This window comes from Lineus longissimus, chromosome 17, assembly GCF_910592395.1.
Source record: "Lineus longissimus chromosome 17, tnLinLong1.2, whole genome shotgun sequence".
NCBI classification, from domain to species: domain Eukaryota; kingdom Metazoa; phylum Nemertea; class Pilidiophora; order Heteronemertea; family Lineidae; genus Lineus; species Lineus longissimus.
In genome coordinates this window covers 3,170,790-3,314,968 of record NC_088324.1, presented here as the reverse complement: position 1 = coordinate 3,314,968, position 144,179 = coordinate 3,170,790, and the positions used below count along the sequence as shown (strand labels likewise).

General features: G+C 41.2%; 2 protein-coding genes across 3 annotated transcripts; both read left to right on the top strand.

Moving 5' to 3' along the window:
- Window positions 1-5,860: 5,860 nt before the first annotated feature.
- Window positions 5,861-13,677, top strand: LOC135501811 (ADP-ribosyl cyclase/cyclic ADP-ribose hydrolase-like). The gene is made up of 7 exons (XM_064794139.1): window positions 5,861-6,050; window positions 7,864-8,002; window positions 8,824-8,920; window positions 9,530-9,666; window positions 10,437-10,615; window positions 12,678-12,764; window positions 13,365-13,677. Exons 1-7 carry the CDS (start codon window positions 5,893-5,895, stop codon window positions 13,513-13,515), a joined length of 948 nt encoding a protein of 315 aa, XP_064650209.1. The 5' UTR covers window positions 5,861-5,892; the 3' UTR covers window positions 13,516-13,677.
- A 35,115-nt stretch (window positions 13,678-48,792) lies between these two features.
- Window positions 48,793-113,887, top strand: LOC135501255 (nucleoporin NUP188-like). 2 transcript variants are annotated; one of them, XM_064793276.1, is made up of 42 exons: window positions 48,793-48,832; window positions 52,644-52,698; window positions 53,359-53,432; window positions 57,018-57,102; window positions 59,246-59,326; window positions 62,960-63,097; window positions 64,614-64,670; window positions 66,415-66,483; window positions 66,855-66,989; window positions 69,533-69,609; window positions 71,248-71,359; window positions 71,860-72,060; window positions 73,738-73,827; window positions 74,148-74,213; window positions 74,614-74,736; window positions 75,110-75,290; window positions 78,770-79,001; window positions 79,995-80,274; window positions 82,112-82,229; window positions 84,577-84,649; window positions 85,349-85,471; window positions 86,068-86,311; window positions 86,865-86,954; window positions 87,999-88,148; window positions 89,918-90,087; window positions 90,660-90,726; window positions 91,366-91,445; window positions 92,436-92,511; window positions 94,707-94,838; window positions 95,431-95,591; window positions 95,716-95,870; window positions 96,277-96,407; window positions 98,117-98,248; window positions 98,877-99,059; window positions 99,711-99,866; window positions 100,709-100,846; window positions 101,765-101,839; window positions 103,341-103,559; window positions 104,853-104,984; window positions 105,757-105,821; window positions 109,415-109,544; window positions 112,190-113,887. In XM_064793276.1, the coding sequence occupies exons 1-42, from the start codon at window positions 48,822-48,824 to the stop codon at window positions 112,367-112,369; spliced, it is 5,247 nt and encodes a 1,748-aa protein (XP_064649346.1). In that variant the 5' UTR covers window positions 48,793-48,821; the 3' UTR covers window positions 112,370-113,887. The 2 variants fall into 2 exon arrangements, with proteins under 2 accessions (XP_064649346.1, XP_064649345.1); XM_064793275.1 differs by having other exon boundaries at window positions 85,346-85,471.
- Window positions 113,888-144,179: the final 30,292 nt, after the last annotated feature.

Here is a 144,179-nt window from a genome sequence, read left to right as displayed (position 1 = left end):
ATTGTGAATGACAGAAAGGGCGTAAAAGAAGCCTAAAAGGTAAAAATAGCTCGTGACGTAAAAAGTGCCGCCAAACTCGAAGTGCGAAGTTCGCGAAATTTAAAATTGGAAAATAGAATAAAAGAAAGTCCAAGATTCGCATTATCAGCGAAACAGTAACTCTGTAAATTGTGTTATGTTCCGTCAAAGACTCACTTGAGCCCGAAGTTATGTTCCGTTCAAGACTCACTTGAACCCGATGTTATGTTCCGTCCAGGACTCACTTGAACCCGATGTTATGTTCCGTCCAGGGCTCACTTGAACCCGATGTTATGTTCCGTCCAGGACTCACTTGTGCCCGATGTTATGTTCCGTCAAAGACTTACTTGAGCCCGATGTTATGGTGTATTAAAAGAACGAACGAGGAAGTGGAAGGATCGATTAAATAAAGACATTTGAATTGAGAAGTATCCTCTTTAGATATGTCAAGCTGAAAGGAAACATCCAATTCGGGACTAGTGAAGACAATAGCACATCCACTAACCTTCTGCACTGTCCTCAACACGGTAGAAACATGAACTAAAACCTTCATATAATGCACAGGGTTGTGCTAATTGCCCCAAAAATAGATGTTTACTACACACAAATATTTAAATGGGAAGAGCTCAAATTACCGAGCTACTTCAGAAAAGACAGTAAGTTGAAAATAACATGAACTTATCAATGCAATACCAGGCATGATCCGAACAAGACTCCCTGGGCAGCCCATCGCGTCATCCTAATTTGATCTCCTTATGACCTGCCACAAATAGCGGGAATTCGTGAGGCTGGACGATTAGCCAATGGGCATTGCTGTAACGAAGCTGTAAGGGCATTTTCTGTCACCGAATCAGGGACCGTATTCATGAAGCCTTCTTAGGGCTTCGTAAGCATTTACGTATTACTAGGTCATTCTAAGCGAGTTGCATCATATTCACGATGCACGCGCAACTTCAATCGATTCCGTAAGTCGCCACTAGCGCTACGCAAGGTGTTTTCGGCTTCGTAGCGTTTTCTTAGATAGTTGGAGACACTTGTATACAGCGGTCATGGCAGTAGCGTTGATGTAGCGTAGATGTAGAAGCCGGACGGGCTTTACGAAGGCAGTGTGTGTTCAGTGACAGATTGCAGCCTCTTAACGTCTTTGACGACATTGATTTATACCAGCGCTACCGGATGACTCGACCAGTCCTTCTTGAAGTCATCGACCTGTTGGAGGACAAGATTGGCCCGGGCACCTTGCGCTCCCATGCCGTACCAGCATCTCTCCGCATCCATACCGGTAGCTATCCTTCGATCATTTCAGTTACCTATACGATGTATAATGTCGGACGTGCCTGAGTGTACATGTCAGCCGCCGGCGTCTATTGCCGATATTGAACAGCTTGTTGTGATGTATCAAATGAAAGTGAATTCAGAAATATACACTGTTAAACATTAAAAACAAAAAAATATTTATTCGATCAAGAAATGAAATCTATGAATACAAAATTGTATCTACTAGTACGTGGACTTCATCTGGTACCAAGAAGAAATTGTCGCCGTGTTTGCGTACAAAGCGCCAATTATCACCCCACAAATTACTGAATTGTGGCAGTCAAATAAAATCAAATTGATTATTCTTTGACTTGTATATATATTTCTTGTTTGACCGCCTGTACCGAGAACGGTAGTCAGTCGAATACAATGATCAGTAATTTCAAGCGTGAAAAATTGTACTTTCGGTGCGTACGTATAATTTAGCTGTGACCCCTCCTACTCCCCCTGTACGCATGCTGTTCGCTTTGGTATCACCCCCCCCCTTCCCCCTCGGTGCGTACGTAATAAATTGATGCCTCCTATGTAAATCATAAGTTTCTATCAGAAAATGAATTCTAAATCAATCTCGTACATTAGAGATCCGATAAAACTGTTGGACAAACCAGAACGAGTTTCGGACCACCGTCTTTTAAATCTTAACTTTAGTACATTCTGTCAAAATGAACTTGATATCTGCTTAATCACAGTGTGACAGTTGACGAGCGATGAGAACGTCCGACTTTAACCTCTGCACCAAAGTGACACAGACGGCCCGGCTGAAACAACAGGTGTTTGCGATGGAGCCAATGACAGCTTGATCTTCAACAAAATGACCTTTTGACATAAAAACAAGCATTTGACTTCCAATAAATACGGACAATTACTCTGTATACCATTCCTGTAGTGTGCTCAGCGATAAAAAAATACTATTTCAATGCAACAGGTGAGGTATCAAATCGTAAAGACCTACCAATACTAAAAATAGAAAATTTACATTGAATTTGAAAATATGAAAAGTTCAGGTGCAAAAGTTACTAAAAGGTCAGTGCAAAAAAGGTGGAGACAATTATGGTTAAAGGAAGCTGACCCTAGCCCGTATCTTAACACCAACTGATTCATTTGAGCGACACAGAATGTATTTTTGTTCTTTCGTGTCAGGTTTTCATGCATACCATGAGACGTGTTCTCAATTTGAAACTTATTTGGTTGGCCTCAAAAATAGATTTGTCATGTAGAAATAGTAGTCAGTGACATAACGGCCAAATACACGGGTCTACCATGCAGCCATTTTAAATTGCTCGTCAAGTACTCTCCTTATAAAGAGGTACCGTCTGCAAATCAGAACTCTGGTATTTATGAATAAAGGACAGCCCCCTGATACATTTTAAAGAAAATTAACATTAAACGAACAGTTTTTTGCAAATGTCGAATAGGTATGATGAAAGTTACAACTTACATTACTTTTCATCGATTGGGGAATATGATCATGGTATCCTTTATCCAAATCGTTTTGAGTACAGCCTGAGAATCTCACCAGCTACCAGAGGAACCTAATTAAAGAGAGGGTCGCTCCGAAACTCTTATAAAATTGGGAGTTTTGATTGGCCCGGTAAAAACCTAAGGCGGGAATAAGCTTTCATTGATAAATTTAAGGAGTTTCGAGGACCCCACATCACTTAATGTAAGATTCAAGGAATACTGGTCTTTCATTGGTTTACGATTTCGCATCATCTTCATACTCTCATCTTGAAAAATAAGACGATATTTTATACGATCAATACGATCAACTTTTACATTCATTTCGCAACATTATCGGTAACGCGCCCCTTGCGGATTCGTAAGGTACTATTAGGATGTTTTGAGAAAGACCTCGTCCAGTTTCTTTGCTTGCCGACAAACGAATAAGGTCCACTGCCGATTTTTTGAACTGTTGGAATCGGAGGAGATTCAGATGTTTCATGAAGATGTTGCTAGGTGACTTCTTCCAAATACAATACGTTATCCCGATGAAAATTGGTGCTCCACTCGGCACCCCCGGAAAGCGTACAGTCTAGCTCATATTAATATAATAACACCAACAACTTTTGATATCTTCTTAACTATTCAATCGTTTTCAATGCGGTTTCCACAGGGCTGTCGCAAATGTTGTTGCCTGTATGATCATGATGATTACAATGAGGTGCATTATTGTCTTCATTATGTAATCGTCGATTTACAAATGGTAAAAAAAACTTGTTTATTTCTTAAAAATACACGGAAAAAGCAATGGTGTTGTAGTACAGCAAAAATAAGACTGCCTGGTGTGTTTTTATGTTGATATTTTTCACTGGTTCTGAAATATCAGACTTTTTCTGGTTGAATATCAACCCTGGATAATTCATATTTGTGGTGACTTCTGACACTGTCCCACTACACTGTAAGCTCAGAACATGGCTACCCTCCTAAGGAACTGGTTACACACAATTATTTCCACAGAATCATACACTACCAGCAAGAAATAATATTCTTTTTGACTCTTGCTTAAACATATTTATTCAACAGCCGTAGGAGTGTAATAAGTGACATGTCCAGTTTACATCACGGTGTCAATAACCAAAATAAAGGTATGCCCATGAATGAGATAATTATGTCCCTCCTTCATTGAATGAGGTTTGAATATTGTTGTGCAATAATTGGAATACTAAAAGGAATCACCTATCATAACGTGTCTTTGCTTGTTAACACAGGACCCTATACATAACGTTGAGGTGGTGGAAGTTTTGGGCAGATTTCACAAGTCAATAAAAATAGTATATATTGCATGTTGACATTTTTGCAGAAAAAGCATTATCTCGAAACCAAGATAAGATATCAACATGAAAACACCCAAGAAAGTCTTAGTTCCTGCTGTGCTACAACGTTAACACTAGTGATTTTTTGGTGGAATTTTTCCTGAAAAAAAGTTATTTTTTGGACCTTTTTTAAATGGTCGATGAAGACAATGACGCATTTCACTATAATTAGAATGTTCATATAGACAACAAGATTTGTAAAAACCCAGTCCAAACCACATTGAAATCGGTCTGGTATGTTAGGAGATATCACAAGTCAGAAGACCAGCTGCGCGTACACCACGAAATATTGGTGGACCAATTGCACGTACACCACCACATTGCCGCGACATATTGGTTCGGCAATCCATTGCCGATACAAATTGCCGGTCCAAATTCGCCCGGCTTGTTAAAAGCCCGGCTTTGTCGTGGTGTACGCGCTACGGCAATTAGCTAGTTAGATGGTTCGACGACAGGCGGCGCTTTCGAAATTGCGCCTTCTACTTATTGTTTGCGCGACATCTGTTGCCGGATTTTATAACTAGCTGCAGCGCTGGTGTACGCGCTTGGTGGATTTTCGATGGTGCGGCATTGGTTCGCGAACCAAGATTGGTGGTCCATTTTCAGGTGGTGTACGTGCGGCTACTGTGGCCTCTTTGTAGCCGATTATGTAACCGGGGAATCCGCCACGTGCTGCTCGCGAATTTTCAACTCATAGTAAACTAAGTTGCTTTTAGAGTGACAGCTGTGAGCGATTAGCCTACGCAATGGTTCAGCATTTGATTTTGTCATTTGGACAAAGGTGACACAGCCGGTCTGGCCAAAAAATTGTTTTCGTGATGGAACGAACGACAGCCTGCAGTTGTAAAAAGTGATGCTTCGACATGAAAAAATGCATGAACAATTATTATGCTTGTTTACCAAACCTTTTCGCGGGGAGAAAAAAAACACTATTTGAATGCAACAGGTGAGGTATGAATTGTTAAAGGCCAACACTGCTCTTAAAAAAGGTGAATTAACCTAAGAATTGAAAATATCCAATTGTGTAGCTACGCATTGAATAGAACATCGGTAATGTCAATGCTAAGCTTGGTGTTCAAGTGATACAAAATTCAGTGCGGGCAAAACAGTGTATGGGTCGAATTCATACTCCGACTTGATGCGGTCGCATTTTGTAATAGGGAATTTTCGCAAAGCCCCCGAAATGCCAACGCGAACGCTTATCTCATTATTTGGCATTGGAAGTTGAACAACGGGATAGGCGTTCACGTTGGTGTTTCGGTGGCTTGCAAAAACTCCCATTGTTCCGCAGTGGCGCGGAAATAAACAACGCAAAACGCTTACACCGAGCCTCTGAGTATAATGATCGAATTCGATTTATCTCGGCTGGATTCCATCCGAAATCTTATGTCCGTGTACTATTAAGGAGGGCCGTGTTGGATATTTATAATTGTCGTGAATATGCACAAAATGATCAATTTCATGCACCATTTATGTTTAGAACATTTTAAGCTTGGCACTTCGTGTTTGATTTCATGTTATATATTGGTCCAATACTCCCTGAATTGATATACAGTATGTCACTCATTAGGCACTGGTCTCACACACATATTTTTTCACGGATTTCAAAAGTCACGCCAAGTGCAGGAGACATTTTTAAAGTGTAACAGCTTGCAAGCTGTTGGCAAGCAATGATATATAAACTCCAGATTTGGTGAAAACGTGCCACTTTTCCTTTGACCTTTGGACGCAGAGAGTAGACAAAATGTTGAAGTTGGGTTTAGTTTTGTTTCTATGCGGCGCCGTGGCTAACGCCGCCTACGAGGGGCCGGGAAGCAAGGAAAATCTCCACCAAACATTGATGGTGCGATGTCAGCAGTTTCGAGCACTCGTTTTTGAAAAAAGACTTATGTCAGAGCACGAGTAAGTACACCTTGCATCTATTGGTTACCGGTGATAATCTCTTAGTAAAAAGTGTGAACCCGCAAAAAATGTTCCGAATTTTTACTTTGTGTTATTTAATCATATTATTTCAGACGATTTGACTGCAAGAAAACCAAACTATCGATCTTATAGTTATAGCTTTGAAAAAGTATTTTTTTCAGGTAGGCTCTGAAGCATTCATTGCCACCGGTGTAAAAAAATGCAAGTCACCCCGGAATCTAAGTCCGGTCCTTTTTTTAAAGTGAATAGATTTGCCAAGTTCCTTTGTTGAAGATTATGTAGCTAACCCTAACCAAACCATTAACCACATTCGTTGACAAAAAACAGCTATTGTATGGGGTCCTGCATTCCTAGGACGTCCATTCCTTTTACACCAGTCTGGATTTCCGTACTCAGCGCAGCGTTTGACAAGAGAAACCATGAATAAAATAATGTTCATGAGTTAATAGGCCCATTTCATTGTATTTACGAGATCCTTATCCAAAGGAATATTGTGCTAAATGTAGGCAGTATTATTATGTGCCCTCCGCCGTGAAAGGATCTTTTAGACTGTACGAAGAGCTTGACATTTACTCAAAAGCCACACCTGCTGCCCTTAATAGTTGGCCATTAAAACTGGCAGCTGAAAATAGATGATTGAAATTCTAACTAATTTTGCTGGCAGCAGATAGCAGACAGGGAGTGCTAATTAGAAGCTGGGAGCATAGTTATTATAACTTGTTCTTAGGCAAAAGCATCTTCAGTCGCAATCGAAATTAGAGCCATTTTCTCAAAGACCACTTCAATCAAGGGGGCAATACCTAATCCACTCAATTTAGGCAATCTCCAATGGCAAGCCGTGTGTCCAATAATTAAGAAAACCTAGTATAGTCTTTCAAAACTTAGTTTCATGGAAGAAAACCACGTTTTATTCAGTGAAACTAGTTTTTTTTTTGAAAAAGCTTAGGTTTATTATAAAAAACACGTTTTCTTGATCAAAAACCAATTTTTTTGCAAAAAAACTATTTTTTAAAAATTAAACCTATGCTTCTTCAATAAAAACCTAGTTTCGTAGAAGAAAACTTGGTTTTGTTGAATAGAACCAGGTTTTATTCTTGTCTTCATCAAAACTTTTATTGAAAAAGACCAGGTTATTTCTTATAAAACCTAGTTTCCAATCCATATGCTAGAAAACCTAGTCTTTTTACCTCGTCTCCACAGCGGGGGGACGAGATAAAAAGACTGGATTATTACAGTAAAACCTGGTTTTCTTCTTTTGAAACTTAGTTTCATGGAAGAAAACCATGTTTTTTTCAATGAAACTAGGTTTTTTATCTTTTTTGAAACTTGGTTTTCCTGAAACTTATACTTTTTCGAAGAAGACTAAGTTGTTTTTAACAACTTAGTTTTCTTGAAAGAAAACCTAGTTTTCTTCCATATAGGCTAACCTTGTTTTATAAAATTAAACCTAGTTTCCATAAAAACCTAGTTTCATTGGAAAAAACATGGTTTTCTTCCATAAAACTAAGTTTTGAAAGAAGAAAACTTCAATAAAACTAGGTTTTCTTAATTATTGGACACACGGCTTGCCATAATCTCCATACCTTTTACCTGGCATGCTTATCGTTGGTCATTTCAAGCTTCTTTCAGAGATGGCCAGTCCTTCTTAAATGGTTCGATGATAGCTGGGTGTATTTCAACCTCTGAACTCTATCACCATATAGCTATTGTCTTTATTTTCGTTGATTGTAAAAAATCTTTCTAAATAGATACAATTCATAAAAAACACACTGTCATTTCTTGTCTCTTTTAGTCGTGATGGTTTGGCACATTGTGAGGCGATCGTGGTGGCCTTCCTCGGTGCATTCAAGGACAAGGGACCATGTGACGTCACACCCAGCAGCTATGATAAAGTCATCAAGATGACCATGAAATCACTTGGGTCGGACAAGGTCAGTTTATATTTCAATCATAATTTTCCTAATGAACAACAAGTTGAATGAATACCAACCCGCTCATGATTAGTCGCTTAAAGAATACATTATTGCATCCAGTAAATTAAGGTTTTGAGTGACGTGCTTGGGGTTGATTTTAACAAAACTCATCAAAATACTAAATAATTTGCCATGATGCTCTCGACATACGCAAAATCTGGGGGGGGGGGGGGTGGGGGGTGGGGGTGGGGGGGGGGGGGGGGTACCGGTAACTATTAATTAAGAGGTCTTGAATCATGCCCGAGTGGGATGCTTTTTTCCGACTTCTTAACGGTTTCGCTAACTTTTCCTGATTAATCCGATAAAAGTCTGATATTGTTCGACCTTTTGCTGAAAAGTTGGATTTCTAGAAAACCTGCGAAAAATACTAGGGCTTCTCAAATAGGGCAATAAAGATCAAAGGCCTATGTTTGGTCTGGTAAATGAGGTGTGAGCCAAACATTCAGTGCGACCTAATTGAGTGAGCTAATTAGTAGTCACATTTGTGTTTGGTTCACACGTCATTAATAACCCCATTCAACATAGGCTTTTGATCTTTATTGCCCTCAGGCTATTTCAGGAAGCCCTTAGTATATTTCACAGGTTTTTTTTAGAAACCCGACCATTCAGGGAAAAGTCGGAAAATGTCGAATAGATCAGAAAAAGTTAGATAAACCGCAAAGAAGTCGGAAAAAGCCTCCTACAGATGAATAGTGTCTACATTTGTATCTGCATCATGATCCCCCAGTGATCATTTTCGATCGTCACAATGTGTCTTAATGGTGTTGTGTCTTTTCTAGGTGACGTTATGGAGCGGTGTGAACTATCCAATCCAATATCTGAAGGAGTTTGCAAAGGCAATTGGCCTGTATGCTCTGGAGACTGGAACATTTTTAGGTAAATATCAAATGTTTACTATCATGTCAAGATTTTATTAAGGCTATTGATTCGTATTCCCGAGAGACTTGAAGATAGGAAAGATTCAAATATCAGGTAACCAACCAAATTTATGCCCTAAAGACAGGAGAATTTCAGGTCATAACCAAAATGTCGAAGCGTGAAGCAAATGAAGTACATGTAGTTTCAAAGCATACGGCATTATCACGAGCAAGCCTCTGTAAAAAGCTTTGATTTAAAGGATTTTTAGCATTGAATAGTATTGCGAAAAGAATGATGAAGGATGTACCCGTTCGAGACGTGAGCCACTGACTGAATGTGCCATCGGAGAGCTAAGACATGGAGAACCCAGGTCGGAAACCCAGATAGGATTCATAAAAGATTCTTGGTTTAGATCTGATTCGGCTTCGTGGTAATTCTTGAAAATAATTAAAATGTTAACAAAGAATTTTACTTCGACCTGGAAAGTCAGAGTAAAGTGTCCAAGCGGTAAGAAGGTTTTAACACGAACATGTTTAGAGAAGAAGAATAAAACTACACTTTATCATTTAAACATTTTATTTTTTCATCAAACTGATTTAATCATTTGGTCATAAATTCTTGTTCCAGGTTACATGGGAGATGGACTTGTCTTCTGTGGTCAGAAAGGAGGCGAAGGAATCAACTACGAGAACTGCCCAAGGTGGGGCGAGTGTGAAAATGGCGGAGACGCCGTGGGAAACTTCTGGAAATCTATCTCAAAAGCGGTAAATAATCTGAACCGATGTACACATCCGTGGATATTAAGTGGATATGAGTTGTTTTCCCAATGGACTTGCTTATGGTTCACATCTACCCTCAAGTGAGTCACTATGCATGCGACATATGTGCGAGGCACTGCGTTATGTTGCACCTAAATTGGCTGTTAAAAGAGTTCAGGCCTTGCCCATTTCATTGTCTATTTTCTTTAAACAAAGCCCGACCGCACTTTAGCTTACATTCCTATTGTTCAACTAACTTACGAAACGATTATCAGGGCAAATCTTGATTACATCGACCCTACGAACAGCTTTCATAGGAGTCAAAAGGTCTAAACTGGGAAGAGCAAATAACGTAATGACAGCAATGTCAAGTTCTTTCATGTAGGGAAAAATTATTAATGTCATGCACTTTTGAAACTGCTGTTTTGTCTTAACCTCTTGAATACCTTTTGTGACCGCAATTGCGGTCATTTATTCTAACATCTCTGTACTTTTAGTGTCCGCAATCGCGGTCATTTTATACTGTTTTATCTTTGATACTCCGGTACTGCCAGCACACTTGTGTGGCTGTATTATGATCACCGAGTAGCGTCTGCTTCCACTAGAGTTCCACTTTTCACCAATAGATGGCTATACCGACCGTTCCGTGAATTTTCTCAAGCATGTTAGGGCCAATTTTCAATAATTGAAAATTTGGCCCGGTACAAGGCGTGCACTTAGTTTCGGTACTCAAGAGCTTTACAAAAACATTGCATATTTTTTGTTCCAAATTTCAGTTTGCCTCTACTGCTGAAGGCAAAGTGAAAATTCTGATGATGGGCTCTGGGAAAGAGGGTTGGCACGCATACAGACCGGGAAGTGTGCTCGGCTCAGTTGAGCTCCCAATGATCTTCACCACCTCCCGGGTCAAGTCCTTGGAACCTCTGCTGGTACACGAACCAGGCAAACCTATCACGTAAGACATCTATTTCTACCCTTTTTGCGATACTGCACATTCATTGATACCAGTGTTAAATGTATCTCTGTCAATAGCTACCGCCATTTTGTGCAAATTCTGAAATCAACTGATGAATGAAATTAATTAGCTGGTAGGTTACGCAAAATGGATAGCACTTATCTAAGCCTCGTATTCTTGCAAAATGATACCAAAGTTAGTAATGCCTATTAGAAATAAAAGAAAAAGACTCAGAACAAACGCATTACTTTATACACGTATGACTTGTGGATATTCTAAATATTTGCTGAATATCCTGTGGTTGTTATCCCTTCGGTCGGCTGATAGATATTTTACCGAGTCGTTATGACACAAATAATGCAGATGCTTTTCCTTAAAATTGATGTGTGGACTTGCACTTGGCTGTACAAAGGTGAAGTAGAAGCATTTACCAATTATTTATTCATGGCCAATTGAATGATAACAACAAAAGGTGTAGACAAATATTTATGTTACAGATACTATATATAAAAATAGCGCCTAAAAAGAAGCATAGTATTATATAGATCCTACAAATATATTGATACAGATTTCTAAAAGAAAGCCGATAGAGACCCATATTCTAAAATACCTTGGTACCGTAAAGTCAACTTTTAAATGGAAAATGCATAAGCCTCGTTCTGAGAGTGGAGTGTTTTGGACACGCAACCAAGATGCTCTACCAAAGTTCCCTCGGGTCGCACTAAAATGTGGAAACCATGCACACGTCACGTCAATGGAATTTCAGCTCACTTCAGAAGTTTGAGGCTCTCAAAACACTGCTTCAAACACAAATCAGCCAAGGAAGCATCAACCACCCTAAGCTTTTTAATGAGCACTACACATATTTGCCGAGAAAAACGCTCCAAATAGCCTATTTGCGCGGATTTTAGCATCACTTGAGCGAGCCGATGCGGACTTCCTATGCGCGCTGTACAAAATGTACATGTCTCATTTTCTGTAACGTTGCCGTAACATAATGTAAACAACGGCGCTACCGGCGCTCCGGGCCGGCGATGGATGGAATTTGCCAAATTCGCACATATTCAAGTTATTTTCGTGGCCTATCTTTTTAAGTTTGAGGTATTTTAGAATAGAAATTGAACCCGAGGCGGAGGACCTTGGTTGAGTTACCAAGACACTCGAGGGTGGAGCTAAAATTTCGTCCAAACCCTCGCCTATCGGCTCGGGTTTGGACTGTATTTTAGCTCCACCCTCGAGTGTCTTGGTATCGGCTCGGGTTTGGACTGTATTTTAGCTCCACCCTCGAGTGTCTTGGTAACTCAACCAAGGTCCTCCGCCTCGGGTTCAATTCCTTAATCAAAAAGTTCGTGTTCGTGTATTACATTCTAAAGAGATACATTTTTCAAATCTCATAAAAAACTAATCATCAAAAACACATAGAACAACTACTGACACTTTCCCTTAATATCTACATGTTGTCTATGGAATTTTTGATGACAATTTTGTCATTTGCATTTTGTTGGTGAATTTCTAGTCCAGCAGAATTAAATGAGCAAGTTAGAAGTAAAGCTATCCTCAAAAAGCTCGACATACCCTAAAAGCGTATTTACTGGGGAACCTTCCTCAGCAGACGCCACTTTAAGTACACTTTTAAGTACACCCTCTCTATTAAAGAGATCCAGTCGTGGCTCAAGTCTTTATTTAGACTAGCTGAACGTGGTAATAATACCTAAATTGGTAATTACTTCGTATGCAGCTCATTGGCTACATAATCAACTACCTGAGGGGAACTCGAAACTGCTAACATTTATCAATGGAAGCCTATTCCAGTCTTTGGTTTTAACCAGGCCGTTCAAAACTCCCCATTTTTATAAGCGTTACACTATAGGTTTCCTTTAAGGACACTGCAATTGGTCCAATATTGGTAAGTTCCATTAAATCTGACCTCTGTAATCAGGACGCCTCTTAATCAGGAACAGCATTTGTCAGTTCCAAGGTTGTTCTTAATCGAGAGGTTCCACTGCATTAGCGAGTTATATTTTCAATCGAAACAAATTACATTGAGTCCTTTCGTTTTTAGGGATAACTGTGGTACAGGAAGTATGGAGGAGATGGAGCATCTAATCAAACAACACGGCATCGGCTACACGTGTACAAATAACCCACCGTAAGTACAATGCAAAGGTGTACGAAACCCAGGCTCAGATCCCCCCCCCCCGCCATGACACTCCCTTCCACAGGGGTGTGCGAATTCACGTCCGAGCTGGAGTAAGTGATATCCAGTGTTCCAACGTCCACTTAATGTATTTCTAAATGAATAGAATGAGGAGAGGACTAGCGGTCATGATTACAGCACAAATCTGGCTGCATACTATATGACCTTCGCATCACAGACTAGTGCTGGAGAGAGAGGTGGGGGGGGGGGGGGGGGGGGGTCTTGTGCCAAGGTCCTTGGCCAATGAAAGTTAAATAAAGCAGTAGAAAGGGCGCCCGGAGAAATATACATGACTGTTGGAAAGACAATCGCGATAGAAATATTCTGTCATGGTATAATTGCCAGCTCTAAATAGTCCATGTGAGAAGGGTAAAAAAAGCTAAATCGTTCAAAATGTTACTGCAGCACCAAATTTTACACACGTATACTTTATTATGTACCAAATAATCTCCACTGGATATACATGTCGAACATTATACTGCACACATGAACATATGAACACAAGGGCATTGCATTGAATGTATATACAGTGAGATGATTCTTTCCTTACAGTGCGCTGCAAGCGGTCATCTGCAAGCACTATCCCGGTGTCCCATCATGCCAAGAGAGTAAGGAGTGGAATAACTCCGTAGAAGAGGAAGGACGCAATGGGTATGCAATTCACGAATCCAACTCGAACGGGGAGGGATTTCGGTATTACTAAAAAATCCCGTAGAGGCTCTTAAAAAACGTAGTCGTTAACGGAAAACGTTAGCTTGCAAAACCTCACTACTGTTATATATTTTTCTCCCGATAACATTATTGACAAAACAAATTCTGATGTACCCGGGAAGGATTACCAGCAATAAATTATAGTCCAACAATATACGTACTTATCGCCTCGTTTCTTAAGTTCGAATTGCAATCTTGACACCAGAGGCGCTGATTTCGTTCCTTACAACGCCTCTGAGACAAGACCACTAATGAATATTCATAGGTTGGAGGGTCGAGGCCTATCAATTAGACGAGTGCATGTTTTTTACTCTCAAGTACATATTTGGAGAGGTATTGAAAAAATATTTGCTGTGGCAAGTCTACAGATATAAAGAAATTATTTGATGAAAAAATTAATTTCGAATTTTGCTAATTGGGTAATAGGGGGCGTGTTTTGAGTTTTTTCTGCCAGTTGGCTGAAAACAGTGGAAATATCAAAGTCTGTCTAATTTGTCGATTATAAAAAAATTTCCGTGGTCAATCACCAATTTCCATCGCACCAGTTACTCGCAAGACTAACCCGTATATCATATCCGAATTTCAGTTTCACTACTTGACGCGTTTGTTGATGCGTCGCGGTCAAACATTGACAATTTAACTGCTAAAAGGCTTAAAAAATCAATTGTGGTCTTGTCTCTATTTACACTACATTTTGGGTCAATATAGTGAAAAATTTGAATGTGCTCAAATCACTCTAATTCATTTAGAATATTGTATTGCTGATGATTTAAGGTCAAAACAAGCTAAAATAATGAGAAAAAAACTTAATTTGACCCAAATAAGAGTCAACCTGACCCCGGTCTAAGTTCGGTTTCATTTTTACAAGTCTTGTTGTGTTGCCATTCATTTTGTAATTTCTTTGAAACTACTTAGGCCTTGATTCTGAAAGTTGTGCCCTGAGCAGCAAATATATTCCTAAATCACATCCTAAATTTTCAGCTCCATAGCTTGCTTATTCTGGCCAGGGCAGGTCTTTGAATTTGGTGCTGTTGGCTGCAAAATCATGACTTTTTGTCGATTTTGTCCTCTTTCGTCGCTTTGGCACAGTTGTACCACTCTTTGAAATGTCTCTCATTTCTCCAAAAATGTCCAGATATGACTTTCCTTTGTTGGAGAGTTGTGGGATGTCATGTACATTAGTTTGAAAAAAATCTCAAAATGTTAACCCCTGAAATGTACCTTCATTGAGACAAGACCACTAATGAATATTCATAGGTTGGAGGGTCGAGGCCTATCAATTAGACGAGTGCATGTTTTTTACTCTCAAGTACATATTTGGAGAGGTATTGAAAAAATATTTGCTGTGGCAAGTCTACAGATATAAAGAAATTATTTGATGAAAAAATTAATTTCGAATTTTGCTAATTGGGTAATAGGGGGCGTGTTTTGAGTTTTTTCTGCCAGTTGGCTGAAAACAGTGGAAATATCAAAGTCTGTCTAATTTGTCGATTATAAAAAAATTTCCGTGGTCAATCACCAATTTCCATCGCACCAGTTACTCGCAAGACTAACCCGTATATCATATCCGAATTTCAGTTTCACTACTTGACGCGTTTGTTGATGCGTCGCGGTCAAACATTGACAATTTAACTGCTAAAAGGCTTAAAAAATCAATTGTGGTCTTGTCTCTATTTACACTACATTTTGGGTCAATATAGTGAAAAATTTGAATGTGCTCAAATCACTCTAATTCATTTAGAATATTGTATTGCTGATGATTTAAGGTCAAAACAAGCTAAAATAATGAGAAAAAAACTTAATTTGACCCAAATAAGAGTCAACCTGACCCCGGTCTAAGTTCGGTTTCATTTTTACAAGTCTTGTTGTGTTGCCATTCATTTTGTAATTTCTTTGAAACTACTTAGGCCTTGATTCTGAAAGTTGTGCCCTAAGCAGCAAATATATTCCTAAATCACATCCTAAATTTTCAGCTCCATAGCTTGCTTATTCTGGCCAGGGCAGGTCTTTGAATTTGGTGCTGTTGGCTGCAAAATCATGACTTTTTGTCGATTTTGTCCTCTTTCGTCGCTTTGGCACAGTTGTACCACTCTTTGAAATGTCTCTCATTTCTCCAAAAATGTCCAGATATGACTTTCCTTTGTTGGAGAGTTGTGGGATGTCATGTACATTAGTTTGAAAAAAATCTCAAAATGTTAACCCCTGAAATGTACCTTCATTGAGACAAGACCACTAATGAATATTCATAGGTTGGAGGGTCGAGGCCTATCAATTAGACGAGTGCATGTTTTTTACTCTCAAGTACATATTTGGAGAGGTATTGAAAAAATATTTGCTGTGGCAAGTCTACAGATATAAAGAAATTATTTGATGAAAAAATTAATTTCGAATTTTGCTAATTGGGTAATAGGGGGCGTGTTTTGAGTTTTTTCTGCCAGTTGGCTGAAAACAGTGGAAATATCAAAGTCTGTCTAATTTGTCGATTATAAAAAAATTTCCGTGGTCAATCACCAATTTCCATCGCACCAGTTACTCGCAAGACTAACCCGTATATCATATCCGAATTTCAGTTTCACTACTTGACGCGTTTGTTGATGCGTCGCGGTCAAACATTGACAATTTAACTGCTAAAAGGCTTAAAAAATCAATTGTGGTCTTGTCTCTATTTACACTACATTTTGGGTCAATATAGTGAAAAATTTGAATGTGCTCAAATCACTCTAATTCATTTAGAATATTGTATTGCTGATGATTTAAGGTCAAAACAAGCTAAAATAATGAGAAAAAAACTTAATTTGACCCAAATAAGAGTCAACCTGACCCCGGTCTAAGTTCGGTTTCATTTTTACAAGTCTTGTTGTGTTGCCATTCATTTTGTAATTTCTTTGAAACTACTTAGGCCTTGATTCTGAAAGTTGTGCCCTAAGCAGCAAATATATTCCTAAATCACATCCTAAATTTTCAGCTCCATAGCTTGCTTATTCTGGCCAGGGCAGGTCTTTGAATTTGGTGCTGTTGGCTGCAAAATCATGACTTTTTGTCGATTTTGTCCTCTTTCGTCGCTTTGGCACAGTTGTACCACTCTTTGAAATGTCTCTCATTTCTCCAAAAATGTCCAGATATGACTTTCCTTTGTTGGAGAGTTGTGGGATGTCATGTACATTAGTTTGAAAAAAATCTCAAAATGTTAACCCCTGAAATGTACCTTCATTGAGACAAGACCACTAATGAATATTCATAGGTTGGAGGGTCGAGGCCTATCAATTAGACGAGTGCATGTTTTTTACTCTCAAGTACATATTTGGAGAGGTATTGAAAAAATATTTGCTGTGGCAAGTCTACAGATATAAAGAAATTATTTGATGAAAAAATTAATTTCGAATTTTGCTAATTGGGTAATAGGGGGCGTGTTTTGAGTTTTTTCTGCCAGTTGGCTGAAAACAGTGGAAATATCAAAGTCTGTCTAATTTGTCGATTATAAAAAAATTTCCGTGGTCAATCACCAATTTCCATCGCACCAGTTACTCGCAAGACTAACCCGTATATCATATCCGAATTTCAGTTTCACTACTTGACGCGTTTGTTGATGCGTCGCGGTCAAACATTGACAATTTAACTGCTAAAAGGCTTAAAAAATCAATTGTGGTCTTGTCTCTATTTACACTACATTTTGGGTCAATATAGTGAAAAATTTGAATGTGCTCAAATCACTCTAATTCATTTAGAATATTGTATTGCTGATGATTTAAGGTCAAAACAAGCTAAAATAATGAGAAAAAAACTTAATTTGACCCAAATAAGAGTCAACCTGACCCCGGTCTAAGTTCGGTTTCATTTTTACAAGTCTTGTTGTGTTGCCATTCATTTTGTAATTTCTTTGAAACTACTTAGGCCTTGATTCTGAAAGTTGTGCCCTAAGCAGCAAATATATTCCTAAATCACATCCTAAATTTTCAGCTCCATAGCTTGCTTATTCTGGCCAGGGCAGGTCTTTGAATTTGGTGCTGTTGGCTGCAAAATCATGACTTTTTGTCGATTTTGTCCTCTTTCGTCGCTTTGGCACAGTTGTACCACTCTTTGAAATGTCTCTCATTTCTCCAAAAATGTCCAGATATGACTTTCCTTTGTTGGAGAGTTGTGGGATGTCATGTACATTAGTTTGAAAAAAATCTCAAAATGTTAACCCCTGAAATGTACCTTCATTGAGACAAGACCACTAATGAATATTCATAGGTTGGAGGGTCGAGGCCTATCAATTAGACGAGTGCATGTTTTTTACTCTCAAGTACATATTTGGAGAGGTATTGAAAAAATATTTGCTGTGGCAAGTCTACAGATATAAAGAAATTATTTGATGAAAAAATTAATTTCGAATTTTGCTAATTGGGTAATAGGGGGCGTGTTTTGAGTTTTTTCTGCCAGTTGGCTGAAAACAGTGGAAATATCAAAGTCTGTCTAATTTGTCGATTATAAAAAAATTTCCGTGGTCAATCACCAATTTCCATCGCACCAGTTACTCGCAAGACTAACCCGTATATCATATCCGAATTTCAGTTTCACTACTTGACGCGTTTGTTGATGCGTCGCGGTCAAACATTGACAATTTAACTGCTAAAAGGCTTAAAAAATCAATTGTGGTCTTGTCTCTATTTACACTACATTTTGGGTCAATATAGTGAAAAATTTGAATGTGCTCAAATCACTCTAATTCATTTAGAATATTGTATTGCTGATGATTTAAGGTCAAAACAAGCTAAAATAATGAGAAAAAAACTTAATTTGACCCAAATAAGAGTCAACCTGACCCCGGTCTAAGTTCGGTTTCATTTTTACAAGTCTTGTTGTGTTGCCATTCATTTTGTAATTTCTTTGAAACTACTTAGGCCTTGATTCTGAAAGTTGTGCCCTAAGCAGCAAATATATTCCTAAATCACATCCTAAATTTTCAGCTCCATAGCTTGCTTATTCTGGCCAGGGCAGGTCTTTGAATTTGGTGCTGTTGGCTGCAAAATCATGACTTTTTGTCGATTTTGTCCTCTTTCGTCGCTTTGGCACAGTTGTACCACTCTTTGAAATGTCTCTCATTTCTCCAAAAATGTCCAGATATGACTTTCCTTTGTTGGAGAGTTGTGGGATGTCATGTACATTAGTTTGAAAAAAATCTCAAAATGTTAACCCCTGAAATGTACCTTCATTGAGACAAGACCACTAATGAATATTCATAGGTTGGAGGGTCGAGGCCTATCAATTAGACGAGTGCATGTTTTTTACTCTCAAGTACATATTTGGAGAGGTATTGAAAAAATATTTGCTGTGGCAAGTCTACAGATATAAAGAAATTATTTGATGAAAAAATTAATTTCGAATTTTGCTAATTGGGTAATAGGGGGCGTGTTTTGAGTTTTTTCTGCCAGTTGGCTGAAAACAGTGGAAATATCAAAGTCTGTCTAATTTGTCGATTATAAAAAAATTTCCGTGGTCAATCACCAATTTCCATCGCACCAGTTACTCGCAAGACTAACCCGTATATCATATCCGAATTTCAGTTTCACTACTTGACGCGTTTGTTGATGCGTCGCGGTCAAACATTGACAATTTAACTGCTAAAAGGCTTAAAAAATCAATTGTGGTCTTGTCTCTATTTACACTACATTTTGGGTCAATATAGTGAAAAATTTGAATGTGCTCAAATCACTCTAATTCATTTAGAATATTGTATTGCTGATGATTTAAGGTCAAAACAAGCTAAAATAATGAGAAAAAAACTTAATTTGACCCAAATAAGAGTCAACCTGACCCCGGTCTAAGTTCGGTTTCATTTTTACAAGTCTTGTTGTGTTGCCATTCATTTTGTAATTTCTTTGAAACTACTTAGGCCTTGATTCTGAAAGTTGTGCCCTAAGCAGCAAATATATTCCTAAATCACATCCTAAATTTTCAGCTCCATAGCTTGCTTATTCTGGCCAGGGCAGGTCTTTGAATTTGGTGCTGTTGGCTGCAAAATCATGACTTTTTGTCGATTTTGTCCTCTTTCGTCGCTTTGGCACAGTTGTACCACTCTTTGAAATGTCTCTCATTTCTCCAAAAATGTCCAGATATGACTTTCCTTTGTTGGAGAGTTGTGGGATGTCATGTACATTAGTTTGAAAAAAATCTCAAAATGTTAACCCCTGAAATGTACCTTCATTGAGACAAGACCACTAATGAATATTCATAGGTTGGAGGGTCGAGGCCTATCAATTAGACGAGTGCATGTTTTTTACTCTCAAGTACATATTTGGAGAGGTATTGAAAAAATATTTGCTGTGGCAAGTCTACAGATATAAAGAAATTATTTGATGAAAAAATTAATTTCGAATTTTGCTAATTGGGTAATAGGGGGCGTGTTTTGAGTTTTTTCTGCCAGTTGGCTGAAAACAGTGGAAATATCAAAGTCTGTCTAATTTGTCGATTATAAAAAAATTTCCGTGGTCAATCACCAATTTCCATCGCACCAGTTACTCGCAAGACTAACCCGTATATCATATCCGAATTTCAGTTTCACTACTTGACGCGTTTGTTGATGCGTCGCGGTCAAACATTGACAATTTAACTGCTAAAAGGCTTAAAAAATCAATTGTGGTCTTGTCTCCTCTAGAAATAGTAAGTGGCCACCATCTTGAAAAGCAGTACCGCGGATGTAGATCAGGAAAGAATCTTTCTTATTGCTGTGAGGCTATCGCATCACCACAAAGCCCGCGAAAATAATTGCTTCCCTACGCCCCGTTTGTAGTTCTCCCTACAATTATCTTGAAACCCACTAGTAAGTGCCAAATTTTATCTCTAAAGATCATATTTTGTTACTTATTAATGAAATGAAATGTTTTATGAGAGAAAATGGCACTAATTCGGCCTATATATGATTTACAGTCTGAACTGGCGACACAGTTTATGACGTAGGATTGTCAAAACCCTGGATCTCAGGATGCTGACATCCAAGACGGCGGCAGTTGATCAATTCCAGTGTCTGAAATTTTTAATTTAGGCACTGGGGCGGTAACAGAATGTTCTAAACTCCATTCAATCCCAGCAAGTCTACACGTCAAGAGGCTGCTTTTGTCCTTATCATATGGACAGTGACACCTCCTAGTGAAGACGGAATGTACCAGAGTCCATTTAATCTCAGCTGGACTCAAAAAGAGGCTGATTTTGGCCTCATCCCATGTACAGTGAACTCTCCAAGTAAAGACACAATGTACTATAGTTCATTTAATCCCAGCTGGACTCAAAAAGAGGCTGATTTTGGTCGCATCCCATGTACAGTGAACCCTTTAAGTGAAGACACAATGCACTATAGTTCATTTAATCCCAGCTGGACTCAAAAAGAGGCTGATTTTGGTCGCATCCCATGTACAGTGAACTCTCCAAGTGAAGACACAATGCACTATAGTTCATTTAATCCCAGCTGGACTCAAAAAGAGGCTGATTTTGGTCGCATCCCATGTACAGTGAACTCTCCAAGTGAAGACACAATGTACTATAGTGTTGTAAAATCGGGCGTATTATGAATACTAGCCACTTGGCGCGGCGTCAGGTGATGATGCCGATGGCGGAAGTTAGTTCGTTTACAGCGATGTAGCTGGTCATTTCAGGCAAATCGGTTGTTCTCTCCACAGGTATTTTGTTGGTCCTTCTCCTTTCGTGTCTCGTGGCATAAGCAACGCTTAGTCTCAGCCCCTCCCCAACCCCTGACACCCTGAACAATAGCTCATGTTCAAGGGTGACTAAACGGCCCCTACTCAAGTCACTCAGACAATACATCCTAAATGCCAGTCAAACTATGTACACTACACCATGTACTACTATTACGTACAAAGTAAATGGCTTATAATCCCCATATAATCCCATAATAGTAGAAATATACGTTCCCTCACCTAACTACATGTACTTAGCTGTGGATCATCCCAGAATGAGTATAATAAAATCAACCCAAGGAAACACTGCATATTGCACGGAATATGCATATATATTTAAGTTAATACTTTTAACCCCTGAAACCCAGATCCACAACAATAGTCCATTTAATCCCAGCAGGACTCAAAAGGAGGCTGATTTTGGCCTCATCACATGTACAGTGAACTCTCCAAGTGAAGATACAATATACTATAGTCCATTTAATCCCAAATGGACTCAAAAGGAGGCCAATTTTTCTTTCATCCCATGTACAGTGAACTCTCCGAATGAAGACACAATGTACTATAGTCCATTTAATCCCAGCAGGACTCAAGAGGGGGCTATTTTTTCTTTCATCCCATGTACAGTGAACTTTCCAAATGAAGATACAATGCATTATAGTCCATTTAATCCCAGCTGGACTAAAAAGGAGGCTGATTTTGGCCTTATCCCATGTACAGTGAACTCTCCAAGTGAAGACACAATGCACTATAGTCCATTTAATCCCAGCTGGACCCAAACAGAGGCTGATTTTGCCCTCATCCCATGTACAGTGAACTCTCCAAGTGAAGACACAATGCACTATAGTCCATTTAATCCCAGCTGGACCCAAACGGAGGCTGATTTTGCCCTCATCCCATGTACAGTGAACTCTCCAAGTGAAGACACAATGCACTATAGTCCATTTAATCCCATCTTTACCCAAAAGGAGGCAGATTTTGCCCTCATCCCATGTACAGTGAACTCTCCAAATGAAGACACAATGTACTATTAACCATTTAATCCCAAATGGACTCAATAGGAGGCTGTTTTTTTTTATCATCTATGGAAAAGGTTGTGATATTTTTTGGGCTGGGAGCGCATAAGAAGTAAAATCAGCAGAAACTTAATCTACATGGTTGTGTCAAGAGCAATGGCATGAATAACTTGTAAATTTAGATATCGAATGACACAGATGATGTCAGCTTGCGCTGTCATTGCAAATTCGATCCCTGGGGCAAACTTACTATCTAAAGGATTATGACTTTTAACTTCCTACATCGATTTCAAAGTTATGCGTGGCATGGAAGGTGGAATTCATTAACAAGTAACCTTTTAAGCCTGTGCATTGGTAGAGTTATCAATATTAAGTGGTTAACTAAAAACCGTCATTACTGATGTTTCCGGAACTGAACTTCAAATCTTTTTGCATGAATGTTTTTCTTTGTTTAGTTTGATGACTTTAAAGTTTGCACCACTGAAACAACTAAATAACTATACATATGTATCATTGCTGTAAGCACAGTTTAAAGTTATTCAATACGGTTTGTTTTGAGATAGCAGGGGTTGCCTTAGTTAGGGTACGATGCCACCCGATATATCTTTGCAATCAAAACATATTTACATCTCACTCCAGCAAGCATTGATTGATTCATTACAAAGGCAGAAAAAGAATAGTATTTCTAATAAAACAAATATGATCAATAGTATTGTTCTTAATCGTATTGGCTTCATATTTTATTATTTCGTATTCGAAGCAGAACTATGAACATCCCAGCCGAGTGAACACCGCTACTTTCCCGTCAGATCAAGGCACGAAGCAGTGTTTTATTTGGCAAATGTATCAGGATTATGACTATCTATCTAAATCCGGCACAGATTTCAAAAGTGTGGTGAGCTGATTTTAACTTCTGTTTGGATTTGATGCATCAGTGATGAAATTTTTGTCATACCTATTACAAATTTGTGGGATGGTGACACATGGAGGTGTGATTGCTGCCTCTCCCCCGAAAGGTAAGACAGAGGCCAAGCAAAGGCTGTGCGTTAAACGAGGTACCCTCACATAATGCTCTCTTGATGATCATGATCAGACACTGAGTTATATAGAGCCATGTAGACCAGTGGTCGTGCTGGTCTATAATAGAGGGCCAGGCGGGAATCCGGAGAGAACCCGAGTTTGAGAGTATGAAGATCTGAGTAGTACGATCTGGACATTGCAACATATGTTCTCGTTTCTTAACTTTCACATCAGCAGTTACAAGTAAGAGAGGATGAGGCTGGGAAGGTATCTCTTGCAGACCATGAGAAGCTCCATTTGATCATATTCACGTAGTCTCCACTGAATGAGACTGGGCCTGTTCTGCATATGATGGGCGCAGTAGCTGACCTTTAGATATAGACTGCAGCACATAATTAACATGCAGACCATCTTGCTGGAAATGCCGTACCACTTCGTGGTTAGGTAGGGGTCATTGTTCAAAACAAGTTTAGTGACTAACGCCAACTCGTTGAAAGACCATTGGCATTATAAAGGGCGATCAATATTAGCCAGCTGTTGCCCAGTCACCTCCTAATCTGCCATGTCGATTTTACGGAATCGACGGAATCAACGGAAACTGGTCTATAACCGATACAATCTGGTTCCCATCATGTATCTGTATCGGTGGGGGGGGGGGGGGGGGGGTAAAACTGCGGGGAATCCGGTTTGGGGAAATACCCGATTGGTTCAAGGTCTTTACACGAGATGGCAGGACGAATTCGCTGGCGTTGATCATATTGATACAACGACCTTTTAAAGGTGGGCGGCCAGGAATTGCTTCAAATTTCTTCTCCCCACGAACTTAGTGTTCTAGGTTTAGTTAATAGATAGGCCTAGGTTAGTATCGCTCAAAACCAGACTCTGTAGACTGTGGTCGCCTCGAAGTGCTCGTTATAGGAGCGTAGGTACATGTATTGCATGAGTGACGTGAGGGGCGTGGTTACAGTCTCGGCTAATATTAGGGCTCAGGCCTAGGGGTTTTTGTCACGTGCAAGGTACCGGTGTAACATCTGTGGTTGTTCCCCATGTTTCAGTGTTTCCAAACAATAGGCAGCTAGAGAGACCATGACTTTTCAATAGGGGGGATACACAGAAAAACTCGTCAATCTATTTTTGAGCGTTCCCAAACAATGAGGGGAAACACTCAAAAACAGAAACACTCAAAAACATTACACCGGTATAGTGACACCCTGAGAAGAAACAGGTCTAGGGAATCCCCCCCCCCCGCGTTCGTTCCCCTGCCCCCTATGACTTTTACCCATGGCCAATTTCCATTTAGGCTATCACCCCTTCATTAACTACTCCCCATAGCCTAAATGTACATTACCTCCCAGATATTTATCCGCCCCTGACTTCTGCCCCATATTTTAGTATCTCTTGATCATACAAAACTTCTCTACTTACATGAAAATCGTGAAAAATCGATTACCAAACACACCAAACACCAAACACACCGAACTGTTCCGACAGGAGAATGGGGATTCCTAGAAACAACCTCGTATGCCGGTAATATAGACTGAGCTCTTGTCCTACCTGTATATCCCACAGTTCAAAAGTATATAGGTAGGACGGGGAACAAGTCCACGAAAACAATATCTCGCAGACCTTTTTACAAGCCTGTCGGTGGGATCAATTTACTTCTCGATAACAAAAGCAATTTATAACATTCTAATAGCATGGGAATGTTGTAGTTATTGTTAGTAATAACATTATTTAATTGTCAAGCGATTTTACGCAGTTTTAGCATTGTTTCCGTAGAGTTTTCGTTGATTCCGTTGATTCCGTCGATTCTGACTGAATTATCGCGCTGTTTCCGATGATTGCGACAGTGCTGGGAGATGAAATGCTCCATTAATGGATGTGAGCATGAAGAGGAAACAGGAAAATTTGTAAGAGTGGTCAGTTTCCCTTAAAAACGCTGCTTCAAAATGAAAGTATGGAGTGACGTAGAGTTTTAGCGTTCACAAAATTAACTATCGCTGATGGTTTGTTCTGCATACTAGTACTAGCCGAATCGCCAGATGTCGTCCTTTATATACCTAAACATTACCCAGGACCAACCTGGGTCCTGGGTAACTTTTAGGACACTAAAGGGCAGAGACCTGTATTCATCCACGACCGGAAGTGTGGCACAGTCACATAGAGCTTATCAAAATGTCAAGTTGTGGTAAATACATGGCTGGGATGGACCAAAGTGGAATTAATTCTCAATCTGTGGTTGATTCTTAATCTACAGAGTCAGGCCATCACAGAAATATGCTTTTTGATAATATATTTAAGAAAATGTGGTCTCACTGGTCAGTTTAGAACTTGTACTTTGACAGGGCCATATCAATGCGCCAGTGACGTTTTGATGGATATTGTGTACGGAAATCTTTTTTTCTCAGGCAATCGGTATTGGAATTTTTTAAAACTTTATTATGCTATTGGCAAAGGGTTCTTCTTGACACATATAAAATTTTGTGCAGATTGATTGGTCCAATGAGTACTTTTTTTACCAAAACCTATGCACAACAATGTACACGTAATGTACACATGTTTTAATAGAGGACTCTGGCCTAAACATTATCCAGTTTTAAATTCGCGTATTTTTTTAACCTGCGGGCGAGGTTTAAATTGGTATGTTTTCAGTGCAGCAAGACACGAAATCATGTGCTCTGGCGACATTCATGACATTGATCTGTTTTGCCCCCTCGCGGAGTTTAAATTCACCATTCACGACTTCAATCAATTTATTTTTAATTTCTCTGCCTTTAGATAAGAAATTAGCCTCTCTAAACGACGGGATTGATGCTAAATACGCTTTTAAACCATCAACAGAAACTTTGACAGCCATTTCGATCAATGTCATAAATTCGTGCACTGCAAAAAGCTAAAGTACCGTTTTCAAGAACCTCGCCCGCAGCATAACTTTTAGGATTACCCAGTTTGGTCCTGGACGCAAGGGCCCAACGCGCCGCGTAGCGGCAAAAAAGCGAAGCTGGCGAAACATTTATAACGGGTCACCGTCACTTATTATTGGACTTATAGCGCATTTACGGGGTTGCAACTATTTTGCTTTATAGTGTCACCAGGAAAGAAAAGCATGCGACCTAACGCCGATCTATTTGTATCAAGTGATAATTGGAAGGTATTTAGTAGGAAATATCAATAAAATAATCATTCCATGTCGTCTTTTGAGGGCATTTTTGATTGTAAAAAATATATGTGTACGTCACCGTAGTCTCTGCAATGATAATTTTATCAGAGCAGTCTCGCGCAAGTAGAAGTTCTTTACCTGCTAGTTCTTCACTTATTAGTCTCAACGTCTGGCGCAAAGCCAGACGTTTTCCATTACGATTTCACTACGATGTTTGACAATAAGGAGCAGTGCGCGAGATATGCTAATGAGCAGACTTCCCTCGCTTGAGTTTCTGAAGAATGTTCCATATCGCGCTAAGCTCATCACTGCTGATTATGACAGGCGTGCAGTGGTAGGTATCTGCTCCCCAACTTCCACCCTAATACGGTACAATAAGTTACCATTTGATGAGAATGGGACAATGCCCTCACTGTGTATGGAGTCATAGGGATAAGAAGACATTATTCATTAGTGTTGGTACAAGTGATTTTGCCCAAAAAGCATGCGCATTCAAAAAACAAAATATGCAAGGTATCACGTACATGACCATGACGACGTGCAGAAAGTGCACTGGCCAGTGCATACCCTATGGCTATGTACTAGTAAACATGGTAAACATGAACAACATCATTATTCATTGGCAGTTCATTTTACTCCGAGCTTTTCCTGAAACATATTGCCATGATGATTAGGCCTACCATGTACCATGACCAATAACGGCACTAGATCATGTAGATGTCAACAAGTTCACATGAACCGTATAATCCCGCATGGCGCATGTGGGGCATGCATCTAAACCAAAGCCCCAAAATCACTTGTTTTGGTCTATTTCACTTGTGTTTCCCCCGTCTCCCAGTCCATAATACATTTACAGTTTACAATCCCCGATCATGGCCCAACAAAAGGTCATCGGTTGACTAAAGCCAAGGAACACAACTGTTCAATGGATTTATAGTTGAATGCGATCAAACTACGTCTTTTCAATCGTGGATTGTAAATTTAACCCCATGGGCCAAGGGAAGGCCCTATAACAATACTTTCGACACAGTTATTATCTCCGCTGCCTCCACCATGTTACACACAGTGCTCACTGCTGATTCTAAAATGCGCCACCTAGTCAAAACAGGACATATGTTCTTCTAGGAATAGATCTCTTTCCAATATTTTGTCATTCCACTATCGTCATCACCTCATCATACTTTCATTGACATTACAGGCACACATCCACAGAGCACTCTTCAAATCATCTACACAGTGGTTATCAAACTAGGATTATAAAGGTAATTTCTTAGCCCCGCACAGTGGGTTTCAGTCTTGATAAAGGGGCACTATTGCTAGCAGCTAGGTAGGCAAGATAAAGTTAGCCGAAGTAGCCGATAGGGGTCTCTCACCCCTCAAAGTCCGTCACAACTATTCAAGCTTGTACAAGGAATACATGCAGCGCTGACTCTAACAAGACCCAATTGGAATGTCGCACAGTCATCTGTCAAAAACAAGACCTATGTTGTAGTATGATCTCTTGCCAATATTTAATAATTGCACTATCGTCATCACCTCATCATACTTCATTGACATTACAGGCACACATTGACATAGACCACTGTTGCAATCAACGACACAGTCGCTATCCAAGTAGCATTTATAGAGGTAATTATCATTATCATACCTCATTAGCATGTGAACCAATCGCGTCGCGTCCTTTGCGATCACGGCAAAGCCTCATGGAATAATGTCTTTCAACGTTGAATAATTTTTCATATTCCATGCCTACAACTTCAATTTCTTCATAATCCATGGCTAGAAGTTCAATACTAATATAATATCCAAGATAAAGTTACAAGAAGTAGTCAATAGGGGTCTCTCACCTCTCACTGTATATCCACACTATTCACGCTTGTACGAGGAATACATTCAATGCTGAATCTAACAACACCCAGTGCCCTTACTCTGTATATTAGTCACTGGAAGATGGCCCATTTCACTCCTTGCTTCTACTTCACCTATAGTCTCATTGCAAACGCCTCAGTTCTATGATATCACATTCACTTTCAGTTGTCATGCAACGCAACAACTGTGCTATCTGCCATCGCACATCAACGAAGAAGTGCAGCCGCCCACATTCCACCTCACGTCTGTCCGACCAGCTGCAATCCTCGAGGACGCCCCACTGTACCACCATTTCACTACGATGTTTGACAAGAAGGAGCAGTGCGCGAGATAGGCTAATGAGCAGACTTCCCTCGCTTGAGTTTCGGAAGAATGTTCCATATCGCGCTAAGCTGACCACTGCTGACCATGACAGGCGTGCATTGGACTGGTACAGGTTGGAACTGAACATTGAATATGCTGGTGGTGACGCTTTCTGATGAGAAGTTGGTCGTGACTGATGCAGTATCCTTGGACTTGTCCACAGCATCGTTCAATCAGTGCTCTCTGAGCTGCCTTGATTCTGCCTTGATTCTGTACCCAAATACTAAGACCAAATGCCTGTTGACTGTGCTTTAAGAGAGACTGGCGCCATGCCTAGAGATATGACTGACCCCTATTGGCAAATTTGTATGACTTTATCTTGCCTACCTAGCTGCTGCCTATAGTCTCCCTTTAACTGCGGAACACTTCAAAGTCGATAAAATGCCATGTTCCACCTTTTAATGTGTTCAGACTGCCATTTTCAAAATAATCAAGTCAGGACACTGCCTTCTACTCTCATAATAAATTTTGCTTTCCTCAGTATATAATAACATTTCTTCTTCTTCAATGCTTTCATCATTCCAAACTTCTCCTCCTCTGACTTTTACAGGGGTACAGTCATGGCAATCAAAACCCAAATACTGAGACCAAATGCCTGTTGACTGTGCTTTAAGAGAGACTGGCGCCATGCCTAGTCTCTCTTAAAGCACAGTCAACAGACACCAACCCCCTCAGACTCAGAAACCACAAACGCCCAACCCTTCCTGCTACCCTAATACTTCTGGGTAATGTTTAGGTATACCCAGGACGACATATACCGATTCGGCAGTACTAGCAAGGGTAGATTAGAGCAGAATGAACAACTAATGAATAATAACTCCATAAATATGTGGATGTTTTAATCGCATGGCGCTCATTTGCAATTGACCCCCAGCCATTCGCAAGGGTTGCTATTAAAGGCAAGACGTCATGCAAAATGATACCTCTCTCATCATCACACTTTACGATAACTGCGAGCTACTTCGATTTTAGTGAAAGGACAAAACCATGAAAATTGTTGTTTCATTTTATATTTTATATTTTCTTAATTGATCGCGTAGATGGGCACTCGACATTTTTTTGATTTTTAAAAAAAACATTATTTTATTAGCCCGATTAACCCATTTTGTTTGAGGGGACTATTAAGTAGGGCTTTGTAATGAAATCTTTCAGGCAGAAGCAGTCCGATAGGTTCAGTGGTTTATGAATTTGAGCTAATTTATTTACAAAAAAAACCTATATTCAAAATCTGAACTCAGTGCTAGTCTTTCTAACCAATTGCTAGTTAAACATTCTTCTTTCATTCATACTTGGTACTAGTTTAAGATCTTATTTGAAATACGAATTTTGTTGTTTTTTTCTAATTGGAAGCCCTTCTTGACTACAAGCTTGATGGATCAGACACTGATATACGGTTTGTATAATACATCTTGTGCAATATACAGTTACTGTGGTCTTTCCCTTAATGTTTCGTTTTAAATCCGCTTTAGTGAACTTTTTCAGATTGTCCCAAAAACCTTTTCAGATAGGGATCAAACCTGTCGTTTACCATAGAAATGACTAACTCAATTTCTATCAAATTTGTTTGTAGCCTACATGGAAATGCGAGATACGTAAAGTCTCCTGTTTTTGGAAAAGTGCTTCATTTTGATGATGGGTACGCATCTGCAGTTCTACCTGATATGGATGTTCTATTTAAATCTAAAGAGATAACAATGACATTTTATATAAGATTCCTTAAGATCCAGCGTCCTGGTCATGGATGGATAGGTTTCTATTGTGGCGCGGGAAAAGTTAGTATAAATGATTTCAACTGCAAAGATTTGATAATAGGTGTTGGGCACATAGTTTCCACTAAATGTTATACAACATATTTTATCTTTCCAACATCTTACCAATCGATTATCAGTCAGATAAGTTGGCAGCATTATACGATAACGATTACCAGATATAAGTCTTCTCGTAAGTCACTTGTCAAGTTTTATAGGAATGGTAATCTCGTAACAATGTCCAAAAATCCCTATGAGAAACGATCAAATACTTGGGGAAGTGTTTCCCTTGTGGGCCATGCCAGTCCGATGAGTCAAGTGTCAAATTTGAGGTTTTACCCAACTATCGTATCAATACATGATATTTTGACTAGCCAAAAAAGAGGTAAGTGTATCCGGTTCAAACCAGCTTGCACGATATGCGTTGAATGGAGCCCTATCACAAGATCCAAGTGACCTGCCAATGATATTCTAGAGGTTGCGCAACCTTTTGTCTCCGACACCGATGTTGAATTACAGTCGTTTAGTGATTGATTCCATATTTTATTTTACGGATATTTTTATAATGATATATTCGACCTATAGTATACCTATATATTCCACCTGGTGCATCAATACAGTAATTTTCCAAACTCAAGAGTGGACATGCATATACAGCAGATAGAATGTTTAAGTTGTTATCAAAGTCTTGTCTCTGGAGTTTAAAATACTATTGCGCAGTTATGCACACGTAGTTTATAAAGGGAGAAATGTTTGTCAGTTCTGCTGTATCGGAGCTGCTATTAGACAGCTGTTATTCACTCTCAAAGTTGAAGTCGGCGTATCATAATGTTATATATAGTTTAGACCCTTCCATGAGGAGCCTCAGCGTTAGGACCCTCCGTCATGTGACCACGTGGAAGGAGGCTGATCTCCAGGTATAAACTGGGTCAAGCGATCAGAAGTGCGCGGACCCCCGTCTCTATAGGTCACGTCTATTGCTAGTCATCCGACTCTTGCCCTGATGTGGCTTCTTGTCTAGGACATTATAGTGAATAAACTTATAACATGATAAGAGGATATTCTTAGTCCATTCGAATTCTGTTGACGATCCCAACATGACAATAAAATGGTGGTATTGACTGAGCGTCAGTAGATAGTGACACATCTGGAATCAACTTGGACGTTTCCAATGCATATAAAGCATCATCAGCGCCAATGGTTGGGATAATTTTTTCTAACTTGGGGAAAAAATCATGAAATTGCAAGCTCATATTTCAGAGAACAAAATATTGTCAAAGATAGTCATGCGTAGTTGCAATATACACTGTTAGAAATATCCTCTGTATTTTTACAGAAATTGCCGGCAGCAGCGGGTGCCAGCATGTGCAGCTGTTGTAAATTTACATGCAACTTCGTATTATTACAGCATGTGCTAACTTAACCAGTAAAATTACAAAACTGCTGTAATAATCGAAATACTGCATCGCTGTAAATGAAAAGTTCTGCTGTGAAATTAGAGCATTGAACTTTCCATCAAAATACAGAGGATCTGTAAATTTACAGCACAGCTGACACCCACTGTTGCCGGCTATTTTGATAAAAATACAGCAAAAACAATAATGGCACAGCACGGCGGCATAATATTACATGCATCATCGTAATAAAACACAAAGAATAATGCAAGTCCATAACTATTTAATCAAAAATAACTTTAATGATAATTCTTTTAAAGAAGCAATTACAAAATTACATGTCACCTCAAATTTAAAAACATCACTATTCAAAACTTGAAATGAAATTGAACTTAAAATAAACTAAGATATGGGCGCCGACCTTTTGTCTTGCCGAATGTCTCTCTTATCTTAAACTCCTATTTGCATGCGTCCCAAAAAAGTAGCTGTGATTCTCTTAACATCTACCTGCAGTACTGCTTGGTATGTCTCAAAATATTTTAGTAAATTACAGTTTTTATAATTTCTAAACATTTTATATAAAACGTAGAGTTTAAGAGTGAACAATGAAACTACATTGCACTCAGGCATTTTTGCTAATGAAATATTTTGAATGATTAGACCCACCTCCACTTCTGTATGATGCAACACAATGTACACTACCGGGTAATAGTCTACCTATAGACAGTGGATGTAGTGTATACGGTATGACATGTACATGACATGCACATGTCCTGATTTCTGGTCAAAATCATCGCTTAATATACCAGCTTCAAATAAAATATGGTTTTACTACGATACGTAAATGCCTCCTTCAGTTTCTGAATAAATTCAAGACATCTAATGCAGATGACACACAAGATATTTACTGATTTCAACTCGATTTAGATTTTAGAAAAATATGATGCAATACAAGTGGCCGACTGAGCATTGTCAGGAGTGTCCGTTAGATGGCGACCTGGACGTGATAGTATTACAGCATCTCGTGTGTAGATATACAGAACCCATCGAAAAACAACAGCAATTTAAGTTAATTTACGGCAAAAAAATCTAATTACCGCAATGCCTTGTAAGAATACTGCGTTATAAGCCAACAATGCAGCAAATATGTAACGTTACTGAAAAAATTGTAAAAATGCTGTGTCTACCTTTAAAATACTGCAGATCTGTAAAAATACAGCTGAAATTGTTTTGAATATTGCTGTAAATTTACCGTTTTTTTAACAGTGTATAGGCCTACATTTTTTGAGTTGCATTTCCCCGAACCTCTTGGGGTGCAGCTTGATTTAATGAAACATATTTCGCCCCAAGGTGTGTATTTGAAGGTATTGTAAAGAAGCAAAATTGGATCCTATTCCATTTCTTGTGTCCGCTAACTTTACAAGCGCAATGCAAAACTCGGGCATGGCTTTTTTTCGAACACAAGAAGACGGTCGCCTAACCATAAGCCCAATTTTGGCGCACTTAGGGGAAAATAAAAAGCCATTCTACATTCTTAATACTGTAATGACTGGTCTCGACTCAAGACAACTAATATTTGATGACAAGTGCCTTTTTCACCACCATGTGGAGCGGTACTAACGGTTTATAACATTTCAAGAGAAAATTCTGCATTTCAATTCCCACCAAACTTAGTTCATCCAATTAATGTTGCATGCCATATCTATTCTTTCCATAGTTTTTGACAGCATTGGTTATGCTTTAGACTCAATAACATTGTTGTAATACTGTGTCAGGCAAGTATTGCTAATGCTTTGGACGCATCTGTAGCATTCTTACTACTCGGCCGGTGTGCAAGGGATAGTAGTCCTAGGGCTGATAGTCCGTGTAACAATAGCCCGCATTGCTAAATGTTTTGGTTAGGGTTAGCGGTACAATAGATCATGCTGCTTAATTGATCAAATACAATGCTACCGGACTATGACTCCAGGGGGACTATATCCGCTGTCACACCGGCATGGTCGGGACAGAATTATTAACACTTAGATCTTACATATAGTATTCTTGTTCACTAAAAAAGCTACGGAACATGGAATTCTATTGGAACAAGACTTTGTTGCATATACTAGATCTAAGCTTGATTGTACCAGAGAATGTTTGAGACAATTCATGGCCAGTAAGGCGGAAAAGTGCATCGGGTTCCTATACGAAGTCAGAAGGAACGGTTGTTCAGTAATTACAAGGTATTTGTGTGCATCTCATTCACAGGGAATTATACAGCAACGACAAGCCGATATCAATTATCCGAGTTTCGAGGTCGAAAGCGCAGATAGTGAAGCAGCAAAAGGATGGTACGCTCCCAGTATTTCTGACGGGAAAACTGATTTCAAAACATAAGGGGAAAATCATAACGCCGAACGCAGAATGGCTCAAGCTTTGTGTTATGTTGAATTTTATGCTAGTGCTGACAGACACATTGATGAAATAACGCGTCAACTCATACATCACATGGAAGAATAAAAATGCATCGAAAAGTTCTAACATCTCAGCATCGATTGTTCGTAATAAAGTATCATTTCAACATTTATATAACGGATGACATGGATATTTATATGTTATTCATTCTAATTGAATTGTCTTAACTGAACAATTTGAACCCAGAGAAGGCATTTGAAGCAAAACTACACGGACATCACATCTGGATTAATGACGCTATCTCCCCCAGCGGACCAAGTCACGAAATAGAATGAATTCGTACATGCGTCGGAGCGATGTTGACTGTCGAACTACATCACAGCATAGATTCAAAAAAAGTGGTGTTTGACACTGGCACCAGTGATGATATCGCTGTTATGCTTTCCGTGCATTTGAGCGATGATAACACTTAGAGAAGGTTCGATTGTAACTCATCACCGAAAGGCAAGACAAGTGACCACGCGAAGGCTATGTGGTTAGAGAGGCCTCCTATTGCTGATCACTATCTCTTGAACGATGATCAGTCACCAATAACTAATGAGCCACGGACCATAGTCCAACACGCAGTATGAGATATGGTGGGCACTGATTTCAAATCTCTGTAGAATTGAATGGTACTGGTGTGGACTTTCAACAAGATAGTCTGACTCAAAAGCTTTGCTGCATTTGACGCTGTGATGACGTCATTTTAGAGATGCCAATGCATTTCACTGGCTTTTTTATCATTCGTGGTAAAGAGATCATTATATTTCCCGAAGAAGCTTATGCTGCGAACATCTTCCCGATAAACTGTTTGGCTATCAACGGCATTTTGATATCCTTTTCAGGGGTAGTTTTTTTTCGAGTAAACTGCATTGGCATTTCTTTGAAGGCAAAACAGAGGCACCAATAGTCGTTGTTAAACTATTACCGACTGAGCCCCCCCCCCCCCCCCCCTCAGCGTAAATGATTTGTAGTATGCACACTATACTAACTTGCAATGATTTCGATCATATTTTTGTATTCAATCTACACAAATACTAGATAATGCTAGCAAAATTCACCTTTTTAGGCAGTGAATTGGCATGATCGGATTTCGGTAAGCGATGTTCCCAATCAATTGTAAAGATCTACTGGAGAAGGACGCTTTTTCCCACGTATTAAAGGTTTCTCAAACCTTTTCCTGATTTATCAGATAAAAATTCGACAAAATCCGTTGGAAAGAGAGGGTTTTTAAGAAAACCTATGAGAAAATTTACGAGGGCTTCTCAGAATGGCGTATTAGAATTAAAGGCCAATGTTTAATTTCTTTTTTGAGGTGTGAACAAATCACTCAGAGTACCCTAATTGGGTGAGCTAATTTCATTCACATTTAGGGTCATCCTGAGTGTTTCCACAGGCAATCATCCAGCTCGGCCAATGTCGATATCAGCTTACTTAACCATGTAAAAAGGTTATTAATTAGAGACCGCCTATACCCTGTGTAATCTACACGTAACATCATTACATCTAGCAAACACAAATTCCACACATCTTCAATGACTTTTGCCTATTTGATAGCTCTTATTAAGCTAATAATGTATCTTAAAGATAACAAATGGCATAGATTCGAATATTGAGTCGAGTTGAGATATTGAGTTGATCCCCAGAGTGCAAAACAAATCCGGATTCTGGATAATCCAAAAATTAGTATTACCTCTGGATTTGAATGATTGTGCTTGTCAATGCATTGTCATTGAAACCATAACAAATTCAAATTTTTGGATCCAGAATATGATTAATCAGCTTGTTTTGCAGTCAAACATGATTCATGATACAAAATTATGGCAAGCATCTGACTGACTTAAAAAAGCTGTTTTGTTGATTTGTAAATTTAAAGGGGCAATGAAATTGTATTTAATTTAAGTGTTAAAGTAGCGCATTTTTGATTACACGCCCGAAAAATCCTTTTAAACTACCTACCTCACAATCACGTACTGATCGATTGATCAATAGACGAAAGGCATGTTGTTTCTGATAACAAACATCGCGGTCAGTGGTATCTTTTTCAAACGTACCTCATATATATCGTGGGCTGAGTGCAAAACTGTTGTATCTACACTTCCTTTGGTTTTGAGGAAGATGACTTCAAAGATTTGAACTTCATCAGCAGTCATCAGCCTCTTTTGTTTTGAGGAAGCCATTTTGAATGCAGATACAATGTTTTTGCACTCATGTTTTCCTGTAATCTGCAGATACAATAGTATTACATTGGTAGTTTAGGGGCGTATGATAGAAGGCAGCACTAATCAACACAATAATATTGTAGATATGATGTTTTTGCATTGATTTCTGGGGCTAACTCATTTTTTTCAAATTTGTCAGTTACAACAGTTTTGCGCTCAGCCCACGATATATAGTTACTATTTCCATTAAGGCGTATTCAAAGCAAGCTACCAGGACATGCTTCTTTCCCATCGGATCAAGGCATGAAGCAGTATTTCACTTGACACGAGTATTATGATTATATCTGCCTATCTAAATCTAGCACAGATTTCACAAAGTGTGGTCATCTGGTTTCAACTTCTGTTGGTGTTTGATACTGACATCAATGATGAATCTGTTGTACTTTGTGCGAATTTTTGCGATGCTGATACTTCGAGGAGGTGTGATTGTTGCCTTTCCCCCAAAAGGCGAAGCAGAGGCCACACGAAGTATGTGCGTTAAATAAGTTGCCGTCACATGATTCTCTTGCCATTCAGATAATATAGAGCCATGTAGACCAGTGGTCGTGCTAGTCTACCACGTCAATAGGGCCTGGCGATAACCCGAGTTTGAGAGTCTGGGAAAACCGAGCCAAAGTCAACATTTTTACATCTCCTATCTCCTTCATTTCTGTGAAGCATGTTGTCCAAGGAATCTGTAGCTAATTATCTACAATATTCTCCGGGATGTTAAGATATTGGACTTCTAATTTTTCAAGACCGGAGGGCTCGAAAAACCGTCAATAATGGAGAAATTGCGTGACAAACATTGACAACTTGTCGATTGGCACAAATTTCTATTTTTTACAATAATTAATAGTTATAATTGATTATTATCCTGATGCAGTGTAATACATCATTTGAAAGGTAATTGCCTATACTTTCCAGAGACATATGACTCTTGTGTAGGAAAATTCTGATTTTGGAACTACTTGGGATAGTTCACAGAGTATTCACCCATGATTGAGAGCGTAATTTTTTTTATCCGATTTATACGATGTGGACATTGCCGGCCATATTATCGTTTCTTACTGAACTATGCAGCAATCATAAGCCAGAGAGGTTGGCTGGGAAAGCATGACTTGCAGACCATGAGGAGCATCATTGGATCATATTCACCTAGTCTCCAATCCGAGAATAAGGATGGGCCTGTTCTGATGGCGCAGAAGCTGACCTTCAGTTATAGGCTGCATTACATAATGAGCGTGTAGACAATCTTGCCGTAACATTATTTGTGATATTGGCATGTTGTTCAAAACAAGTTTATCATCATTGTGACCAGCATGTTAAGTCCAAATTGGCGTTCGCTTTAAAGGGACAACTTAGTGTGCGTGTGATTTACCTGACCAGGAGAATAATGTACCAACTTAACACCATGCGCCGCCACTTGTAGTATTACACGGATGCCGTTCTCTGATAACGATTTCACCTGTGTTGGAAGGCAGGTTTGGGCATGGCTTGCGAATTTCAGGCAGGCCTAAGGTCACACCTCGTTCTAGTGCAATGTTTAAGGCTAGGGTTCACCTATGACACATAGTGTGCGCTTCCAACAACTATAACATATCACTCACAAAAGGGTATCTATTTATTTCAATGTATGATTTAGTTCCATCATTTATCTTCCCATATGCATTAAAAAAATCAATTTTGACCGCTTAGAATAGAGTTAATAAGCTTTTAATAACAGGTCATAATTTGAGTTTCGAACAATCCTACAGACTTCACGATGCGACATATCCGTTTCAGATTTGGACTCACACATCTAGGCATTGTGCGTGCAGGATCAATCACAAAGTGCCAACATTGGACGATAAGCTCTTGATCAAAAAAATATGTTGTCATGTCCAGTCTCATGGAGTAGTCGCATGTTTTCTAACCTTGACAGACAGCAGATTGGCTCTCGTAATCTAACCTAATATCTGATCCCAAAACGCATGTATTAAGGCCTAAAATGTAAAAAATATGATAAACAGTGTTTCTGGACACTGTTATATCTCCCTCCCACGAAGAAGACGCGTCCTCAGGTTTTTACTCACAGAATGATGTCAGGCCCGATGTCCGAATCTATAGAAAACATATATAGAATTCATATAGAAATTCTATGACGATATAGTGTTTACCACTCTCTTAGAAATATCTATAGATTCTATATACATGTGGTCTTTTCGTAGAATTTTTGCCTGTATATACATAAATAGGCCATCACTCGAGAAGTATAATATAAACATTTCCCGAAGAATCTTCTAGCACGAGCAACTTCCTGGAAAACTGTTTGATTATCAAGGACATTTTGATGCCGGCCCGTCCGTGGGATAATTTTCGAGTAAATTGCATAGGACCTCTATGCATCCTGCACAATCGACTTTATTTGCTAAAAGCTGACCGTACCGAGCCCGGTAGGCTACTCAACATGGCGATTGATAGTGCTGCTGGCCTACGAATACATGAATAGTTGGTTGGGCAATTGGGGGCAAATCAATGGACTTCCCATCTTCAGTGGTATGTACGTATAAGAGTGTATCCTTACCATGGTAAACGCTGAATTCCCCATGGTAAATCGAATTCACCATAGAGCTCATGCATTACCATCCAGACATCCAGTGATTTTCAATATACTCCGCCTCTCGATATCAAAAACCTGTAGGCCTATCTCAGGATGATGCATTACAGACTGTTTTTGTTTAATCAATTCTGCCCTCCCGAGAGAAACTGAAGTATGTATATACTGCACCCCATTTGGGTTGCCAAAATTGGCCCCAAACTGGTGTAGTACTGCTGCATTCTGTTATACCAAGTTAAAGAGCAGTATCTGAAGTTACTGCAGTTCGTTTTTGTTGACCTATACACTCCCTCCCATAAGTGAGATTTTTGGCCACCAAGTTAAACTGCAGTATCTGACATAGGCCTACTGCAATTTAATCTGGGAGGGCAGTATTATAGCGTATTGTTTGTGTTATATATCTGAATTAAACTATTCATTAAAATATCTTGGGGGGGGGGGTGCGTTGCCAATATCGGCTGTTGTCAAAATCTTTGGAAATAGAGAGAGACAGCCTTGAAAAGATGGAGTCTTTTTCGGTCTAATAAGATAAATATTGGCTATAATTTTCTACAAAGTGGTTATTTCCACGACATTTTCAATGATTGGGACTTTTTGTCCACCTCCAATACTTGCCGAGGGGCTGTTTTAACTTGGACTTTAAAAAGGCCGAGGATATTTATAAGCCCCCCCCCTTTCTTAGGAGGGGCTCTTAAGATACACGCGTGTGCGGGAGTATAATGACGAGAAATGACGAGAGTAACTTGCATAGGCTACAATCAATTTTTTTTTGTTTTTCAAAATGGCGCTGAATTAACTCCGTTTACTTTACGACTTCTCCGCGCTCTTCTGGTGGTGGTTGCTATCCCATTGGTTGAAATTAATTTAAATATTCATGGGAATTCGCTACATATGCCTAAGAAATTGGCCAATTATATTTATATTTTTATTAGGGAAATATCCGTCCCAAATAATGACAGAAAAGGGTGGTTTATTTCAATTTTGTGTCGACATGGTCGAGGTCACGTGACATAAACAAAACAATCGCACACACCCGTCCAAAAAAGGCACTTTAAGAAAAACAAATACGTTTTTCCTGCTTAAAACCACACTGACGACTAAGTTATATTGGTCTACTGCCCAAATCTGAAGTATCAAAATGAATCACAAACTAGAACTAGCTCTATTCAGCTAGCTATAGTTGCGTGAAAAATTCGGGTGAGCGACATTCTGCACCCTAGCGGCCAATAAATAAACTACTTTCAGCCGTCTGCTCCGGTCTCGTTAGGGAGTTTTTCCCAAATGTACGCGATGATGACGTGCCCCATTAACAGGACGTAACATCTATTTTAAAATGTGTATCCAAAGTAAATGCATGAGGACAACCCATTTGTGTCGTATATCACTGGCAACGCCCGATTCCCCTGATTCTGCAGGATGTTAAATCGGGCATTTTATTTCTTTAAATAAATCATAAGCGTCGCATTTGCTCCTTCTTCTTCTTCTTCTGCGTTAAGATTTTCATAACCATTATAACCTCAAGTCGTGCGCCGCGACAAAATCGGCTGTTTGTTGCAGGTCTTCGGCTGTTCCCCATTGCTTAGTCTTCAGTGACAATGGCTCCGGCCAAAATTTCTGTCTTCTTTTCATCAAGGGACAGTCCTGCAGAATGTGCCTTGGCGTTTGGTCGCCGAGTCCACATTCGCAGGAAGCAGTTGGATGGAGCCCAAGTCTCTTCAGGTGCTGGTGGAGTTTGCAGTGCCCTGTACGGAGTCGATAGATGGAGACTTGGCCTTTTCTGTCAAGTTGGTGGATGCTGTCTTTCCATGGCTGGTACCCATCAGTGTCGTCTCTCCATTGGTTTTTCAGCTTCGTCTTGAGTAATGTTTTTGATTCCCGGTAGGTCATTCTGGTTTTTGTTTGGTGCTGCTTGCTACCTTCCTTCGCCAATTGATCTGCCCGTTCATTTCCTGGTACTCCTGCGTGAGCTGGTATCCATTGGAGGACTACTCTTCTGTCTTGAAGAAGACTACTTAGGTTCTTCAGTAGATTCTCCGTCAGTTGGTCGATGTTGCAGCCATAAGGGCCTGTAATGCGGACAGAGAGTCGGTCAGCAAGACGAGATTGTCTCCTACATCTTCTTGGGTGGTGATCAGATAGTCAGTGGCTGAGGTTAGAGCTTGCATCTCAGCTCTGTAGTTTGAGCAGAGAATGCCGGATGGTACGGATATGGAGTGGGAGCTTCTGTCTTGAAGTTTGATAAAAACACCACTTCCTCCATTGCTAACTGCATTCTGAGATGAGCCATCTGTATAGACGTGTGTCCAGGTACTATGGGGATACTTTCTGTCTATCATCTCGAGGGCGAGTGCCTTCTGGACTTCTGGCGTCTGGGATCATTTTTGCTCGAGGCTTGGAACAAGGAGCTCTATCTCTGTAAGATTACGTTCCCTTTACCAGTTGGAGATTGTGAGGTCTTCGCATAGATCAAGTTCGCTTTCCAGTATGTCCTGGTGTTCCTTTTGCAGGGCCTTCGTGATGGTGTTGATGCTCTTCCGTTTCAGCCTCGTCATCGGTTCTTTTCGGAGCACGTGGTGTAGGGGATGGGTCATCAACCGGTTACTTTTTTCTCCCTGTGTCAGAGTCTTGTATTCTCTTCTTAACTCTAGGGGTTGAATGGCAGCTGTTTTCTCCATGTCCCTGATTGGTGTGCTTCGCATTCCTCCAAGGATGATTCTAAGGTCCATATTTTGCACTTTGTCCAGCTTTGCTTTGGTAGTGTCAGATGCAGTTACCCATGTGGCAGAGGCGTGCTCCATGATGGGTCTTACTGCCCCTATATATACTTGTCTGAGGATTTTGGTCGTGGCTCCCCAAGTCGTTCCTGCCAGCTTTTTCATCAGTGATAATTTCTTGATAGCCTTTTCCTAGATTGCTTGGATGTGTGGGTTCCTTGTCAGGCGCTTGTCTATGGTTCCTCCTAGGAAGACAGTTGATTCCACTTGGGGTATTGGTTGTGTTCCAATGTGAAGGTTGATTTCTTCCTTCTTCGTTGATAATGAGAAAAGGATGCTGGCCATCTCAGCAATGTTGACATCAACGAACCACTTTTTCGCCCAGAGTTCCACTTGGTTTACCATGGTCTGAGATCTCTTGATTGCTGTTGATACATATCGGCAGGCAGTCCAAGCTGCAAGGTCGTCTGCATGGAGTGTGTTGCCAATGTGTTCTTCAAAGGATGCTGTGATGGTATCGATGTACACTAAAAAGAGGGTGGGTGAGATACCTCCTCCTTGTGGAACGCCTTCTCTCAAATTCACGGGGTTGCTGGTGGTACCATCAATTTTCACTCTTGCGCTGCGGTTGTGAAGGAAGTTTCGTAGCCAGTTGTGCATTTTCCCTTGGATTCCTATCTCGAGTAACTTCAGGAGAAGCCCTTCTTTCCAGACCTTGTCAAAAGCCTTCGAAAGATCGAAGAAGACAGCAATGACGTGTTTCTTCTCCTGGAAGGCATTTTCGATGTCTTGTGCTAGGTAGGCGAGCTGGTCTTCAGTGCTTCTGTGTTGCCTGTATCCAGACTGGGTGTGGTTAAGGAGTGATTTGCTCTCTAGATACCAAATAAGTCTTTTGTTGACGATTCGCTCCATCAGCTTGCCGACACAACTTAGTAGGCTTATAGGTCTGTAGCTCTTCGGGCTTTTCTTGTCTTTGCCTTTGTTGTGTGTAGGAGTGATGTTGGCCTCTTTCCATTTGGTTGGTACTCGACCAGTCTTCCAGCTGTGATTGAATATCTGGAGGAGTACGTTTTTGGCTCCGGATCCGAGGTTTTTTAGCATATCATTGGTAATCTCATAAGGGCCTGGGGCTTTTTCCTAGGGCTGATTCCAGTTCTTGGAGGGAAATGGATTTAGTCATGCATGCGTCTGGCTTAGATGTTGTTTTCCCTTTGATTTCTTCCATTTTCTCTCTCACCTCTTTTGTTCTCTCCCTGGTGACTTTGGTTTCACTCTCCTGTTGATAGCTGTGAGCGAGGGCGTTTGCAGCTGCTTTACCAGTCACTAGGCCTCGCTCAGTTTGTAGAGTGATTTTGGCTCTTTTCCAGTTGTCATCATTCAGAGTTTTGGTTAGTTGCCAAAGTTTTTGTGAGTCTTTCTCCATGTTTAGGGAAGCAGTTTTCTCACTCCAGAAGTGCGCATTTGCTGCAACTTTTCCCGGTTGAAAAGTGCTTTAGCTTGGTTATGTCTGGCGACATTTTGGTCTGATGGGTGATTCTCCATTATCTCTCTTGCTTCACACAGTTGCTTGTGTAGGTTGTCCAGAGCAGTACTCCAATACGACTTGTAGTCCTTACGTCTCCCTTGTGGTATTGAAAGCTTTGCTGCTTCAAGTATGGCGGAGTTAAAGACAGCTGCATTTCTGTCAACGTTTCGCTTTGAGAGTATGAGAGACTGTGTTGTCCTGTTGGTCAGTGCTTTGAAGAGAGGCCAGTTGGCCTTCTTGTAGTTCCAGCTGGGCGGCAGATACTGGTCTTCTGGCTTTGCTTGTTTGCCTATGGTCAAGATGATAGGTTTGTGATCGCTGCCACCTAACTGCTCGCAGACTTCCCTTTGGGTGATTTTCTGTATCTTGTCTGTCGCTATGGCTAGGTCAGGGCTGCTAGTCGATCTCCAGGCTCTTGAGCAGAAGGTCGGTTCATCGTCTGGCTGGTTTATGATGACCAACTGGTTGTCTGTTATCCACTGTTCTACCTCCTCACTCTTTGAGTCTTGGTCCTGGTATCCCCAACTTGGTGAGTGGCTATGGAAGTCTCCGACAGTGATCCAGTCCTCTGAGTCTGGTGATATGTCGTTCAGCATTGCTTTGTCAGTTGGTGAGTAAAGATTACATACTGTAAAGTTATCCTTTGGTAGGATTAGACTTACAGTCAGCGACTCGGTTTCTGCTGTTCCTAATTGGATTCTTGCCTGCCAAGGCTAATGGGTGACATCTCCCCGGGTTTGTTTTTTTGGAGTGTTCCTTCTCCTAGATGCCTTGCCGGCCAAGGCTGATCGAGCGGCATCTGCCCGGGTTTTATATCAGAGTTTTTCATCTCCTAGACTAGTTGCCGGCCAAGGCTAAGGACGAGGCCAGTCTCCCCGGAGAACTTTCTCCACTGCCCAAGGTGACTAGTCACTTGTGTGTCTAGTCGCCTAGGTGTCTAGTTTCCACTAGGCTATGCTAGTGGAGAACTAGATGGCCGTTAGCTCTAGATGAGCTCATCCGCCCTGGCTGACTAGTCACCCACCTGAGACAGGTGGCACTGGCTTACAGGTTACCAGTGGCAGGTAGCTAACCTGACCTGACCTTGAATTTGCTCCTAAAGTCCTAGCTCTGTTCACCATCCCAAATGGCAATAGGCCTATTGCCAATTGGGCCGGACAATCACGAAAACCCCCAACTATTATACATTTCTTCCTGAATAATTTTTACAGTGACCATCCCCCCATGAAAGACAGTTGCTTACGCTACACAACAATAAAAAAAATCGAGGGTCAACCATTGAACTTTTGAGATATGTTGAATTTTGCACAAATCAGCGAAAAACGCACCAACTGGCACTGGACGGCTTTTCAAAACGGGGCCGACGCACATCCCAAGTTCAGTGTACACATACGTCGGCAACAACAGTAGATGCGTAGTTTCTTGCTAGCCGCCTATTGAGTAGCGCTCTAGGTTTCAGAAACTAAAAAAAAAAATGTCTTTGCCAAAACAACTGCTAAATCAACACTGACATACTGTGAGGACCGAGAAATCAATGATTTTAGGAACTACGGTTAGGGCTTGGCCGCGCATGAATAGGACTAAGGACAATCACAATGTATTACCAAAACAAAAATGTGTCGGAAGGAACTATGGATGGTCCCAACATGGGGGGTTTGGGGGGTTTCCCCTCCAATGTACAATGGAGGGGACCCCCCCCCCCCCCCCAACCCCCAACTTAAGATAAAGCAGGTTACTTATTTCTGAGAACGGAAGTCATCCAAGATGCAAGATGCGGCAATGGGTCAGTCAAAGGCATTTTTTTGATCTGCCGCCAAGCCTAGCAACACAATAACCTTGGAATAAGCATGTCTTTCATTACTATAACAATATACAGATTTCCTCTCCACCCACGCACAATAAACTTCAGATCCTGGACCCTTCCTTAAACTGTCAGATCTAATTAGGCTCACTTTACTCGAGCGTATTCAATCGTTCTCACGGATCCCCGGAAGTGAAGACTTTCCTGTTCATTTATAAAACATAAACTTTATATACCAATATTAATCAATCTAAATTCAAACTAAATCTAAAAACAATAACATAATCATCATGAAGTCCATTTTAAGACCCCCTTTATAAGCCCCCCTTTAGGAGGGGCTCTTAAGATACACGTGTGTGTGGGAGTATATACTGATTTGATGAGAAATAAAGAGAGTAAATATTGTATATCCTACAAACAATTTTTTTTGGTATTTTTCTGAATTAACTCCGTTGAGTTTACCGATTTCTCCGCGATCTTCCGGTGGTGGTTGCTATCCCATTGATTGAAATTAATTTAAATTAATTTAAATCTTCATGGGAATTCGCTACATCATATGCCTAAGAAATTGGCCAATTATATTAATATTTTTATTAGAGAAATATCCGTCCTAAATAATGACAGAAAAGGGTGGTTTATTTCAATTTTGTGTCGACATGATCGAGGTCACGTGACATAAAAACAAAACAATCGCACACACCCGTCCAAAAAAGGCACTTTAAGAAAAACAAATACGTTTTTCCAGCTTAAAACCACACTGACGACTAAGTTATATTGGTTTTCTGCCCAAATCTGAAGTATCAAAATGAATCACAAACTAGAACTAGCTCTATTTAGCAAAAGTTGCGTGAAAAATTCGGGTGAGCGACATTCGGCACCCTAGCGGCCAATAATTAAACTACTTTCAGCCGTCTGCTCCGGTCTCGTTAGGGAGTTTTTCCCAAATGTACGCGATGATGACGTGCCCCATTAACAGGACGTAACATCTATTTTAAAATGCGTTTCCAAAGTGAATGCATGAGGACAACCTATTTGTGTCGTATATCACTGGAAACGCCCGATTCCCGTGAATAAGGACAATCACAATGTATTACATTACCAAAACAAAAATGTGTCGGAAGGAACTATATGGATGGTCCCATCGCACCCCCCCCCCCTCCAGCAGTATGACACAGAAGGGCTAGTTGACTGTCCACCGGGGGGGGGGGGGGGGTTTGGGGGGTGCTTCCCCCAACGCACTGGTAAAAACCTATGTCGACGGAGGGGGGTTTGGGGGTGTCCCCCCATTGTAACAGCTGTAGTTGTTAGAGCTTGCACTTAACATATGCTCGTAGGGGGGTTCGGGGGAGCTCCCCCGACCTAAAGGGGGGCTCACTAAGTCCTTGACTTTACATATTAAGACCCCCTTTAGGAGGGGCTCTTAAGATACACGTGTGTGCGGGAGTATATAATGTAAATGAAGTGAAATAAAGAGAGTAAATATTGTATATCCAACAAACAATTTTTTTTGGTTTTTCAAAATGGCGCTGAATAAATAAATCAGACCAGTTGTAGCGCTGAATTATAAATCAGACCAGTTGTAACAGGTTACGAGAACATCTAATTTAAATCTTCATGGGAATTCGCTACATATGCCTAAGAAATTGGCCAATTATATTGATATTGTTATTAGAGAAATATCCGTCCTAAATAATGACAGAAAAGGGTGGTTTATTTCAATTTTGTGGCGACATGGTCGAGGTCACGTGACATAAACAAAACAATCGCACACACCCGTCCAAAAAAGGCACTTTAAGAAAAACAAATACGTTTTTCCTGCTTAAAACCACACTGACGACTAAGTTATTTTAGTCTACTACCCAAATCTGAAGTATCAAAATGAATTACAAACTAGAACTAGCTCTATTTAGCAAAAGTTGCGTGAAAAATTCGGGTGAGCGACATTCTGCACCCTAGCGGCCAATAAATAAACTACTTTCAGCTGTCTGCTCCGGTCTCGTTAGGGAGTTTTTCCCACATGTACGCGATGATGACGTGCCCCATTAACAGGACGTAACATCTATTTTAAAATGCGTTTCCAAAGTGAATGCATGAGGACAATCCATTAAGTGTCGTATATCACTGGAAACGCTCGATTCCCGTGAATAAGGACAATCACAATGTATTACATTACCAAAACAAAAATGTGTCGGAAGGAACTATATGGATGGTCCCATCGCACCCGCCCCCCTCCAGCAGTATGACACAGAAGGGCTAGTTGACTGTCCACCGGGGGGGGGGGGGGGGGGGGGGTTTGGGGGGAGCTTCCCCCAACGCACTGGTAAAAACCTATGTCGACGGAGGGGGGTTTGGGGGGTGTCCCCCCATTGTAACAGCTGTAGTTGTTAGAGCTGGCACTTAACATATGCTCGTAGGGGGGTTCGGGGGAGCTCCCCCGACCTAAAGGGGGGCTCACTAAGTCCTTGACTTTACATATTAAGACCCCCTTTAGGAGGGGCTCTTAAGATACACGTGTGTGCGGGAGTATATAATGTAAATGAAGTGAAATAAAGAGAGTAAATATTGTATATCCAACAAACAATTTTTTTTGGTTTTTCAAAATGGCGCTGAATAAATAAATCAGACCAGTTGTAGCGCTGAATTATAAATCAGACCAGTTGTAACAGGTTACGAGAACATCTAATTTAAATCTTCATGGGAATTCGCTACATATGCCTAAGAAATTGGCCAATTATATTGATATTTTTATTAGAGAAATATCCGTCATAAATAATGACAGAAAAGGTGGTTTTATATCAATTTTGTGTCGACATGGTCGAGGTCACGTGACATAAACAAAACAATCGCACACACCCGTCCAAAAAAGGCACTTTAAGAAAAACAAATACGTTTTCCCTGCTTAAAACCACACTGACGACTAAGTTATATTGGTCTACTGGCCAAATCTGAAGTATCAAATTGAATCACAAACTAGAACTAGCTCTATTCAGCTATAGTTGCGTGAAAAATTCGGGTGAGCGGCGTACATTCTGCACCCTAGCGGCCAATAATTTAACTACTTTCAGCCGGCTGCTCCGGTCTCGTTAGGGAGTTTTTCCCAAATGTACGCGATGATGACGTGCCCCATTAACAGGACGTAACATCTATTTTAAAATGCGTTTCAAAAGTGAATGCATGAGGACAATCCATTTAAGTGTCGTATATCACTGGAAACGCCCGATTCCCGTGAATAAGGACAATCACAATGTATTACATTACCAAAACAAAAATGTGTCGGAAGGAACTATAATTACTATATGGATGGTCCCATCGCACCCCCCCCCCTCCAGCAGTATGACACAGAAGGGCTAGTTGACTGTCCACCGGGGGGGGGGGGGGGTTGGGGGAGCTTCCCCCCAACGCACTGGTAAAAACCTATGTCGACGGAGGGGGTTTGGGGGTGTCCCCCCATTGTAACAGCTGTAGTTGTTAGAGCTTGCACTTAACATATGCTCGTAGGGGGGTTCGGGGGAGCTCCCCCGACCTAAAGGGGGGCTCACTAAGTCCTTGACTTTACATATTAATCAATCTAAATTCAAACTAAATCTAAAAACAATAACATAATCATCATGAAGTCCATTTCGGCAGCCACAGGGGGTGCTCCCTCCCCCGACCTTAAGGGGCTCACCTCGACTTTATTACATCGGTGACAATTACAGAGAGTTTTTCTTTCCGTAAACATCCCAAGTCCAATAGAGGGCAGCACATTAGTCGAACAATTTCCTAAAGCGCCACAAATCATGTTTGAAAGGTGAAATAAACCACTTTTTCTTTTTGTATCGCATAAATGTGTCGGGGTTTTATTGAATGTACGTAGACTTTTGGCAAGAGAAATAAACGGGCGTCGTGTTCATTTGCCTTTTCATTCATACGTAGGCCTAGTGTAAGTGTGGCGAGCTGTTAACAATCACAATGCAGCATCGGCAAACGGTCAGGGTGTCCCAGAAGAAAATACGCGAAAAGATATTATGGCACGCCGAGGTCGATAGTTGCAGATATCTATGATACTCTATGCCCACTGATAACTGTTTGTGTGAAGAACACTGCAGCGCGCAGGGGATTTGAGGAGTGCCTAGCTTGGGAACGAGTTTACATACCCCGATCACACCCCAAAAAAAGGTCATCGGTTGACTAACGAAGCACCACTGTTCAATGGATTTATAGTTGAATGCGATCAAACTACGTCATTTCCGATCGGGGATTGTAAATTTTAACCCTAGCTTGTATAATCAAATGAGCCCACACCAAAGGGCAGCTTATTGAAGTTATTCATTGTAATCATTCCATGGGACATGTGTTGTTGTGTGAATCATTTCAGATTTAGGCCTACACCCTAGGTTTTGTTTTGGCTCAGAACAGCTGACCCCAGGGTTCACCACAATGCTTTTTGACCTGGCCTGTTTGTTCAAAACAAATTTTGTCACTAACGCCAACGCTGGCCTTAAAGGGAATTGAAACCACCAAGCCAGTTCGTATGACCTCGTTTTCATTTCCCGCGTATCGGGTGATCAGAACGAGGCATGAATGAAACATGGCGCCTAGCTGGCAATCATTGAGTGACGTCACTACTATGGAATTTACTATGAAAACTCATGAATGAAAGATCGCATGAGTCACGTAATTCTCACATGATTCTCAATAATAACAAATTGAACTGCGCATGCTCGGGCACTGGGGGCGGAGCTACAAATCTGAACTCGAATAGGAAGTTGGAAGTTTGACTTTCTCGGGCGGTGAAAGTCGAAAAGTTGAATAAATCGCTCGGCGGTTCCAGTTCCCTTTAAATCTTACCATTCTGGTGTTATTTCCTTCAGTTAGGCCCATCTAGACTTCACGCCATGTTAAATCAACGCTAATGTTGGTGAGAAAATTTGTTTTGAACAACCGGGCCCAGGCGCAGCACCCGGACGCAATCATTTTTTCCAACCAAGCACTGAAGCAGCCAAACAAAATAGTTTTCGACCCAGATTCATGGATTGCTGCTAAGCTATGGTAAGGCCATAGGAATGATTAATCCTGTTTACCCTCCGAGTGATTTAAAAAGATGATGAGGCTTTTTTTCATTTTTCATTATTCATTATCGGTTTACAGTCTGATTTACTGGTCAAAACACGCGATTCAGCAAGTTCCAGTAAATGGAAATCAGGTCGGTCATCAACATGAGGCATTGAAAAAATGTCATTATTATGATGAAGAGCCTACCCTGCCAAGTTTTTATTGTGTTTTTCAATCATTTAAGGTAAAGATGAACCACTGGAAAGATTATTTAAATAAAAAAATGACGGCAACAATAAAATAAATAGATTTTAAAAAAAATAATGAAAATATTTCATGTTCGCTCAGAACCCATGCGGGAGGTGGACGGTAAACAGGATTAATAATTCCCATGGCCTAATGGTTAGACTGTGGTGTTTGAGCACTTGGACACATTTTGCTGCCATTATACAGGTCTTACTAAACAGCGTCCATCCATCCTGAGATACAGGTGTTTGATACTCCTACATCATGCAAAACCCTGAGAAAATCCTGTACAATCTGCTCAGACTGCTGGCTAGGGTGACTGTTCTGATTACTTTACACACCTTGTAGAGTCTATGTTCAGATTGGCGGTACAATACAATAAACACGTTCCTAATGTTTTGATTCTTCAATACATTGACTCATTGAGTATTTTGCTGTCAAGCATTCTGTTAAGCATTTTTGTGTATTTATAACGAGATGAAACAAACTTGCAGCGAGGGACAGGCAATTCGAAAAAGAGTCTTCGATAACGTAAGCTTAAATGCGGACTTCGCCATACTACAGCTGATTCAGCCTTCTGTTTATTGTGCTTTTCCCCGGGCGTTAAAAATGGGCCTACTTAAAGGGAACTGAAACCGCCAAGCCAGTTCTTATGACCTTGTTTTCATTTCCCGCGTATCGGGTGATCAGAACGAGGCATGAATGAAACATGGCGCCTAGCTGTCAATCATTGAGTGACGTCACTACTATGGAATTTACTACGAAAACTCATTAATGAAAGATTGCATGACTCACGTGATTCTCACATGATTCTCAATAATAAAAAATTGAACTGCGCATGCTCGTGCACTGGGGGCGGAGCTACAAATCTGAACTCGAATAGGAAGTTGGAAGTTTGACTTTCTCGGGCGGTGAAAGTCGAAAAGTTGAATAAATCGCTCGGCGGTTCCAGTTCCCTTTAATTCCTGTTCTACAGTCTGGTGCAGATCAGTTAGGCTAACAAGGATCATTTTGACCAATAGGCTTCCACTCAGAAACTCTTGTTTAACTTGATGACGGTTATTCTAAGATCGCTTTGAGAATGATTTTTGCACGGGAAGGGCATTGTGTATGTTGCTCGAGCGAAATTCGCTTTTAATACAGAGCGACGCTCTGATTTGGCGCTTTTTTTCCTACTGCTAACACCCCACAGAAAGGCATGGATTTCATCATTGGTTTGAAATATCGAGAGGCGGAGTATATTTAAAACCACTGATTACGTCAGGATGGCGTCCACCAGGTTTAAAACTAATAAAAGCAAATTGAAATAAAAATGTCCTCAAAAGATAATCTGGTCAACGAAATAAGCAGGACATTTTCCACATTTCCTGAACGTTTCATGACATTTTTGTGCTAGATTTGCGAGTTGTTGTCAAAAATGTTCCAACGTCCCCCACCCAGTCGGTGGTCATATTGGATTTGGCTTGGAAGAAATTATAGGGCTTCCCAAAACTACAGGAGCCTTGTCATGAAATGTTCCGGAAATGTGTTTTATTTTCTACTTATTTCGTTTATGGAGCTACTAAATTTTATTTTGATGACTTTATACCTGACTTTAAACCTGGTGGATGCTGTTTTTAGGATGACTCCATTAATGACTCCATTATACCAACCTGGACAAAATTGTGGATGATCTCAATGAGGAACCAGCGCGATTTATCCGCTGCGTGGCGCTGCAATCGATCATACCAAAACTCTCCATTTCCAATGCATTATCATGTTATTTCTGAGCCCGAAAACGATCGCTTATTTTCGACCGATTTCGGCGACGTTTGCATCTTCCTGTTTTAAATCTATTGAGCTATCAGTTTCTTAGATAATTTTGCGGAAAATATGCGCGATGCCAGTTATTGGGCACGTTTTCTGTCGTTGAAATCCTGTGCAAAAATGTACACAATGGTTTCCCGTGATTGACCTCATGCAACGTCAACAGACCAGAAAATGACGTCATGGCGTCAGAAGGTACGATCGATTGTGGCGCCGCCACTGGCATTTATCTTAACGACGGTTCCTCATTGCATCAAAATATGGCTAACACACACAGAAACAAAGAAATTTGTTGTGTAGAAAACTGTCATGACTGCATCTGAGGTTGGACTGGTACCATGTCAGCTATTGTCAGATGATCGAAAAGGCCCTGCTAGTTGGAGTTGACTTCGTAGGTCTACGTGAAGGCACTATCACAGACAAAGTCATAAGAAATTTTACTTATTACTTTTGACACCGACTGAACTGTTCGTCCATGGAATAGCACTCAATTTAGCAAATTTGATGCATTTCAGGTCCAACAAGGCACTATGGCAGTATATCACAGGAAGTTCAACTCTCAAACCACCGGTAAGTTAGTTAGTTACAAGACATGGGCATCAAAGCAGTTGATGCATCATCAAGTCATGCAAGTTTCTAAATTAAAATGGAACCCCCCCCCCATTGTCCACATGTTCATCAAGCTAGATCTAGCCTGATAACTGATTTGCACCAGACTTTACAACAGGAAATGAGACTGTACAAATCGGACTTGAAAAACGAGGTTGCTTGTATCTGGTGTCTTTGCCAGGCAAGCGAAAGACCTAACCAAGTAAGAAAAATGAGTCGCTTGCAATGGACACAAGCTCTGACCAAAGACAAAGAGTCATTAGGCCAATTGGCGCATAACCGTAGTGACCTGTAAAAAACCTTTAAAAAGATCCAGAGTGGGTTATTTGTGTTTTATTGGGCCATTTCTGTCGAGGGTTAATTTGCAATACAGTAGAACCTCTCTATTAAGGACACCCTCGGGACTGACAAGTGCTGTCATAATAGAGAGGTGTCCTGATTAGAGAGGTCAAGTTGAATGGAAACAACAGGACTTACTTGGGACTAAAACTAGTGTCCTTAATGGAGAGGTTGTCCTTAGTAGAGAGGTGTCCACTAAGGGAGGTTCCACTGTATTTTAAAATGTAAATTATTTTGTTTAGTCTTGATTGATTGATTGATTGATTGATTGATTGATTGCAGGATGCTATGAAGTCAGAAATATCTTCCAACAAAGAAAAACTGATCAAAGGCCTTCTTCTATACAGAAAACAAACGCAAGTAGATTTACTCTTGATTTCATGTTATAGTATCATATTGACTGTTGACTTATTTCAGCCAAAGGATCAATCATATAACCCTCCTGAGGCTGTGGGTTGCATTCCCATGCAGCTGTGCAAGACTTTTGAAAGTCTGCTGTGCTATAGCCCAAGCAAAACTGCTCAACTAGGCTTTATTATTAATTTCATGTACATAGCGACTATTGGGCCAAAATGTTCGCCATTATATTACACTCCTGAGGCAGTGGGATGCATTATGATGCAGAGTCTGCAATTTTATGATCCCAACATCAAGTATAAAGTTTAAAAGTCTGCTGGGCTTTAAAACTTATTTTGCTATGTAAAATAAAGAACTGATTCAACTCTGGGGTGTTTGGGCCAGAACTGTGGCGGTTTGCTGCCTGAGTTTGCATTTTTAGCTCAGCTGACTAAGTCAGCCGAGCTTGTCAAATAAGTTGTTCAGTGGCGTCCGTCTGTCCATCCATCCATCCATCCATCCATCCATCCATCCGTCCATCCGTTAAACCCATGGTGCACATTTTGTAACCGTAAAACCTAGAGACTTCAATTTTGCATTCTGGATACTTCTGGTCAAACTCTACTTTCAAAACAAAATTTGTCGCCATTCGACCTACTTCCTGCGAGCGAGAGTGCATGAAGGAAACTGGCCTATATCGGCCTAGGAGCAGCAGAATTAGTTGAAATATGCTCTAATATTAAGATAAAATTCTTGAAAATCTATTTTATTGAGATAAAGTTCAAAATTTTAACAGGAGAGGGCGCTACCTGCCTTTTAATTATTTCTGCCGATTCAAATTCCCGCCCGATGACGTCAGCCATCAATGAAGTCTCCTATTTGCCAGTTCTCAAAACATGGCAGCTACACAACAAAAGCAGTAGCTCCAGGAATAAATCACTGTTCACTTCAGCTTCGTAATCGATTGTACCCCCACTTTATTGTGTTTTGTGTGGTGTTCCTATTCAATCAACGATGTAAGGCCTTATTATGTTGGTTTTAATTGAGAAGGTGCATTATAAGCGGCGTACGAAATACCGAAGCGGAGACAAAATGGCGGCATGTTGTTTACGCCTGGAGCTCAATGACACTCAAGTACCCAATTTTCTGCTTAAAAAGTAGTCTGGTAGGCGATATTATCACTAGTTCGTTTCAGTGGTAGTCATAAGGTCTTTAGAGACTACTTTCAGAAATTAGTTCTTGAAAATTTGGCCACATTTCTGTGAAAACGATATCGGAAGTGCATGCTCTGTTCGCGATGACATCGCCGATGTATTTTGAAGTGGAGAATTCCCACAGTATGTGCAGTGAATCGGCATGATTCTGTTCGCCTATTAAGTTTTAGTTCTACGATTCTTTCATGAGTAAAAAGTAGACATTCTAAGCAATACAATAATGTCACTCCCATAAAAATTGATTGGAAATTGAGGGAGCTACGGCATTCTGTTCGGCAACTGTCAGCGCTGAAAAAATAAATTGCATACTGTACAATACCAAATGGCACATTTTAAAAAGCGCTCATTGGACAACGTAGGGAATCACCAGAAATGACGTCATCGCTGGTCTAAATAGAAAACTACGGTGGCGCAGTAGAGCACAAGAAAAGGTTTAGCATTAACTTCGTCATGCAAGCTTCAGCAACAAAACGATTTCTCATGAATGATTTATTTGATCATCATCAGCTTGTTTCCCCTGATAGATAAAAAAATGATTTACAATTTCCATCAAATTTTTCTATTTTGTGTATAGTCACATGTTATTTAACTGGCAAGGAGCCAAGGAGTTTTGAATATTCGCGGGAAAATACTTCGTACTTGTAAACGAGGCTATGACAATGAGTGTCCTCATTCATGGCATAAACTTCATGTTTCGGTAAATATTTTCATACGATGATTTCACCCGAATTATGGTCAGGATTGAGGAATGAACAGTGGCATAATTATGTCAACCAAAAACATTGGTACCGTAGTGAACGCAAAAGGATATTAAATACCATGGAGCATGCCATTTTCATGCATAATGAACTGAACACCGGGAAGATATTAATGATATTAACTCAGCTGAGCGCCAGGCCCTTGGGCCTCTTGTTTAAGGTTAGCCGCAATGGCAAGCCACAACGGTTTCCTAATAAAAAGGAATCTGTGTCGTTCCGACTGGAATTCACCCTGTGTGGTTGTTGTGTGTGGAGTAAACTATGAGAGTGATTTGAAGCATTTTCATGAAACGCTGGTGGAGTTGGGTCCTTTTATAAAATTACTTTATTGAGTCAAATGCAGTAGAATCCCTCTATCAATAACATCCTTAGGATTGACTTTCTTGAGTCAAATGCAGTAGAATACCTCTATCAATGACATCCTTAGGACTGACTTTCTTGAGTCAAATGCAGTAGAATACCTCTATCAATGACATCCTTAGGACTGACTTTCTTGAGTCAAATGCAGTAGAATCCCTCTATCAATGACATCCTTAGGACTGACTTTCTTGAGTCAAATGCAGTAGAATCCCTCTATCAATGACATCCTTAGGACTGACTTTATTGAGTCAAATGCAGTAGAATCCCTCTATCAATGACATCCTTAGGACTGACTTTATTGAGTCAAATGCAGTAGAATCCCTCTATCAATGACATCCTTAGGTCTGACTTTATTGAGTCAAATGCAGTAGAATCCCTCTATCAATAACATCCTTAGGACTGACTTTATTGAGTCAAATGCTGTAGAATCCCTCTATCAATGACATCCTTAGGACTGACTTTCTTGAGTCAAATGCAGTAGAATCCCTCTATCAATAACATCCTTAGGACTGACTTTATTGAGTCAAATGCAGTAGAATCCCTCTATCAATAACATCCTTAGGACTGACTTTATTGAGTCAAATGCAGTAGAATCCCTCTATCAATAACATCCTTAGGACTGACTTTATTGAGTCAAATGCAGTAGAATCCCTCTATCAATAACATCCTTAGGACTGACTTTATTGAGTCAAATGCAGTAGAATCCCTCTATCAATGACATCCTTAGGACTGACTTTATTGAGTCAAATGCAGTAGAATCCCTCTATCAATGACATCCTTAGGACTGACTTTATTGAGTCAAATGCAGTAGAATCCCTCTATCAATGACATCCTTAGGACTGACTTTATTGAGTCAAATGCAGTAGAATCCCTCTATCAATGACATCCTTAGGACTGACTTTCTTGAGTGAAATGCAGTAGAATCTCTCTATCAATGACATCCTTAATAGGACTGACTTTATTGAGTCAAATGCAGTAGAATCCCTCTATCAATGACATCCTTAGGACTGACTTTATGGAATCAAATACAGTAGAATCCCTCTACCAATCCTTAGGACTGACAAGTGCTGTCCTTTATAGAGAGGTGTCTTAATTGGAGAGGTCAAGTTGAATGGAAAAAACCAATATAAGACCAAAATTAGTATCCTTTATAGAGAGGTTGTCCTTAATAGAGAGGTGTCCACAAGTGGAGGTTCCACTATAGGTTGAATAAAGGAATTGTGATGCCTGCGTTGTATCGTTATATCAGTTCAAACTTTGATCTCCATTCCAGGCAACCAGTTGGTGAAGTGTTGAAAGAAAAAAAGCTCGATGCAGGCCCGAGGAAGAAATTTGTTCTTATATTGAGTAACTTTTTGGTAAGTTGTGAGTGTCTTCACATCGCAGTGAGATCGGAAAATATTTCATTTTTTAGCTCACCTCTTAGCAGAGGTGAGCTTATCCCATACCGTGGCGTCCGTCGTCGTCGTCGTCGTCGTCCGTCATCGTCCGTTAGCAGGGCACGTTTCGTAACTGTTAGAGCTATTGAGTTGAAACTTGGTACACATGTACCCTTATGTAATGACACCTTGGAGACCAAGTTTCGGTCCGATTCGTTTCATGGTTTGGCCACCAGGGGGCCAAACGTTAAAAGTGAAAATATGCAATATCTCCCTTAATAGTAGTCGGGAAATTTTGAAAAAAATATGGTAGGTACTTCTAGCAAAGGTGCATGATATATCCTCCAGGTTTTTGATTTGACCTCCTTTTCAAGGTCACAGAGGTCAAATGGTGTAAATTGGCCGTTAGGATGTAACGATGGCACGTTTCTAAACTGCAATGACTATTGATACCAAATTTGGTACACATTTACACCTTAGTCAGGTAATCTCAGGGACCGAAGTTTGGTCCAATATGATTCACCACTTGACCACCAGGGGGCAAAATAAAAAAACCTTAAAAATGTGATTTTTCCTTAACTTCTTGCCCGATTGCCACCAATTTGATATCATGGGTACATCTAACCACCATACAGTATATGTCACACAGGTTTTTAATTTGACCTTCTTGTCAAGGTCACAGAGGTCAAATGGCGTAAATTCGCCATCAGGCCGTAACTATGGCACGTTTCTTAACTGCAATGACTATTGATCACAAATTAAGTACACATGTACCCCTTGGTCAGGTGATCTCAGGTACCGAAGTTTGGTGCGATCTGATTTGCCGTTTGGCCTCCAGGGAGGGGGCCAAATCCTAAATTCTTCAAAATGCCATTATTCCTAGTAATGACTTGCCCGATTGGCACCAATTTTATATCATAGGTACATCTAATTCTAACAACCATTCAATGTGTCACCCGGGTCTTCTTTGATTTGACCTACTTTTCAAGGTCACAGAGGTGGAATGTACTCTAAATTGGCCATTTTGGGGAAATTGTAATTGCTTGGACCTACATCAAACCTAACACTACATGACACAAGACCATGCTCTTTATCCATCTTTCCTCCACATGAGGTGAGCACAATGGCCCTTGCCATTTCATTTTGTTTTATTAAGGATTTATGGCAGGTGTCTGTTCTGAAATTGAGACCAGGATGGTGGAGTTGTAGTGTTGGGCTCATCCCCATTCCCGTAGGCTCTTTGGGCAGGGTAAAGGTTTGCGGCGGAATTTGACTCTAACTGTAGTCTGTATGAGTTTGAATCTCATCATGCAAGCATCGAATACTACTTTTCCTCGATAAATTGGTTTTAGACTAATGGTATTACCATGATGCCAACTTTTGGTCAATTTGGTCACTACGAGAAGGATGTAATCAACATGGCAAATAATAAGCCTTCCATCAACACTCCACGCAAGTCATGTCAAGTCATGTACACTCAAACAATGACTGGATCTCACCCTTTGTTACTAGCATCTTTTGAAGATGGCAGCACTATGTTAATTCAAGTTGTCGGCAATGGAACATGCGGGTATGTTTCGGTCTTTCTACAACCTGGTAAAACTTAATGTCGGCCACGGGGTTCCCTCACGCGGTTTGGAGCATACAACTAACAACGACTTGCACTTGAACATCGACTCAATTATAATAGGTTTATTTTCTCTTTATATACATGAAATTGTGTAATGCTATTACTTTAAGTATTATGTAGCTCAGAGCTAGTTTTAACAGGTTGTAGAAAGACCGAAACATACCCGCATGTTCCCTTGCCGACACAAGTGAAAAGTAAAAAGGTGCCTGTCCCACTCTGCTGGTCAATGTTGCAGTAGGGCATCATTTAATTTATCTTACATGAACAATCCCTAAGGTCAGTGAAATCCCGGGCACAAACTGATGTTTTGTCAGATTCAAACATTTGGATTTGGATTTGTGTATCACTCTGTCGGTCAAGGGTCACAAAAGGATTATCTAGCGTAGTTTTAAACACAGTGGAGACAACTTTCACTGACTCTGCAATAAAATGTGTTAAAACTTATTTCTGGTGGTTTGAAGTTATGCATAATTGTATTCATATCTGTTTCAGGGTCTTGAGGAAGGAATTGCGCTTGATTTATTCAGTTCGTACCTGCTTAATGATTTCCGTGGTGCCGAGGAGGGGCTGAAGGTGAGTTTTATCTGACATAACGTCTGCATTTTACCGACTAAGAATTCGTGTGAAAACAGTCCAAACGGCTTTATCAGACGCAACGTCGGCATTTACCATCTAAGTCTTCGTGTTGCCATCCAATATGGTGATATTACACGTCATGAATACATTTTTTGTTCAACTTAAATGGTGCAGATATTGGGTGATATGAATAAAGACTAGCAAATGCTTTTATCTAAAACTCCATGTACATTTACACTAGGTCTTTCTGTACAAAATTGAAGTAAAAGCATTTGCTAGTCTTTATTCATATCACCCATTGTCGTAGGTTATTGGGCATCATCAGTGTCCTGTGTTTTTAGCTCACCTTGCAGGGGACTTATACAATACTGTGGCGTCCGTCGTTAACTTTTGACAAAAGAGTGATGTGTTTCTTAACCACTTGTCCTAGAAGGCTCATACTTGGTGTATGGGTACCCCAGGCAAGACCTTCTTTCAAAATGAAGATTAACGCAATTTGACTGCTTGTCTGCCATATAGATGGTGCTCTTTGAAAACCTGTTTTTGGCTAGATCTTATGAGCGCTAGCTATAGAAACAGGACATTTTGACCGTATAGGCATCTCATAAGGGTGTTTGAAATACACATGTATAACCCAGGTTTTTGATTTGACCTACTTTTCAAGGTGACAGAGGTCAAAGTTCACTATCGGCATCACTGTCAGATAATAGCGGCACATTTTGTCACCGCTGTGTACCCCGAGGTTAAGTGACCTCAGAAAATTTCGATGTGATTTGATTTATGGATTGGCCACCAGGGGGCCGAAACCCGAAACACAAAAAGTGTTATTTCTCCTTAACTGAAGGCTGGATCATTTCCAAATTTTATCATAGGTAAATCTAGTAAGGATACATGGCATAATAAATGGGTTTTTGATTTGACGTACTTTTCAAGGTCACAGAGGTCAACTTTGAAAATTTCAACAAACATAGCACGTTTTCTTACTATGTGACCTTGATCTTTCTAGATTTGTACAAAGATGCCTCTAGGCAAGTCCTGCTCAAACGACCAACTACAGTCCAGTTACAAATATGGCCACCAGGGGGCAAAGTTTAAAAATCACCAATGAAGTCAAAAGCACCCGTCATGTCAAAGTCCATTTTTGCCCACAATAACCATTATACAATACTAGCATATACCCGTGGCGCGGGCTGTTCGAGGTATAAAATTCGGTATGTGTGGGTGTTGGTATGTTGTGGGTTTGGTGTAAATGGGGTGCTGGTTTGTGAGTAACACTTTTTTCATGAGTGTAATACTTCTTGAAAACGGAACTATGTAACCATGTACATTATGTACAGGCGTCCACATGCTAAACCAATTCTCGGAAAACCAAGATGGTGCAGACTGGTGATGTACTCGATATCAGCCAGCGATTAGCGCCAGAATGGTTTAAGTTACCGGTGTGTGCGTAAATCTTGTCTCCCGTTGGGAACATTTCACTGTTTTTCTGTGTAAATGTCTCCAGTGTTGTTGTTGTTGCTAACAGTAAACTATGATGCGGCCTTACTGGAATCCCCTACTTACTTATACTTCTAACAACAACAACAAACAACTACTGCAACTACCAACTACTGTACATGATGTGATCATGAAAACTGGACTACAAAATGCATGATATTGTCGCAATGACTTTATTCAAAGTACTCAGACATACCTATTATTAACCTCCCTTGTGTAAAACTACATCATATCAGTTGATAATGGATGACAGTAGAGGTAAAACCAGGCTTATTAAGGTGTTCAACGCTAAGTGTAACTCGTCAATTATAATAGTGATGCAGAACTATTGCGTGATTGTCTCCTTGACATTTTTCATAACAAGTTCTCCCTTTCATGTCGACAGGTGAGCACAATGGCTCTGGCCGTTTCATATGTACAAATTTTGCTGATTCATATGAGAAATAGTGCCAAATATTTTCGTATTGGCATTGCTCCATTATTTTTGCAAAATCATATCAGTGTGTGACACCGATGTCAATATTCGTGGTTTTTGGCAAAATGTTGCTCAAGCATGTTGGCTGCCAAACTTTTCCAGATTTTTATAATCATACAGTTACTTGTTTCAATTAAAAGCAATGTTTTCCCTCAAAAGTACAGTCCAGCTCATATCGATATCAACATCTACTTCATACAATATTTCGCTAACTAATGGCCCAAGTTCAATGCAGTTTTTAGCATATTGTCAGAAATGCTGTTTTCTATGTAGCAGGAATGGGATTGCATAAGTTTTTAGCTCACCTCTGGGGAGCCTATACGATACCGTGGCGTCCGTTGTCCATCATCTTTATAACCAAAATGCTATAGTTAGATGGTACGGGTAATTTTCTTTTGTGCCATTGAGCCAAGAAGAAGAATATTATTCAATGAAATCAAAACTGGTGAAACTAGCCTGAAACTGTTCTCCCCATATCCACTGCAAATGACATGCATTACATTACCCGAGGTGAGCACATGGTCCCTAGACCATTTCATTCTTTTGAATGATAAAACACTAAATTCTAAGAATCTTGGTCTATGGTTTATTAAAATCAACCAGTCGGAACTCTACATATGGCAGTTTTAAGAGAGCGCACTTAGATCATAACAGTAGGCGTGAATAGGTGTGTTCTGTTGTTGGAATGGCAAACCATTAGCCCGTTCTACACGAGGACAGTTGGAACCGGCTTCGAGCCAGCTCGAGGCGGGTCAGGATAATTTTTACCGTGTAGAACGAAATCAGAACCGTCTCCAAGTGACCTGACCCGAGGCGCGTTAGCACTGCAGTCTCGAGTGACTTGAGGCGGGTTGGAGCCACTTCAAGACGCTTAATCTCACGTGTAGAACCGATCTGGCCTCGAGTCACTTTGCGCACGGTACTAAAATCGAGTAGTGCGGTATATAGCAGTTCATGAAAACACGCGCCACCATGCGACGGGTTAGTGGTTTAAGTGGCCTGTACTGACCTGGGGCCGGCGATTTGATCCGTCTCCGTGTAGACAGCGCAAAGCCAGTTACAGGTGATCCGGCTTCAAGTGGCTCGAGGTGAGGAGGGCTAAAACCGTTCTCGTGTAAAAGCAACTATTGTGTTGTCTACACAGTGCGTCCCATAAAATTAAATTGCATTTTATTTGTTATAACTCCACCATCGCATGTTCAATGTTGATGAAATAAAAACTCAAGATCTTAGAATTGTGTGCTCTGTCATTTCAGGTAGATTTTTTCAAAAAATAGAAATAAAAAAGTTTTTTGTAAGGTTTTTTTAAATGACCGATTATAGTACATAATAAAAAAAAACCTGTGTCATTACATTTCTGTCATAATGGATTATTAGAAAACAAAATTTCTAACAATACGCTAAAAACCGCATTGCATTTCGTGCATTAGTGTGGGAGATATCGTTTGAAGTAGGTGTTGATATCAATATGAGCTAGACTATACAGACATATACAATCTATGCACACAAAATGCAAAAGCGATGCAGACTTTGGAAGTATTGACAAAATTCTGTGCCCAAAAAATCAAAGCAAGGTGGAATAAAATGGCTACCACCTTAAAGTGAATTTCTCATTCTTGCTTTGTCAATGTTTTTACGTTCCGACTTGTTTTTTTCAGAGCGCCCTGAAAGATGACCGATATGTTCATGCCCTCCTGCTCAAGATCAGGGATTACTACTTCAGTGAGAGGCTTTATCTCTTGCGGACAATCAAACACATATCGGGACACTGGCGGGACAACGAACATCCATTTAAGGTATTGGCATTGATATTGCATCACTCTTTACTCTCAGCATCCCACAGCGGAAGTTGTAGATTTTTTTTTTGTAATATATATTTTTATTTCCCTAGTACTTTCTTTTTTACATTTTACATTTTACATTTTACATTTTTCTTTTTTTTCTATATTTACATTTCATGATTTCATGAGAAAAAACCTTTTTGTGGAGGCGGAGTATGGAAAGGGTAAAATGATTATTAGTATTCTTTAAAGTCCTTAATTATACATAGGGAAAGTTTTGAAATATAAAAGTGCACTATTGGTGCATGTGCAGAGGTGCAAGTGCATGAACCATGTTTTTTTTTTTTTTTTTTAATTGATTGTAAGGGGTTGGGCTCTATTTGTTTAAACAATATTTTTAGTTGTAGATTTTACCCTTAACTGTAGCTGTAGGTTCAATGGTCAGAACAGTCCTAGGAAAACTGCAACCATAAAGCAGTCCATTGCTAGCAAACTTCACCTAGAAACATGTGCTTAGCTGCATCTTGGTAGTGCTGATTTCAGGCTACTGCAATTCAGTAGGTTGATCTAGTTTCAGTTGATTAGACTATCTTTCTGTGCTCCACTGCATCACGCTCACAGTGGTGTGATCAAGTTGGCATGTGACATGGACAGACTGCTGCCTCACGCTCACAGTGGTGTGATCAAGTTGGCATGTGACATGGACAGACTGCTGTCTAAAATTCCTTTAACTGAGAAGCAAAATGCTCGCTTTGGTTCAGGCCCAACTATCAGTGATGCAACAGGTCTCAAAAGAGTTCAGTTGTAATACTTTCAAATCTTGAGGTCGGCCAAAATACGCAAGCACCTTGACGATCTGGCATGCACCAGAGTACTTAGTGCCCTTGTGACATCAGCAGCTCTCAGCGGGGTCTACCAGAGTGTAAAGTTTCCAGACTACAGCAGGCACAAAACTCTGCTGTCAGGCTTTTAACAAGGACCAAAAGGCGCTATCATATACCACCTGGTTCTGAGACGTTTCCTTTAACCAGTTAATGCCGTAAGACGTATATGTATGCGAACTGTATCTGAACCGCTCTGCCGTAAGACGTATATATATGTTAGCCATCCACATAATTGTTCCATGTAAAATCCTGTACTAAAACCCCTATTCAAACAATCGTGGGGAATCCCCAGCGTAAACTGAAACTGAGGAGGCTTCGTTCTTCACAAAAACACCAGCTGGCAGCTCTTGATGGCGGCTGCCAAGATAAATAATGATGTTTTCCTAAAATTAATTCCGGCAGAGCGTTAAGGTGAGAAAAAGTTTATTCCAGCACTAAGTGGTCAAATGCAAATTCCTTTTAGACCATAGTGAATGTTTGATCTGCGTTAGTTATCATTATCACTATCATTGATCTGTTTATATGCATGTATGTTTTATCATTTTAAAGTGCTTAGAAAATGCAAGTCATTATTCTGCACTACATTCCTGACAACTACGTGTAATTAATATAATCATCATTATTGACTTGCTATTTTCTTCTTTCAGGATCAGTATGCTGAGTTTGTCGAAGAAAACAGCCGACAGAATGTGTTGATAGAACAGGTTAGTCTTCTTCACTTGGAGGAGTTATCCTCCAGGGAGTATCCTCCGAGGCAGGGTGGGCATTTCTATGTGCTACTACGGTTACGCGCCTTGACTCTGTCTCTGGCCAGAGATAGGCGTCCACTGCAAGTTTCTTTGTCGACCCGTGAACAGTCTCTTTGTCGACCCATGAACAATCTCTTTGTAAACTAATGAACAGTCTCTTGGTCGACCCATGAACAATCTCTTTGTAAACTAATGAACAGTCTCTTGGTCGACCCGTGAACAGTCTCTTTGTCAACCCATGAACAGTCTCTTTGTTGACCCGTGAACAGTCTCTTTGTCAACCCATGAACAGTCTCTTTGTCGACCCGTGAACAGTCTCTTTGTCAACCCGTGAACAGTCTCTTTGTCGACCCGTGAACAGTCTCTTGGTCGACCCGTGAACAGTCTCTTTGTCAACCCATGAACAGTCTCTTTGTCGACCCGTGAACAGTCTCTTTGTCGACCCGTGAACAGTCTCTTTGTCGACCCGTGAACAGTCTCTTGGTCGACCCATGAACAGTCTCTTTGTTGACCCGTGAACAGTCTCTTTGTCAACCCATGAACAATCTCTTTGTAAACTAATGAACAGTCTCTTTGTCGACCCATGAACAGTCTCTTGGTCGACCCATGAACAATCTCTTTGTAAACTAATGAACAGTCTCTTGGTCGACCCATGAACAATCTCTTTGTAAACTAATGAACAGTCTCTTGGTCGACCCGTGAACAGTCTCTTTGTCAACCCATGAACAGTCTCTTTGTTGACCCGTGAACAGTCTCTTTGTCAACCCATGAACAGTCTCTTTGTCGACCCGTGAACAGTCTCTTTGTCGACCCGTGAACAGTCTCTTTGTCGACCCGTGAACAGTCTCTTTGTCGACCCATGAACAGTCTCTTGGTCGACCCATGAACAGTCTCTTTGTCAACTCATGAACAGTCTCTTTGTTGACCCGTGAACAGTCTCTTTGTCAACCCATGAACAGTCTCTTTGTCAACTCATGAACAGTCTCTTGGTCGACCCATGAACAGTCTCTTTGTCAACCCATGAACAGTCTCTTTGTCAACCCATGAACAGTCTCTTTGTTGACCCGTAAACAGTCTCTTTGTCAAGCCATGAACAGTCTCTTTGTCGACCCGTGAACAGTCTCTTTGTCGACCCGTGAACAGTCTCTTTGTCGACTCGTGAACAGTCTCTTGGTCGACCCATGAACAGTCTCTTTGTTGACCCGTGAACAGTCTCTTTGTCAACCCATGAACAATCTCTTTGTAAACTAATGAACAGTCTCTTGGTCGACCCATGAACAATCTCTTTGTAAACTAATGAACAGTCTCTTGGTCGACCCATGAACAGTCTCTTTGTCAACCCATGAACAGTCTCTTTGTTGACCCGTGAACAGTCTCTTTGTCAACCCATGAACAGTCTCTTTGTCGACCCGTGAACAGTCTCTTTGTCGACCCGTGAACAGTCTCTTTGTCGACCCGTGAACAGTCTCTTGGTCGACCCATGAACAGTCTCTTTGTTGACCCGTGAACAGTCTCTTTGTCAACCCATGAACAATCTCTTTGTAAACTAATGAACAGTCTTTTGGTCGACCCATGAACAATCTCTTTGTAAACTAATGAACAGTCTCTTGGTCGCCCCGTGAACAGTCTCTTTGTCAACCCACGAAGTCTTTGTCAAACCATGGACTAAAGAATCTGTTTTCATTCTTTTCCTTTTCAGATCAGGAATCAGTATGAGATGTGTTACACCGCCGCCGCACCAAACTTTGAAACACACGGTTCTGCTATGGTAGGTATGTTAGGTACTTCTGGCTAATGCCTAGCGCATCCTCTCTTGAATCATTGCACTGGCCCAGTGGTGCTGCTTGCCAAGCCCCTATTGAGGGAAGATTCCCCTACTCTCTGTGAAGGATCCCAAGAGTTCTATTACAGGTATGAAGAACCGGCCATTTAGTGACTCCACTAGCGGCAGATACTGTGGAGATCACTAAATCATTTGTGCAAGAAACCAGCCTGGCTTGGGAATTGCATTGATTCAAATCACCAGTGAACGGTTGGAAACCTGAAACAGTCAGCACTATATAGAAATGCTACTTATTATGGTTATCACCGGTATTATCATTTTTGTAGAAAGTCTAATTCTAAATGTTATGATTCCAGAATGAGAGACAGGCGTGTATCTGGCTCGTCCAGAACCTCCGTGAGCAGTGTGAGCTCCTCGAGATCATCCTCCTCTTCTATAAAGACTTCCAGCATCAAGCCAAGGATCTCCTCTCTACGTTCACTCAATTCAAGGTTAGTGATGTTTCCTTCATGCCTCTCGTTTCTGTTCGCTCCAAAGATGTGCCCTCTGCAATGTGACATATGACCTGCCATGCAAAAAGGCCGGTAGGGAGCAAATGTTCAGTTTTGAGTTGCTTGTACCATTGTGAAGGTGTGAATCTGTAGTTTCTATACACCTTTCCAGAAATGGGGCGCTGAGTGTCCGAAATAGTGATGTCATTAGGGGAAACTAGGCCTTATGGTGGAGGGACAAAGGAGATAGTCATGGTTGACCAACACACTTGAATGCCTTTAATGACGGACAAGGGGGAAAAAGTTAGTTCCAATGCAAGCCACCAATTTCGGGAAGCATGTATACACACAGATTTCAATTCAATGTGCTGAACACCGGTTTCTTTATTATCACTTACCTGACAGAACCCTCCATAAATCTTTCCAAAATACTTCTAAAAATCTGGAGAATGAAAGACCCAAATGTATCACTTTATTACCTAGCCAAAATCCGGTGGAATTTGATGCAGTTTTCATGAGTTAAATCCGAAAGAATTCAAGATGCTGTACTCCAAAACACGTTAATTCGGGATTCCCCATTTTGTATAGAGCGCTACAAAATAGCACCCCTTGTAGAACAAACTATTGTGCACGCGAGGTAAGGGAGCTAAGTTTGAATCGCCAAGTTACTGCTCAGAGGTACGGTTTTTTTTGCATGGCGGGTCACATATCGGGGTCTCCATAGGGGGCAGTGATTTTCACTGGGCTTTCACAGAACGTTTGTCAAAACTTGGGACTAATTTGATATGACGTCTTTGTAATGAATTGGTAATTGGTAATTGGTAATTTATTTGGCCAACATAATAATTAAAGTACATGTATGAGATTTTTAACAGTGGAAATAACGGCCAGGGACACAGCCAAGATCAACAATTAGATCGCTTACGGCCGTGCCCCTTTGTAGACAGACCGGTCTCTGTTATGGAATTCCCATCATAGAATCTACCATTGCCCATCCTGGCAGGGTTCTTGTTGGCCCAAGCTCCCTTTTCCAGCACACGCGAAATTGGGATTAGTGTTGAAAAGAGCAGTTGCGTCTTCAGGACGCAGAGGTTTTTTAGAGGCATACAACAGATTTTAGAAAGATCTGTCAAATTCATTCGAGCACAACATTTCATCGTAATTGCTCAATCACTAGGGAGTTTCCGCATCGCTTACGATTACGATTTCAAAGTCGTAATCGTAATACTCTCAAAACCGGCATGAACCAGAAATTTTGTTTCCGCATTCACACCAACGACTTGGTGTACTGTAGTATAGGCCCTATACTCTGCTCTCATGCTCTGGGTGCACTTTTCTCGGCGCTAAAACATGATCAAAATCGCCGTTGATCACATTAAATGCAGTTCCTATGTTTGACAGATATGCTCTAAAGTATTCTTCAATGAATATTTCACCTTGAATTTGATATGTAACGTGGAAAATAGGCTTTTCGCTAATCCATGTAATCGTTTTTCGACTTACGAAGATCAGCCGGAATCCTCGTAAGAACGAGACGAAAGTACCATCGACGATTTCGCTGGGGATGACGTAGCACCAAAAATCGATGACGTCAAACACAAATCGATGCGGAAACTCGCTACTCTCTCACAGTTGCCATATGTAGGCCTAGACAACAATTCATTCAAAAACTAAATCTGCACAGTTGAGTGTACAGGTGACATGGAGCCACTAACATGTGATGGGGAACCTGGCTCTGGCAGCTGATTCGGCGGGATTTAATCGACCTATCGAATGAGATCTTTCGTTTCACACTGACATTTTAGTCTGCGTATTTCTTCCTGATGGGTCTCCTGGAACACTAACTCAAGAGGTTTAGTACCTTTGGGTTGAAAATCCCAGTGATAACCGTGTCTTGGAATATGCGATGGAATCTGATGTGGAACCCAGTTTTTGATAATCGTCATAGATTCTACCGTGTACGCACGTTATCAGCTTGCCTGTGTACACTAGTACTGTTATCTTCCTTGACAGCTTCACAATGAGGAACCTGCACAACAGAATCTGCCAATAGGCGGCCTTGCAGGCAAGTGGACCGTGGTTGTAATGAGAAAGTTATTTCCCGGGTCAATGATTATTGAATATTTCATCCCTTTTACTCTACATGGGGAAATAGAACCAAAAATGTTGTTTTATTGATCCTTAAAAGTTCTGCAGGTTCCTCATTGTGTATGAGCGGTTTGTGGTGTACAATTGTCGTATCTGATCGTGAATCAAGGCGAAATCTAAAAATGGAAAAAAAGTTATCCTTTTGCGCAAGCATGGCAAGAAAACGAGTCCTTCCAGCCAGCCAGAGTGACGAAAAAATATAGGGCCATCTAGATACAACCTGGCTCATTCACCAATCTTGGCACTGTACATACTTACATGTAGGTAGAGCCTAGTTGATTCGAAACAGTTCCTTTTTGCTGAGATTTGAACAATATTTGAATAGGGTTTGTTGTAAGTGCTGACATCCGGCGTTTATCAATGCCTAAAGCCTCCCTTAAATGTTCCATTTTCAGAAACAAGGCTTTGGCAAGCATCAAACAAACAAGCATCTCCTGGATGAGAGCATGGAGCTCCTGGTAGCTAGAATCGGGTAAGATATGGTGAACCACGGCGCAATGAGTTTATCCTAACTGTTTTTCTGTTTACTATGTATTCCTAATGCATCATTGATGGCAGTTACATAGCAGCATATTATACGTTGTAGTCATAACGTTATGAGACTGGTATTTCAGTCCGTCATACCACACAGGCCATTGTAGTATGGGGCCATTATTGTCAAGTGGTTCATGCTTGAAAGTATAATCCAATTTCAAATGACAAATAGCATTCCGTGAAGATGACGTCACTGCAGCTGCTGCCCTCTGTTTCCCCATCGCTGAATTACAGGCAATGTCGGACAAACATGCGGTTTCGTAAATGGATTCAGGCTTTCTAACTAGGGCAGTTAGATTCAATCTGGCACATGTCCGAGTGTTGGAAATACTACATAATTGTTCTGAATATTTCTCTCTCTGACTCTATTGTATCATTCATGCTAAAAACAATGCAGGGTCAAAGATAATTGACTTTGAAATAAGCTCAAATGCGTAGAAATAAGTGTCGATGTCCGACTGTCACGTGACTAAAACGTCATCAATATCTTATGCAAATGACCTTGTGAGCTATAAATAGTAACTTCGCGGAATGCTATTGTGTCAGCTAGTGAGCCCTGACACTCGCGCACCTTTTCAAACAAGCAATGAAATAGATTTTAAAGGCCTACATCGTTCGTTAAAAAATTTGAATTTATACTTGAATTAAAAAATGTCCAATTGCGAAAATACATACTAAATATAAATTTCAACATTGCCGTTGTGTAAACTGATAATACGAACACTATAAATACCAATTTTCAACAAATTCGTATTTATGATAACTCCACTACGGCATGGAGTATAAGTGGATTTCTATTTGACTGGACCACAATTTATTACGAACAGCGTACCCCTTCAAACGCCAAAACACAACGAATGACAAAAGGCGATGATGTAGTGTCATATAGCATCATTAACCAAACTAAGAAGGTTAGCTTTAATGGAGTCGTTATGTCTTAATGTGAACATTTTAATGGGCTGAACTGAAAGATATAACGTCCTTGAGGATACTTAAAGGGAACTGGAACCGCCAAGCGATTTATTCAACTTTTCGACTTTCACCGCCCGAGAAAGACAAACTTCCAACTTCCTATTCGAGTTCAGATTTGTAGCTCCGCCCCCAGTGCCCGAGCATGCGAAGTTCAATTTGTTATTATTGAGAATCATGTGAGAATCACGTGATTCATGCGATCTTTCATTCATGAGTTTTCGTAGTAAATTCCATAGTAGTGACGTCACTCAATGATTGACAGCTAGGCGCCATGTTTCATTCATGCCTCGTTCTGATCACCCGATGCGCGGGAAATGAAAACGAGGTCATACGAACTGGCTTGGCGGTTTCAGTTCCCTTTAACATAGCCGTGAGGGATAACGTGACTTTTGTACATTTGAACAACCGGGCCCAGCACTTTCTTAACGTTATATGACGTCCCGTGGTGAAATTATTCACCGTATATTATAAACCAGGGCAGATGTAAGGAGTGTCATGGTCGTGTATCAAACTTGTCTAGCGACCTCCTGGGAAAGATTTTATTAATTTTGAGTGGATATCAAGATTTAAAACCAGAAATATATTTTTTCTTGTTTTCTTGCAGGTACCTTCAAGTTCTGGTCGTATTGGAAGCTCTCGATTTCGAATCATTTTACAAATGTTATGAAAGCGACACGGTGAAGGAACATCACATTATCAAGAGTGCTGTATACAAGGTGAGTTTTGAAGTAGCTCACAGCTCCTCCAGCTACTGTCTATGGATCCATAGATCGTGAGGTGAAAGATATCGTTATAAGTCAGGGCAAGCATACCTTGAATTCATATCATATCCGCCAAAACTCAAAACAAGCTGGCATGAAAGGAGTGATCCAATGCAACCAGGTGTATGTGAATGCCTAAAGGGGTACACGGTTCGTAATAACTTGTGGTCCAGTCAAATAGAAATCCACTAATACACCATGCCGTAGTGGAGTTATCATAAATACGAATTTGTTGAAAATTGGTATTTATAGTATTTGTATATCTGTCTACACAAAGGCAATGCTGAAAATTATATTTAGTATGTATTTACGCGATTGACAATTTTCAAATTCGATTACAAATTCAAATTTTTTAAAGAACGGCATAAGCCTTTAACTTTAACTTGGGCATAAGAAATGATCTCTTAAGCGGTGCGGAACATTCTGGGTTATTTTCTCCCGATTGTTGCTTTTAGGAACTCGACAAACTGTTCTGTTCCCTTGGCGACCATCAAGTACACGCCCCCCTCGTCCTGGCGTGGACCGTCATCCGACAGATAGCACACCCAGAGGACGAGCCGATGATCACCAGGAAACTTGGCAATGTCTCCCTCCAGTTGAACGTGTTTGGGTATCTCCTTGCGCTACTCGAGTCCGGCCCATTTGACGGGAAATCTGTGAGTGACTTGCTCTATTTATTATAATGTGACCCGTCACAGCAAAATCAGGCGCTTGTCGCTCTGAGCTTGGCAGGTTGAGACGGACTGTTTGTTCATTTCTGTATTGTCTGCCTTTTGTGAAATACGAGCACACCTATTTCTTCCATTATCTCCTGGTGTCATTTAGGATCATCTTCTGTGCGACATACGCCTGGTTTTGCCGTGATGGGTCACTAATGATTAATATCATAGTGCCAGCATTGCCTGAGATAAGTCATATGGGCTATTGAGATAGGCGTCTGGGGCCTGTCAGTCTACTGTTGCTAAAGCACTGTGTAGGGCTGACGTTACATAGGCCTCATTCGTTCACTTCCCACATGTCACGTTCCAGCTTTACTTAACGTTCCTCGGTGAATGCACGGCCTTGTGGCATGCATTCAGTGAGGAACGAACGCATTAAGGGGAACGTGACATGTGGGAAGTGAACGAATGAGGCCTATGTAACGTCAGCCTAAGAGATTTTTGTTGCAGGACTGTTGGAGGTTGCCTTTAAGTGACAGGAAACAGTCCTACGTGAAGAAGATACGGTGGGGGAGACTGGCCTCCTTCACTCTGTTGGGCAAGCAGTCAAGGAGAAGGAAAACTCTGATATTAAAGGGAACTGAAACCGCCGAGCGATTTATTCAACTTTTCGACTTTCACCGCCCGAGAAAGTCAAACTTCCAACTTCCTATTCGAGTTCAGATCTGTAGCTCCGCCCCCAGTGCCCGAGCATGCGCAGTTCAATTTGTTATTATTGAGAATCATGTGAGAATCACGTGAGTCATGCGATCTTTCATTCATGAGTTTTCGTAGTAAATTCCATAGTAGTGACGTCACTCAATGATTGACAGCTAGGCGCCATGTTTCATTCATGCCTCGTTCTGATCACCCGATACGCGGGAAATGAAAACGAGGTCATACTAACTGGCTTGGCGGTTTCAGTTCCCTTTAAAGCTTGGCAGGAAATGCCCATGAAAGTCAATCAAAGTCTGCAGGGTCAAGCCAAATAATCGAGAGCATGCACATGTACAACAAAATGGTTCAACAAATATCAATATAAAGGCCTGTCCATGTCACCATGTCTTCATATTGAAGTGGACATTCAGCATATAATTTAGCAACAGCTACCTAGTTAATTTCATGTCAGAGATAGGAACTGCATAAGCCAAGGTGATGTGATACGTGTACAAGGGACGCTGGCCCAGCAAGGTTACCATCCCCTGTACCATGAGCGGTGCTCATCTGAAAAAAAGCAAAGTACAAACTCTCTTCCATATACTTGTCATTCCAGCTGCACCTTGTGTTCAAATACGAACCTTGGAGGCAGTCAGTGGCTTTAAGCGGGCCATCAAAACTAATTCATTTTCGAAATATTTCTTAAATGGGTAAAGTCTTAGTTTTTATATTTCTCTTCATTACCATTGTTTTAAATTTCTTATGTTTTACACCAATGTTTTACTAATGTAAAGTGCTCTAGTTTTTTTTATATTTTCCTTTATTACCATTGTTTTAAATTTCTTATGTTTTACACCAGTGTTTTACCAATGTAAAGTGCCTTAGAGCTTGTTTTACCTGTATAGGGCACTATAAAATATGGTAATTTAATTAAATTTAATTAATGTGATATCTCATTTATATTTTGCTTTTATACAGGTTGTCTCCACGATCTCGAGCAATGTGCTGTATGGTCTTCTATCTCTTGTTCTCTCCGTGTTTCGTGAGGACACACTTGGCGATACTGGTGTAAGTTTGTTCTAATATCAACTATGACTTATCTGCAGAAAAAACTTTAAAAAAAAGTAAGAATGAAATGAATTTCCCCATTCTCTGGCTAACCTGACAAACACACCATATTGATGGAAGCAATATACTGTGTTGGCGCTATTAAGCCTGTTGAGCCATGTCTGTCACTCATAGGCCTATTGTACAGGGCCCTTGAACCCTCTTAATCACTTCCACACTGTGGTGTTATTACCTTCTTTCTGATGTTTTAGCTCTCGATCAACCAGCTCAAGGGTGCTTCCACTTCTCAAAAATAACTGACATTATTGGTTTGTTTCCAGACGCTCTACGCTGTCGTCATCAAGTTGCTGAAGCGGCCAGATTTGAGCAGTGACTTGTGGGAAAAGGTAGGACTTTAAACAAATGATTTGGTTCAGCCTGAGCCCTTGCGGCAAATGCTAGGTATCGTAGCGGCCAGACTATGGTCGAACACGTGATTTAGTCTGTAGACCCTCCCCCCTTTGTCTTGAAATAAGTGCAGGTGGCAATTCGGATTCTTGAGACCACCAACAGGAAGCGAGGTGATGAAGGCTACAGACAAAGTCTCGTGAAGGATGAGAAGCGGAGTCAGCTGCTACAACATCTTGGGGTCAGATGTCAATCTTCTGATGTAGAATGGTGGAACCATTTGAAACGTTAAGGTGACTATAACATAACGAGCGGCTGTGTGAAAACGGACTTCAAATCGTTTGGTAATTCTTTTGTTTTCATATAATATTATTATTAATATTATTGATATTATTCTAGGGCCTCGATGTGAGTGTGGGCATGTTGGTTCAGTCAGCTGTCGATAGTTTTCCGCTCAACTTCAACCATCTCGTCCGGCTGTGTACATCACTTGCAACAGACTCGATAGATGGCGCTGAAAAGGTAAGATCAGATTGTTTTGTTGTTTAGGCCCTTATTGTTCAAAGAACCTCTCTGTTTAGGATGCCCTCGAGACTGACTAGTGCAGTCATTAATAGAGAGGTGTTCTGATTGGAACGGTCAAATTGAATGGAGACAACCAATTTGTGACCAGAACTGCTGTCCTTATATAAAGGGTGTATTTACTAGAGAGGGTGTCCATAATATAGAGGTTGTCCTTGATAGAGAGTTGTCCCCTTAGGAAGATTCTACTGTAAGTAAAGTCACGACTTGGTATTACCATCAGAAGTATGGCCTGATTCCACTAAAATAGTTAACTGATGTGGTTTTGCCGCTTTGACAATCTTGTTTCAAACGTCTCTACCTCATCTTTCAGGTTTTTGACCTGATGAGTGCGTTACCGGTCTACACCGAGTTTCTCGACCAAAATCGCTCATCCGACTTCAGGCTGACGGCAGATAATGAGTTAATGTTGATGAGAGATAGGAGGCTGTACCATACAATTGCTGCTGATTTCATCATCCCTAAGGAGACGCAAGGCCAGCTGCTCTCTACAGGTTGGGAGAATTTAAACTTCAAAAATCATGGGCCTTACTTGCCTCATATACCATTTTAGCCATTGAGGGGGGTCTAAAAACTCAACTAGGGTGGGGATTCGGACAGTGTCAGCAACTCACTGTCCACTATGGTTACCACTGCGCTAGCAGACTACAATAACAAATTTGAAGACACAGGCCTATTCAATGTCGAATAATTCCTGTTCTATGGCACTTGATGTGGATTTCTTGGTAGATATTTTTAGATGATGACTTTAACACATAGGTTTGTATCGGTGTAGCCGTCCTGAATGAATAGAGAAATCAGTGTTTATTGTAATCCTATGCCTAATTCAGGGGACAAATTTGGCTTATTTCTACCATAACCATATCTGCATAAGTTGTGGTGATTATTGCCTGTGCTGTGTTGTGTAGCATGTAGAATAGGCAGATATGATCACAAGCACTTGGCTCAAAGTGTTCTATAATGTGACTTAAAATGCAATATAAGATGGTAGATTGTCCGCTATGGTTACTTTCATGCTCTGCCGTAACTGTCTGCTATGGATACACTCGTACAGTCATGACAGTGACACAGGTAGCGGGTACTGCATAATTTCAGGCGGATCCCAACTTATATCCATTCAGCATTTGTACATTGGCAATCCATCATTTGGTCATCATGTGCTACACAGAAAGAAAGTATAAAATAACACCATGGTAGTGTCGAAAGCTGAGCTCAACAAAATTCTATGTTGATCTACAAAAAATGGTGTTATTTCATACTTTCTTTCTGAAATACTTCATCTTGATCAACACAGCACTTTCCTATTCTCTTTTCAATATGCTACACAGTACACTCAGCAAATGATGTCACTATTTGACTCGCACTCCAAGCAACTGAGACCTGATTGTCTCACGATTTCTCCCCAGCATCAGTTATGCACGGGCGAGAACTCATATCGCTTATACGATACCATGGCGTCCATCGTCATTGTCATCGTTAAATTTTGACAGAAGAGTGGCACATTTCTTTGACCACTTGACCTTTAAGGTTCATACTTGTGTGGGTACCCCAAGGCAATACCTTCTTTCAAAATGAAAATTAGTGCAATTTGACAGCTTGTCTGGCATATACTATAGATGGCACTCTTTGAAAACTTACTTTCGGCTATATCTTATGAACGCTGCTAACTAGAAACATGACATTTTTAACGTAGATGCATCTAATAAGGGTGCTTGAAATATAACCCGGGTTTTTGATTTGACCTACTTCTCAAGGTCACAGAAGTCAAAGCTTACCGTTAGGTAATAGTGGCATGTTACATCACCACTGGTGCTACTGACTTGAAATCTTGTTCATATGTACCCTTAGGTCAAATGACCTCAGAGACTGAATATCCATGTGATTTGATTCATGGATTGGCCACCAGGGGGCCAAAACCCGAAACATGAAAAGTGCTATTTCACCTGAACTGAAGGCTGGATCATTTCCAGATATTTATCATATGTACATCTAGTAAGGATATATGAACTAATATCGGGTTTTTGATTTGAGATACTTTTCAAGGTCAAAGAGGTCAACTTTGAAAATTTCAACAAACATGGCACGTTTTCTTACTATGTGACCTAGATCATTCTAAACTTGTACAAAGATGCCTCAACTACCGTCCCGATTCGGTTCCAAATATGGCCACCAGGGGGCAAAGTTTCAAATAGTTCTGTACAGTGGAACCAAGGTAACACGACCACTCATCGGACCGAGCTTGAATGGTTGCGTTACCCGGTTGGTCGCATTAGAGAAGTTGAAATGCATCGTCAGGTTTTCCCGCCAAAATTGCCGACTTTGTGTGAATGCTGCTCGTCCATATAGCAACACCACCCGACTCAGATTGAGCACGCTTCACTTTCTGTTCTTTCTATTTCCATGCATCACAAGAACAGTTCGTGGATATTATGGGTTTATTAGATGTTTCATTTTTTGTTCATATGATTCAGCTTATCTTTGGGTAACATGCGAGCTGCACACTTGTCAATAGCATTCCGCGAAGTTACTATTTATAGCTCACAAGGTCATTTGCATAAGATATTGATGACGTTTTAGTCATGTGACAGTCGGACATCGACACTTATTTCTACGCATTTGAGCTTATTTCAAAGTCAATTGTCTTTGACCCTGCATTGTTTTTAGCATGAATGATACCATAGAGTCAGAGAGTGAAATATTCAAAACAATTATGTACTTCCAACACTCGGACATGTGCCAGATTGAATCTAACTGCCCTAGTTAGAAAGCCTGAATCCATTACGAAACCGCATGTTTGAATTCAGCGATGGGGAAATAGAGGGCAGCAGCTGCAGTGACGTCATCTTCGCGGAATGCTATTTGCTGTTACTTGACCATTGGTGGCATCATGTAAAATTGGGATTTATTTGCTTTGTCTGCATGGCTTCACGTATTGCATACTATCATTGCGAATAAAACATATCTCCTGTGTTGTGTTTTCGTTTGCAATTTAATGAATAAAAATTGTTCTCACCTTTGCTAAATTGCAACCGAAAGTTCCCATTTCATTTGTTATAATGAAAGCAATTACTGCTTATTATTTATCAAAAAAATCACAAGTCAATCAGCGGCGCCCCTGATGTTAGGTTTGGCACCTCTGACGTGTGAGACGATGTGTTGAGTAATGTTACTGTTTCGCTCAGTTCAAGTATAAGAAGTGCTTTCAAGTTTTTGCCGTTGAAATATGGAGTAGTGTTTTATCAAATCAGTTTAATAATTTCTTAACATAAACCAGGGCAGCATTTGATTTTTAGTTCTTTAGAATGCTCCAATGTGTTCGGTGATAAATGCCGCCTGACTTTATGCAAATCACGTTATTTTATTGCTGCCGGTACTCAGTACTAAATGTGCATGTCTAACACTGACAGGGCAGAATAATGAAAAAAACAGTGATAAATGTATTCAAAAACGTTAATGAAACACAGTTTATTAGCTTGCGACTGATAGTAACTGCCTGTACAAATGTTTTCATATGGATTCTCATGACAGCCACTGTCCGTGGTGTTATAATAATCAAGAGAGAGCTTTGCGCCGAGTAGTTAATTGCCGGGTTAATTGTTGATGTGGTCGCGACTGATTAGGCTGTTTGGTCGGGTTAGAGGGGTGAATTTGGTCATTGGGACCACCCAGGCCAGTAGTCGCGGTCTGGGTACCGGGGTGGTCATGTTACTCGGGGCCTTGTAATGGTAATAAGGGAGGAAACTATTTGGGACCGGCGATTCTCTGTTGTCATAGCGAGCTGGTCACGTTACTTGGGTGGTCGCAGACCGGGGTTCCACTGTAAGTCTATTTTTGTGGTGTGAAGGTAGCCGCATGCATCCCCTACTTTAACGATCCACTTTGATCCCGATCTGATTTTAAATGTGGCCACCAGGTCAACAGGTGAGCCCAACGGCCCTGGCTGTTAACATCTTTTTGCTCATTCACCTTTCAGATAAGATACCGATTGTGCAGTGGCAGTTCCGCTATAGCGGCTGGCAGATCTTGACTGGCGAGGTTGCACAACTTCTCCAACAGATGGCGCTAGGCTCAGGGTCTATAAAGGCGCAGAGTTTGAACCATGTTCACGAGATCACAGATTTACTCCATGCGGTGTTGACCTCTTTCCCGGAATTATCAGACAGCCTCTCCATGTTGACAGGTCTAATGTACCAGCTCTTGCAAAGGTGAGTTGGTTTGTTCTGTCATATACTGTAGACCGCCAAATTTTTCTGGTGTTTTTCATGGATTTCGCAAATGACCTAGATTTGGGAAAATACATAATTTTGGTTGAAAAAAGAGATTTTTTAATCCACCCCAAAAAACTGTGAAAATGTTATTTCAGAATCTATGTGCAGGTAAAAGCTCTTTCAGAATCATTTAAAGTGACCTCAAGGAATAATTTTGCATTCTTAGAAAAGATCTGAAACTGTTTAATCTCTGCCCGACTCAGGATACCGATCTGCAATCCACTAGAAATATGCAGGTTTGTGCTAGAGGACGGCCTGACGACTCTAGAAAAAGACCCTCATTGTTGCTGAAACTAGCGCCATGACACTGTCGTCGTAAGAGGTTTTTTTCTGTCAAAAATGGTAAAAAGATATGTTCCCATCCCATTAGTATCTGGATTCTTAGCAACAGGTTACCACTGATTACGTAATCTTCGATGAAAAATAAGAGATTAGCATATATTGGTTGCACTCATCAACTCTTTCACTGCCCATAACGTTTTAAAACGTTATTGAAAATAGGTCGCTAAATTGCCAATAAATATATGCCTATTGATTCTACGTTGATTTAAACCTCTGGAAATGTTCACGGAACAATACGTTTCAATCTCGTCCCTAGGAAGTGGGTTTTTCGAGTCGGGTGAAGTGATGAAGATAGACCAATATATGATACCAATTTGCGTGATCAGCCTGATTCTGATGGTGATAATGACCAGTCAGTGGGGGGTAATGATATAAGTAGTAGTGACAATGACTCAGGTGATGGTGGGCAGGGGGCGCTGCCTGCTGCAGGTGGAAATCAAGCTGCACGTGGCCGAGGGCACCAAAGAGGGCCCTCAACTCCTGCTACAAAAAAGTGGTCAAAATGGCAAAAATGCTGGCAAGATGAGGGAATAAAATAGGGCTGGCAGTGAAAGAGTTAAACTGATAATGTCATCGATTTATTTTCAGGTTTTCTGTCTTGTCCCCTCCATCCCTGGAGAACACAGCATCGTGTTTGGACGTCATCGCAAGCCTCGCAAAAATCAACCCGCAAGCAACATGGAAGAGTCTCCAGCACACCGGGTTCCTGCCGTTCCTCACTGAGAACTTCTCTGACTTGTTCGAGGCTGCGAGTGGGGCTGGGTTGAATCCTGGTGGTTATGGTGCTATACTGGCGCGGAGCGAGATCCCCCTTGGATCCTACCCACTCACTCTTTCGTATCTACAGCTCGTCTCTAATCTGGTTGAGGTAGGTGAACGGTATTTGGGGTCATTGGCTGTTTGAGTGTATCTATTGCCAGCTTCTTAACGTTTGACGTTATGAACTTGAAATTTGGTGCGCATTACTGCCTTTTATTTTAGGTACACCTAGCAAGGATACATCACATATCATATGGGTTTTTAGCTCACCTCTTAGCAGAGGTGAGCTTATCCCATACCGTGGCGTCCGTCGTCCGTCGTCGTCGTCGTCGTCGTCGTCGTCGTCGTCGTCGTCGTCGTCCGTCGTCCGTTAGCAGGGCACGTTTCGTAACTGTTAGAGCTATTGAGTTGAAACTTGGTACACATGTACCCTTATGTAATGACACCTGGGAGACCAAGTTTCGGTCCGATTCGTTTCATGGTTTGGACACCAGGGGGCCAAACGTTAAAAGTGAAAATATGCAATATCTCCCTTAATAGTAGTCGGGAAATTTTGAAAAAAATATGGTAGGTACTTCTAGCAAAGGTGCATCATATATCCTCCGGGTTTTTGATTTGACCTCCTTTTCAAGGTCACAGAGGTCAAATGGTGTAAATTAGCCGTTAGGATGTAATGATGGCACGTTTCTAAACTGCAATGACTATTGATACCAAATTTGGTACACATTTACCCCTTAGTCAGGTGATCTCAGGGACCGAAGTTTGGTCCAATATGATTCACCACTTGACCACCAGGGGGCAAAATCCAAAAACCTTAAAAATGTGATTATTCCTTAACTTCTTGCCCGATTGCCACCAATTTGATATCATGGGTACATCTAACCACCATACAGTATATGTCACACAGGTTTTTAATTTGACCTTCTTGTCAAGGTCACAGAGGTCAAATGGCGTAAATTGGCCGTCAGGCCGTAACTATGGCACGTTTCTTAACTGCAATGACTATTGATCACAAATTAAGTACACATGTACCCCTTGGTCAGGTGATCTCAGGTACCGAAGTTTGGTGCGATCTGATTTGCCGTTTGGCCTCCAGGGAGGGGGCCAAATCCTAAATTCTTCAAAATGCCATTATTCCTAGTAATGACTTGCCCGATTGGCACCAATTTTATATCATAGGTACATCTAATTCTAACAACCATTCAATGTGTCACCCGGGTCTTCTTTGATTTGACCTACTTTTCAAGGTCACAGAGGTCGAATGTACTGTAAATTGGCCATTTTGGGGAAATTGTAATTGCTTGGACCTACATCAAACCTAACACTACATGACACAAGACCATGCTCTTTATCCATCTTTCCTCCACATGAGGTGAGCACAATGGCCCTGGCCATTTCATTTTATTTGACCTAAATTTCAAGGTCGCAGAGGTCAAATGGCATAAATAGGCCGTTTGAGGGTAACTATGGCACGTTTCTCAACTGCTGAAGCTGTGAACTTGAAATTTAGTATACATAACTCCCAAAATCAGATAACCTCTGACACCGAATTTCGGTCCGATCCGATTCTCAACTTGCAATCAGGGGGCCAAAACTAAAAAAGGTACACAGTGCAATATCACGCTTATTAGTGACTTGTTTTCAATGATATTTTGTCACTTGTTTTCGATTTTTTTTTATGGTAGGTACATGTCCACATGTCATACTGACTTTGGTTTGACCTATTTACTATATACATGTAGCATGTTTCATAACCAGAATGAATTCCTAACCACCAAATATCTATAGGGTGAGTACAATGGCCCCTGGCCGTTTCATTAAACCGTTTAATTTCTGCCACAAACACGTAATTTAGTCTCCCATGAATTGAAAATGAGGTGACGAACCAACATGAGCTCCGTGAACATTTCATGGGTTACAGTTTAGTTTCTGCTTATCATTTCCAGTGCCTTGATGCGGAGAGTAAGAATGTGACAACAGCATGTGTCCTCTATATCCTCAGAGAGATCTTCCCCGTCTTCCAGAAGTGGCGCTTCTACAACATCGGTCGAAGAGAAATGATAGGTATCTAATAGATATTTTTATGTGCATTCAAATTAGATACCAAACGCCCTAAATTAGCCCTGATACCGCACCACACATTTCCTATGAAAGTGGGTCATAATTTTATATTGTGGTCTCGCATGTGCCAAGTCACAGCAAAAGCAGGCGCATGTCGCTCTGAGTTTGGCAGGTTAAGACAGACTATTTGTTCAATTCTCTGTTGTCTGCCTCTTGTGAAATATGAGCACATCAATTTCTTCCATCATCTCCTGGTGTCATGTAGGCTCATCATCTGTGCAACATGTGACTGGTTTTACTGTGACGGGTCACCTTTGTTAATATATCTGAAATATAACCTGCCTCATACATTTTTGGCTCACCGTAGGGGAGTCTATACAACAGCGCAGTGTCCGTCGTCTGTCGTATCCTATTTCAAAAACAGTGGCACGTTTCTTAACCGCTTGGGCTATGGACTCAAAACTTTGTTTGCATGACCCCCTAGGTCAGATGACCTTTGACACTGAATTTCGGTCTGATTTTTGACTTGGCCACTAGGGGGCCAAAACTGAAAATATAAATAGTGTGATATCTCACTTATTAGTGATTTGTTTTTGATAGTAGGTACTCCTAGAAAGGATATATGACATATCATACGTGTATTTGATTTGACCTACTTTTCAAGATCACATAGGTCAAATGGCGTAAATTTGCCGTTTGAGTGTAACTGTGGCACGTTTCTTAACCAATAAAGCTATGAACTTGGAATTTGGTACACATGACTCCCTACATCGTATAACCTCTGACACCGAATTTCGGTCTGATCTTATTCTCGACTTGGCCACCAGGGGGCCAAAACTAAAAAGGTAAAAAGTGCAATATCTCGCTTAATAGTGACTTGTTTTCAGGATACATCACACATTTTACAGGTTTTTGATTTGACCTTATTTTCAAGGTCACAGAGGTCAAATGATGTGAATTGGCCGTTTGTATGTAACTATGGCACGTTTCTTAACCACTAAAGCTATGAACTTTACACTTGGTACACATGACCCCTTAAGTCAGATTACCTGCGACACTGATTTTCGTTCTAGTCTGATTCTTAACTTGGCCACCAGGGGGCAAAAACCAAAAATTTGAATAGTGCCATAACTCACTTATTACTGATTCATTTTGGTAAAAATTTTATGGTAGATACTCTTAGCAAGGATACATCACGTATGATACGGGTTTTTGATTTGACCTACTTGACAAGGTCACAGAGGTCAAATGGCGTAAATTGGCCATTTGAGCGTAACTGTGGCACGTTTCTTAACCCTAAGGCTATGAACTTGAGACTTAATACAAAGGACCGCCTAGGTTGGGTAATCACTGACCCTGAATTTCAGTCCAGTCTGATTCTCGACTTGGCCACCAGGGGGCCAAAAGTGAAAACCTAGAAAGTGTGATATCTCGCTTATTAGTGATTCGTTTTCAAAAACATTTTTATGGTAGGTTCTCCTTGCGAGGATACAACACATATCATATGAGTTTTTGATTTGACCTGCTTTTAAAGGTCAAAGAGGTCAAATGGCGTAAATTGGTCATTTGAGTGCAACTATGGCACGTTTCTTAACCACTAAAGCTATGAACTTGAAATTTGGTACACGACTCCCTACGCCATGTAACCTCGGACACCGAATTTGGATCTGATCTGGTACTCAACTTGGCCACCTGGAGGCCAAAACTAAATAGGTAAAAAGTGCAATATCTCGTTTATTAGTGACTTGTTTTCGATGATATTCTTATGGTACTTACTCCAAGCAACGATACATCACATGTCATACCGACTTAAGTTTGACCTATTTACTATACATGTACAATGTTTCTTAACCAGGATGAATTCCAAATCACTAAATATCTATACGGTGAGCACAATGGCCCTTGGCCCTTTCAATTCTGTGGAAATGTTACTGCCATTTTTGGTATCATTTTCAAGCTGAAATCATGCGAGAGGGGTTGGGAACGGGGTAGGGGTCACAAAAGCATTCGAAGTTTGAATAAGGTAAAATGGGGTATGTAGCCCCGGTCTAATTGAAGTTGTACTGGTTCCGAATTCTCGGTCGTTATGAATTCTTGCTATTAAGGATACCCTTGGGACTGACAAGTACTGTCCTTTACAGAGAGGTGTCCTGATTACAGAAATCAAATTAATGAAAACAGCCAATCATGAACAAAAAACTAGTGTCCTGATTAGCTGAAAATGTCGAATTTTTATTTTAGCTAATTACGAAATTGTTTTCCATTTTTCTGAATAATTGCAATAAAAAAGTACACGAGCTGGAAAATTCAATATATTTTTGTTTCAATTTGTTTGATGCTTTCATTTCAGGTCAAAAATGTCTGGATATTTTCCATAAAATCCTCAATGTTAGAAAGCCATCCAAAGGTGTAACAACAACAAGGTAAATAATTTTTTCAAAATAATTTTTGAGGGATCTATTCCAAAAACCAACTGCTGGAGCTGGGATGGTAAGAGTACGCCACTTTATGGCAGGCGAGTTCCAGGCCTAGCCTCCCGCAGTCTGTGTGTTTCCACCAATAGCATTGGTGCATTTTATTTATTTATTTATTTATTTAAACTTTTCTATGCTCGACAAAAATTACATGTACATAAAACAAATGGTAATAGAACAACATCAGAGCATAGACGGGAAACCCATTAGGCGAAAAATTAACCTCTTTAATGGGTTTCCCTTGCCAGTAATTAGCACCAAAATAAAAATACAAGTATAAAAAAGCATCTCAGGTAGGCCTGCAGCTAGCACATCTGCAAAATCCTACCCAAGAGCAACTATTGTAACATCGAACGAATAAAACTTGTTATCATAAAACGTATTTACAAGACGTTTAACACAATTGTGATTGTGCGTGACGCGCAAGTCACGTGGGAGGTCGTTCCACAGGTTAACAATTAACAATGTAAAGTGGCGTACTCTTACCATTAACAAAATTAACAATGCAAATAGCGATCATGCGGTGCCTTTCAACCAGCTTGCTCTTTGCAGATGGGAATCAGCAGCTGGGTAAAAAACGATACTCCCTTCTGGATTGCTTTTAAAACAATTCATCTTTGAAATTTTGTTGTTTCTTGATTTCAGAAGTGGTCCATCACTCGTTGACATCTGTATCTACTGTTTGATGTTCACGGAGGCTGGCAGGTCGCTGCTTGACGTCATCTCCATCGGTGTGGACTCGGTGGACCTAGCACTCTCCCAGCAGGGAAGGTAAGAATAGTATTATCCACTTTTTGATGTCTGCAGTTTACATGTGGTGTGACATGGTGATGTAAGTCATTTCTTCTTGTCTTTATTCATATAATCCCCTGACTAGATTAGGATTTATTCATATCATCCCGTGACTGGTTTAGGATTTATTCATATTATCATCCCATGACTAGTTTAGAATTTATTCATATTATCATCCCATGACTAGTTTAGGATTTATTCATATTATCATCCCATGACTAGTTTAGGATTTATTCATATTATCATCCCATGACTAGTTTAGGATTTATTCATATTATCATCCCATGACTAGTTTAGGATTTATTCTTATCGTCGCGCGACTAGTTTAGGGTTTATTTATATCATCACGTGACTAGTTCAGGATTTATTCATATCATCCCATAACCAGTTTAGGATTTATTCATATCAGCCCGTGTCTAGTTTGAGATTTATTCTTATTGTCACGCGACTAGTTTAGGGTTTATTTATATCACCACGTGACTTGTTCAGGATTTATTCATATCATCCCGTGACTAGTCAGTTTAGGATTTGTCTGTATTAGTGTTGGTTCTGCAAACTAATGTTTTTCATTTCAGTGCACAAGAAGGCATTGGTACGGAACTTATTCAACAGATTCGCCTCGCCTTCTCTGTCCTCAACCGCCTCCTATTACTGCGCCCGGCCAACCAACCACCCTCTCCTGTTGAACACGCCCTGACCACCCAGCCTGCGAATCGTCTCCAGAAACATGTGGTGGCGACGATAGCGCAGTATATCTACCACCGACATGACCCGAGACTGCCAGCACTCTCCACACGTCTCTTGAAAAGGTTAGCTATGGTGAGTATGGTGAATATGGCATTATTTATCTGAAGATTCATTCTGTGTGTTTGTGCCTGATATATATTTGTATATATATTTGCGAAGACATGCCTTGAATGTCACCAAACAATTTTGCGTGATTTGAAGCCAGGCCACGCTAGTTTATTCATCTCTTACAAGAAATAAAAATGTTTTTACATAGTGCTGCGTAATGAGTACAGTAGAACATTTCTATTAGGGAACCCTCAGCGGGACTGGCAAGTGTTGTCCTTAATAGAGAGGTGTCCTGATAAGAGAGGTCAATTTTAGTGGAAGCAAGCAATTTGGGACCAAAACTGGTGTCCTTAATAGAGAGGTTGTCCTTAATAGGGAGGTGTCCACTAAGGGATGCTCAACTGTACTTTACTCATGCACATGGCTTAATGGCTCTTGGTTACCAGTTTGAAAAGACACTGCAAGAAAAGTTGCTGTTCGATTGAGTCTTGCCAATTTTGTATCCTAATTTCTACTAGACCACTTTGCCACAGATTTTCCTGAAGTCGAACTGGCAATCTGTGTTTGTATATTTCAGGTGTCACCCATGTCTCTGATGGCCTGCCTGGGGAACGATGCACCAGCAGTCAGGGACATCTTTTTATCAAGGCTACAGGAGTATACAGAGGTCAGTTTAAACATTTATATATGTTTCTACTGATTGTGAAGGGTGATAGGTGAGACACTTGTGACTCAAAACCAGAAAACTCCAGGTAGTTGGAGCTCATCAGCTGTGGCATGCAGTTCATCTATGGAAAAATTACGAACATGGTCAGAATATCGCTGGCTGAGTCATGACTGGTTTGAAAAACCCCAGACAAATGCTGCCCAATCCACCTTGGACACTTGTGCATCTAGGGGAAGGACTCTGACTAGAAACTAAAAGTAAAAAAGTAAAGTTAGATATTATAGTGTCACCCCTAATGAATGGGCCAGCTAGCTTTTGGCTTATGGGACACTCTTCACTTCCAAACTTCTATCTCTAATGCCAGGCGCTTGGCGAGAAGGCAGTTTGCACCCTATATTTAACTAGCTGGCAGCTAACCAAACAGCCGCATCGGAAAGAGGTTACCAGCATCCCTCGAACCTTCGACCTTCCGTTCACTAGGCCATCGGTGTCTCACCTATCGCAAATTCACAATAGAAACTATGATCGAAGCATCTAGCTTCCAAGGGTGTCAGTTTTGGGGTCTATGCGTTATACTTCATATTACAGCACATGAGTTTTATGTTCCTGACAATGCTGGTAAATGGAGAACATGCTCAACAAAATCTGAGTAGGCCTACTCATTTCTACTTAAATCTAAGTAGACCTACTCATTTCTACTTAAATCTAAGTAGCCCTACTCATTCCTACTTAAATCTAAGTAGGCCTACTCATTTCTACTTCAATCTAAGTAGGCCTACTCATTTCTACTTATATCTAAGTAGGCCTACTCATTTCTACTTCAATCTAAGTAGGCCTACTCATTTCTACTTCAATCTAAGTAGGCCTACTCATTTCTACTTCAATCTAAGTAGGCCTACTCATTTCTACTTATATCTAAGTAGGCCTACTCATTCCTACTTGAATCTAAGTAGGCCTACTCATTTCTACTTAAATCTAAGTAGGCCTACTCATTTCTACTAATATCTAAGTAGGCCTACTCATTTCTACTTTCTCTGTTTCCAGGACATTCGGCTGAAGGTTGTGATCCTTGAACTGCTGGCCGTGTGTGTGGAGACGCAGCCCGGCTTGATCGAGATGTTCCTCAACATCCAGCTCTCAGACACCATCTCTGCTAATAAGAAGACAGGGGAAGATACGGGGAAAGCCAAGAAGGTAGGACCGCCGGGCCAGTTGCCAGTGCCAGGTGCTCTCTGTAGACAAACTGGTTCAAAGTGTCAAACTCTCAATCCGAAGATGGTGGGGTTCGAACCGCGGCCAGTCTAGTGACTTTATCCCTGCAGGTTAAGCTCAAGTAAATTGGAATATTGCAGTCTGGAGGGGGAGGCTTCATGTCCAGATTGGTTGGTCCACAGGACTGCACTATTTTGCCCAAACAACACCTGTACACCTGCATGTGAATGAATCTAAACATAATGGTGTAGCGATATATCAAAATTGGTCCTTCAAATAGCCTAATGGAATGGGCATTTTGATAGAAATTGTGCAATCTTAACCATCTCAGTTCATTAAACAACATATCGGTGAGATTCTATGCACCGAAGTTTGCTTTAAGTGGTATTTGTAATTATTTGCAAAGTCCAAGCACCTTTGCCACCAATGACTGTGAGAAGAGTTTGTTTGAAATGGACCAGAGTTCAAAATTTGAAATTGGGCAGTTTAGTAACTGCTTTGGCAATGAGCTCAAGTAAACACTGTAGTGACAGCAATTACCAGATACAATGTGCCCCAGGGGCTTCTGTGCATGCCTGTGGTGACAGTTGTCATAAAGCGCTTTGATATGAATCATGGCAAGTGGAGCGATACCGTAATATAAAAAGCGCTATTATAATTCTCACGCATTTGAATTTGAACCTCAGGAATCTATTCAAATAATTATATTCTCCACTCCAGGGTATTCGACTTTTGCTTCTTCTTTGACTTTTAGGTGTTTCTAACAAATCCTGTATAATAATAATAATAATAATAATAGTCGGCGTTTATATAGCACTCGAATTACTCAATAGCTGGGTATTCTCAAGCGCTTTGGGACTATCATCATCCCGGTCTCCACAGAAGTCAATCTGGGGTTTCAAGGAGCAGCTACAAAGCGCTCATTCTTGAACTCGACCAGTAGGAGAAAGAAAGTGACGATTAAGCCGGGAATCGAACCCACGACCTCCGGATCATGAGTCCGACTCTCTACCACTGCGCCACCGCGTCTCCTAGGCCTAGTTGCTCTATTTCTGGTTGACATTTACATTAGGATTTATATTCCTTTCTTTTCCTTCTGCACTATTGAAGAAATGTTGTTCACACCAGATTAAGGGTTGGCAATTGAACAATTGGCCAAATGCATGTATTTACTCTGTTCAGTGTATCAATAATTCATAGTGGATCCGTCCCAGCAAGGTTGTGTAATAACCTGCAGGGTTACGGCCCATTTCGCCCACAACCCATTTCGCCTAATTCTTATTTCGCCTACAACCCATTTCGCCTAATTCCCATTTCGCCTACAACCCATTTCGCCTACTTCTCATTTTGCCTAAACCCATTTTGCCTACTCCCATTTTGCCTACTCCCATTTTGCCTATGGGAAGTAGGCGAAATGGGAATTAGCCGAAATGGGAATTAGGCAAAATGGGAGTAGGCGAAATGGGTGTAAGAAAATAGGAGTAGGCGAAATGGGTGTACGCGAAGTGGGTGTAGGCGAAATGAGAGTAGGCGAAATGGGATGACACCACCTGCAGATGGGGTCGAGAGAGAAGCTTCCAAAATGACACTTTTTGAAAGCGACACTTCTGCCCCTTCCCTCCCTGCCCCCGCCAGCTCAACCCTGCTGAAGACCCAAGGTTTTCAAGTTTTTGTGGTTCATCTTGAGATACAAATCTGATTCAAACTTAGATAAACTTTAACAAAGTCGTCCATGTGTGTCACGATTGCAGGAACTCTCCCTAGGCCGAGTGAGCTGCCTGCAGATCATCCTCAACCTGCTGAAGGAGCACCAGCAGGGCACATTCTACTGCCCTCCTGACCTCTTGTGTGCCGCCACGGAACTACTCCACGCTCTCTGGTACGGCAGGAGAGAAACAGCAATGGCTGTACTGAGAGATAAGTAAGTCTGTGGGTCTGTCTGTCTGTCTGTCTGTCTGTGTGTGAGGGTCTGTCTGTCCGTCTGTATGTGTCTGACTGTCTGTCTGTCTGTATGTGTGAGTTGAGTTGTGATCCAAAGTCATCATCTATAAAGTTGAAATAATGGCAGAAGAAATTGTAAGCTTGGGATATTCTGTGAGTTCCTGAAAATAAAGGGGGTACCTTGCATATGACAAGTGACGCCCCAGCCCTATTCCTGACTGAGGTAAACGCAATTCACTTCTGGTCTCCAATCCCATAAACTGAAGGGGACATGTAAATGTATTCCAAAAAACCTGAGAGATTTTTTGCCCCAAAAACCACCTATTTTAATATATAGTTGGTGAATTCATAAAAGAGTATTTTGAAAGTAGGCTACTTTGCTTGTGTCACCAATTTTTCTTTTTGCAATCGTGTCGAATGCACGGTTGGTACATTTGTGTCACTACTGCAGTCTCAGCAGTTTACAATCACCTAAATTTGCCATCAAAATGTTTACCTAACTGAGTTGAAATTGTGACTTTTATAATGATCTGTTTGTTTGCACTTTTCCAGATCGGATTTCTGGCAAAGTCTTTGTAACCCACTGATGTTGGACTTGCCTGAACCATCGCAAGATGTGGTAAGTGTTTCTCATATACAGGACGACCCAAAAAATGTAACCAATGAAATGAGCGACCTGGAAAAAGGCTTTAAAGGCCTACGCTGTTCGTAAAAATTTGAGATTTGTGATTGAATTTGAAAAACTCCAGTTGTGTGAATACGGTCTGAATATGAATTTCAGCATTGTCATTGTGCAGACTGATATATAAATACTATACATGTAGATACCAAGTTTCATTCTGCATTGTGTATGACTGCATTTCTATTTTCCTGGACGACCAGTAATAACGAACGGTGGACCCCTTCATAGATTGTTGACTTCAAAATTCCTGCGTGTCTTTCTAGGAAATGAAATTCCTGACACGTTGCAGTCTTTTGAATGATATGTGAAACCGTGGTTCAACGTTGTATCTGCCAGGGCTGGAAGAAAAGCCTACCCAAGTGTGGAACAGGTTGAGTGGCTTGCTTGGACTCTTACTTCTGACTGAAGACAGAGTCACAAGGCCAATAAATGCAATTGATGCCTAACTGTAGTGGCACATAAAAACACTCATCCCGCCATGGAGGTAAATACTCCCACAAGACTGGTAATAACACATCCAAGTGCAGAACAAACACTAAAGAAAAGACAATCTGAGAGACATTTATTTCTTTCCAGGATCTCGCGATGATGAGTGACATAAAAACATTCTCGTACATTATTCGTATCCTGGCTCATGAGCTGTATGGATTAACGGGGTAAGACTCTCTCCATTTATCTCTAATTTAGCTAATACCTATTCATTCCTCAATCAGTTTTTAAACTGCCTTTAACTGATTGTCTCATCTAGACTGTAGCAGTCCGGCAAAACCAAATTATTTAGCATTGTTGACTTACAAAACGATTCTGACAACTTTACATCTAATTGCCTAATTTAAAAGACTACAAGATTTAGATTTAGATTTTTCTTGTTATTTCATTAGTTCAGTATGAGCTATATGAGCTATATGAGCAGTGTGTATTTGATTTAGCGTCAGTGTGATGAAGTGAGAACGAGCGACACTGTGTAAAGCTCCTAACTAGCTCCTAACTCGTCTCGTTTATTTTTCATTGCATAGACTCGTCAGTGGGGTTACGATTTGAAAAGTCTGATGGTATTTGTTTCAGTGACAGGTTATTTTAACCTCTTGATTACACGTGTTTACCGCTATAATAAACCTTTGTGTGTATTGTTTGGTATGATCTGGCTCGGCTCTACTTGTGTATAGTGACCCAGGCATGTCGTCTGCTACCCACCAACTTGAACTAAGTCGTATCGATGGCACTGTGGTGGCGACGAAGACCGAGGTTTTGCCAGATGCAATGAACACTTTGCTAAAGCGCTTCATTCTTACCTGGATCTGTCTCAAGCACTTTACTACAGCTTGTTGCTATTATAGGTCAACACAGATGAATTCTGGGACATCAAGGAGCTGCTCGTGCTCATTTAGCGCTGAACTTGTTCACTTGGGACTTGACTTTGTACTGACTAACGTGGCTGCACAGTAGCACCAAAAAAGGCCCTGGTATGAAATGGTTTGAATGGTAGTCAAGAGGACACTTGAACAAAAACTAATGCATTCAGAATCTTTCGGAATACAGTTTGCCTTTGATACACTTTTTAGATAAATCGAAAGTTACCAAATCTCTTGCGGTTACAGTAATGAAGAGCAGTACAGCTATAATTGACCTCGTTCATATTGTTTTAGGAACAAGGTTGACAGTAATTTAGAGAAGGTGCTGGGAGCAATCACCAAAGAGAAACGCCTTGTTCACTGGTCTAAGGTTAGTGCTTATGTTACGTAAATATGATCTCTAAATGGAATAATCAAAAGGCCGTGGCTATTCGTACCGTGACAGGGCCGGCTGGCCTGGCTGGAAGTCAAGGACCCTACCCACACCCGGAGCCAGGAGTAAAGGCACTTCCAACACTTGTCACAAACAAACACCACCTCAATCATGAATTAGGCCTACTTTCCTTACCCACCATCACCCATGTCACCACGGTGCGATCTATTTATTCACTCCGTATTATTCGCACCATCACGGTATGGTACCTTTCACCGTAACGGTGTTTCTGATGGTACAAATAAGACCGGAAACAATGGCCCCATGCACCGAGGTGGTTCGAATAGCCAGTTCCTAATCAAAATAGCTGCATATTGCAGAACTTGCAATAAGAGAGCGCGGGGGGAAATCAGAATAGGCCTAGATTTTTACATCAATTTCATTAGAGAATGAGTTTTGTTGCCTCAATACTAAAGCCCTTTCAAATAGGATTGCTACGTCTCAATGGCCTCACTTTATTATATGCCTTGACCATGTATAAATAAAAACCTAGGCCTATTCTGATTACCCGCGGCGCTTGCTTATTGCAAGTTCTACAGTATATAGCAGACTGTTATTAAACGTGAGCTCATTAACCAGAGAAGGCAAACATATTGGAACTGTGACAGCCGGTGACGTCAGCAATGGTATTTCTTTCACATTCACTGACCTTGCTTGATGTCACGGTTTTGAGATAAGTGGTAGCAAACATTTTCAAAAAGCTAGTCTTATTATCATCTTGACTACCACCGTTTTTACTAAACGTTTTTAGCTCACCTCTGGGGAGCTTATACGTATACGACACCGTGGCATCCGTCGTCGTCGTCTGTTAGCAGAGCGCATTTCATCACCGCTAGGGCTAGATGGCTAAAACTTGGTGTGATGATGGTAGCTTTGAGCAATATGCCCAGACAGATTTTTCTTTTTCGCGATATGACCTACTTTCTGGCCTCAAGGCGGCCATCTTGGAAATTGTTTGCCTTTTTGAAGTTTATGGTTGTACGTAGAGTGACAAAATTGTTTATGGTGTGTGTATCTAATAAGGTTGAATGACATATCATACAGGTTTTTTGATTTGACCTTCTTTTCAAGGTAACAGAGGTCAAAGTTCACTAAATCACTGATTGACGGCAAGTTTCGTTTCTATTTGAGCTTGAAGGTTCTAAACCTGTGAGGACATATATCTAGGGACCCTCTATTCTACCCAAAAATTTGTCCCGCTCGGACTTCAAATATAGCCGCCAGGTGGCCATCTTGAAAATTAAACAAAGTCGGATTCAAACAAAATTTCATGTGATTGTATATCTATGTACTCTCTACAACGTTCCAGATTTTCAGTCAAATCCAATGACCAATATGGCCGCCAGGTGGCCATCTTGGAAATTAAACAACGTCCTATTACTCCGAAACTAATGATCGGATTGCAACCAAACTTCATGTGATTATGTATCTATGTACTTTTATCAATATTCCTAATTTTCATTCAAATCCCATGACAAATATGGCCGCCAGGCCGCCATCTTGAAAATCCAATGAAGTCCTATTACTCCTAAACTGTTGAACAGATGTCAACCAATTTCCATGTGACATGTACACTCTTCAATAACCCTGAAATTTAGTCAACTTTATAACCAAAATGCTATAGTTAGATGGTACCGGTTATTTTCTTTTGTGCCATTGAGCCAAGAAGAAGAATATTATTCAATGGAATCAAAACTGGTGAAACTAGCCAGAAACTGTTCTCGCCATATCCACTGCAAATGACATGCATTACATTACCCGAGGTGAGCACATGGTCCCTGGACCATTTCATTACTGCTGACCGATTGCGCCGTCCCTATAATAAACCTTTGTGTGTATTGTTTGGTATGATCTGGCTTGGCTCTACTGGTGTATAGTGACCCAGGCATGTCGTCTGCTATCCACCAACTTGAGCTAAGTTGTATAGATGATACTGCGGTGTCAGCGAAGACGACACCCCTCTATTAAGAATGACCGATCTATTGAGGACACGAGTTGCGGGCCCATATTGGTTGTTTTCATTCGATCTGACCTCTGTACTAATCAAGACACCTCTTTATTGAGGACAGTACTGGTCATTTCCAAAGGGTATCCTTAATAGAGAGGTCTTATTATAGTCAGTTTTGTTTCAGTATATCCGTGATACGCTGCAGCTCGAGGCTGAGCGGGATGAGGAACCAAGTGAGGAGCAGCTGGCTGAGAACAGTCTGGTTCACCTCCTCTGTGGATGGAAGAGCTTTATCACTGTGCTCGCATCTTTCAGAGTAAGCACCTTTAGTTTCACATTTGAATATGGTGTCTTTGTAAAACGTTTATCGCAGTGGTGCCTGACTGAGCTTCCTGCTGAGGTAAACACCGACCAGCACGACTACCACCACACTAAGACTGGTTGGCCCAGTGAGGTCAAATAGACCAGTCTTGATTCTGAGGAACAAAACAACTCTACAACATTGTAAAATTTCGACGTTTGGGTCCTTTTTTTTTGAAAAATGTACAATTGATAACATGCAATGAGTTGTATACAGGAGCAACAAGTGACGTAGGTACATTGGACGTATTATTTACAACTTACTGTGATCCCCTGTCCATATGTCCATTTGTTGACACTGGAAATAAACAAAGTCATTGATTGACCAGAGGATATGGAGTCAAAAGTGATGATGCTGATAAGCAGTGCTTCAGGAGGTTTCCGGAACTTTCCGAGTGAGAAGTCACGTGATGTTGTTTTGCAAAAGAGGCCAGTCTTAACAAAGTGCAGCGGCAAGACTCGCAACTTGATGGAGGAGGACCTGATCGTCAAACGATCCTTCTTCAACAACAAGTCAACCAACCAATCACTTCTCCGCTTCTTTGCAGGGTGATGTGTTGTCATTGAGCAGGAACGATAAAGATCTGATTATGAGTCATATACTTGACGGTGTACACGCACAGCTTACACAGAGGATCGACAACCTCAGGCTAAAACTTGCATCCATTGGGAGTGAGGTTTATTTTATACTTCTGAAGCGATGGATAGGGTGAGTAATGGCTAACATCATATAACTCTTCATCTGGATTGATTAGATGGAGGAATTTTTTGGTGGCTTGCTGTGCACCAGACCGAGACTATCTTTATAAATTCCCCGTCACATTTCCTTTCAGATCTGTCAAGTCAAGTTCGGCCGTCTTAGAAAAGGTGACAGATGTGCTGCGTGTGACGTGTGCCAACAGTGAGACATTGATCCCTGGGGTCCAGGTTGGCTTGCTTGGTTCTCTCATACTCTTGGTGCAAGAAGCAAAATCAACGATAGGAACAGGTAAACATGCAATTGTGCTCGTGTGATTCATGGAAGTAGCTGTGGTGAAGTGGCTTAGACTCTCGACCAAGTGGCTAAGAGATCCCTGGTTTAATCTCCACAGTCAGCATGAGACTGAAGGCAGGTGTCTGTATCTAACTCGCCTCTCTCCACCAGGCATACAATATGGGCACCGGTCAGGACTGCTCAGGTTGCAGCGCTGATTGGGCAGCTCTTCTGACTTCTGCTTAAAGGCGCCGCGAGAGAACGGGATAAAGTATAGTTGATATCAGACTGTGAACCCAAAACTTCATGCACTCTATTACGTAATGACATCGTTGCTCTCTGAGATGCCACAAAATCAGCCACCTTGGTTAATGAACTTCATTCTTTAATCCAACCCTGAATTCCATGTTGCTATTTTCAGCTGTAGATACGAAGCAGCTGTTGGAGCTTCTGAATGTACTCTGTCCCTTGCTCCACCAGCGAACCCATCAACTTATACCTGAGCAGACATTAGAGACATCAAATATGACGATGGTCAATCGGAGAGTCAAGGTAATTTGGGGGACAGTGGCGAGGAGGTTGAGGGTTCGACTCTTGGAAGGATCGCCGCTGTTTCGTTTTTGTGTCATTGAGCAAAACACTCATTCCTAAGTTGCTCCGTCCTTTGAAGGAGTTCTAGATCTGAACTCCTTGCAAAACACCCCAGCACTGAAGTGAGAAACATGATTAGCTTATGATAGTCTCTTGGCCACTTAACCCAATTCTTGCCTTATTGAAGTGGCCTACATCACCCAGCCTTGGGGGAGATATAATCCCAGGAAAAGAACACTCCCACACTGAAGAAAAACAAACAAAATTTTAGCCGTCCTGTGTTTTGGAATGTAAAGCACCTGTGAACGTTTAGAGCGACATGCACTATAAATGCAGTTTTGGCTCACCGTAGGGGAGTCTATACAACAGTGATGTGTCCGTCGTCGTCGTCATCGTATCCTGTTTCAAAAACAGTGGCACGTTTCTTAACCGCTGGGGCTATTAACTTGTTTTAAATTTTATTTTCGTGGTAGTTACTAAGAGCAAGGATACATCACATATCCTACATGTTTTTGATTTGACCTAATTTTCAAGGTCACAGAGGTCAAATGGTGTGAATTGGCTGTTTGTGTGTAACTATGGCACATTTCTTAACCGCCTAAGCTATGAACTTTAAACTTGGTACATATGACCCCCTAGGTAAGATGAACTCGGACACTAAATTTCGGTCCGGTCTGACTCTTGACTTGGTCGCCAGGGGGCCAAAGCCCAAAACTTGAAAAGTGTGATATCTCACTTATTACTGACTCGTTTTTGGTAAAAAATTTATTGTAGGTACTCTTAGCAAGGATACATCACATATGTTACAGGTTATTGATTTGACATATTTATTTAGGTCACAGAGGTCAAATTGCGTAAATTTGCCATTTGAGCGTAACTGTGCCACGTTTCTTAACCACTTAGGCAACGAGCTTGAGACTTTGTGCAAAGGACCCCCTAGGTCAGGTGACCTCTGACCCTGAATTTCAGTCCGGACTGAATCTCGACTTGGCCACCAGGGGGCCAAAAGTGAAAACCTAGAAAGTGTGATATGTCATTCATTAGTAATTCGTTTTTAATAACATTTTTATGGTAGGAACTCCTAGCAAAGATACATCACATATCATACGAGTTTTTGATTTGACTGGCTTTTCTAGGTCACAGAGGTCAAATGGCGTAAATTGGTCATTTGAGTGTAACTATGGCACGTTTCTTAACCACTAAAGCTATGAACTTGAAATTTGGTACACATGACTCCCTTCGTCATGTAACCTTGGACACCGAATTCCATCTGATCTGGTACTCAACAAAAAGTGCAATATCTTGTTTATTAGTGACTTGATTTTGATGATATACTTATGGTACTTACTCCAAGCAACGATACAATACATGTCATACTGACTTTAGTTTGACCTATATACTATACATGTACAATGTTTCTTAACCAGCATGAATTCCAAAGCACCAAATATCTATACGGCCGTTTCATTGATTGATTGGCCTCTTTCCAGATGAGCAACTCTTGCATTTGGTTTGGCAAACTGCACCGGTTATTGAGTTAGGCTCCATTGTTTTTATCACGCGGCTGACTGGAAACATCAAAGGCTGACTGCATTAGTTGGCCGCTTTGTCTCCCCCCCACAACAAAGGTTCATCGTCTTTATTCTGATCCTAAATCATGTTTCTTGCAGCCTCAGGTTTTGAACATCTGCCTCCTGAATGAGGTGTTGCTAACGATAGACAACCCTGACGTCTGGCTCCCGGTGCTGCAAGAACACGCGACCCTGCCCCTGCTCCTCTCCTCCCTACAGATGTGGATCAAGGTAAATTGATGTTCCTAAACTAAAGCATCGTGCAAGCAATTTTAATTGCTGCTACCTGTGGTTATAACTGCTGCTATAGTTGTGCAACAAAAAAATCTCTTGTCTGTGGGTAAAACCAAATTGCTGAGCTTGATATTGATCACAGGTTGCTGCGATGATTACCACAAAAGAGCCATTTTTCATCATCATCATGATTTTGGCATGGTGGCCAAGGATTAAGCCTTTGCCTGGAAATATGCGCCTCATTCTCGACACTACCATGTCTACTTCAGTCCTGAAGAAGACACGGTCGTGTCGCAAGCTCCACTCACGGAAATCAAAGTTGAATAAAAAAATTAGTTTCACTTTCCTCTCTCCGAATTATCTTCATTCTGATCAACAATGACAACATGGCATCGTCGCCTGTTTCTGATATTGATCATGGGGAGTGGTTTTCCTCTTCATGCAAAAAAGGGCTTCCAATAAGAGACAAGTCTCGGCAAAGTTTCCTGCATAATAACTGTATTACTGCAATGGTTATTTCTCTTTACTTGTACCACGAGAAAATACAATGAATATGAGGGTCGTAGGCCTATAAGAGTGATCCTTTATGAAAGTGATTAAAATGGGTAATTGTTTTCCTTTCCAGGCAAAACAAGGCATCCATTACGTGCAATCAGTCATCATGTTCCTACAGACCCTGGCGCGGATCCCCAAGGTCGCTGAAGCCATCATGGTGAATGGCTTCACCCAGCATCTGTGTTTACCAGTCACTCATCTTTATACGCAGGAGTTCTACCAATCAGATAAGGCTGATATCGGAGCAAAAAAGGTAGGTTATAGACAGTTCCCAGCTTCTCAGTCTCTCAGTCTCACATCAAAGCCTTTCGTTGGCCAGAAAAGTTTCAAGACAATCAGTGGGTTTTGAATCTGTACCCAGGCAGACGTTTCTGTTAGAGAATCAATGATAGAGATAAATCATCATTCTGTGATTCTATGATGGCCTCCGTCATATTAGTGCTATAATGGATTTCATCACAGATGTATGATGAGCCCATGGTAATAGATATGACCATGTTGGTTCATCATAGATCTATGATGGAAATTCGCCATCATAGAATCTAATAAAGGCCATCAAATACATGTAGGTGAACTTGGCAAATTTATTCATATTTTCCAAAATTCTGTCTCGGGTAATGTTGATGCTTCCACGCACTATGATAGAACCCACAGCATAGAGTATACATGAACAGCAGAATTCTTATAATAGAATCTAACCATGAGATCTAATGCAAAACATGGTTTATAATAATCATCGAAGATTCTACTATGGGCCATCATAGATTCTATGAATGACAGAATCATTTGTCTATCTTGTGTTCCAAGCAATGTATAAAGTTTCTGCCAATATTCTTACCTAACACGTGAGTATGAGAATGCTTCTCCATACAAAACTGCTAAGGATAACTTTCTTCTTTTCAAGACGGAAGTCACTAGCACCATGACGGAGGCACCTACATGGCTTGGCATCTACCGCCAGTTCTTGAGCCTGGTCTCAAGCATGCTGTCAACGCTACGATTCTCATTCCTGCAGGATGCTCTAGACTTTTTGGGTGTTCATCAGGACCGTATGATCCAGGTTAGTTTCCATCGGCCTGTGTAAGCTGTTTTTTCCTTACTTTCAGTGCCTGTGTAACCAGTTCGTTCTTACTTTCAGTGCCTGTGTAACCAGTTTGTCCTTACTCTCAGTGCCTCTGTCACCAGTTCGTTCTTACTTTCAGTGCCTGTGTAACCAGTTTGTCCTTACTCTCAGTGCCTCTGTCACCAGTTCGTTCTTACTTTCAGTGCCTGTGTAACCAGTTTGTCCTTACTCTCAGTGCCTCTGTCACCAGTTTTTACTTTCAGTGCCTGTGTAACCAGTTTGTCCTTACTCTCAGTGCCTCTGTCACCAGTTCGTTCTTACTTTCAGTGCCTGTGTAACCAGTTTGTCCTTACTCTCAGTGCCTCTGTCACCAGTTCGTTCTTACTTTCAGTGCCTGTGTAACCAGTTTGTCCTTACTCTCAGTGCCTCTGACACCAGTTCGTTCTTACTTTCAGTGCCTGTGTAACCAGTTTGTCCTTACTCTCAGTGCCTCTGACACCAGTTCGTTCTTACTTTCAGTGCCTGTGTAACCAGTTTGTCCTTACTCTCAGTGCCTCTGACACCAGTTCGTTCTTACTTTCAGTGCCTGTGTAACCAGTTTGTCCTTACTCTCAGTGCCTCTGACAGCAGTTCGTTCTTACTTTCAGTGCCTGTGTAACCAGTTTGTCCTTACTCTCAGTGCCTCTGTCACCAGTTCGTTCTTACTTTCAGTGCCTGTGTAACCAGTTTGTCCTTACTCTCAGTGCCTCTGTCACCAGTTCGTTCTTACTTTCAGTGCCTGTGTAACCAGTTTGTCCTTACTCTCAGTGCCTCTGTCACCAGTTCGTTCTTACTTTCAGTGCCTGGGTGCTGTGCGTGTGACCTTGATTTGTCCCCAGCTCCAGGAGGCGGAGGCGACACTTCATCTTCTCTATGAGTTGGCTCATTTCATTAGAGAGTGGCGGTTACAGCTGCCACAGGTCATGGATGCAATGATGGTAAGACACACCGCAGTGCCAGGACTGATTCCCTGACCAGCAACACAGGCTGACATTTTGATCACAATAGCTGTGGAATCTAGTTTATTATTCACGCAAACTGCCAAATTCTTCAATTGGCAGTTTGAAAATTTAAATGCTGATGAATGGATCCTTACTGTCTTATTGTGGCCCTGTGTGAAGATTTGTAATGAAACAGTTTCCAAGCATGGGGACTTTGCTGTCATTATGTCATGTCACAATGTCCCCACCAACATACGAATGAACATAAATTCCGATACTTACATAAACACAAGTTGAAGACAATTTCATCAACGTAAGACAATTTGTCCCGGACCTGTGCTTGATACTGTAACCCAGGAAAATTTTGCGGGCAGGTTAATTTTGCGGTATTTGCGGTCAGCACAAATCCGCAAAATTAACCTGCCCGCAAATATAATCTGATCTTGCTATGACGCACTCATCCGCAAAAATAAACTGTATAAATACTAAAACGTACACACATATACAGACAGTGTTTACCTACACTGCGCCGATCGGCAATGAGAATGCGGTCGGGAGCCGATCAATTAAGCGTTTGACAGGGTAGGAAAGTTTAGATTGACGCTGCACTTTCTTTGTTACGTTCCGTAGTCTTGGCTATATTTTTGCCGAATGCATGTTAATTTTGCGGGATTTGCGGTCGGCCACAGTCCGCAAATTTAAAATGCGCAAATAATACTGTTTAGACTGAAAATTGACAAATCCGCCAAAAAAACCTGCCGCCAAATTTTCCTGGGTTACAGTATGTAACAATGTCACAGGTCAGATGTCCGAGGTCGATGAAGTTGCAAGTCCTATTTTTGCACGGCGCTATCTGTCTGTTTTACAACTACAAGTAGGCTTATCGCATGTATTGATGACTGGTGTTTCTTTCAGCTTAGTTTGAATAACCTAATGCAGACGTCTGCATCGATGATCACTCATCCAAGATTACTCCAACACATTCTAGAGGTAAATATTCATTTTGTCAAGATAATGATTATTAATGAATTAAGTCGCCAAAATTGAAGTTCATCCACAAGCATGTGTACATGGTCTGATTTATAGTCTAGTTTCACAGATATTAAGACTTGTTGAATATTCAGGCCACATCAGATATTATGGACATGATCATTAATTTGATGTCATTCAGTTGGAATTGACAAGAGAAGGGTGAAACCAAGTTGTCTAATGATCATTACAGCAGTACAGTAAAGATTGACGGAAAGTATGTAGCTCAAGGAACATCCGTTAACTGAGCCTTCCGAGAGCTGAGCTTATGACCTCCTGACTATATGTGCTTGGCAATCTAATCACTGCGCCAACGGGTTCTCTTGATAGCATCAACTCAGTGGATAAGATAACTAGGTGTGAAACTCATCCTTGTGGGTAAAATTGTGCCACCTCCCAAATTCTGATTTGGGCCAGACTATGATAGTTCAGCCCATTGAGATATATTTTAACATATTTTTGCACAATGATTCCGATTAAATAGACGATTTACCATGATCGTTCAACATGTGCAAGCTGAAGGGTGGAAAATCTATGGGACAATTTAACCCCTCCTTGGGCCAATGGCATCCCATCTTACGGTACCAGAATGTAATGGACAATTGTACCTCACTTTGGGCCAATGTCACCCCATCTTACAGTACAGGAATGTAAGGATAATTTTACCCCACTTTGGGCCAATGTCACCCCATCTTACAGTACAGGAATGTAAGGATAATTTTACCCCACTTTGCCCAATGTCACCCATTCTTACAGTACAGGAATGTAAGGATAATTGTACCTCACTTTGGGCCAATGCCACCCCATCTTACAGGAATGTAAGGATAATTTTACCCCACTTTGGGCCAATGTCACCCCATCTTACAGTACAGGAATGTAAGGATAATTTTACCCCACTTTGGGCCAATGTCACCCCATCTTACAGTACAGGAATGTAAGGATGATTGTACCCCACTTTGGGCCAATGTCATCCCATCTTACAGTACAGGAATGTAAGGATAATTTTACCCCACTTTGGGCCAATGTCACCCCATCTTACAGTACAGGAATGTAAGGATAATTTTACCTCACTTTGGGCCAATGTCACCCCATTTTACAGTACAGGAATGTAAGGATAATTTTACCTCACTTTGGGCCAATGTCACCCCATTTTACAGTACAGGAATGTAAGGATAATTTTACCCCACTTTGGGCCAATGTCACCCCATTTTACAGTACATGAATGTAAGGATAATTTTACCCCACTTTGGGCCAATGTCACCATATCTTCCGATACCGGAATGAATAGGACCTTATCACCTCTCTGTTGGCCAATGTCACCCCATTTTATGGTACAACAATGTATTGGACAATTTCACTCAACTTTGGGCCAATGTCTCTATCTTGCACTACCGGAATGATTGCTAAAAATTTTACTCTGAAATGTAATTTCTCTTATTAGATTTTCAATGTCTCTTTCTAGCGGCAGTATGGTAAAGAAACAAGTCGTTCTTCCGGACAGGATCGGTTGTCGATGGCACCCCTCAGCAGCCGACTACAGCACCAATCATCGACGGAGGACGTTGATCACTATTCGCCGCAACTCATCAGCGTGGTCAACCGCCTCATGAACATCCTCGCTCAGGGAATGTCGATTTATAGAAAACTATCACCGGACCTTTGTGAAATATTACTAGATCAGGTTTGAGTTTTGATATTGATACATTGGCCCTAGCTGGTTCTTGTTGCTAAATATACAATACTAAGAGTCTTGCTAAGAGGAGCATAAAGGGTAGGAATATCTAATTAAGTGTTACAAAGACAATGGGTGATATGAATAAAGACTACCAAATGCTTTTATCTAAAACTCCACGTACATTTACACTAGGCCTTTCTGTACAAAATTGAAGTAAAAGCATTTGCTAGTCTTTATTCATATCGCCCAATGACATGCAATATTCATTGTTGGGATAAGCGATACAAAGAGTGCTAGTCTGCATTGAAAATCTGTTGTTATTGTGAGTGGCATAAAATCCAACCGCAGATATGGACTACTAAAAAACACCTGATTTATCATATGAATCCAGTGACTGCCCACCATATCATTATCAGTCATTATCAAGAACAACCTGCACCCAAAAAAGACAATCTAGTTTGAAATCACTCTTACATGTCAAAATGTTAATTTAAAGTCGGCAAAAGTTTCAGTTTCACTTAACCTTTTGAGTGCCAAAACTGTTGTTCGGCGTTTTGACATATTTCTTGAAGATAACGTAAGATAGAGACACTATGCACACTCCTACGACTAGCAAACGATCTATGCACCTGTTTGTGATGTCACATGTGTGCAGAATGAGCATGGCTGAGCCCGGGAAGGGGCGGCTTGGTGCTGATAAAGTTGTCGAAATTGCCGACACGTGGAGCTACGGCACCAAATGCAAAATACCCTTATGTCCAGGGGAAAGTTTCACTATCTACCACTCAGTAAAAAGGTACCATTGATGTTTGAAATGAAAGAGTGAATAAAGAGCTACAAAATAGGTATAATACAAAGGTTTTATTTTGCTTATTTAGCATTTCAACAATGAAAAATCCTGAAAAATCCTTGCAAACCTGGCACAGGGCGGTTTATAGGCTTATGCAAGGTTGGCACTGAAAGAGTTAACTGCGAAATGGCAAGAAATAGTTCTGTGTTTACTGTTGTCCATTTTACCAAAAAAATGGCACTGAATTGGAAACAAATATAAAAGGCTTCATGTAGGAACACTTGTCAGTATATCACTTCAATTAGCTCTTTCTTGTTGATGAGTAGGCTGATTTTTGCAAAGTGAATTTTTTCTATACTCTTGACTCTGAATATTCAGACTGAATATAGCATTTTGTTCAACTGCTTCATGTACGATGTGAAATGAAATTGCAAACAAATGTCGTTTTCTCATAAAATGGATTCTTGTTTGCTTATCTACCATTCATAATCGAGTCTTCTCTCCTTCAGAGCATGGACATCAGCGAGTATGAGCCATTGTTGACCCTCAGCTTCAGTAGCCCATCATTGGATACGGATGGACCTCTCTCTTACGGCACAATCCTGTCATCTCTCAATATTGCTCTCAAGTTTCTCACCAAAGTAGGTATTCTTTGTATTTGTTGATATGATAAATCATGAAAATTTCGATTGGAAAGACTGAAAGAAATTATGTAGACTGAAAAAGTAAAATACAGAATATTGGGTTTTCTACCAATTTTGAATGGTAGAACAAAATATTTCAAGTTGTGAAAATGTATCGAACTACTTCTAGTTCCTTTAACAATACATGTATGCTTAGCAGAACATTTGTTATCATCATCATTATCATCATCATCATCAGCATCATTATCATCATAAATACCAGCATTGTATCTCCCTTTAGCTCAATATTTGTCATAGAATAGAGTGATGAAAACCAATAACGAATTGTCCTTAAATTTACTGTGTGTTGAACATTTTCTGTTGCTTTTGATCATAATTTTCAATCATCCCGAATTGGTCTTTTGAGGACAATGGCACAACCAAATGGATGAGTTCTCATCAAACCTCTGTGATTAACCCTTTAAGTACTCAATGCTTTTGCAGCCACATACTGAGCCTATTTTAGGCTAATTTTTGACCTTTTTTTGAAAGGGTACTGTATGTAAACCTATTGTATAGAAACACGAGGCCGGTCTCATTCAGATGCCGCAGAAGAGAGATTTAGTTCTAAAAACAGTTTGTAGATGGAAGCACTGAAGATTATATAGTAATTTCCGGTTAACTGCATGCCACGGGAGCCGTGCCACACGTAAAAAGCGATGGTGTTTTTTTATATGGCTCCCGTATCAGACGTACTGAAAGGGTTAAAGTTTCTATTTGTTTGTTTCAGATTGACCCTCGCGGTACGTCCCCAGCCAAGTCACCAAGTCAGACTGACTGGGCACCAATTACAAAGTGAGTACTCCACACTATCTGTTGTTCAAGCACAGCCTAGGCGCAGTTATGGAGGAATCTCGATCAGCAGACACCCTGTCCATTACATAAGTCGTACTTCCACCTATCAAATCCCTGTGTCTTTTGCGCTTACACCTGTGAATTGCCGTGTCTAAATAGACCCGTGTGTCAAATCCCCGTGTCTATTAGCCCTATCGAGCTCGATGGGGCTAATCGGGGGCTAATTTAGACCTGTGTTCAACACAGGTTTTTTGATAGGTGGAATCTGAATAGACACGGCAATTGCAAGTTCTACGATCCGGCGACAGATGGCGCGGTGTAGTTGCCTCGGTATTGCGCATGCGAAATTCCCCTCCAACGGGAAAGAAACACAGGAGAGCTCCCTACCTACAGCGCACCTGTCGCCGGGGCTATTAACCATTATCTAACACCACTGATAGGTGTAAGCGCACCCCAGGTTTTTTGACACATGGCAAAGACACGGGTCTTGAAAAAACACAGGGTTTTATGATAGGTGGAACTACGACTATACACTGATTTTAGTGCCTGTCTCAGTCCAAGGATATTGGGTTTAAACACCGTTTTGGTTGCAGTTTGTCCTTCACAAGTCAAGCCCAAATGGCGCTCTATGAGCAGGTCCTCTATAGTATACCCCTAGTGCCTTGGTAAAGTGTTTTTCATATCATTCTGGCCAAAGGTACTTAGTTGAACTCGGGAATGTGACAAGATCAGAGTTACTAAAATATAGTGCTGTTGCACAATACTAGGTAATTACTAGCATAGGCTTAACAGATGATTTTTCACGGTGTCAATCCAGCGAACTATGGCAAACATTACCATGTGATCACACAATATTACAGTTTAAAGACAAGATGTCAGGCAGGCGCCTTTGGCACGATCTATCTGAAAAACGCTTTAGTAGTGTCATCTTAGCTCCATTGTTGGAGGGTATTTCCTTAGCTCATACAGTAGAGGTCCTGGCTTCAAACCCCAGCTGGACCTCAGTGTTTTTCTTCTGTTACATATGCCTCTCTGGACAGTCGTAAAGTACTTTGCAACATACTCTGGTCAGTTGAAAACGATATATCTCGCAGTATCATTATCTGCCAACCAAGAAGTAGATTTGGCAGGATCTTCTGTTGACCCTAATTAGCCCTGTTGCTAAGGGCACTTTTTTCATTTGTTGGATTACAAATCCGCCGGGGTTATTTTCCGGAAAGTGGAGAAAAAAAAGTCCCGACGACCGTTTTTTACACACTTTGTTTTTATCCCCCAACCATAAAAGAGAGAACTGAAAAAATATTTTTCCCTGACGACAAATTTCAACCAAAAAAATATGGCCCAAGGTGCCAAGCGCCGAGACATTTAACGTGAAAAAAATAGAAAAAATGAATGTTCATTGAGCAATGAGACATTTTAAGTATGAACGACTGTTGAATACTTTCTTTTTAGCTCACCTCTGTGGAGCTTATACAATACCGTGGCATCCGTCGTCGTCCGTTAGCGGAGCATGTTTCAACACTGCCAGGGCTAGATGGCTAAAACTTGGTGTGATGGTAGCTTTTGGCAATATGCCCAGACTTATTTTTTCTTTTCTGTTTATTTTTTCTTTTCTATTTTCTGGCCTCCAGACGGAATCTTGGAAATTGGTTTTTTGCCTTTTTGAAGCTAATGGTTGTACGTAGAGTGACGAAATTGTTATGGTGTGTGTATCTAATAAGCTTAAATGACATATCATACGGGTTTTTGATTTGACCTTCTTTTCAAGGTCACAGAGGTCAAAGTTCACTAAATCACCGATAGGTGGCACGTTTCGTTTCTATTTGAGCTAGAAGGTTCTAAACTTGGGAGGACATGTATCTAGGGACCCTAAAAAATTAAACAAAGTCCTATTACTCCGAAACAAATGATTTCATGGCAACCACACTTCATGTGATTATGTATCTATGTACTCTTATCAATATCCCTAATTTTCAGTCAAATCCCATGACAAATGTGGCAGGGATATATCTAGAACGATTTGGAACGGCGGCCCGCCGTGCCCCTAAAGCGATGCGCCGTTTTGCCCTTATCTGTTCCAAAGTCGCCTGTCTGCCCTTTAAACCCACAGAGATGCGCCGTTCATGCCCCTATCATTAGCGCCGTGTATGCCCCTTGCGTCCGCCTTGCCCTCAATCCCCCTTTCAGATGAAACTATCCCGATTTTACCTCCAAATCACTTCCATGTGGTCGTTTGGCACCAAGATAGGACCAATATACTATGACAACGTTACACAAATAACAGTCACACAAATCGGCGGACGAGGTCACCAAAGAGAAACATAAACAAATGGCTTACTGCCTATCGTCTGCTCAGTGTCACCTCATCATTGCAATCATATTGTATGGCGATCAGTGCGCTTCGTGGCCATTTATATAACTAAATTATGAGGTTGTCTCATGTTTGTATTTAGTATGAAATCTTCTTTACAATGATGTAATGACTGTATTTGGTGGAGAGAATATAATATACTGCTTGTATTTGAATTTGTTGACTGAATGAAAGCTCGGCCGTGTTTCCTGCCAAAATGATACGCAGCACTGACGATCTTCTGCGTCTCTTATTTATTGGTAGGCCTATGTCATTCCGTTGATGCACGCAGGTTATGTATAGCCAAGGTGATTTCAGGCTTTCTGATGTAACCTTGTCAGGCCTGAAGGCAGGGCTTTTCTTCTGGCGAAGCCTCTTCCAGACACATTACTCTCCGACGCAAATGCCGAGATTTACCTGTTTTTAATAGAAAATTAACATTACCTAATGCAGGCCTATTGTTCAATGCATGACTTCTGATGACGTTTTCTCATGTGTGTAGGGTGGTCATAATGCAAAACACTTAAAGGGTCGGGGAGTCCCCCAAAACCCAAGAGATCTGCCTCAATGATTGATTGAGTGAGATAAACTGATGTGTACATGTAGCAGCAGTAACCATGGACCTCAAGTGTAAGGTATAGGGTTTTTACATCCAAGGAAGAAGGAAAGGAAAGAAAATTAGAAAGATGGTGCAGAACAAGATGATTTTTATGTCATAAAAATCATCAACACACAAATACTTTATTACAAAGTTTGACCTAACTCTACCAGTATTTGGATCATCTGGTCTGACACTCCGCGCGCTCGCATCATACTAGTATTGCCCATTCTTCTCCATCGACTCTGCCACGCACGTCATGTTGCGTCATATTGCCCCTTTTTTGCACAAGAGCGCCTAGCCCCTATGCAGCTGTAGATATATCCCTGTATGGCCGCCAGGCCACCATCTTGAAAATCCAACGAAGTCTTATTACTCCTAAACTGTTGAACAGATGTCAACCAATTCCATGTGACATGTACACTCTTCAGTAACCCTAAAATTCAGTTAACTGTATAACCAAAATCCTATACTTAAATTGTACCGGTAATTTTCTTTTGTGCCATTGAGATGAGAAGAATAAGGGATAAAAACTGGTGAAACTAGTCAGCAACTGCTCTCCCCATATCCACTGCAAGTGACATGCATTACATTACCCGAGGTGAGCACATGGTCCCTGGATCATTTTTTTCTTTTCTGTTGCAGGAGTCTGCTGATGTACATCCTAGAGAATGCAATTGTGGTGCTGATGTGTCAAGCAATGAGACATTTAAAGGATGCGACACTTTCACCACGAGACAAGCAATTCTTAAAGAGAGAACTAGGCGCCGAACTGGTGAGTTGATTGAAAGAAAAAAATAGCAAGCATTATTGTATTATGTGGGAGATAAGAGACATGATTGGAATAACTAGTCCAAAACTGCTATTCACAGATCATTATGGGAAAAGCAATTATGCATGTTCCCTGTCTGGAGTCCAGAATCTGAATCCTACACAATATTATTACATTCACCAAGAAAACTTGCAACTTACAACAGGAATTAGACAGAAATACAAACGATGTCATACAATTGAAAATCAAACATGTTTTGGAGCGGCTAATTCTACATCAATAACATGCTACTAATACTTATTATAAAACCATTGTTTAAATGAAGCTCCTAGCCAAATTGTGCTCAATCATGTCAGACGTTAAAAGTAATATTGTAAAATGAGAACGATTAAGACATTTTAGAATAATTTACAAAATACACATTTGTCAAATCGTAAAAGATTTGCACCATGCAAGTTGCATGACCAGCAGTTACTATAGTTATCAAGTTGACTTATAACCAATCTAAAGACCCAAATAGTTCCTTGGTGGTTGCCAAAGTGCTCGTCAAATGAGCGACATAAACTATCAGCAACAGATTTAATCTCCATCCCTAGCTTGTACTGGAAACCTGCAGGCAGGGTGGTGGTGGGTTGCGGTGGGTTTGAGACTTGAAACCTGCAGGCAGGGTGGTGGTGGGTTGCGGCGGGTTTGAGACTTGGAACCTGCAGGCAGGGTGGTGGTGGGTTGCGGCGGGTTTGAGACTTGAAACCTGCAGGCAGGGTGCTGGTGGGTTGCGGCGGGTTTGAGACTTGAAACCTGCAGGCAGGGTGGTGGTGGGTTGCGGCGGGTTTGAGACTTGAAACCTGCAGGCAGGGTGGTGGTGGGTTGCGGCGGATTTGAGACTTGAAACCTGCAGGCAGGGTGGTGGTGGGTTGCGGCGGGTTTGAGACTTGAAACCTGCAGGTGGGTTGCGGTGGGTTTGAGACTTGAAACCTGCAGGCAGGGTGGTGGTGGTGGGTTGCGGTGGGTTTGAGACTTGCTAACAGGATCAGCTTGACAGTCATCAGCTCAGGGTTAACTAGTTGTATCTGCAATTTTGGTAGTTCTGAGAAAAATGCAATTGAAAATTTAAAACACTAACTTTGATTCTATAACAGTTGTTCTCGCAAGTTTTTTTCCAGTAGTCTACATGGACCCATCTTCGCCATAATAGCATATCAATACATTCCTGCCTATTGTCTACACTGGATTCTGGGATACTGATTTTGCAGATACAACCTTGTGACTCCAGAATATATGTCATTTCCGAGTCACAAAGTTTTTTCTGACATTGAGAGTTTTATAAAACTAACAAAAATGGTATTCACTCTTGCAAATGATCTGGGTGGTACAGTTCAATAATAAAAGTAATTCCTTAAAGAGGTCTATAGGCAGGAGCGAGGGGATCAAATTGGTAATCGACATGGGTTGCTTTTGATTCAGCGATATTTAGTTTTGATGTTCTGTGAGATAGGAGAGACCCCTATTGGTGGCGACTTCGTATACCTTAATTTGAACCTTGCTCCTGCCTATGGTCTTCCTTTAACATGATGAAAATAGTTGATATCCTTAAGGTTGTTTTAACTAAGTGGCATTGTTGACAGTTTAACTCGTTTAACGGTTGTTTTTACCATATCATATTGCTGAAGTTTCCACTAGTCCAATGGTTGTTTTAACTGTATGAAATGGGATTTGGTCTAACCACATCATTGGTTGTTTTAACAATAGCAAATGGTCAAAACGTCAGCAATTTAAAATGTTGTCCTTGCCATCTCCATTTGTTGAAATATTGTCTTCTGCAGAATTGATCTCACTCATATAGTTGTTTGAACAAATCACTGTTCCCACTTATTATCCTTTGCAATTGCCATGAGGTTGCAGTGCCTGACCACAACAGTTTCTAGCATGGTGTTGGGTAATGTTATGATTATATGCTCAAAAACTCCATCTTCGACCATGATAACATGAACAAATACAATGTAATATTGTGTTCTTTTTTTTGTTTTATTACTCAACGTTTTTAAGAGGTAAACTTAATTTTCCAAGGTAACAAAAATTGCAAAGACCACACATATGCAAATAGTACATACAGTTATGTGGTGTTTAGAACTACCACAAAACGTACGCACTAAACCAGTGTTCATATGTAAGTCTGTCCTGTCATCTTTATCTATAATAAACTCCAATGAACTCCAACCACTGCATAGGAGTGTAAGTGTCATTAAACTGGTACTTGATGTCTAATGATGAATTACTAAAATACACTGGCTCCAGTAGATTCTAAGGTCCTCATTGATCTTTTGATAGGAATTCCATCATAGACCCAATAGCAGTGGGTCCTATATTTATGCACATAAGCAGCACAGTACAAACTGATTTGAGTGATAGTCTTCAAAATTCTTGAACATTCTTAATTAATCTCCATCACTGATCAATGGATGGAAACCTTTGCCAGTGTGTGATAAAAACGTGGCATATAAAAATCATCATCGATTCTGCAACAGCTTTCCATCATAGATACATTGACATAAACTCTTGCCTCTGTAGCTGGTACTCAGTTCTCTACTCAATCATGATAACATGAATGCTATCTCGCCGTGCAAATGCTCACTCCATCCTCTTTTCAGAATTCATTCCTCCAAAGTTTCCATCGCTACATCAGGAAGGGCGGGCCACCATCACCTGCAGGATCCAGTCTTCCCACTCCACAGCTGAATCGCTCTGTGTCCCTGACGGGTTTCCAAGCAACAGGGGAACAGCGCTATTTCAAAATGGTAGCAGACTTTGTGAAGCAGGTTTTGAGATAAACAGTGACTGAAGTAAAATGCCTTTCACACCTCACAACATGACAATTACAAGAAATAGAAAGGAAAAACATCTACTGCTACTGCTACGGATGTGCAGTTTATGTTTGTAACATTCGGTAATAAATAAGGAAGTGACTATTTGGCAAGCCCGGCTCACCAAACAGCGCCTTTTTTCTGCCCTAGATGGAGAGCCGAACTCATGCATATTCAACCATCCAGGAGCTCATTATCATTCGTGGCAACACGGTCAGCAACACTGGAGTTACAGTGAAACGCCTTTAGAAATGCACACTAATGCATTTAACATGCTTATCAGTTAAATCACGTTTATGACTTTTTTTGTTAATCCATACAGTCATGTACATGTACATGCTTCTTCGTGGATTATTGACCAAAACCCGAGTTTAGTAACAGGAATTGAATCGAGAGCGGGAAGTCGGCCATTGTTAAAATGCGCGTATAAATTCGAATATGACGTCACTGCTCTCTGATTGGCCAACATGTTGTAACCTCTCCGGCTCGCCAAAGAGGGTAGTATTTTTGCCCTGTTTGGCCAGCCCGGCTTGCCGAACAGGGTAGCTTTTTAGTGCTGTTTGGCAAGCGGCTCTCCAAACAGGACAAAAAAAGATGCCTGTTCGGCGAGCGGCTTGCCAAATAGACCCGGCCAATAAATAAACAATAGGGTGGTTTCGCAGTCGCACGGATAGCGCGACGTGAACGTTTAGCTAGACGTAACCGTTTTATTTACTGCTGCATCATTTCGGCGGTTTCGTTGCGCACGAGAAAACGGTTACGTTTAAGTCTAGGTGGCGTGAATTTTGAAAATGGCGGCACTCAGAGAACTCTTGCATTTGGCGATTGAAAATGAAGATGATGAGTTTGTTTACCTACTTTTTGAAGAAATGGCGGTGCCAAGGGGGTAACATATGATTCAGCGTAGCCTAGATTCGATTTAGAGACTTATGTTATGTATACCAATAAACAGATCTTCAAGGTATAATAACGTGGTCTATTTCACCATACGAAAGTTACAAACTGGCTCATCGCGCCAGGCTTACAGAAGACAACGAAATTCCACAGAACATATTATGCGACTATTACGACAGTATAACGGGTGTGTCTACAAACACCACATTCCTCCCTCCTAATCAGAAAGTAATTAACTAGTCCAAGTTATAAACACGGTCAAACTAGAACATAGCTCAAACACCCGAGCTTAAAAAACCAAACTAAACATATAACCAACTAAGTGACTATACTACGCAACTGGAAGTGTCTACGGTCACAACCTATTAATTACTGTAAAATGTCTCATGAACCGTATACATGTATGTGAACAACGCACACAAGGTAAGCTATCGAATGTTACTAAACCAACAAATGCCACAAATGGGCTATGTCCTTCAAAAATGTTCAATCAAACGTTCAGGTGGTTTTCTCACACGTGCAGATCTCCTCGGAGCTGGGGCTGGACTGGCAACAGCGGTGTTTCCAGAAACAGGCAATGGAGCAGGTCCTGCTGGAGGTATCACTGTGACTGGTGCATGAACCGGAGCCGGACGCTCAGGCTGTACCAGAGGCATGTCTGGCATGATTAGCTCAGGTTCTACTGGTGCTCCCAATGTCAGTTCTCCACTGCGGCGCAGGTGATCCACGTGTACAAACCTACGTCGGCCACCAACATCAACAATGTACGTCTATGGTCCTTGAATCTTAACCACACGACCTGGGAGCCATTTCTCCCTTCCATTTCGGAAGTTGCGCACGCGCACAATCTCAATCAGGACAAAACCTCGTGCCTTCACACCCCGGTTATCATGATTTTTCACCATCTTGTCCTGTTTATCAGTCACAGTCTTGTTTAGATCTGGACGTAGCAAGGAGAACCGTGTTCTCAGCGGACGTTTGAACACTAACTCAGCCGGGCTTACCCCCGTTACAGTATGGGGTGTCGTACGATATGTTAACAAGAAGTTATCAACGCGCCTTGCTCAGGGGTACGACGTCGCTCATGTCCTTTCTCCTCCGCCAGAAAATGGTTTTTCAACGCGGTCTTAGCTGATTTCACGATATTCTCAGCTGCGCCGTTTGACTGGGATGATATGGCGGTACCAACTTGTGCTGAATTCCGTTTCTGCGCATAAAATCGGCAAATTCACTCGCAGTGAACTGAGGCCCGTTATCTGAAACCAAAGTTTCTGGAAGACCTAGACGCGAAAACCAACTACGGAGTGTACAAATAGTTTTCTCAGCAGTGGTGTCCGTTTTCATCAACTCGATTTCTACCCACTTGCTGTATGAATCAATCAACATGAGGTAATTCACACGTTCAAAGTATCCAAAGTCAATATGGACTCTCTGCCAAACACGGATTGGATACGGTCACGGAATCAGTGGTGCTGGGGCTGGCTTATCTTTCATAGCCAGGCAAGCGTCACATGCACTCACCAAAGTCTCAATGTCCTGATCGATTCCTGGAAACCACAAGTAACCACGCGCCATAGACTTCATCCTAACCACACCCCAGTGCTCATGGTGTAGCTCTGACAACAATCTCTGTCTATACTTGGGAGGTATGACAACGCGCCACCCCCACAAGATGCATCCTTGATCTACAGAGAGTTCCTCCCGGCGGTTCCAATATAGCTGCAGACTACCGTCAGGTAGCTCTCTTGGCCAGCCATTCTGAATGTACATGAACACACGCGACATAACTGAATCTTTCCGAGTTTCTTCCGCTATGTCCCTCGCAGCAACTGGCAGCTCGTCGGCCAGACTGAAATAATTCACCGGTCTCTCAACAGCGACACGTGCACTATCCACTGGAAACCTGGATAGCATGTCCGCATTTGCATTCTGGGCGGATCTGCGGTAGTGGATGGTGTAATCATACGCCATCAATATCAATGCCCATCGTTGTAGGCGCAACGCGGCAAGTGTGGGCACACCGGTGTGTGGCCCAAAGATCTTAGTCAGTGGCTCATGATCAGTGTAAAGTTCAAATTTCCGTCCGTATAAATACTTATGGAACTCAGTCACACCATACACGATTCCAAGCGCCTCCTTTTCAATCTGCGCGTAATTTTTCTCACTGTCCGATAGAGAACGTGAACCAAAAGCAATAGGTCTCTCAGACCCATCTCTCATTCTGTGCGAGATAACCGCACCCACACCATGGGGCGAGGCATCTGTCGCTAATATCAACTCCTTCTTGGTATCATAGTGCACCAAAACGCGATCACTAGTTAGTTCCTTTTTCACTTGCTCTAGCGCTTTATTACAGTCATCAGTCGACTCCCACGGTACATCGCCACGGAGTAAACGATATAATGGCGAAAACGTAGTTGACAAGTTTGGCAAGGAGGCCCCATAATAGCCTACAATGCCCAGAAAAGTGCGCAACTCTGCAACGTTAGTTGGCGTTTTTGCTTTCAAAATAGCGTCTACCTTCTCTGGTACACAGGCGCGACCCTCAGCATTAACACGATGACCGAAATAGACAACTTCCGGTACGCGGAACCTACACTTAGGTAGCTTGGCCACAATGTGGTGCTTGGCCAACCGTTTCAAGACATTCTTCAAACGACGCAGATGCTCCTCAGGTTTTGTTCCCGTCAAAATGTCATCCAAAATACACACAACGCCGGGTATATTGACCAACACACGATCCATGACGGACTGGAAAATAGATGGCACTGTTTTTACGCCAAAAGGCAGTCTCTGGAATTGGTGAAGACCCTGATGCGTATTTATCGTACACAACGGCTTTGACGCCTCCGTGAGCTCCAATTGTTGGTATGCCTGGGTTAAATCTAACTTAGAGAATACTTTGCTACCAGCCAGCGTTGAAAACAAGTCATCTGCCGTAGGTAATGGATAGCTATTGTCCTCCAACGATTTATTGATTGTCACCTTAAAGTCACCACAAATTCGCAGTTCACCCGATGCCTTGGGGACAACCACGATCGGAGAAGCCCACTCACTGGTTTCCACCTTTTTAGCTCACCTCTTAGCAGAGGTGAGCTTATCCCATACCGTGGCGTCCGTCGTCCGTCGTCGTCGTCGTCGTCGTCGTCGTCGTCGTCCGTCGTCGTCCGTCGTCCGTTAGCGGGGCACGTTTCGTAACTGTTAGAGCTATTGAGTTGAAACTTGGTACACATGTACCCTTATGTAATGACACCTTGGAGACCAAGTTTCGGTCCGATTCGTTTCATGGTTTGGCCACCAGGGGGCCAAACGTTAAAAGTGAAAATATGCAATATCTCCCTTAATAGTAGTCGGGAAATTTTGAAAAAAATATGGTAGGTACTTCTAGCAAAGGTGCATCATATATCCTCCGGGTTTTTGATTTGACCTCCTTTTCAAGGTCACAGAGGTCAAATGGTGTAAATTGGCCGTTAGGATGTAACGATGGCACGTTTCTAAACTGCAATGACTATTGATACCAAATTTGGTACACATTTACCCCTTAGTCAGGTGATCTCAGGGACCGAAGTTTGGTCCAATATGATTCACCACTTGACCACCAGGGGGCAAAATCCAAAAACCTTAAAAATGTGATTATTCCTTAACTTCTTGCCCGATTGCCACCAATTTGATATCATGGGTACATCTAACCACCATACAGTATATGTCACACAGATTTGTAATTTGACCTTCTTGTCAAGGTCACAGAGGTCAAATGGCGTAAATTCGCCGTCAGGCCGTAACTATGGCACGTTTCTTAACTGCAATGACTATTGATCACAAATTAAGTACACATGTACCCCTTGGTCAGGTGATCTCAGGTACCGAAGTTTGGTTCGATCTGATTTGCCGTTTGGCCTCCAGGGAGGGGGCCAAATCCTAAATTCTTCAAAATGCCATTATTCCTAGTAATGACTTGCCCGATTGGCACCAATTTTATATCATAGGTACATCTAATTCTAACAACCATTCAATGTGTCACCCGAGTCTTCTTTGATTTGACCTACTTTTCAAGGTCACAGAGGTCGAATGTTATGTAAATTGGCCATTTTGGGGAAATTGTAATTGCTTGGACCTACATCAAACCTAACACTACATGACACAAAACCATGCTCTTTATCCATCTTTCCTCCACATGAGGTGAGCACAATGGCCCTGGCCATTTCATTTAGAATTCCCACCTCAGCCAACCTGTCAAGTTCAAGACCGACTCTAGACTTGATGGAGTATGGGACTGGCCTAGCCTTACAAAAGATTGGCGTAGCGCCCTCTTTAAGCTTCAAGTCTGCCTTGAACCCAGTAATAGTACCTGTTTTCCCACTAAAAAGAGAAGGGTAACGCTGAATGAGCTTCTCAACCTCAGGGTCATCACTAAAAACACCAAAAATATGCTTCTAATAAAGCTTGATAACCCTGAGCCAATTTCGGCCCAATAGCGCCACCTTTTCACCTTTTGCTACTACTAGGAGTAACTCAGCTTTTTTCCCCTTATACACAACAGGCACACAAATTTCTCCGACCACCGGAATCGGATTTCCTGAATAACTTTTCAGACGCATTTCACTTTCCTGAATTGGCACTGATGCAAATTGTGATTGATACATTTCATGCGGTATAACGGATACCGCTGCGGCGGTGTCCACAACAAAAGACACTGATTTATCGCACACCTGCACATCAACCTTAATCTCGGATCCTTCCGTTGAAGAATGAACAGCAAACAACGCTTCAGAATCCGAATCTGAATTCGGTGTCTCCACGTAATACGATCGTTGTTTCTTTTGCGATCCTTTAGCACCCCCTTTTGGAGCCGATTGCTCCTCCTTGGTTCCCTTTTTCGAACGACAAACTTTTTCGAAGTGACCAGCTGTTCCGCATTTCCGACACTCCTGCCCCCGTGCGGGGCACTCTGGGTCCCGTCCAAAGTGACCTTGACGACCACACCTAAAACAACTGCCACAGCACCGCCTTTTTGAAAACGACTTTTGTCCCTTTTCCCACCTTGGCCTGCTTTAGTGACACGATTCACACTTTCGGATTTTTCCATTTTTCACACCAGAACCCATCGACTCTAGCTGATACTCGACAGCCTCTAAGGCACGTGATGTTTGCAACAGTCTCTCAAGCGTCAAATCTTCTTTTTCTAACAATTTCCTCCTCAGCTTATTGGACAGGCATTTTCGATAACTTGATCACGTATGTCCACCTCCTCATTATCAAAATTACAGTACCTGGCCTGCTTTTTAAGTCTTGCAACGAAATTATCCACGGACTCACCGTCTTTCTGAGCCGTAGCCCTGAACACATGGCGTTCGTAGGGTTCATTTATCTTGCCCACGAAGTGCCGGTTCAATGTACGCATTGCCTTTTCGTACGCATTTGCACGGTCCGGAATGGGGTTGCCATCGCCGTCCAGTTCTATTGTGGAGGGGCCAGGGTTGACCAAAGTTTCAAAGAGTTCCTGCACCTCTGGCCCAGCACAGTGCAGGAGTAGGGCCTTCTTCTGTGGGGCCGCATCGACGCCCTTGGCCTCCACAAAATATTCGAATGATTTCCGCCATCGTTCCCAGCGGGGACCGACGGCCGCGGCGTTTCCTGCCAAATCAAACCTCTCGACGGCTAATAACTCGCCTGATGACAACGCCATGGCTTCTACTCACTCAGTGACAGTTCGCCTTCCTCGTCGCCAATGTTATGTATACCAATAAACAGATATTCTATGTATAATAACGTGGTTTATTTCACCGTACGAAAGTTACAAACTGGCTCATCGCGCCAGGCTTACAGAAGACAACGAAATTCCACAGAACATACTATGCGACTATTACGACAGTATAACGGGTGTGTCTACAAACACCACAACTTACACGGACGATCAATGTTGGAACGAATTCAGATTCCGTGAAGATGACATTCCTGTGCTCTGTCAATGCCTGGGATTACCACCCAAGTTTAGTGTTGCCAATCGATCAATATGTGGTGGAGTTGAGGCTCTTTGTATGTTGCCGAAAAGATTCTCTTGGCCAAATCGACTGACTGACATTGAAAAGTTCTTCGGTCGTCTAAGGGAACCGCTTCGTTGATAATCAATGAAACTGTAGATTTTCTCTGTGGCACTCATAGGCATCGGCTCTTGAGTTTTGACAACCCATGGCTGCAGCCAGGAGAACTTCAAATGTACGCGGACGTAATCCACGAAAAAGGCGCACCACTGACAAATTGTTTTGGTTTTGTGGATAGGACAGTTCGCCCCATTTGCCGGCGAACTCGGCATCAGCGTGTTTGCTGTAATGGACACAAGAGAATCCACACCCTCAAGTTTCAGTCAGTGGTGATTCCAAGTGGTCTTATTGCTCACTTATACGGGCCGTTGGAAGGCCGAAGGCACGATTGTGCGTTGCTGCGAATGAGTGGCCTGTTGGAGGAGATGCAGAGGAGGAACATGAGAGATCGTGACGGGCAACCTCTAACACTCTACGGGGATCCTGCGTATCCGATCAGACCCTTTTTGCTGTCTCCATTCCGTGGAGCTAATCTTAATGCGGGACAGGAAGCATTCAATGCCAGTATGTCATCAGTTCGGGAAAGCGTTGAATGGGAGTTTGGAAAGATCTTGTCAAAGTTTGCATTCCTGGATTTTCGAAGGGACCTTAAAGTTCTCCTGTCTCCAGTTGGCAAGTACTATCTGTTAGGGGGGCTGCTGACCAATGCCTGTACTTGTCTATATGGCAGCCAGACCGCCAGATATTTCAACTTGGATCTGCCAACACTTGACCAGTACTTTGCCTAGGAGAGAGTCCACTTCCCGCCTAATATACAGGCCTGTGCACTAAGGAATGGAAAACAGTCCCATTTCAGACTTACTGAGAGACTGCCATCATGGCAACCAAATTCTAATAAAACTACAAAAGTGTGATATATATGTTGAACATTTTTTACTTTATTATATCAATTAAACATCAATTCTTTTCAAAATGGACTTCACTTGAGTCAATAAAAGTTAATCTTTCTGGGATAATTGGTGTTCCACGAGATTCATCATTGTGGTCATCATTTGATTGTCCCTCAAGATTCCTGCCTCTCGTTCCTTCTTCTCCACCTCAAACTTTTCCTTCTCCAAAGCTAGCTTTTCATTGAGGTAGTCAACATACTCCGTACTGTAAGAATTATATATTCTCTTTTTTGGAGTTAGCACAAGCTGCCCTGAAAGTTAAGAAAAAGATAATTTACCATCAATTCAAAACCGTGGTGCTACTGTAACCAGAAAACTTTTATTTGCAGTTTAATTTCATGTTTTTTGTGGTTGACGCCAAATACTTTTAAAAACTTAAAAGATAAGATTCATAAATCACGATTTTTCGAGGCTCTTGATGAACAGTTGTTCAAAGTTTTAAGGCTTTTTTCAGACTTTTCAAACACTGCTAGATAGCAACTAACGGGAATGCAATGGCAATGGAATTTTCTGATATTTCAAGATACATCAAAAGTACCTTGATCATCTGCTGGATTCTTCTTTGCTGCATTCTTCTTCACAACTAGGGCCTTCATTGCAGCATCTCTAATTTCCTTCCTTTTTTTCTCCTGGTCATCCTTCGCCGAGGTCTTGTCATTCTCTTTTTCAGCCTCACATTCACGGTCTCTCTCCAGTATTTCTGTCAACAATCTGGCTCTTTCATCATATTCTTCCTCAGTCCCTGACCTGAAAATGATGAGATATCAAATGAAATTGAGAATTGTATTCTTTTTTGGTCCAAAAACAGTCCTCAGCCTACATGTGAACAACACAGAAATAGTTATTTAGGAATATATAGCCAGCCTTCTAAGCCAATGTATGTCCAGATCATGAAATCTGCCAATTTACACGGTTTAATTTTAATTTTCTGGGAATGTGTCCTCTGTAAAAAGATAGCTAATGGTAAGAAATTCAAATAATGGAAAAATACTCGCGCTCTCAATGAACTGATTTCGTCCCGTCTGTGCAAGTCCGTCAGATGCATGAGACGATCCTTACAGGCCCTAAGGCACCTATTCCATAGAGCTATACCCTATACTATACTATACTATACTATACGCGAACAATAGTTTCATGTATACCGTATACCTACACTATACGCGAACAATGGCTTCACAAAGGGTGCATGACCATGAAACTATTGTTCGCGTATAGTATAGTATAGGGTATAGCTCTATGGAATAGGTGCCTTAGGGTCACGAAGATATCCCTATCCTCAGTAACTCTGTTAATATTTTGCTGAGCCTTCTCCCATTTCGTCTTGTTCTCCATGGGAAACACAGCAACCGCCTCTCGCAGAAGTAAGATATCTATCGCGGGGTAAAATCTAGTAGATTTTTTTCTGCCATGTCTTCTTTCTAGTGCTATTGTATTCTGAAAAGAAAAATCAATTTCATAAGTACCAAATCATGAATGCCACCGACTCGTTCAGCTCATCTTGATCTTGATCTTGATTACTAATCAGCAAAACCTCCGAGGTGGACGCTGATGGTGAGTGAGTGCGCGAAGAGTGGTTAGAATCAGAAGAATAGGGTTGAATGCACCTCGCCCAGGTCCCACCAATACCAAAAATGTGAGCGACACCGGGGAGGAGCGGGGGGGGGGAGGGTGTTCATGAACTGGCTGGCTGTCGCTCCCATCATGCATCAGCTTGGCACTCTTCTCTGGGCATGTAGGGACACCCTTTCCGGCACAGCCTTTCACTTGCCATGGAATGGGTAGGCATAGCTTCGGCCTTGGGCCTACTTTAGTAGGCATGCCTCATTCTCATATCAGAATACTAAATCAGAATACTAAAGTTTAGTATTCTGATATGAGAATGAGGCATGCCTACAATGGACTGAATGGCAATGCAAAATCATGCATAGTAGTTTACAGAGCCTGCCCCTGGCTGTGCCACACCCGTGCACCACTCTTTTATAGGAACTACACAAAAAAATCAAAGTTTCTTAAATCATTTTGCAACTAGGATATTATCATTCCACTCATTACAAGCGTTACAGAACAGTTTAAATTATCTTTTTATCTCTTCTGGGTCCAAAGTTATGACAAAAAGAAGGTTATGAAGAAACGGCAAAAGTCCTTCATTAAAGTCTATAAAACAAAAGACTTTCTTGTGATTTTGGCCGATAACGAGCCGTTGGCAAGCCGGACGAACGCGATCACCTCTTTTCCCCATATCTCCACTAATAGTTTGAATATTTGATGAAATAAAAAGTTATTAAAGCTGATTCACTCCACTATTCACCTGTAAAGAGATACAAGCAATAAAGCAGTTAAATATTTTTCAATTGTGGTCTATATCCAGTTCAAGGGTCACTTCAATGAGGCGGCATCATTTCACTTCGACTTCTGTAAATCTAAAATAAAGTTTCAATATTTTAAGAATGCAGATAAAGACAAATAAAACTTACTGCATTATTTTGGAAGATTTCTACTGTCTCTTATATCTCTACAATCCACAAATAGCTCACTATAGTTCATATAAATTCATCACCAAATGTCTCAAGTCCTCATAATTATTCACTATTTACAAAATATTCCCAAATGTTCAAGTCCTCAAAAAACACAATAATAATAATCCTCAATAAGCAAAGTATAGATATTGTCTGATGTTTCCACTATAAAGTATTGTAGTCTATGGCCTCTTGACTAGTTTCCATACACCAGTCTTATTTTCAAATCACCATTTTTCAAGTCTGTAAGAAGTTCATCATACTTCAGGTAAGTAACTTCACCGTTGTCATACACGACTTTGAACTCCTTCGTCTCCACAACAATTTTCTCTATCTGTCCATCGTACCATTTTAATCCATCATCAAGATTCCATGCATGAGAAATGTCTTTTCCAACCAATATTGTAGGATCTATTACAGCAGCAGTAAGCAAACAATTGTCAGGAGCAGACTTTGTCATCAACATTTCCAGGTTGACCTTCAGAGTGTCCAGAGAATGAGCCTTGGACTTTTCAGAAAAAGCAAACAGTTTTGCGTCCGCTTTCTGTGCAAGGACATTTCGTCTAACACGGGATTTGGGACTTTACTGCCGCCATTTTTGATGCATTGGACTTCATTGGAGAGAGCACCTCTTCCATCTCCTCAGCATTTTGCCATAACCCTCCACACTTGTACAAATCATTCAGCATATTCTCTTTGCTTTCCCGTTGGCTGATTTCCTTGGCTGCTTTTTCAGCTTCCTTCTGCTTCAATTTTGCAACTTGAAGATCTTTGATTCGTTGCTCCTCCTCTTTCGATTCTTTCCTAATGGCTCTAGCCGCCTTCCTGGCAGCTGAAACTATCTGGTCTTTATTAACTTCATCCTGGCCGGCTAACCATTGTGCAGTTTTGTTAACAGTGTACAGAATTTTTCCTTCATGGAAGTCCATCTTTGCAACTGGAGCCCTCTTGATTGAAGAGTCCAGCATGGCAAACACCCTCTCGCCACTAATGTTGTTTGCAGAGCATGAGGCTGAGGAGGCCACAATGTCTTGTCTCGGGTCAAAGTACTTTCCACCTGGAAGTTGATCGGCACACTGTCGTTGCAGCACCACCAAGATTTCTCTTGCAATGATTTCAAGCAGTTCTTTGGTTTTTGAATCTGTGTGGTGTGCCTGAACCAACGTCTTGAAGACATTGTCACCTTGCAGAAATACTTCAGTGAGGCTTGAGGAGCCATTGAGCAGGTTTGTGGCATCTTCACTCCATTCCTTGAGTTTCTTCTCAGCTTCGAAGTAAAAGGGGCTAAGTTCAGTAACAGGGCGCTCAAACATCGTGAACCTCAGCCATGGTGCAGTGAAAAGCTTTCTCAAAATTCCAAGGGCCCGACATCCAATGAGGAAAGTCTCAACTTTAAGATCTTTCTCAATCGCCTGCAGTAGTCTATTGGGCGCACCCCAAACCTTTTCAATAAATTCTCTGAGTAGCTCCCAGATGAAGAATATTGAACCAGCATTGTGGAAGAGGATGTGAAATCTCTCACCCACAAAATAATGTACAAGGCTCTGGCTAATTCCTTTTCCTTCCAGGTATGCTTTGATCTCCACTGGAACACCAGACCCATCTTTGTGAAACATCTTTGCCACAGCGAAGATAAAGGCTGTCGTCATACTCCCCGACCAATGCACGAACGAACCACTGGCTTCAACTCCTTCATCATCTTCAAACTTCTTGACCACTTTGTCACATGTCTTGGCAAAAGCGTCTAGGGGATGCACACCGCAAAAAAAATTTCGTATCGGCACTGCAGACAGTTTGCTCATAGCCAAAGTGTTGACACTACATCGATCCGTCATTGAATTTGAAATGCCACACAGAATGGAATCGGCATTGTCACTACCTGTTCTCTTTTGATGCTGGTCACAAACAGAATCCACCGCCTGCTTTATTGTTTCACAGTATGTGTCACTTGTCCCATCGGCAGTTTTTTTCAAACCTACAGTGAATATTTGCGTATCGGTGGAAATTTGCGACTCAACCCAGTGTGTTTTGGCCTTTGTTGTGCCGTCAAATTTCACAGTAGTTTTTTGGGCCTTCCCAAGTTCTTCAGCAACATGCATTTTCGTGATGGACTGCATCTCCCTTACAATGTTAGCGCAAGTTAAAATGGACGGAAAGTCACTGAGGCACTTGTCAGTAAGCTTCTCCACGGAATACCAAACGACACTTTTAACATTTTCCAGGGAGACATTCTTCGAGGAGCAATGGTAAATGACTTCTCTGACAGCAGTTGAGTAGGTCTTGCCATCAGACATTGTTTCAACAATTCCCAATTTCAACCTACCAAGCTGCTCCTTAAGTGATACGATTTCATTTTCAGAGGATGACAATTCTGACCGAAGTTTAGAAAGAGAGACAGTTTGTTCCTTCAAAAGTTTCTTTAGGTTTACACATTTATTACATGGCACTTCTGTGTTTGAACTTTCCTTCACCAGTCGCCTCCGTTTCTGAAAGGGCTCATCAACATTTCTACTGGAAGAGTCATTAATGGTTTCCTGGAGTTCCTTTATTTAGTCATTCAATTCTTTAATCTTAATTTGTTTTCGTTTCTTCAATTGTTTTATAACGCGTTCACTACTTGGGTTCAGTTTTTTCACGGTCTGTCTTAAGCACAAGACTTCCAAACGAAGTTTGTTTGTCTCTTTCACTATGGAGAGATTGGTCCCCTCTAAAACACGACAGTTTGTACAGGATTGGCCCGGCTCCCTTGATGACGTGTTACTTTCAGTTTGAGGCCTCGGACTTGGCTTCTTGAACTCCTCGTTCAGAAGAACCTCCAGCTTTGGAGCATCTCCCTTGTTCTTTCCCAACTTCTTCTTTTTTGCCAGAAGACTCGTCACTTTTGAATTGAACGTAGAGTATGGCAACTCAACGTTCACATGTTCCTGATATCGATTCCAAGCATCCTTGGTTGTCGCAGATTCGTTCATGAGATCAATCATCTGTTGATTTGTAAAGCGTCGACGTGTTTCATATCTTGGCCTGAAAATATTAAAATACTCGGTATCAAACATAAGCTTTTGTACATTAAAGAAATAATATATATTGTACAGTGAACAAAATAAATATAAAAATTACCCATTTCAAACCTGCACAAAATTCATGAAAATCAGGCCCAAAAGTTGGGTTTGGGTCAGAAACCACAGTAATTTAATATAAAAAGGCATAAAAAAATAAATCACCTGAAAAAAAGTTAAGAATTAACTTGAAAAAGGTCATTCAAAAGTTGTGAACAATGTCAATGACAGAGACAGTTCAACTTTTAGTTGATCACTTGGCCGCTAGGGGAAGACGACATATTGATGCCCTCAACAAAATCACTTCTGGCACATAATCAGCAACAAACTTTTCCAAAGTCAGGTTACAGATGGCTTTATTAAATATCTTATTTTGATAAAGTGTTGAGATAACATCATTTATAGGTCGTAGATTACAGGATGTTACCAGATTATTCAGTGAAAAATGTGCTCTCCAGCGATCCAAGATGGCGCCCATTACTAGAAGTTTGGCTTGGACAACAGCTGATCACTGAAACAGGTCTAGCTCCCGTCAGCCGAATCGGATCGATAAAAAACTTCACATACGTCTTTAATACTTTACAATATACCATAAAATTATATCGTATGGGTTCGTATGCATTTATTTCATCTTGCTACTTGATGTTGAATGGTCAGTATAGTTCAGAAGTGGAGAAATAAATGAAAACCTACCTGCAATCTGACAAATTCGGTTCGAAATGATCCGCCATGTTGTCTTTTACCATTCCAAATCGCAACAGCCACTGGGCATGCAGGGACAGCCTTTCCGGCATAGCCTTTCACTTGCCATGGAATGGGTAGGCATAGCTTCGGCCTCAGTGGCCTACTTTAGTAGGCATGCCTCATTCTCATATCAGAATACTAAATTAGGGGCCTTATTCACAAAGGCCACTTAGCGCCTGAGTCTAACTATGTCTCTCGAGAGTCGCTCATAGTACTTTTCGCCCTATTCACGAAGCCTGCGTAACTTTACGTAAAGTGTTCTAAGTCTTACTTAATTGCGTGACCTAAACAGCAGGCGTAAGCCATGCGAATCTTTTAAATGGTTATTCTGGGCGGGCTTTACTCAGAGTACTCAACGTCTTGAGATATGGCAGCCGTGTATTTCGCTTTGGAAGAGGAGAATCGGCGGGCACTACGTCGGGAACGCGTCTTTCGCGACCGTCTGCATCCTTTTGACGTCTATGATGACGTCGACTTAATCAAACGATATCGGATGCCAAGGCCGGTGCTGATGCAGGTTGTTGACTTATTGCATGAGGATGTCGCGCATCCCACGAGTCGTTCACATGCAGTGCCAGCATCCTTGCAAGTGCTCAGCGCAATTCGATACTATGCTACAGGGACCTTTCAGTCAGTTGATGGTGATACCGTGAATCTTAGCCAGCCAACTATGTCTCGCATCGTGACACGAGTTACTGACGCTTTGGCTGGCAGAGCAAGAGATTTTATCAAGTTTCCGCTCGATGACGCTTCTCTGGATGCGATAAAGGAGGGATTTTACACAGACCGGCACCGGATGCCAAATGTGGTTGGCGTGGTAGACGGCAGCTTAGTTCAAATCAAAGCTCCTTCTGTCAACGAGCCGGCATATGTTTGTCGAAAGGGCTTCCATGCCATCAATGTTCAAGGAATTTGCACCAACGATTTGAAGTTTACTAGTATAGTTTCGTCTTGGCCTGGCAGTACCCATGATGCATTTATTTGGGCAAACTGTGGATTAAACCGGATGCTGCAGAGAGGAGCAGCAAACAATGGATTCTTACTTGGAGACAAAGCTTACCCGTTGCGCCCTTGGCTGCTGACTCCCGTTCGTAGGCCAGTGACGAATTCTGAACGTCGTTACAACCGTCACCATCAAAGAGCAAGACAGAGGATTGAGGCAACTTTTGGTAGATGGAAGACAAGATGGCTTTGCCTGAGCAAGGATGGTAATTAAGCTCATATACCTTCATAGTTGATGGTTCCCAATGTTATTACCACTTTAGGCAAGGCAACACCCCAACAAGGGTGGTAAATTCATAATGTTTATCTAATCATTCCTCACTTTTTTACCACTTCATGCCTGGCCACACCCCAACTCTACACGTCTTTTTCAGAATGTCACAAATTTCACAGACTGACAATATATACTTCATGCAACTTTCAGGTGGGGCACTCACTCTAAAGCCAGAGAAGTGCTGCAAAGTAATCGTTGCAACTGCAGTGCTACACAACATATGCGAGGAGCGTGGCGTCCCTCTTCATCCTGACGAACCGGTGAATTATGAAGACGCCCAACACTCAGATGATGATGAACTTCTTGGTGATGAAGACAATGGAGATGGTCCAAGAAGGAGGACCGCACTAATCCAGCAACATTTCTGAACTTAGGAAAACAGCAAGACACTATACAAGGTGAGTTCAAAATAAATATACAACATTTTATTCCTGTTCTTGAATCTGTCGGATGCAACAAAGGTCTTCGTTATATCCAAATCACATGGTAGAAAAGGTCAAGGAAGAAAGACCGCACAAATCCAGGAAGACTTCTAACCTTTAAGGGTTTGCTATAGACACCACCATTTTGGCTAGAACGTGAAATCTTGGAGCAATTAGATCTTGTTCAAAATGAAGTGAATGCAAATTTCAAGGATGGTATGCAGTTCCTTTTTGTCCAGGGAATTGCATAACAGCCTTGAAATTGGTATTAACTGCATTTTGAATGAGTTCTAGTTGCTCCAAGAGTTCAAGCTCTAGCCAAAATGGCGGTGCCTATAGCCAACCCTTCAGAAAAAAATAATTTGGTAAGGTCGGCATGACCGAAAAACAGTAATCTGTATCAACAAAAAGTTTAATTCATCGATTTAGAGTCTATTTAAAGATGTCAAATACGTTGTCTTGATGCTTCATAGTGTCACGGGCAGTATCACGGGCAAGTTCAACTTCAAGACGTTTCTTCTGGAGGTTGACAATCTCTTGTAGAAGAAGATGGTTTTTCTTTTCAATTCCAAGTCGTTCTCGTTCTATTTCTAGGCGTTGTTTTTCAACATCCAGCAACTCGCTTGATGGTTTCGTAAGGGAAGCCTGCTGATGTGGAGGAGTCGTTGGAGTGGACTTCGTTGCAGCTGATCTGGACGCAGCCATTGCACCTTTGGTCGGTGCACTTTTGGGAGTCTTCGATGGACTGGAAAAATATACCGGTACATCATTAACTGTAATTCTTCTGTCCATATGAATAAATGTCTTCTGGAATACCTTTTAAACGTGTTTTTTTACATCTTAGATATCTGTGAATGGACATCAGCTTATAACAAAATCATGGCTATAGCTTTCGGATAAATATGCCTACCTGACGAAGAATCTCGGCGTAGTGAATAAACCGGACATGTCTTTTTGCTGTTTACGGCGGACTGACGTCTCTGTTCCTCGGCATTCCTTGGAAATTGTTGTACGATTTTTCCGGGAGGCCGGCGATGCTGGCGGAGTTGGCGATCTGGGGCTGCACCGCGTCTTTTTCCGGACCTTCAATGGCAGTGGCGGCGATCCTTTCCAGTTCCAAGTTGGCGATGATGGGTTTGGATCTGGGGAAGGAAGTTCAGCATCGCTTTCGCTTTCAAATGCTCCTGGCGAGTGAGGGCCACGTCCACAGGATACCTGAAACAATTGAACCTTGCATTGAGATACGATCACCACGAAGAATCTGTTGCCTAAAAACCCTAGTAATCTTTAACTGCATTGGCCACTCAGTAAAAATATCACAAGAGACATCATGATGATATGGTCAAAGCAGCCATTAGAAATAGCTTATCATAGAATAGAATGGTATTTTCTTGGCACTCGTGTAGTTTTACCTAGATCTCATCTGCGAGATGAACACACGAACAGAATGTTCCAATGCGAAAACCTAAGATACAAATGCTGTGAAAATAGTGGTGGACATACCTTTCATGCTCTAGAGACAGATACAGATTTCTCTGTGTCAATCCCGCCTTCTATCCCGTAAACAAGATCCTCGCCGAGTAGGCCCACTATCCGATTTTCGAGTTCGGTGAGTGGTTGACAACCCTGGCTTTCCTCTTCCGATAATGGCACGTTTCCAGTATCATTCGAAATTCCCATCAGCTTGTTTGCTTTCCTTTTCGCCTTTAGTTTTAAGTCATCCCATTTTTTGTGGAAGGCCTCCGGTTTCCTCACCACATCTGAAACTGCATTCACCCGACGGGCGATTTCACTCCAGACTTTCGTTTTCTTTTCACATGAGACAGTGTCGTTGAGTTGTTTGTAATAATCACATAGTTGGCCTCTACCAAATCAACCAATTTTGCTATCTCCTTGGCAGTAAAATTAGCCCCTCGAGCTCGTTTCGCATCCGACATTGTGAAATGCAGAAATCATATGTCTGCATGCTCCCCAGATTACGCTTATATAGTTAAATATTATTACATCAGCAGATCGTCACGGTCAATACATGGCACATTCAACATACGTGCGACTTAGTTACGCATTACATAAGATAGGCTTGTGCGGGCTTCGTGAATCAGGTGTAAGTGATCCATAACGATTGCGCAAAATTATGTTACGCATAACTTAGGCATGCATAAAAAGATGATTTTACGGGACCTTTGTGAATAAGGCCCCAGAATACTAAAGTTTAGCATTCTGATATGAGAATGAAGCATGCCTACAATGGCAATGCAAAATCATGCATAGTAGTTCACAGAGCCTGCCCCTGGTTGTGCCACACCTGTGTACCACTCTAGAGCTAGACTAGACCTGCCTTCACAGCATGAACACACAAGACAACACATTCCATAGTCGTCATGATCATGGATGGCCGGGGGAAATATCCACATCATGACGTGCATGAAATGCATGCGGCACAAGTGTACATGGCAGCGAAACATCGGCAACCCCACTTCATCATCTTTTTTCGCCGGCGAGGATAGGCGATATCGACTACAAAAGCCATTTATTTACAGCACAATATTTCTAATTACTATTATAGTATTACAGGTGCTACTCGGGATGTACGACTTCTGTGTCAGTAAAAATACGTCAATTTTGCTGTCCGTTTGACACTTACCTGTATCGAGCCCGCTATCCGTCTTACGACACCGCAAGTAGTGATGACGTCCCCGCTGCTAATTGGTCACGTCACTCTATCCGTGCGCCTGCGAAACCAATCTTCTAACAATGTATTTTAGCAGCACTGTGTTATTTGTTATCTTCTTAAAATAAGCATTTTGTCTAGAGTGGTATGACGTTCGTAATTGCTAGTGGTCTAGGAGAATAGAAATGCAAACGTTATACAGGGCCATAGCATAGTGCAGTTATTAAGCATACGAATTATCTGAAACTTGGTATTTGTAATAGATGTATCCACCCTGGAGAATCAATTCCCCACATTGCCGAGCATCTTATCAGGCCTTCCAATTTCCCCGAGCTTTCCTGTCCTTTGAAAGGAAATTGTATTTGATAAGGTTAGAAAAACTTTCTTTTTGGGTCTTTAAATGAAATATTGTTGTGTTCATCTGGTATCAAGGTTCTTCAAGCATGATTTGCATCATATATACAGGGTGTTTCTCGAAAAACGCAACAGTTACTAAAACCATGATGTTAGGAATACCAAATATTATAACAATATGTTTATGATACTCTGTGCATACGCTTCAATTTGAGACCTTTTTCAGGCCGTTTCCTTTCCTGATGGCTGCACATTGTTTGAATGAGGTGGGGTAAAATGGAATTGTTCCGTGTCAGAGGACTTGAATGAAGAAACAAAATAACGATAATAATTAAATCAAAATAAACTTTAATAACAAAACTTAACAACAGCATTTGCTTTAGGCTAAAAGCAATCTTCTTTGAACAGGAACAATTTAATTTCTAACAATTTTTTGAACATCAATCGATGGTCACCATGTATGGCACTGTCTTTTCAACTTTCCTCAACTTACACCCCAACTCCTTCAGCATGCCCACCCTCTCTGTCGATACATGTATGAACCCGGATTCAACCACAAACGTCGTTCTGTGTTGATGTGTTAATTGCACCATGTTGTCAAATCCGACAATGTCAGACAGGCCTGGTGTAAGTTATGTAATCAGTGCCCCAAAGCCCATTCTGCAAAGAATTAGGCCAAATGAATGAGATCATCAAGCCACACAACACGGAACAAATGCCATTTTACCACACATCATTCAAACAATGATTGTGTAGCAATCCGGAAAAGGAATGACCTGGAACTGGTCTCTAGTTGAAGCTTTTGCCCTAGCACATCTACATAATATCATATACACATGGTGGTGGAGACAGGGATGGAAAACTCAACAATACGGGAGTCGATTTCTAATCTTCTTTTTAACACCATAACATGGGGTTTTCTGAAATAGTACAAACATGTGTCACAATCAGAAACAGCACATCTCAACCATACTTGTAGTATACAAATGTCCTCAAATTTGTCTTTCCTACAACATGGTCTTACACGGAGAACTAAAACCTACAGAACCCTCCACTGGCTTCCGATACCATATCGTATCGATTTCAAAGTTTTACTCATGGTGTTCAAAGCCAAAAACAACATGGCTCCATCATATATCTCGGACATCCTGCCATCGTATGTCCCAGGGCGATCCCTGAGATCGGATAACCAAGAGTTGTTGGTGACTCCCAGGTATCGCCTTGAGACTTTTGGTGGCAGAAGCTTTTAAGTTTATGCCAGCAAATTATGGAACTCGCTGGACACTAACACCCGCAACAGCTCCACCGTCAGCGAGTTCAAAAGAAGATTAAAAACCAAACTATTTGAACAGTGTTTTTGTTAAGCGCAGCTGAGCAATTTTTCTAATTGGATTTTGCGCTATATAAATGCTATTTGTATGTATGTATGTACATATTACTGTCACACAGATCATTGAAAGCAGTCCTAAATATTCTCACAACTTAGTACATGACATAATGATATTGGTACTGTAAAATCGCTGGGAGACGTTGCTCCTGTACACAGAGTGCATACTCAATGCATAGATGTACGCATCGCACGAGGCGCGCACTCATCGAAACTTCTGGCGAAGCATTCAAGACAACGGACAGTCAAACCTTGATTCTGATGTACACCTTTAACTATTCTGAATGACAGTGGGCTGGGGGTTTCTATACATATTTTGCTTTTACCTGAATCTTGGAACCTCCCGATTCAAACCATAAAGAGTTACAAAAAACCCACAAAAAAAAGGGACGAAGTCCGCGAAGACCTTCCCTGACAAATCGAAATGGCTGAAGCGAATGTTACGTCATTGCAACTCACGGACGCGGGGTTGTCTCAGCGCGCGCGCGCAAGTTAAAGTTAGCGAGGGAACATGTCAAAGGTGACGATAGGCAAATAACTGGGAAAATAGGCGCAATATTCAAAACACATGGTACTAACATAGGGTATTCCTATTATCATGCTTTTAGCAACTGCTTTGTTAGGATGAGGGCGAATAACGAGGGTAAACGAGTGTGTAACACAATAACATCAAATCGGGTTTATTAACCATTTGTTCAGCGACGAACCTGTCTGGTTCTACAAGCTTATGATAGATGGCGACACTGGTGATATTACTACATCTTCCTTCGAGCTCTGTTCTGAACTGCTGAACAATAGTTCCAACACTGAAGAAACCTAAAACTATGAATACTGAACACGAAACATTATAAAAGTCTTTACCTAGAACTTTAACTCAAAAATTACCATTACTCTTGAGGATGTATCCCGATAAGAGCACATGAATATTAACTCTTTAAACTTAAATGCTTTTGAGCTGAACTTCTCAACACTGCAAGAAATTAGATACTAGTCTTTAAATCAGACTGTCTGTAGAGTAGATAGTACTTCATACACTATTACTAATAAAACAAAACATGAGCTAAACACAACAGTTCAATGTCACTGTCTCTAAAACGATGAATCTCAAAATCAGTACAGTCTTATGCAAAACACATTTAGCCTACATACAGCAAATTACCAATCCAATTTACTAGGCGGTTTAACTTCGCGACATGAGCGTGTAATGTAAGGCTTAGGAGTGTCCTGCACAGGCGCTTTCGCTGTAGTGTTCTCACAAGACTTAGGAGTGTCCGGCACAGGTGGTTCAATTGCAACACTAGGACTAGGAGACTCGGGTGCAATGTTCTCTTCCTGGAATGGAATGTCCTCATTGTCCTGGTTTGATCTCAGCGCAAGATGGCGGCGGTTACGACGCATATGTCCTTTGGGAGTTTGCACAATATAGGAACGCGGTGTTCCTGCAGCCTGAACAACAGTGGCTGGTGTATTGTCTCCCCTAAGGCCATTCAAAATTAATTTTTAGATTTACGTTACCGCCCGCCCCGGTTTTTGCCTCCGTCCCAATATTTTTTTGTTTTTTGCTAAATTTAAAAAAAAACGTTTTTTTGTATTAGTTCGGTCTTGAAGCCCATTGGAAACCTTTTTTATGGCCCTACTGGCACAACTTACTCCTCATAGGGATAGCTTCGGTACAGTGCTTATATGACCATTTACAAGCCAAAATATCCAACTCCCGTTAGATGTAGTACGCAATAGTATACCGACGCCGCATTGCGGGAATAGACTAGAGTGGAAGGTTCTTTCATCTTTTTCGAACTGAGGAGGACATGGATGCCGCGAATTTGCGTTTCAGTCAATTAGTATAGTCCTAAGCTTCAAAATGATATCTTTGACAAAGAGATTAGAACAATATGAACTGAGTTATGAACTTGGAAAGATAGCGTACTGGGACTAACGATCGGGTAGAGTTGTCTCATAGTGTGTTAATACTCGGACTACTGCTGAATTGTTGAGTTTAAAGCTGACTGCTGTGACAGCTATGTAATTTCTCATGTTTGTAGTTGCCATCATAGGCTCATAGTGTGTTAATACTCAGGCTCCTGCTGAATTGTTGAGTTTCAAGCTGACTGTTGTGACAGCTATGTAATTTCTCGTGTTTGTAGTTGCCATCATCATTGGCTCATAGTTCAAATTAATGATAAAGATAGTCTGTTTAGCATATCTTTATTTTGTCCATTTTATACATGTACAGTCCTTCAAAAAAGTAAATGGACACACAAAAATCAAATTTTCTTGAAAACGGCTGGTGATAAATCGATGCGGTTTGCTGCATTTGATAGGGCATTTAGTTGTGCATTATGATATCTACCACTTGGAAATTTGCTATTTCACCTATAAGTCAATTTTTTCGATTTATGAAAGGTCCCAAAATCAACTTTTTTATCACGCATTTTTTGGGGGCAAATTTTATATTGACTGGAAGCTTCTGTTGAGTTATGAGTGAATATCTAAGAAATTCCACAGTTTTCACTTGAATCTGCAACTTATTAACCCATTTGTGCAAAAGGGTTTTGTTACCCGGTCTTCTACTGCGGAGATGCCCCCTTGATATTATTCACCTGGCCCAGACAACCGGAATCATGTCACCATTTCAATGGCCTTGTTTAATATGCCTATGAATAGCTCTCCCAGGCCTGGATTTGGCAGCTGGACAATGGGTTCACCAATATTACTTTACCCTCGCGTTTACAATACATCAATGTTAACAACATTTCCACCCCCATTCAAAACCTCAGCCAATAAGGAATTAACACTCGGGCTGCATGTTGAAACTGACATAATTGGCTTGGTCGACTTCTCGCTTTGCCACAGAATTAAAGGCCATATATCAAGGTTTTTTGCCATTTTCTGCTGTAAGACGATTTCAAAAGTGTACCTAACACTTTATACAATACAGAAAACCAAATGCAATTAGCTCCATCCATTTTGAAGATATAGCCAATTATGTGTTTGACAACTTGATTACCTAATCAGGCTAGCAACTGGCTTGTTAGAGCCAGGCGGCGGGTTCAGCAAAAGTTGTGATGTAGATCAGGTTATCTGTACATGTCATGCAATCATAAAAGCAGGAGGGCCTTAATTAATTATGCACACCTGGAAGTAATGTGTTTCATTCACTATGGTGTATTGTGTGGCTCCGAATTGTGTCAAGGATAGCACAAAGAACAATCGAATGACGGATGGGACCCATTTTCATGAATTTCCAAAGCCAGTTGAACGAGAGAGGAGGAAGCTGTGGATTCGGAAGTGCAAACGTTTGGAGTGTTGGAAGCCTGGGCCTTCGGCCAAACTTTGCAGTGATCACTTTATCAATACGGATTATCACATGAAGCCGGATATCTGCATCCAACTGAATATTAAATGCCACTTGTTAAAAACAGCTGTTCCAACCATGTCAATTGCATTTAATGCCCGAGGCTGCTGAGGTCGGTTGTTATACATAATGTGTAGGCCCTATTGGGGCCTGTGATACCGCATAGTGTCTTCTTGTGTTCCAGCCATAGCAAGGTGACAGCGACACAGGTCAGTGTCAGTGACAGCCACTGTCAATGACAGATTATTGTCATCTGACATCTAGGCCTATCTAACGTTGCACGGCATTATATCGTCACGTCAAGATGATTGTGCATAATACCGTCACTTTTCAATAGTAGTTCAGCGTCATGACATAACTGGCGATACAACACTGACGAGGCGAAACAATATTGTGCAACATTAGTCTGTTCAAAAATCATACATGTTATGCATCTGCAACCGTCTATCAATGCCTTCTTTGCTATATCGGCAGGTCTGCCATGCAAATTGATTAACCACAAATTCTAATCACTTTCGTCCGAATGATCACTCTCATTATGATCTAGTGATATTAATGGCTCGTATGTACGGCTCAACGTTTAAATATCCTTCTGTATCGACCAAAACATCCTCAAATTCACTGCTCTCACTCTCTGAACTGTATGCGGAAGCCATCTTGCTTTGTTCTGACTGACCTGATCTACGTCATCAAAAAATCCCTAGCGGCCACATGTGGAACTAATCTAAAGTTGTGTGTGGTGGGAAATTCAAATAGTTTAAAATTGGAAATTGAAATAACTAAATAATGACTTTATTATTAGAATTTTTTTAATGTCTGGGATCTTGTTTTTTTAACCCTCAACATATTTCATGAGTATCAAGCATGTTTTCAAACCTTAATATATATCCTTTATTGTAGTCAACGACTTCCTCATTCTGATCGGCATGGTGCAGATAACGTCATAAAATGGGCGTCACACAGGCGCAGATCCAGGTTTTTTCGAAAAGGTGGGTGTGGACATCAGGGCAAAGCAAGGGGCGCCCCCCCCCCCCCCCCCCCGCCCTTATTTTTTCAGCAACCCGACATTTTCCCGAAACGACCCAGCAACTTCATTGGTGACAGCACAATTTCAGTCCACGATGGGAAATCGCGTCATAAAGGCATCTAGATTTCAAAATTTTGGAAATCTCCTGGGGCTTCGCACCTTCGGTGCTCGCAGGTTTGAGCTTCGCCCTAAATGTCCGCCCACCCTTTTCAAAAATCCTACATCCGCCCTTAAGGATGTGGTGTCCTTAAATACCATGACATTTAAAGACGCCACACTTTTGTGCTTATCATGGAAATAAATAAAAATAGTTTGATATTATTTCAAGAAAACTTTATTATAAAAAAAAGTAAGAACATGCAGTGCAGTGTAGCAAGATGCCTGTATCTCAATCTGAGTGATCAGAACCGTCACATGCATCTAACAGTCAGTTTCAGTACTTTATCCAGTGACCCCGTCTCTGGATACATTCTTCCATCCTTCTTGGCATGGAATCAACAAGGTTGTTCCAGTATTCACCATCTTCACGTAATGTATCCCATGCAGCCTGGATTTCATCCCACATTTCGTCAGCATCATTGACATTTGCGAATTCGACATCTTGTTGTGATCGAGACCATGCGTTCTCTATGGGATTAAGATCAGCACCTTTCGGTGGCCAATCCATTACACCAAAATCCTGATCTTGCAGCCATCCTTGGACGCGCCTTGCTGTATGGATAGGTGACCTGTGAAAAAAAATATTGGATGAATGTTGATCTTGGCCTATTGGTGGGTGTGGGTTTCGGACCCGTACTGTATCGTATCAAAATGCAGAGGGTAAAATTGGGGCGACATTAATTTGGTGACCTTAGCACAGCAAAATGAATTAAATCGGGCAAGGGTTTATGTTCAAAATGTCAACGGACGTCACCGGACGCCAACGCACCGACGATAACATAAAGCCCCCTCCACCTTTTGTGTGGGTGGGGGCATAAGAAGTTACCAAAGAATACCACTCTAATGTGTAGAGCACATCCGATTTATAACTTCACTGCACGGGTAAAATGAAGGGTGGATTTGACCGTCTTTTGGTGATGCGAAATTGTCCCTTCGTTTATCGCTCAGTGAATGAGGAGATTACTAAGTAAACCAACCTGTCTTGCTGAAATGTGAACATATCATGAGTAAGGCGAAAATCGGGAACTGCTTGCTCCTGTAGTATTCTTAAATATTGATCCTGGTTTAGTCTCCCCTGTATCCTATAAACACGTCCTGAACCCATATTGTCCATCCATCCAAACACCGAAACAGAAAATCGGCCACTCCTGCGCTTCGTTTTGATGTATTGCTCATCAAATCTTGTTCCAATAGGCCTCCTTACCCAAACCTGCCCATTCTCATCAAGCTGATAGGTCTTTTCGTCACTGAAGATTACCTCTCGCCATTGTTCCTCAGTCCAGTCTTGATGTTCCTTAAAGTGAAAGAAGTGACAATTAACATTTGCACCCACAGGTAGTGTCACCAATGCAGACTCGGTTTTGTATGGCGGGTTATATTTTTATTTTGGAAGGTTTTTTGTTTATTTGTGAAGCACAGTTGCCTGTATGTAACCCGTAAAACACAAAAAAACCCGCAAAAACGAAGAAGTTAAAAAAGAAAGAGGTTTTTGAAACGAAGACGTTAGATGGCACTCTGCAGTTCGTTGTTCGGTTGGACTCGAGTTTTTATCAACCTGCAACTTGATGAAATCCGAGTCTAACGGGGTCCAACCCAACGAACTAGAGCGCCATCCAGCGTCTTCATTTCACAACCTCTTCCTTTTTAACGTCTTCTTTTTGCCGACCTCCTCTTTTTAAAAAAACCTCTTCGTTTTCTGACTATCTCGCGTTTCATAGTTCTTTTGCGTTTATTTTGTGTTTTTACGTGTTCATGCTAGAAAAATACAGTTCACAGAGAACACTGTGTTTCACAAATCAAACCAAAACTTTTCAAAATAAAAATATAACTTGCTGACCTCTCAGTTTTTAGCTCACCTCTTAGCAGAGGTGAGCTTATCCCATACCGTGGCGTCCGTCGTCCGTCGTCGTCGTCGTCGTCGTCGTCGTCGTCGTCGTCGTCGTCGTCGTCGTCCGTCGTCCGTTAGCAGGGCACGTTTCGTAACTGTTAGAGCTATTGAGTTGAAACTTGGTACACATGTACCCTTATGTAATGACACCTTGGAGACCAAGTTTCGGTCCGATTTGTTTCATGGTTTGGCCACCAGGGGGCCAAACGTTAAAAGTGAAAATATGCAATATCTCCCTTAATAGTAGTCGGGAAATTTTGAAAAAAATATGGTAGGTACTTCTAGCAAAGGTGCATCATATATCCTCCGGGTTTTTGATTTGACCTCCTTTTCAAGGTCACAGAGGTCAAATGGTGTAAATTGGCCGTTAGGATGTAACGATGGCACGTTTCTAAACTGCAATGACTATTGATACCAAATTTGGTACACATTTACCCCTTAGTCAGGTGATCTCAGGGACCGAAGTTTGGTCCAATATGATTCGCCACTTGACCACCAGGGGGCAAAATCCAAAAACCTTAAAAATGTGATTATTCCTTAACTTCTTGCCCGATTGCCACCAATTTGATATCATGGGTACATCTAACCACCATACAGTATATGTCACACAGGTTTTTAATTTGACCTTCTTGTCAAGGTCACAGAGGTCAAATGGCGTAAATTCGCTGTCAGGCCGTAACTATGGCACGTTTCTTAACTGCAATGACTATTGATCACAAATTAAGTACACATGTACCCCTTGGTCAGGTGATCTCAGGTACCGAAGTTTGGTGCGATCTGATTTGCCGTTTGGCCTCCAGGGAGGGGGCCAAATCCTAAATTCTTCAAAATGCCATTATTCCTAGTAATGACTTGCCCGATTGGCACCAATTTTATATCATAGGTACATCTAATTCTAACAACCATTCAATGTGTCACCCGGGTCTTCTTTGATTTGACCTACTTTTCAAGGTCACAGAGGTCGAATGTACTGTAAATTGGCCATTTTGGGGAAATTGTAATTGCTTGGACCTACATCAAACCTAATACTACATGACACAATACCATGCTCTTTATCCATCTTTCCTCCACATGAGGTGAGCACAATGGCCCTGGCCATTTCATTTGTGCATAAATGTTCCGTTTTCTGTTATATAGTTTCGTTTTCAGAGGTCCTAATTTGCGGTAATAACAAGTGAAGGCATTTGTCAAGCTGATAATTACGATTTCAGTGTGCAGATATTTCTTAAAGATATGAATATTTTGTGTTTATGACATAGGATGGAATGAATTAACTGTATTTTTATCCTATAATAATCTTAAATTATACCAAAAACATTTTTTTCTGTGAATCATGATGCATTCACTGGCAGATTGTCTTACCTCAGCAAATTGCAGTCGCTGGGCCATATGCATTGGGGTGAGCTTTTCCTTTATTGCTGCAATCCTACCATTTAGTCCTTCTGCCGAAAGTCGATTCCGAATAGTCTGGCGATTAAGCAGCTCCTGGCGACCCAATGTAACCAATATCTGCCGGGGAGTTACAAACGGATTTCTTTCAGCCTGTCTGATGATCAATCTGTCCTCCCTTTCGGTGGTTTCCCTTGGACGTCCAGACCGTTCCAAACAATCAGTGGCCCCAGTTTCAAGGTAACGATTGCACCAATTGCCGACAACAGATTTGGATATTCCTAAATGCCCTGCAATGTCCCTGTAGCTAAGACCATCTTCTCGTAATGCATTAATTCTACCCTTGAGGAACTGACTAAGCTCTTCAGCACCTCTCCACCGTGGCATGTTGGCTGTACTGGTAGTGCAATCGAAGACAACTCGGACTTGTGACCAATAGACATCTGTTACATCAGTCAGGGTGCAGTTATCTAACATGGGTGACACTATCCCTAGGCCTGTATAAAGAAACGACAGTTTGAAAAGTTCTGATTGTGGTTTTAACCATCAACTGGATCAACAATTTAATTTGTTGAATCTTACACCCCGCAACATCAGCAGCTGTGATTAATCACAATTTATCTTGTGCTGCATTTTCATGCGACACCCTCTAGTTATTTACCCACTCCAAGAAAACGTTAGTTTGCATGTCAAGAGGAAATGAACATCCCATTTATATTGAAATTGCTGACATTCAACATGCTCATCGGGCCTATTTACAAAAACTGAATTCAAAATTTTGTAGCGTGTGACCGGGCTCAATACACTAGCATGTTCGAATTCAATAGGCTTGGTGGTGAAGATCACCCGGGGGTTTCTCCAAAGTAATTCTAAAGTCAATAAACAAGGTGCAAAATTTTGACATAAAATGCTGTTTTCCCACCAATTAACACAAGATATTTTCATCACCTTGATGGGGACGTGGGTTTTTCACCATGGTGATTCATCCTATCAAGAAAAAGTACGAAAAAAATCGGAAACGAAAAAGTTGATTTTGGGGCCTTTTGTAAATCAATAAAAGTCGGTATTAGATAAAATGGCTAATTTTTATGTGGTAGATACCATGATGCACAACTAAATGTCCTATCAAATGCAGCAAACCGAATCGATTTATCACCAGCCGTTTTCAAGAAAATTTTGATTTTTGTGTGTCCATTTACTTTTTTGAAGGACTGTACATGCTTCTTCATGGATTATTGACCTAAACCCGAGTTTAGTAACAGAAATTGAATCGAGAGCGGGAAGTCGGCCATTGTTAAATATGCGCATATAAATTCGAATATGACGTCACTGCTCTCTGATTGGCCAACATGTTGTAACCTCTCCGGCTCGCCAAAGAGGGTAGTATTTTTGCCCTGTTTGGCAAGCCCGGCTTGCCGAACAGAACAAAAAAAGATGCCTGTTTGGCGAGCGGCTTGCCAAATAGACCCGGCCATTATTTTACTCACCCTGACATGCCTGATGTACTTGATTTTCTAGTTTCAAGACGTGGTGGTTAGATTTTTAAATAGCCGGATATTTGTCTTATGTTCGTGAATGTGAATAATTGGAAGGGAAACGAAACTGCTTGAAAAAAGTATTCGCGCTATTGACAGGATCGAAGGGAAATCATGGGCGTTTGAAGCGAATAGGCGCTTTAGACATCTGGACATTCAGTTGAAGCAATTAGTATATTTTCACAGCTTCAAATTTCTCCGGATCGAGTCGTGAATGTTGAGCTTCATGCAATTCACGGTGACTTGCATTTGCAGCTTGAAGAATGGGAGGGAGGAACAAAATAGCTGAAGAAGTTAGGGTAAGCTTGAAAAATAGCTAGAAGAGGTGTTGCCGTAACCCATACGCATGTGTGATAGACGCAGCTCTACTTCTAATAAATGGAATGGACGCCTTTTTAATGCAGTATGTTTGTTCTTTGTAGTACGCACAAGTCCTGGCGTGAACGACATTTATTTCTCAACACGTGAGTGCACCCCGAGATCCGAGTTTACGTCACCCCGTTATTACGACGCAACGGCGATCATTTCCATTATCGTCGCAGTCATTCTCCAAGCGTCGTCAATGGTAATTATCGTTGCCAAGTCTCACTTGATTTACTGACTCTGCCGCAGTTGGTTTCCCAGGCACCTTTCAACAATGGGAACAATCGACGACCAATAATGGTCATAATGGGACGTATCTAAGGTTGGACACGCATACGCACAATATCATTGCGCGTTCTACTTTTTCAAAATGGAGGACGAGGGAACGTTTTAGCGCGACGCGGCCTTATTTTCCTCCAATTTTGCCAGAATACGATCCATCTATAAAGCTAACAACAAAACAAAAAGAGGTTTTTCATTACGACGCCGAAGAAGGTCACATGGCTGAGAAAATAGATTCATGTGAGAAACCTGCATAAAGCGAAGGGTGGCGCCTCTTCGTCAATGATCAGTCGTGCTGTCATCTGGTCACGGATCACAGCAACACTGAGCGTCCGTGACAGCGCCATTAATTGTTAAAATGTATATCTTTATTACGCATCTGTTTTGCACGAATTCACTTTACAGTGTTATAAAAAAGCTATCACGACATCCTTAAAATGTTTTTTTATCGAAACAGAACAAGACGGCTATTCATCAATCCATGTTACAGGCAGCGCACTATACACACCGGATTGATGCGTGGATGATCAAACGGTAGCAGATGAGGGACTATGTGAGAGTTTCAACGGATGTAAATAAAATTTGTCATTGGACCGAAGACTGGGAGAGTACGTCGCAGTAGCGGGTTATCAGCGTGACGTGGGAAACATTCATACCTACATTGTACACCAAGCCTTCAGAAGGTAGATCCATGGCTCCAGGAAGCACCTTACTAGTGCATCGTTCCACAAGGACAGCGTCGACGCATGGAGAGGGTCAAATCGGAGTCAAAATCGGAAAAGCGTGATGATTCAGCGAGCTGGGTAATATTGCCCTTACTAATACCAATGGTCCGTTTAAGTAATGATGTGTTATGTTTTGCTTTTTGGCTCGAAGAGAATAATTAGTATCAACTAGAAATGTTTCAATTACAGTTTAAGAGGGAGAGTTTGTCGGGTAAGACGATTAAAAACATTATTTTCCTCAACGGTATACAGCGGTTGCTCTAGTTTAAGGCTTGTGGTCGTGATTTAGGATTCGCCAGAACAATGGGCCTTGGTCACATACAGCCGCCTTTATGCATAGGTGCCAAAGTGGTCCGATTTCAGTCGTAAGCATCCGATTTTACTAATTCTAGCGATTCCTGAAATGATTTCGTAAGCCCCTAAATTGTTCGTCAATGACGTATTGGAGATGTTGTACAATAGCTACATGAAAAACACTACTAAATTACCAGAAGAAACACAAACCCTGAAGCTGTTTTACACAAATACACAAACACACTTTATTTACATAAGCAACTTAGGTAATGGTCTATATGGACAATGTAGAGCTCTCTGCTATGAATGACACTTGCACAAACACATCAGTCAGTCAATCTGGTTGAGAAACACATATCCAAAGAAGCTCCAACTCGTAGAAACACAGTTATGTACTCGTACAACGTAGAAACACAGTCATGTACATGTCGATGACGTCACAGAAAAAG

Excerpts from the sequence above, each read along its gene's own strand:
- LOC135501811 (XM_064794139.1), top strand. The coding sequence starts at position 5,893 with ATGTTGAAGTTGGGTTTAGTTTTGTTTCTATGCGGCGCCGTGGCTAAC. Across the intron at positions 8,921-9,529 it reads GGAGACTGGAACATTTTTAG|GTTACATGGGAGATGGACTT; the intron begins GTAAATATCAAA and ends TTCTTGTTCCAG. Across the intron at positions 9,667-10,436 it reads GGAAATCTATCTCAAAAGCG|TTTGCCTCTACTGCTGAAGG; the intron begins GTAAATAATCTG and ends TCCAAATTTCAG.
- LOC135501255 (XM_064793275.1), top strand. Across the intron at positions 53,433-57,017 it reads CTTCTATACAGAAAACAAAC|GCAACCAGTTGGTGAAGTGT; the intron begins GCAAGTAGATTT and ends TCTCCATTCCAG. Across the intron at positions 92,512-94,706 it reads GCCTTGTTCACTGGTCTAAG|TATATCCGTGATACGCTGCA; the intron begins GTTAGTGCTTAT and ends GTTTTGTTTCAG.